Source organism: Lissotriton vulgaris, chromosome 1_2 (assembly GCF_964263255.1).
Source record: "Lissotriton vulgaris chromosome 1_2, aLisVul1.2, whole genome shotgun sequence".
NCBI classification, from domain to species: domain Eukaryota; kingdom Metazoa; phylum Chordata; class Amphibia; order Caudata; family Salamandridae; genus Lissotriton; species Lissotriton vulgaris.
Window position 1 is genome coordinate 188,614,459 of NC_141686.1, and position 144,179 is coordinate 188,758,637.

Below are 144,179 nucleotides of genomic sequence, written 5' to 3' on the forward strand. Positions count from 1 at the left end.
AGTCAGGACGGTGGTGATCTTGCTCCAGCATCTTCTTGGGGTTAGGCGCGGGAGGTGGTGGTCCGTTTTTTTCCAGAAGTTGAAGTGTACGCCGGCTGTGGTTGGTCCAGTGGATCTCGGTGGTGTGGCTGAAGGAGATGTGGTTGCTGGAGGAGAAGACGGGGTCGAGCGCGTGGCCGGCGTAGTGGGTGGGGGTGTTGACCAGTTGCTTGAAACCGAGATTGGCGAGGTTGTCTAGTAGGGTGGTGGTGTTGTTGTCCTTGTTGTTCTCCAGGTGGAAGTTGAGGTCTCCTAGGAGGATGTAGTCGGGGGAGGGGAGGGTGACCGGGCTGATGAAGTCTGCGATGGCTTCGCTGAATTGTGTGCGCGGTCCCGGGGGTCTGTAGATGAGGGTCCCTCTGAGGGTGGTCATGGGGTCGGTGTGGATCTGGAAGTGAAGGTGCTCTGTGGCGGCGAGGGTGTCGTCGGTGTTGGTTGTGACGCGGATGGTGTTTGAATGGGCAATGGCGATGCCTCCTCCGGTCTGGTTGACGCGGTCCCTCCGGATGATCTTGTAGCCGTCCGGGATGGCTATGGCGATGTCAGCGGCTGAGGTGGCGTTCATCCAGGTTTCTTTGAGGAAGGCAACGTCTAGTGCGGTTTTGTCCAGGAGGTCCCAGAGTTCGATGGCATGCCTGTGGACGGAGCGGGTGTTGAGAAGGATGCATTTGAGGTGGTTGTTGTTGATGGCTGTTTTGGCTGGCGCAGTGCAGGAGCGGGTGGAGGTGAAGTTGCAGGCGAAGGCTCCGTGGGTGCGTTTCGGGGTGGCTTGGTAGCAGGCTGGCTGTCGGCCGGTGTTGAGTCCGTGGAAGGCGGCGTCATCGTAGCTCAGATGGGATGGCTGGCTCCGGCGAGGACCAGGGGTTCCGGCGCTGGGCGTGGTCCAGGTGTGGCTGGGCGCAGACGGGCTTGCCTTTGGCGCACTTTCGGCACGCAATGGCGCGCCCGCTGTGCGTGGCCGCTGCGCGTACACGCGGTCCCCGCCATTTATGGCCAAGTGGGAGGGAGGAGCAACTGGGAGGAGGGAGCGGGGGGCGAATGGGGAGCGGGAGATAAGGAGGAGGGGGTGGGCCGCAGGGGAGCAACGGCGGGCAGCAGAAAGGGGGTATAAAAAGAGCGGGAAAGAGTGAGTAGAGCGAGGGCGAGCCTGGGGGGAATGACCCATGGGGAAGGCGGCATGGGGAGAGGCCAAGCAGGCCAAGGAGGAGGCAGCAGGACGAGGGGCCAAGCAGGCCCAGGAGGAGGCAGCAGGAAGAGAGGCAGATGCGGCAGCAGCGGCGGATCTGGGCACACGGGGGCCATGCGGTGAGTGAAGTGACTGGGAAGGCGGAATGTTCTAATAGCCTTATAGCTATCTGTAGCGGACTATACTAGCCATTAAAGTCCTGTTCCCTTGTTAAAGTCCTCGATTAGGGTCTTTAATGCTGGAGTAGGCCTTTAATGCACGGGTGTAGCCTGCTACAGTGAGCAATAAGGCTATAGCCAGACCAGTAAAGAGTCAATGACACAGACTGCGTGAGTAATGTAGTGAAGGGTACAAGGGAATGAGTAAGTAGAGTTGAGTATTAGGGTAGGTGGAACAAGCAGGGAATGTGGTAGAGAAATTATAACTAGTGGAAGTGAGGTGTCTAATGGTAGATAAAGAAGGCAGCAAGCATGATTTTAAATATTTTTTTAATCTATTAAAATTCTAGAGTGAATATATATATATCGACTATGATTACTCTGACTAAAGAAGCACACATCATTTAGAAGCCTTTGATTTATTCATGGTTAAAGACAGATTAATAGACTAGAGAAACAACATTTGCTTAACAAGGTTTTCTTTGTGCTAAAGGTGAATCGAAAAGGTAACATGAAATTTCTGAACACAGCAGACATTTCATTTACAGTTGCTTGCATATTACAATAACAGATGTATTTCGAAGAGAATCTTGAGTGACTGTTACTTCTTTTTTTGATGTGGCCCATGGACATATCAGTAGTACCCTCCATTTCCGCATAGGCTATAACAGAAAAGAACATAGAAAGATGGTTGAATAATGTAGAAAGACAAACATGGGACCATATTTTTCAAGGTGTGGTAAAAATAAGACCTGTTACCCTCAACTAACACGACCCATTTAAATAACTATTATTATTAAGATTATTATATCTTCTTACCTTTTTGCAAAATCTTGTAAATGCATCGTGTCCCAAAGGTCAATAGGAACAATGGACTACGTTAAGTAAGTTATCTGAACACTGTGAGATCCTTATGTAAAAATGTTCAGAAGCAACAAGTTAGAAGCTAGGGAACAGCAGCCAAAAGGAAATGTATTGTTCAACCTTCAATCTGTTGCTTCCAATAAAAAGCCAAAACCCTGTATTGTACAATATGGCTGATAGGGATGAAATAAGCAGATAACGTTTATGAGATGCTGCCTGTATGTTTTTGAAGTGAATAACATTTCTGGCAAACTGGCTTTAGTGAATAGAGAATCCTCATCTATTTGCATATTTAAACTGTGATTATGAACTAGTGAGAGTTATTATACTTTGGGAAATTGGCTTCATGATTGTGTAAAACTCTACCATGCTTATATATGAAAAGTGAGCAAATTAGTCATCTCTTCAACTGTTATCTATAGACAGAATGGGGTCTCGCCCCTTCCTACCTGCTTTGTCAGATATAAAAAAAATTACAAAGAAGGTGTGATGCTCCACTCAAGTGATAGAGGCATCTTCTGAATTAATTTTCTTCTACGTTTAAATCTTGCTATTTGAACCATCCCCAAAGCATATTATAAAGTGGAACAAACCTCTCATCCAAACGAGCACAGAATTAGAGAGAAAAGATGAAATATGCAGACATGTGTTGCATGCATTGTAATTAACCTTAGCGCAGGGTGGTCCATTTACTTGCAATGTTGAAATACTCACCATAGGCAGATGATTAGGGGCCAAACTAATAATAAGTCCATATGGACTGTTAAATATAGTGAGGATACTCTCAAAATTAGTTTAGCTTTTTATTTTAATATTTCTTCAATTCTGCAAGACATTTCATAGGTGGGTCTGGAGGTGGAACCTTAAGAAATGAAATTATAGAGGAACTTTAGTTGTTAGGATTGTAAATATATATAATTTTTTACTGCTGTTAACACACACCAAGGGCCTTATTTATCATAGTATTGCATCACTTTTGCACTATGCAACTGGGTGCAAAAGCAATGCAACCTGTAAGAAGCAATTTATCAAGCCAAGCGAGACCACCTTGCATGTCCCTGAGTGATTCGATAAATCCAGAGTAAGGCAATGCAGTACAAAACACTGCGTTGCATTACTCTGCCCAGGGAGGTGTTCCATGGGTGGTGTGTGGGAGTTCCCACACACAATCCATGGATTTTGACACAATTCCAGATTTACCATAAGTGGTAGACCTGGGATTTTGCCAAAACTGCTACGCCTCAACAGGTCAGGCGTAATGAGGAGAAAAATGGAGGTCTCTTGCTAAATCCTTTTGTAGCTGCTACCTGAGCTTACCTTGCCTCGCCGGACCAGTCCTGGGGGACTGCAACTTTGCCCTTGCTGCCACGCACCTACCGCAACCAAGCTAGTGCAGACGCGGGTGCCGGGGAATACAATTCCCAGCGTCCCACTGTCCGTGCCTGTCAGAGGCCGGAAGAGGCTGAGCTGGGCCACCCCTCCAACATCGACATCTGAACTCTACATAAGCTTGTGTTACTTGACTTGGGTAGAAGGGGGTGCTTATGTCTGTTCCAGGGATTGTGTTTGATTACTAAATTGATCACTTCCATTCCTAATTGTTTAGAATCTATTCCTCCTGGGCATTAGTAAGGTCACGCGTAAAGGGAGAGGGGGCGGGAGTGGTAGGAACCTTCGATGCCTTTCTTACTCGGGCTGAATCCGTGTTAATACACGAGATACAGCTAACCGAACGGAGGCTTTCATTGGACCCTTTATGTTTATCAACAGGGCAATTCCCTGTACTAGAGCCAACTGCTACCCCAATCCCATGTCCTCAACCATCATCAGTGACAGTAGGTAGCCCACAGCTAGGCTCTTCTAATTTACCCCTTGTGGATATCTTATCCTCTTCACCTTCAGCTACACCTACCAATATGCTTACTAGGCAGGAAAACTCAACACTTGCCCCAGGAGGAAATGCTCAAGTAAAGAAAAGGAATAGTGTGCAGTGCCTCCAAAACCAGCCTTCAGGTCTCAAAGCAGGCTAAGAACAAGAGCATGGAATTAAGGAGGGAAGGGATCCCAGCTCCAGCCGCCGAGGCTGACAACATCAAGGCGGATGCAGCTAGTGTAGATCCTACCCCACCGGGGCTCCAACAATTAAACTCCGTTGAGGCTCAATCTTTCTTAAAAGGATGGAAGCTAAGTTGCTAGCCCTGATTTATCCTCTTCTGTCCAGATTAGCTGCAATAGACCAGAGATTAACCAAAGTAGAGCAGCATATAACTAAAGTTCCACCCCCTCACTCTGGAAGCAGTCAGCCCGAAGTTATAGGTGCCAGACCCCTCCCTTCCATAGCGATCCCCCCAAAACCCCCTGCATTACTTATACGACCGCATAACGGTCCATTGACATGAAAGGAAAGGCCAAAGGGCCCGTTGGGGAGACTACAGGGTCAGGGTGGATATATGTTGACGAATGTTTTTCTCCATCTTCCACCCTATACTATAGTACTGGCCAACATCCCAAGACTTCAAGCCCGAGAAGAGGAACATTGGTCCTCACTTAAGAATAAGGCCCCTCACTTCTTGAATTCCAGGACTGGGCTTGGGAACCATCTTTTCTTAGAGTTCAAGATGGTTAGAAGGGTCGCTTGGGTTGGTCAATCTGAAAAAGGCCTGGTCCGGGACTGTGTAGTCTTGAGCTTCGGGTCTCTGAGCATGGTCCGGTGTATCTTAGAACAGGCAGCCTCTTTTAAGGTATGTAAAGAGGCTATTAATGTCCTTCCGCTGGGTCACTTCTACCAATTGAGCACAAACTTCAGAGGGGTAACGCAGAGGATACCTGCGCATTCGCTAGGCCCCTATAATTGTGCAGTCCCGACCTCCAACAGATATGAGGCACTTAGTTAGCTGGAGGAAAACGATTGATTGGGTCCCAAATTTGACTCCCCTACTCCTGTGGATCCCGCCACCAGGGACACGGAAGACCATATGTTTAAATTGAATATTTAGAGCCAAGGGGGTCCTCCTTCAGCAATAAACAATGTCTCAGAGGGTCTAAATACTCGGGAAGACAGATTTGGGGAAGATGATAGCTCTACTGAGACACACCCAAATGAAGTGAGCCTACTGACGGGTGTAACTGATCTCTATGTAGTGTTCTGTGACAATTGGTTACACCCATGCATTAAATCCAGCACTAGTTTTTAAAAATTTGCTGTGGTTTCCTCGAATATTGTCGGGCTAAAGAATAAATTACTATCACTAGACTGGCTATCCTTTATCGAAACCAATGAAGTTCTGGTATTTCAAGAAACATGGTCAGTGGAACCCAAGTTTAGACAATACTACTTACATTTTTTTTAAAGATGCTAGTGCTGGTCAAAGGGGGAGACCGATGGGGGGACTAACTATTTGGGTGAGAAAGAATGATAGGTACAAAGTCCAGCAGCTGGATACCATTAGTAACAATATTTTATTAATCAAAATTAAAATTCCTGATGTTGAGGACCTCTTACTTTTAATGTCTTTGCCAGAGGGATTCCTGAAGGGAAAGCCTCTGGCATTGTTTCCCTTCTTGATTCCTATCTCAATCAGTATAAAGGAGGGGGAACCATCCTAGTTGCTGGGGATTTCAAGTGTTCTTTTGAACCACTAACACCAACAATGTAGACCTTGACCTTGAGCAGGACCTTCAATGGGATATTCCACAACTAACATTAACCTCCATTAAAAAATGGACAGAAGCTGCTTTTCAGCTAAAAGTATTATGTCTGGAGCATGGGTTACGGGCTGTAAATGGATGGGAAAAATCTGATAAGCAGGGCTCTCCTACTTATAGCAACAGGTTGCGAAGTAGTCATATAGACGACATACTCAATAAGGAACATTGGTCCTTCCTCTCCTTCCCACTCTGCAACTCTGGGCAATAGCTTGCTTAATCTCCACAACGGCACCAACAGCGCTAGGATGCCTGGCTTCACCTTGGGTGTGCCCAGGAGTGGGCACTTCACAGGGAACGGCCAGGAAGGGTTCCACAGCGGTATGTATACAGCGCCTTGAGACCCCTTTAAGGGTGATTTGTGCGCTATGTAAGCACTACATTTACTTTTTTTTTTTACATGGTTGTTGTGGAAAGGGTGGAATCTTTTCTTCATAATGAGTGGCTTGAGCTTGTTTAATTGCACTCAAACACAAAAAGGAGCTAAGAGGGAATCTGGACAGGGTCGCCCTCCACTCACAGTCAACAATACAAAATTAGACCCAGCCCAATGGCGAACTCATAAATCAGTGACTCAAGGGGGGTCCAACAAGTCCTACTCCCCACTACTCTCCTATCCACATTATAGTGAGGTAATGCACTGTGTTCCACCGTATTTAAAAGACCTGTTCTCCTAGACAACACGCCAGAACAAAGCACTCAGAGTAACCCAAATTGTAGTGGTTCACAATTGTCCACACTCCACATTGGACCTTACTCTAAATAGAGGAAAAATTGTGCGAGAAGCAAGTGACCCCTCACGGAAACACCACCAACGGGGTAACTGGTATGAAACTGGGTCCAGCGGAGGTGGGTCGGGAGGGAGTTCCATGTCTTGGCGGCGAGGTAGGAGAAGGACCGTCCTCCTGTGGTGGCTCTTCGGATGCGGGGGACGGCGGCGAGGGCGTGGCCGGTCGATCGAAGGTGGCGTTTGGGAGCGTAGAAGTTGAGGCGGCTGTTGAGGTATCCCGGGCCTTGGTTGTGTAGGGCTTTGTGTGCGTGGGTGAGGAGTGGGAAGGTGATTCTCTTATTGACCGGGAGCCAGTGCAGGTCTCTCAGGTGTCCGGAGATGTGGCTGCGCCGGGGGATGTCCAGGATGAGACGTGCTGAGGCGTTCTGGATCCGCTGAAGTCTCTTCTGGAGCTTGGCGGTGGTTCCGGCGTAGAGGGAGTTGCCGTAGTCCAGATGGCTGGTGACGAGGGCCTGGGTGACTGTCTTCCTGGTCTCGATGGGGATCCACCGGAAGATCTTACGTAGCATGCGCAGGATGTTGAAGCACGACGAGGAGACGGCGTAGACTTGTCTGGTCATGGAGAGGGAGGAGTCCAGGATGAAGCCCAGGTTGCGTGCGTGGTCTGTAGGTTGGGGTGGGCTGCCCAGGGCGGGGGGCCACCAGGATTCGTCCCAGGCGGAGGGTGTGGATCCTAGGATGAGGACTTCCGTCTTGTCTGAGTTCAGTTTCAGGCGGCTGTTCTTCATCCATTCGGCTACCTCTTTCATTCCTTCGTGTAGGTTGTCTCTGGCGGTGGCGGGGTCGTTGGTGAGGGAGAGGATCAGCTGGGTGTCGTCGGCATAGGAGATGATGTTGAGGTTGTGCTGGCGTGCGATGTCTGCGAGGGGGCCCATGTAGACGTTGAAGAGGGTTGGACTGAGCGAGGAGCCTTGAGGGACGCCGCAGATGACTTCGGTGGCTTCCGATCTGAACGGTGGGAGGCGGACTCTCTGTGTTCTCCACGCGAGGAAGGAGATGATCTACTCCAGTGCCTTCTCCTGGACTCCGACGTTGCTGAGGCGCTGTACTAGGGTCCGGTGGCAGACAGTGTCGAAAGCCGCTGAGAGGTCTAGGAGGATGAGGGCCGCTGTTTCTCCGTTGTCGAGCAGGGCACGGATGTCATCGGTGGCTGCGATCAGGGAGGTCTCGGTACTGTGGTTTGCCCGGAAGCCAGACTGAGAGGGGTCGAGGGATCCGTTCGTCTCGAGGAAGGCAGCCAGCTGCTTGTTGACGGTCTTCTTGATGACTTTTGTAAGGAAACGGGAGCAGCGAGATGGGGCGGTAGTTCTTGAGGTCGGTGGGGTCGGCTGATGGCTTCTTGAGTAGGGCGCTGAGTTCGGCGTGCTTCCAGCTCTCCGGGAAGACAGCGGTGTCGAAGGAGGTGTTGATGATGTCCCACAGGTGGGGTGCGATGACAGCGTCGGCCTTGTTGAAGACGTGGTGGGGGCAGGGGTCGGTCGGAGATCCGGAGTGGATGGAGTTCATCGTGCGGACGGTGTCTTCGGTGCTGATCGGGGTCCAGGCGTGGAGGGTGGTGGTGGGGGGCGGGGGTTCGGTCGTGGCGTGCGTCGGTTGAGTGCTGAAGCTGTTGTGTATGTCCGCGATCTTGTTGTGGAAGTAGGAGGCGAGGGAGTTGCAGAGGTCTTGCGAAGGGGTGATGTCGTTGTTTCCGGCGTTGGGGTTGGAGAGCTCTTTGACGATGTTGAAGAGTTCCTTGCTGTGTGCGTTGTTGTCCAGTCGTTCCTTGAATGCGGTTTTCTTGGTGGCGCGGATGAGTTGGTGGTGCTTTCGGGTGGCGAGCTTGAGGGCAGCCATGTTGTCCGGAGTTGGGTCTCTGCGCCAGGTTCTCTCGAGGGCTCGGCAGTTCTTCTTGGAGTTCTTGAGTTCGTCGGTGAACCATGGGGCTTTCTTGCTGCCGGGTCTGCTAGGCGGGGTCCTCAGGGGGGCGAAGTCGTCAGCGCAGTCGCTGATCCACTTGGTGAGGTTAGTGGCCGCCTGGCTTGGGTTCGGTGTGCTGGTGGGAGGGTTCATGCTCAGTGAGGTCATGAGTTGGTCAGCTGTGATCTTGTTTCAGCTTCTGCGTGCAACCTGTTGCTGGTGGTGGTGGATCGTGGTCCTTCTGAAGCTGAAGTGGACGCAGCTGTGATCCGTCCAGTGGAGTCCGGTGGAGTGGCTGAAGGTGATGTCCTTGCTGGATGAGAAGACGGGGTCTTGTGTGTGTCCGGCGTAGTGGGTGGGGGTGGTGACCAGCTGCTTGAGTCCTAGGTTTGCGAGGTTGTCCAGCAGGGTGGTGGTGTTGCGGTCGTTGTTGTTCTCCAGGTGGAAGTTGAGGTCCCCGAGGAGGATGTAGTCAGCAGAGCAGAGGGCGTGCGGGCTGATGAAGTCGGCGATGTCTTCGCTGAATTGTGTGCGTGGTCCCGGGGGTCTGTAGATGAGGGTGCCTCTGAGGGTGGTCTTGGGGTTGATGTGGACCTGGAAGTGAAGGTGCTCGGCGGGTGCGAGGGTGTCGTCGGTGTTGGTCGAGATGCGGATGGTGTTCCTGTGGATGATGGCGATGCCTCCTCCTGTGTTGTTGATGCGGTCCCTTTGGATGATCTTGTAGCCGTCTGGGATGGCGATGGCGATGTCGGGCGCTGAAGAGGCGTTCATCCAGGTTTCCGTGAGGAAGGCGACGTCCGGTGCAGTGGTGTCAAGCAGGTTCCAGAACTCGACGGCGTGTCTGTGGACGGAGCGGGTGTTGATCAGGATGCATTTCAGGTGGCTGTGGCTGTTGCTCGTCTTGGACTTGGTCGGTTCTGGTGTAGTGGAGGTCTGGATGCAGGTGAACTTGCAGGAGTTGCAGCTGAAGGGTCCGTGGGTGCGTCTCGGGGTGGCTCGGTAGCATACCGGGATTCTTCCGGCGTTGAGTGCGTGGAGTTCGGTGGCGTTGTAGGTCCGGCGGATGGGCTGGTTTCTGCGGGGGCCAGGGGTCCTGGCACTGGGCGCGGTCCAGGCGCGGACGGGCGCAGACAGGCTTACCTTTGGCGCACCTTCGGCGCTCAATCGGAGCTCCCGCTGCGCGCGTCCGCTGCGCAATCGCTGTGGGGGCGGCATAAGAGGGGGACGGGAGGGCGGGTCAACTGGGCTGGGCTAGTGTCTGGGCCAATGGGCCGGTGGTGGGCGGGGCCACAGGGGGCTAGCGGCGGGAAAAGTGGCGAGCGGCCGGCTCAGCAGTGGATGGGCCGCTCGGGGGGCTGGGGGAGCGACGGCGTCAAGGAGGCTGGCAAGGATGCAAGGAGGCTGGCGATCAGCAGGCGTGGGAAGCAAGGGGGTGACCCGGCCTTGAGACAGGCACAGCGGTCACTCCCACGGTCAACCAGGCTCTCCCTTAAGAGGGGGACGGGAGGGCGGGTCAGATGGGCTGGGCTAGCGTCTGGGCCAATGGGCCGGTGGTGGGCGGGGCCACAGGGGGCTAGCGGCGTGAAAAGTGGCGAGCGGCCGGCTCAGCAGTGGCTGGGCCGCTCGGGGGGCTGGGGGGGCGACGACGTCAAGGAGGCTGGCAAGGAGGCAAGGAGGCTGGCGATCAGCAGACGTGGGGAGCATGGGGGTGACCCGGCCTTGACAAAGGCACAGCGGTCACACCCGCGGTCAACCAGGCTCTCCCCTTAAGAGGGGGACGGGATGGCGGGCCAGCTGGGCTGGGCTAGCGTCTGGGCCAATGGGCCAGTGGTGGGCGGGGCCACAGGGGGCTAGCGGCGGGAAAACTGGCGAGCGGCCGGCTCAGCAGTGGCTGGGCCGCTCGGGGGGCTGGGGGGGCGACGGCGTCAAGGAGGCTGGCAAGGAGGCAAGGAGGCTGGCGATCAGCAGGCGTGGGGAGCAAGGGGGTGACCCGGCCTTGAGAAAGGCACAGCGGTCACTCCCGCGGTCAACCAGGCTCTCCCCTTAGGAGGTGGACGGGAGGGCGGGTCAGCTGGGCTGGGCTAGCGTCTGGGCCAATGGGCCGGTGGTGGGCGGGGCCACAGGGGGCTAGTGGCGGGAAAAGTGGCGAGCGGCCGGCTCAGCAGTGGCTGGGCCGCTCGGGGGTCTGGGGGGGCGACGGCGTCAAGGAGGCTGGCAAGGAGGCAAGGAGGCTGGCGATCAGCAGGCGTGGGGAGCAAGGGGGTGACCCGGCCTTGAGAAAGGCACAGCGGACCTCCTCCTATCTTTTATGGCTGGCTGGAGCTTGGAAATCCACCAGGCACCTGTATTAGCAGGATTGTGTTTGAGGGGAGTTCGGAGGACAAGTAGGGCCTCACAGGGCTAGACTGGTCAGCTGACTCTGACAACTCGCTCCTAGTCAGTAGCTTAAGATTCTTTCTGCACAGTAGGGGACCATCCCCTGACAGAGAAAATGTGAGCTCATACATCTCTATCTTTTTTAGAGGCTACCACTACCGCCCAGGCCAGAAAATCATTGATAGTAGAGACTTGGGTAAGCACCGGGGAAGGTAACAGTTTGGCTGGGGCAGCCTTTCTTATCCCCTTGAATCAAGCAATAACTTGTGGAGTAGCAAAATGTTCCCAAATGTTAGTTTAGTTAATCTAGAACAGCAAATTACCTGCCCTTGCCCGGAGCCCGGAAACAAACCAAGGGGTTCGATAACTGGCAGAAGATGAGCCTGCCATTGGTCTGGGCGAGGCCCACGCTGCAGGAAGTAATCTGGGCTTTTGAAGCAGTACTGACTCCTTTTCCTGCCACACACTAGTGCCTTCTGGTGCGCCGGAATCTCTGGCAGATAGCCTCCTTAGTGCTGCATAGGCATTGCGGGCCTTGCAGTTAATCGTCAATGCTCATCAAGTGCTGCAGGTTACTCCCCCTCTCAAACACAAGCACCTTCTGGTGGGCTGGTATCTGGATCATAGAGTCCCTTTAGTGCTGCATAGGTGTCCTCTAATTCAAAGACCTATATCTGACTCTTGGGACCTCTTCACCAGCCTAAGGTACTACAATCGGCATTATTAAAACTCTAACTGCAGCCTTTCAAAAAAGAGAGGACATGTGAATGCCACATTTGGAGGAGGATCTTTGTGCACTTTCTGTTTATTTACATCGCATGTCTTTGGTGGGTGCAGAATATGAAAACAGTAATTAGTAGGACTAAGTTTGCAACATGAAAAAAATATTCCAAAGCCCATATGTCTAGCTTGTATTTTCAGTTACAAGCCAAACCTACTGACCTTGTCAAGTCTTGTCAGTGCTTGTTTTTAAGTAAGACATATTGCCATTGCCAATGGGTGTTTTTTAAAAAGTTATTTTTAAGCACTAATCCTTATTGCATCACTTTATGTCTTGGATGTACTACAAAGTGTATTTTTCCAAAAAGTTCATTGTTGTTGATATCTAATCAAAAAAATAAAATAGGACAAACAAAAAGGGTAAAACTGAGACCTATGGCAAGACGAAAACTTGGAGTTTGGTGGATGGAATACTCTGTCACAAATATGACAGATATCCTGTCTTCAGTAATAGAAGTGCATTATATCCTAAGGCACTGTAATACGGCTGATAGGACATCCACTGTGATTGTAATGGAGTATCTAAGCCACACAACTCTAAATCAGGCATTATCATTTGAAGATGAAGTATAAGAACATCTGCGGCAGGCTCACTCAAACTGTTGGTGGTTTAGAAATGGCTTCCTCCTACACCATCAGTTGATGGATCTGCACTATTTACATCACCACAAACTGATGTAACAAGCTTATCAGCGGTGCTCCTAATGATTACAGAATCTAAACCTCTCTGGCAAAGGGTATACTCTAACCTATTTAAACCTCACATGATATCAAATAATAATCCCTAAAGGAAACATTAATCACAATAGATGATTTGTGTAATTTGAACTGTGCCATAAAAACACGATAAATAAAGAGATTACTATTGAAATGTAAAATGTTTCAATGTAATGAAAATCCTAATCATTATAAGATTGTGCATTTTTTTCCAGAAAATTTTAGAAATTAGGAAAGCCTTACCGATTGCCCAGATAATATTTGCAGACAAAAGGATATACATAAGGAGTCAGAGGGTAATCATTCCAGGTCACATGTCCTATTGGAAAGGAAAAATATATGTTATTGAAATTGCAACCAAAATCATTAAAAGGTCTGCATGGATACTTGCATTCGTTTGCAGAATTATTCTGAACATGCTATATATTTTTGTGTAAACAAATGTACTATTTTTTTTAATGGCTTCACCTTTGTTTTGTGCTGGTATAGAAATTGTTGTTGTTCAATGTAGACACGAACAAAAGGTTGTGACTTTCATGTCTGCTTTTGTATAATGCTTGTGCGGATGGCTTATCATCATCGGGTTTGGGTAGGCATCTTTTAAAACATGGGTTGTGTATATATGACTGAGATGGGTAAGGGGAGTTTGGTGGCAGCCGAGCCCCGTGAGGTCTGCTCCCTGGCAGTTTGGAAGGGGGAGGAGTGGCCGGCAGCAGCCATTTTTGTAAGTTTTTTGGGCTACGTTGGGAATAGCCCAAACGTAGCCCAACTCATTTTGATAGCCCAAAGGCTATAAGGGGTTATCCCTCCATCTCCCAGTCACCATTTTATGTTTTGGTGACCTGGGGCCAGATGTAGGTCACCAAATACAGGTCGGTAACGGCCGATTTCGGTCGTTACTGACCGGTATTTGGTGATTGAGATGTAGGGGGCCAACATTTTACAGAATCACTCACTGAATACCTGAAACAAAACTACCTACTGGTCATCTCCCAGTCCAGGTTCCTGATCAACCACAGCACCGAGACAGCGCAGATCGCTACCACAGATGACATCAGAACCCGCAAGACTGTGGTCCTGATCCTCGTTGACCTCTCTGCTGCAATTGGCACCATCTCCCATCACACCCTCATCAACAGGCTCTAGAACATCGGCATACAGCAAAATGCCTAAAAGTGGAACGCCTATTTCGTTACAGGACACACTCAGAGCATCCGGCTGCCTCTCCTCACCTCCAAACATAAGTAAATGATATGCGGCATACCCCAAGGATCATCCCTCAGCCCCTCCTTGTTCAACACCTATATGACCCCCCTTGCAGATACCGTCAGATCCGATAAACTCAACATAATTTCCTTCACAGACAGCACTAAACTTATCCTCTCACTCACCAAAGACCCCTCCAACTTCTGCAACGCCGTGACCAATGTAGCCAGCTGGATAAGAGGCACTGCCTTAAACTCCACTTCGTCAAGACAGAAGTACTGATATTCAGAAACAACACCTCCATCTGGGATTACAGCTGATGGCCAGCAGAACTCGGACCAACACACACCAACCAACCAGGCTCACAATCTAGGCATCATCCTTGATGGCAAATTGACCATGAAATGACGAGTCAACGCAGTTGCCTACTCATGCTTCCACAAGTTTCCCATGCTCTACAGAATCTTCAGATGGATCTCAGTCAACACACGAGAGAACATCACTCAAGCCCTTATCACCTTGAGTACTGCAATGCTCTCTATGCCGACATCTCCATCCAGCTCCTCACGAGACCCCAGACAATACAAAATGCTACAGACAGACTTAAACTGGACCTCTCCAAATGGATGCACATCACCCCCCACCTCAGAAGCCACCACTGGCTCCCCTTTCAGAAGATGCCAGTTCAAGATCCTCACAGGCACTTGCCTACAAGGTTTTAAATGATCCAGGACAGTCTTATATCAACTATCAACTGAACTTCTATATACCTGGAAGGCACCTGAAATCCCCCTCACTTGCCCATGCATATACATCCCACATCGGCAGAGCTAAAGCAGAGACCTCTCCTTCTCCTACATTGCTGCCCAGACCTGGAACAACCTGCCCTCTGAACAGCAGAAAGAAACTCAAGACCTGGCTTTTTTACTGAGACATCAGACACGCAGTGCCCAAATACACCAACAGTTCTGCGCTATACAAATGCTAATTGATTGATTGATGATTTCATGTGGTTAGTAGAGTGGACTGAAAAGCCAGCCTTTATTAGTGCCTTAAGACAAATAAAATGTGCGTGAGTGAAGAGCTATGCAGAGATTAGGGGCACTTTTGCCAAATTGTACTATGAGAATTCGAGGAGAAGGTCATGCAGGGGGCGGCATCAAGACTGTTGCACCAGGCGCCACCAACACTAAAGCTCGCCCTAGGTGTGGCGATGAATTTAACCTAGTGTTAGTTGATGGAGCGAGGTGAAGAAACAACATTTTGTATACCCCTTGGGAAGTCATTTCCTCATAACTGTAACCTTTATTAATTGTGTGGTTTGGTATACTAATCAACGTAGTGTAGAATGCACACATAAATACACGTGGGAATATTAATCTGCTTGCATGGAAAACTATAACTGACTAATTTAGTAATGCTGTCATGGTGTTTACTATTGCAAATCTTTAATTTAATCAAAAGCGACATAAATGTGTTTCTGTTTATGTATGTCGTGGCAAAAATACGGAGATAGGTGAGTATATCCTGCATATGTGTTGCTTATTTGCTAGGTAACAACTAACAGGGAAAAACTTAGTATGGGGGAGGTAAACAGAAGTGTTATATTTCAATAATTAACATTTAATTGTGTTTGTTTTCAATTACTGTGACAGTGAAAGATACTGCGCATGTGTGGCTAGAGCCGAGTCTGAATGTGAGCTGCCTGTGCCTGAGCGAGAGCGGCTCAAGGACAGCTTGCCCTGAAAATCCAGATGACTGCCAACAAAATGGGAACATGTGAATTTCAAAACGTGGGAAAGGAATCTCATATAACAAGTTGAGGATGTGACTAGGCTGGACATTCTTTAAACAATTAACTCTTTAATTTCAGCTGATGCTACAGAAAATTAATATTAGAATGATAAGGTGATGCTCATCCACCCTCAAATTGTCCAATCAGGACTTGAGTTTGTACTGACAGTTACTTTTGTTGATAGATCAAGTTAGTGAAATAGGGTATAAAAAGCCGTGATTTTTCTTAAGAAAAAACTCTCTTTTCGATTTCCTCCTGAGATGCTGTCGGAATGCTGATTTTCCTGAGATGTAAGACTTTGAATACATTTTCTATTTTCTTTGAATGAGAAATGAGTTTTAGATGAGGTTGTTAGTTGGGGAGCTAGGAAAAAATGAACTTTGGGAACGATTTGTCTTTTGCTAATACTTATGTCCTGAAACCTAAATACTAATGACTATTTCTGAATCCTTGAAATAAATGAACATAACTGTTTGAGATAAAACCTTTACCCTTTTAAGGTTATTTTTTTAATAAAGAAATACATAAAGTGAATAAACTGTTAGACATGCTAAACTTTGCTTTCAATAAAAATTAGATAAATGGAGAATTAAGCATGGACCATATTGGTGGTGTGTCTGAATAAAATGTCTCATTAATAAAAACCATGGTAAAGTTCCTTTAAACTACAGGTGTATATTGTATAAATCTTTAGTTTTCATTTAGACACTCCGGTATGATCTCGCAGCTCTCCTTTGAATCACACTGATCCACGAAGTAGGATGAAAAGTGTTTGTGACCAACTGGCAGTGTTATGGGCCCCACTGATGAGTAATGTATGATTTGGTACTTCAGGAAAAGGTGATATGGTTTTAGAAAACATTTCGGGTGTAGCGCTGCATCAGATGAACAGGCCTTGCAGCAGTGAAAAACATGTCCTCCTTTATAAATTCAATGCACCTTGCCTTATGAGCCTTCAGCATCTACCTTAGAGGTGCCTTATAAGTATTAAAAAGAGAAGGTTTAGGCCTAGCAAATGTTTATTTTGCTAGGTCGATATGACAGTTTCATAACTTCACAACAGGCTGCAGTATTAAGGTGCTTTGTTAATGGCTGGCACAATACGTACTGCGGTCCACTAGTAGTATTTAGTTTACAGGCCCTGGTACATGTAGTACCATATACAAGTAAATTAAATGTACCAATTAGGTATCTGCCAATTGGACTAGGTTTTAAGTGGCACTGGTTAGGAGTGTTAAAGTGTACAGAGTTCTGAAAGCCCTAAAAAAGGGGCTCAGCAAAGGAAGGCAGTGAAGGCAAAAACTTTGGAGTGAGCCTTGAGAGAGGGCCAGGTCCAAGATAGCTAAATAAATACTTGATGTGATTATTTGTAGGCTGGTGTAAATGTTCTGATTTGAAGTTGACCACTATACTGATTAGGTATTTTGATGTCATGCAAGCAATATTGCAAATTAAATCAGATCAGCATGTTATCATGAATCATTTGTTGTCACTATTAATATTTCACTTAAAAAAACGTCTTGGATCATAAAACTTGATTTTTGAGAAGGCTATGGCAATAGATGAACTCAATTTACAGTTTTAAATTTCTTCATCAAAATCAGCCTGGTGTCCCTTTATCTAACCCAAATTGTATTTAAACTTATAACACTAAATGGTTAGTTGATTTAATTATCTTTTAGAGCATTCAAATCTTAAATCCAGGCCTTGTCTACTTCTGAATTTGAAAATATAATAGGAACCTTCTTACCATCCTCTGTGTACCAGGAGCCGATGAAGTCTTCGTTGCCAAGATTGTCAGGTTGGCCTTTGCCAAATGGCAGCATTGTAATTTTAGATCCATCGGAATTCATATACTGTCCCTCCTTCATGGAGCAAAAAAACTCACAGTGGTAAATCAAATTATTGTAGCTAAAGACGTATAATAGTGAACTGCACAAGTTAACACTAGCTTGTTTGTAAGGTATTCAAGTAAACTCAACAAGTTGAGTAAGTACCTTAGACAGTGAAGTTTCAAATATACATATAAGCCTGTTTATGCCATAAATAAGTTTAATATGTTTAATTGCATTGTGTTTCATGATAAGCCTAGTTCTTAAGTTCACTATCTGCGTTAACAAAGCCTCTGGGCAAAGACCAAGGGCCTCATTTATTAGAAGTGATGCATCGCTGCGTGAAAGCACATGACTTACCTGTTTCTTCACTGGGAGGTGGATTGTCAGGCTAAGTCCACCATGGCGTTAATGCGTAAATATCGCTGGATTTCCAGAGATATTCACACATTTAGCCGCTATCGCTGGATATTTTATGGCATTAGAGATAAACGTTGCTAATAGCATGTTATCTCCGCGATAATATCTGGCGATCACAAAAAAACCACACTAAGCGTGTTTTGCGATAATTATCGCAAGTTGTTGCTAATATCACCCTAAGTGCCAGAGAGATGGTGCTTGGTATGGAAAGGAGTCCTGCTGAGTTGAGCTCTGACAGAAATCTACCAGAATATTGAGATGTAGAAATGTGCGTGCCAAACTGTCCACTCCAGAATATCATAAAGGTCAGTAGAGGGTAACTATACTTAACAATATATATATGTACCTTGACAACATATACTTACTTTACCTTCACAATCACTTTGGCATGTCTGTCCTCAGTATGCTGACATGCCAGCTTAGAACCTAGGTCAGGTTCCTGAAAACTACTCCTCGATTTTGGAGAGGTTCATGATGCCTGAACCAGTTGCAGAGAAGAGCGGTTCTGCCCCACAGAATAAAGGCTGGGACAGTGGGAAAGTTTGTGGCTGACTTATACCAATTTAACTTATGCAATTCCAGAGTGTAAATGTAAATGTGTTTCGATTTATATAGCGCGCTTTAACCCAGGGGCCTCAAGGCACTTGCTTAGGGAACCCGTCCTGGTATTCCCCTGTGAGATCCCCGGCCAGGCATCCACAAGGTGAAAGCCAGGCATCCCGCGCGAGGGGCCGTAGTGGAGATTAAGCAAGCTATTGCCCAGAGTCACAGAGTGTGACGCCGAGAGTCGAGTGGGCACCAGAGCAAGAATTGTCGACTCCGTGGAATTTTTTGAGCCTGAGACCCGTCGAGGCGGGGAATCGAACCCTGGTCCACGGCCGATCTCAGCTTCTGGGTCTGCCGCCTCTAACCACTGAGCCACGCTTCTCCATGCTTCAAGAGGCTCTCTGTTAGGAATTATGAATACAACTATGAAAACTTTGTCGAGTATAATATTAAGGAATGATAGTGTATGTGTTGTAACCTCACCAGTGGTGTCTTTTCCTTTCCCCACCCCTCCCCTTTCCTCCCCTCTTGGTACTGTCCGCTCTTCCTCTGGGAGCGCGAGTTAGAATGTTGTGAGTGAGATTAGCCGCCAAGCTGGGAGCACCTGTTATCTATGACTAAATAAAATCGGACTTTGAAACCTTCATTATGTAGTGGTTCTTTACTACATTTTCTGGCGACGAGGACGAGGAGCTGAGCCAGGGTCAGTTGGTGTCTTCCCCCCTGGATAGATTTGATGCTTGTGCGGAGTTTTGAATTGAAAAGAAGGACTCAGAAGTAAAGATTTGATGATCACTGGACAGCAGACATACCGGTATCCAGGCTGTACTCATCGAGGTGTTCCCTGGGGGGGACGTGAGTTTCTCGATTCCTGAACGTAAAAGGGAGTCGGGTGTGAAGCCTCATTGAAGGTGAGCTGGTGCCGTGTGGAGAAGAGGAGCGTTCCTTCCTTGTTGAAGTCTGACCGGCGTCGGTGTATCTGGTAACTAGTGTCCTGGGACAAAGGAAAGAAGATATGAAAAAATGAATTGATGACCTACTGCGGGCGTTCTGGTGAGATTGTGATTGAAAAAAGGAATAAGACCCGAGTGGATGAGTTTTAAAAGAGGCGAAAGTCCATGAATTGAGCAACTGAAGCTTTTGAAGAGTGCTGAGTGGAGGGGGAACGAGAGTGTTTTAAAATCGTTCTCACCGCGAGCTGAAAAAAAAAAAAGGAGAAAAATTGAAGTGATAACAATTGAAGTGAGCTGAGCGGAATGGGGAACTAAAATGTCTGATTAATCGTATTCACCGCATCGGGAAGTTTATAATATAAGCTTTGGTGGCAGAGAACTATAATGAGCACTGGAAAACACGAAAGTCTTTACATAGGGTGAGACACTCCTACGTAATAGCATCGCCGCGTTTCTCCACGGCATAGCGTCACCCCATGCAGCACGAAGCAAGACAGAGTCCATGAGGTGGAAGTGACATCTGTAAACACCCCTGAGGGTGCCGCAGGCGGAGTCTAAGCTGGTTTGGTGGCGGTGTATCCTGTGTGTGAACCGAACCCGAGGCAAAGGAGGTTCATCTTCGCTGGAGAAGGCACTGAGATGAGGTGAGAGGTGATATGTGGAGAGGCGCGAAAGGCAAGCTGTGTCAGATCCCAGCCGTGTGAGCACGGAGGGCAAGCTAAGTTTCAGCGAGAGGAAACGGCTGGGGAATCAACAGAGAGAAAAAAAAAAAAAAAAAAAAAGGGTTGCCACACGGCTCCTGCCGTGAGCTGCGCTGAGGTGAGGGAGTGTTCGGTGCTTTACCGAGAGATATTTTCAGACAGAAACCGTCCCAAGTAGAGAACCTGTCAGCTGTATAACTCTCACCCGAAGAAGTTGAGGTACTACATCGGGTGGTGTTCGTCTTTCACAAGAGGAAAATAAAAGATAAGAAAAGAAATGTCATAGAAAGGTGAAATCTGAATGAGTTATTTACGATCTTCCTTGAAATAGAAGTTTACATAGTTATTCAAGCAATTTACTGCATAACGGGGGGAGTACTCGTGAGTGAAATATTGAATAAAACTATTACCCAATTGGTAGTACTGTGACTTTTCTTGGAATTCGAGAGGTGTGCACCAAAGAAATTGAGCGTGAGGAGAAGTCGAAGCTGATTTAGGTTTACTGTTCTCCAACTCAGTTGAGTAAAGTGAAGTTTGACAGGCGCAAGTGTCACCTCCTTCAGTTCGTAAGTGGAACAGGCGCCATTCTGCACTGCCACCCGGTGGGCCATTCCTTTCAATGCACGCTTGTTACAATCCCGGAACGGAGAAAAAATAGAAGGAATAAGGACTGTAACAAATAAAAGACGTTTGGTGGTACAAAAGAAAAAAAAATAAGGGGGTACCAATATGCACATTAGTTCGTGTGAGGAGAGAACTAGCCTCTGAGGGCAAATCGGCGTGACTGAAAGTGACAACATCGCTGGTCTGTGTAGACTACGTTCCTGCTTCTGGGTCATTTGAAACATTCAAGTAGGAGGAACTCTTTACATGCGCATGCTTGAAGGTGCAAATTTTACTGAGGGTAAAGCGGCGCAGGTAACATTGAAGGCCTCAAAGAAGTAGGGTGGGGCACTTTAGAGGGTGAACTCATTATAGTGCAGCTGTGAGTGTACCCAATCATCTTTTCTCTCCGTAGCTGTTAATCAGTTCCATCCTCACCTGACCAGAGCTTTAGATTCGGGAAGACTCCCTCCCTCTCTCTCCATTCATCTTACCCTAGCATTAGGAGTATCTGCGTATTACTTTTAACCAGTTGGGGCTAAACTTAGTCCAACGAGGCGCACCCATACTGCCATCTTTAGGGGGGAAGTTAACGTTACATCTTCACGGTTATTCCCAGAAATAACAGCGCGTTCAACATGGAGTGGGGCCAGAAGTATAATTTCCCGCCACCGGTGCCGTTTATGGAGGGGGATGAGCAAGAAGTTGCAGAATGGAGTGAATGGAAAGTATATTTTGAGAACTACATGTCAGTTTGTGAGGAAGAGGTAGAATCCATGGTACCAAAGGAAAAGGCGGAAATATTACTTTACAGTTTAGGAACTGGGGGACGGAAAAAATACCGCGAAATGGAAAAAGTATTCATGAAAGGAACAGTCAGAAATATTTATGAGGACATCTTGAGAGTGTTGGATGAACATTATGCACAAGCCTCGTTGGTAAAAGTATCAAGGGATGAAGTGTTCAAGGAAAGAATGGATAGCAAAGAGGAAGTTAATCCAAGTAAAATAAACCCGGTGTGTACTATCTGCATAGGCAGAGTGAAGACAGATATGGTCTTAGATTCAGGATCACGTTACAGTTTGGTAAGCAAGGAGGAATGGAATAGAGAATTAGTTAAACAACATGGAAACGAATTCAAAGAGGCAAACATATCCCTGAAAATGTATACAGGGGAGGACATCAACGTAATAGGATGCAAAGTCATGGATTTAATGCACAAGGGAAATAATACTAGGAGTACCATGTACATAACAGTAAGTGGTCCCACCATGCTAGGGTGGAAGGATCAAAAGAATTTGAGAATATCACTTAATGGTAGAAGAAAAGAACAAATGGTTGAGCAGGCACAGAAACAAAGCATGCATGTAACTAAGGGTGGTGCATTGAAGGTACTCACGCCGCCTTCCAAGGTTTCAGCAGTCTGTGAGGGTGCAGCAAGTATTAAAGAACGTGGAAAAAAAACTGCTAAAGACAAACTTAAAGAAAAACGAGAATCTAACCAATGTTTGGTGGATGAAAGAGAAATACGTAAGAAGCACGAGAGAAAAAACAGTGAAAGTATAGTGGGAGAAGAAGGAGAATGCGTAAGGAAGGGAGAACGCATAATTGCCACAGCAAATGAGCGGAAAAGGATGAAATGTAAGAGTGACCAATTCAATCGCAAAGAGACGTGGCAAAGAACCACATTGTCTGAGTTCAAGACTAAAACTAGGGAGGGGTATGTGGTCAATTGTGAACAGGAAAGAGAAGTGGACTCGAGTTTGTTTGAACCAAAGAGTGAGAATAAAGGTAAATACATTCAAAGGCCCCACAGTGGGAAGTTGGAGAGAGAGAATAAGGGTATGCAGAAAATATCAAAAGATTTCCCACTAATGGTCAAGTCAGAGCAGAAGCGTTCACTCTATGAGTATAGGAGAAAGCTTAATTTTCGTGACCCAGAAAACACTACTGAGTTCTCCTATGGCAGACGCGTGATGAAACAGGAGGATGGAGTTAAGGCAGAAGAGGCTCAGGTTGATGATCGGGAGCTGTTCGATAAAGAATTCGATAAGGGTTTGGATTCTGGTAATGGCCAAGGGAGGAAGGGTAAAAGAGGGCCTAGACCAGTCACAGAAGATGACATTGCAAGAGAGACATAGGGGGGCCAGAAGGAGTTGCCGGGCAGTGCCCTGGTCCAAGTTACTGTCTCAATAATAAAATTTGAGCGTTACCTCCAGTATCGTCCCTCTAGAGGGGGATGGAAAGACTAGTAGAAGAAGTGCGGAACTATATGGCGAACAGACTGTTGGGCTTGTTCGCTCCAAGGGGAGCCCAAGGTGAAAGAGGGATGAGGTTCTCATATCTGTGTTTAACCTAGGTCCTAAGGTTCATCCATGAGACTTTAAGAAGAGTATGGTGGGGTGGCAGAGGAAGTTCTAGGGATGGGAAGTTTCTGCCACACCCATTGTTATACCAACTTGCTCGTCTCGGTGCGAGTAAAGCCAGTGTGGGACCTAGTGGTACATATGAACCCTCTGTCCCTGCCCTTTCCCGGTTAGTTCCTTTTAGAGGTTTTCTCTTGGGTTTTTGTTTCCCTTATAGTTGCTCTTGATATAGTTCCATCCCGTAAGGACAGCCTTCACGGGCTCTGGGCTCTTCACCTTCCTTTCCCCTGTTGACCGTTCCCTATCACTCCAAGGGGGCGCCTTTCTCTCTCTCTTTTCCCATCCTTTTGGGGTGGTGCTCTTTCCTCCCTCTTTCGTCTGTCCCTCCTCCTTGTTTCCCTTCTCTTTTGCGCGTCCTCTCCTGTCTCCCCCATTTCTCGTTTCTTTTCTCTCTCCTTTGTGTTTCCTCGCCTCCTCTAGTCCCACCACTTTTCGTTCCCTTCTCTCTCCCTCCCACTGCTTTCTCTCATCCCTGCCTAAGGACCTGTATTCCCACGTCTTTCGCTCTCTGTAAGGGGGAAGGTGTGTTGTAACCTCACCAGTGGTGTCTTTTCCTTTCCCCACCCCTCCCCTTTCCTCCCCTCTTGGTACTGTCCGCTCTTCCTCTGGGAGCGCGAGTTAGAATGTTGTGAGATTAGCCGCCAAGCTGGGAGCACCTGTTATCTATGACTAAATAAAATCGGACTTTGAAACCTTCATTATGTAGTGGTTCTTTACTACAGTATGTTTGAATTATTATGTGAGAGACCAGCACTTCTACAAGCTTTTTTTATGTTAAAGCCGATTGGTCTGGCCAAAGGTTTTTCAAACTGAGAGAACAAGAAATAAAAAATCCTCACGAAGAGCACAGATTATGGAACACTCTTTTCCATGTAGGTTCGCTGAGGACAATAACCTGCTGATATTGGTGTGAACACAAAGTTTCTCCATGGTATTTCTGAACCAAGGCCTTTTTGAGGGCCTGATTGCACATTACTTGACCTGCTGGATTTGTCCACAACGTTACCCACAGTAATTTTTCGGCATAATGTAAAACCGAGTATCGCACTGTACAGCTTTTTGGGCAGAAACTCCTGTTACCTGCCAAATAGGTATTAAGAAGGCACTCATATTAGGAACAACAGGGAAATGGGCTACTGTCCTGATTTCTGGGCTACTCACTAAACGGAATGTCATTAGAGTCTGCTGCCTGGATAGCCAGAGCATTCAGCCACACAATGCCACCCTTCTCAGGTGGACTTGATTCCACATCACAGCCAGATAACTACAGGTGAATCATTTGGAATCGCTAATCTCTGCACCCCCTGACATTTTCGCACTACATAAGATTACATCAGAAAGACATGCATCTTTCTCACATAATGATTCTGCTGCATTCGGGAATGATGAAATAAGCAGACACAGAAGGCACAGAGGGCCCGATTCACAGAATGAACTTAAGACTCAATCTTAAACTTACTACTATTTTGGTATTCACAGAATGCACTTACTACTTTTGGCATTCACAGAATGAACTTACTACTTTTGGTATTCACAGAAGTTAGGATTTTGTCTTAAGTTTGTCTTAAGACAAACTTAAGACAGACTTAAGACAAAATCCTAACTTCTGTGAATACCAAAAGTAGTAAGTTCATTCTGTGAATGCCAAAAGTAGTAAGTGCATTCTGTGAATACCAAAATAGTAGTAAGTTTAGGATTGAGTCTTAAGTTCATTCTGTGAATCGGGCCCAGAAAGAGGCTGGCTGCACAGAAACGCTACTGAAATAGTATGTTTGCATACGTGTGTGAGTGTGTCTGTGTGGGTGGGGGTAGTAGGCTAGCAGAGCTTGTTTTCTAAATATTTGTTTTGTGTGTACTTTATTTAGATAATCAAGTCCATTAAAGTGCCAACAAAATTATTTTAAAAGATATACAGAATTGACACATTAAAATGGGCAAACAGATAAACAATGTCTCTGTGTACATTCCTGGGCTTTTTATTTCTAAAACGGGAGCTAGCAAAAGAAAACAGTCTAAGATTTAGTGTACGTACCAGTTTGTGCAGATGGCTTTCAGCATGATCATATATGTCGTTGACTGATAGTCGTCAAAAGATTTTTTACCAGTTCGTCTATTTTGGTCCTAGGTTTCTGGGGCTCAATAAAAACGTTTAACCCCTTGCTGGTGACGGCTCCGGTCCGTCATGGCACAGAGTGCACGTGTGCTGATGCCGGCCGGGAGCCTTCACGACCACACCCGCGATCGGAATGTACCGCACAGGAGCGGAATTCCGACCGCAGGCAAGGGGTGCATTCAGCAGCATCTCCAGAATAAAAGGATCGGTGCTAGTAGACCCGAGACTTTACTTTGGTGCAATATTATATTAGGGGCTAGATGTACGACCATTGAATTTTGCGACTCGCAAATTGCAACTCGCAATTTGCGAGTCTCAAATTTCAATGTACAACAGTGTCTCAGACACTGTTTGCAATTCCCAATGGGGTCACAAATTGCATGCCTCATGAATATTAATGAGACTGACGCAATCATTTGCCACCACATTAGGAATGGCTAGCACTTCTAGGGATGCTGTCGTGCTGGGCTCAGCAGACCACCATGACTGGGACTGCATTTTCAATAAAGCAGTTTCTTTTGGAATGCAGCTTGTTTTTCAGTAAAACAGGATGCATTTAACAAAGAAAAATTTAACTTTTCAGTTTCATTTTTTGAGGGCAGGCAGTGGTCCCAGGGAACCCTGCCTTATCTTAAAAAATATTTACACACCCATTCACAAAAGGGAAGCGGTCCCCTGGGGGCCCCTTTCTGTTTGTGAATGGTTTACCACCTACTTGTAGTAGGTGGTAAACTGCAAGTTTTTTGCGACCGCTAGTGCGGTCGCAAAACACTCATACATGGCATTTGCACTCGTAAATGGAAGGGACGCCTCGGCATGCCCCTTCCTAATAGCTATCCGCTAACCATATTTGGCGACTCGCTAATGGGTTAGCTACTTGCAAAATAGGGTTAGTACATTGGCCAGACCTTTTTTGTGGTTGCAAATGGGCAGAATACCCCTTTGCGACTGCAATAAACAGTTGTACATCCGACCCAAAGTGCTGTGCTCTAAAAATGTAAAATGCTTATTCTAATACAGGCCTAACAATAAAGAGTATAAGTTTCGCCATTTATTAAGTGATTTGCTGTTAAAAATATTCTGCCATCACAACAATCCTAAGGAAATATGAAATGTCAAAACTATCAACGAGACCGAAGACCTCTACTGGCCGCTGTGTTCAGGTTATTCAAATATATTTTGACCTTTAAAAATTCTACCAGCATGATTAAACTTTGAGAACTGATGATATAAACCAGCAAGAACAGGCCTCAGAACAATGTCACTCTAAACCTTGCCCACTCTGGGAACAGAAACTAAGCGTATTGATTGTAGTGAACAGTTGCTGGACATTGTGGGGCATATTATCAAGAAAGGGCGTTACATTATCGCCGCTTTTATCAGCAGGAAACTGCAGATAAAGCGGCGATAATGGGCTTGATAATATGCTCTATGAATTCCAATCGAAGCCCATGTTAGATGTCAAGACATTTAACATGGGCTTCGATTGGAATTCAATAGAGCATATTATCAAGCCCATTATCGCTGCTTTATCGGCAGTTTCCTGCCGATAAAAGCGGCGATAATGTAACGCTGTGTTTCTGCTGGCGGCGCAGCAGGACAAGTTGTCACTTTAAAATAATCATCCAGTGATGTTTTGGAACAAGTCATGATGAAGATGACAACCTTCCACTAGGGGCCTGACCGCTTTGTTCACACATGGTCCTTGTTCTGCAAGTAGCAACATCACTAAGGAGGGCCAGATAACTGGAGAAGTGATTCGTGCGGAAAAGTTCCTTCATGCTTTGTCCTCTCTACTCAACTTTTTAAATGGTTGGCTATTACTTCCAGATGGGCTTCATACAGGAGAAATTCATCTACTGTCACAATCAACAGTAGCCCTTCATTTATCAGGGGGTGTCAAATAAACCTTCTTCATTCATTGGTTAAATAAGGGCGGATGCAAAGAAGGTGTGACAGGTTCTCCTAGGTCGTGCCGCATAAACAACACTTGTCAAGAGATGGTTGGAGTGCCCAGGGTTGCAGGAAATCTAATGATTAAAACCATCCCATGTGTAGCTGGCAAAACCTGGTTTTGGAAGAGGCAGAGAATGGTTGAGTGATGTACATTTGCATCCCACTTTGGTCATAGAGGTTGATTACCAGGTGAGAATACTTTCTTCTCATGAAACTCTGATGATCCCTCATGAAGGAATCCATGTGAACCTCTTTATTTAGAACTGCCCCAAACTGCTGGTGTGACAGGTGTAGATTCCACAGAGTGGCAGCGCCTTTCAGTTCCAGGGCTTCGGTGAGGGCAATTGACCGAAGATTAAGGGTCTGCGGCCAATTTAACGACATTACTTCCAGCCAGAATAAATTATTTGGAGTTCCAGTTTTGGCTGCTCGTGTTCAGTGCATGTACTTCAGGAGGCTAGCTTTCTGGAAAAAGTGTTGGTCATTCGGTTTTAATTCCATCCTCATTTGAGCTGGTTAGGTGTTGTGTAGCTGTTTAACAAGGATCTAAAGATAGTGCTCTGTGCTTTGTTCAAGAAGGCACCTAATCCTCCTCGAAATGCTTCTGAGCCGCATGTCAATGTAGGAATACGTTTGACGTTAATTATCTTCATCTTGGGTTCCAGAGTGGGCTGTTTTGTGGTTTTAAACATTATTTGGAAAGCAAATTGCAAAGATGCAGTTCATGGCCTCAGTGATTTGAGATATTTAGGTGACCTCCTTTATCATTCAGCAAGCACCCAAGATATGTAAATCTGTTTGATTTGGCCAAGTGATGATTATTCAGAAACCAGGCACCTAGAATGAACTCAATCCTAAACTTACTACTATTTTGGTATTCACAGATTGCACTTACTACTTTTGGCATTCACAGAATGAACTTACTACTTTTGGTATTCACAGAAGTTAGGATTTTGTCTTAAGTCTGTCTTAAGACAAAATCCTAACTTCTGTGAATACCAAAAGTAGTAAGTTAATTCTGTGAATGCCAAAAGTAGTAAGTGCATTCTGTGAATAACAAAATAGTAGTAAGTTTAGGATTGAGTCTTAAGTTCATTCTGTGAATCGGGCCCCTAGCTTTTTCCTTTTTCTGCCAAATATTATGATGTTTGTTTTTTAGAAGTTTGTCATCACATTTAAAGTACTGTGCTTGTGTAGTGTGTTGATCGATCTTTGTAGCCCCATCGCCATTTCACGTAAAAGGACTACATGTTTTGCATAGAGGAGTGTAGTTATTGGCTTATTCCCTAGTTTTGGTGCATGACTGACAATGGAGTCCAGTGCTGGTACCAGGTCACACACAAGCAGATTCAAGAATGCGAAGGCTGGTATGCACCCTTGTTTGATGCTGGGTTCAGTTTTTATTGTAATTGAGATTGAAGTAGTATTCCCTAGTTTTACTCTGGCCCACATATCAGAGTTCAACAATTGAGTGTCACTTAAAAGTGGTGCTGGTATTGGCCAGGCTCTGAATTTGGGCCAAAGCAACTGGCAGTTTCTGTGATCCAAGGCTATGCTATAATCTATAAAATAGTATTAAAGAAGCTTGCCTTTCCTTATTTGTTTTACAACAAGCATCATGATGGCTACTAGGTTATCAAATGCCCCAAGTAAGCTCTAAAGCTGGTTTGGTTGAAGGGTATCCGATTCCTAGAATTTGCCCACGGGTCAAGATCTTTCAAGAGGAGCGAGGCATAAGTTTCGCCATTTATTAATTGATTTGCTGTTAAAAATATTCTGCCATCACAACAATCCTAAGGAAATATGAAATGTCAAAACTATCAACGAGACCGAAGACCTCTACTGGCCGCTGTGTTCAGGTTATTCAAATATATTTTGACCTTTAAAAATTCTACCAGCATGATTAAACTTTGAGAACTGATGATATAAACCAGCAAGAACAGGCCTCAGAACAATGTCACTCTAAACCTTGCCCACTCTGGGAACAGAAACTAAGCGTATTGATTGTAGTGAACAGTTGCTGGACATTGTGGGGCATATTATCAAGTAAGGGCGTTACATTATCGCCGCTTTTATCAGCAGGAAACTGCAGATAAAGCGGCGATAATGGGCTTGATAATATGCTCTATGAATTCCAATCGAAGCACATGTTAGATGTCAAGACATTTAACATGGGCTTCGATTGGAATTCAATAGAGCATATTATCAAGCCCATTATCGCTGCTTTATCGGCAGTTTCCTGCCGATAAAAGCGGCGATAATGTAACGCTGTGTTTCTGCTGGCGGCGCAGCAGGACAAGTTGTCACTTTAAAATAATCATCCAGTGATGTTTTGGAACAAGTCATGATGAAGATGACAACCTTCCACTAGGGGCCTGACCGCTTTGTTCACACATGGTCCTTGTTCTGCAAGTAGCAACATCACTAAGGAGGGCCAGATAACTGGAGAAGTGATTCGTGCGGAAAAGTTCCTTCATGCTTTGTCCTCTTTACTCAACTTTTTAAATGGTTGGCTATTACTTCCAGATGGGCTTCATACAGGAGAAATTCATCTACTGTCACAATCAACAGTAGCCCTTCATTTATCAGGGGGTGTCAAATAAACCTTCTTCATTCATTGGTTAAATAAGGGCGGATGCAAAGAAGGTGTGACAGGTTCTCCTAGGTCGTGCCGCATAAACAACACTTGTCAAGAGATGGTTGGAGTGCCCAGGGTTGCAGGAAATCTAATGATTAAAACCATCCCATGTGTAGCTGGCAAAACCTGGTTTTGGAAGAGGCAGAGAATGGTTGAGTGATGTACATTTGCATCCCACTTTGGTCATAGAGGTTGATTACCAGGTGAGAATACTTTCTTCTCATGAAACTCTGATGATCCCTCATGAAGGAATCCATGTGAACCTCTTTATTTAGAACTGCCCCAAACTGCTGGTGTGACAGGTGTAGATTCCACAGAGTGGCAGCGCCTTTCAGTTCCAGGGCTTCGGTGAGGGCAATTGACCGAAGATTAAGGGTCTGCGGCCAATTTAACGACATTACTTCCAGCCAGAATAAATTCTTTGGAGTTCCAGTTTTGGCTGCTCGTGTTCAGTGCATGTACTTCAGGAGGCTAGCTTTCTGGAAAAAGTGTTGGTCATTCGGTTTTAATTCCATCCTCATTTGAGCTGGTTAGGTGTTGTGTAGCTGTTTAACAAGGATCTAAAGATAGTGCTCTGTGCTTTGTTCAAGAAGGCACCTAATCCTCCTCGAAATGCTTCTGAGCCGCATGTCAATGTAGGAATACGTTTGACGTTAATTATCTTCATCTTGGGTTCCAGAGTGGGCTGTTTTGTGGTTTTAAACATTATTTGGAAAGCAAATTGCAAAGATGCAGTTCATGGCCTCAGTGATTTGAGATATTTAGGTGACCTCCTTTATCATTCAGCAAGCACCCAAGATATGTAAATCTGTTTGATTTGGCCAAGTGATGATTATTCAGAAACCAGGCACCTAGAATGAACTCAATCCTAAACTTACTACTATTTTGGTATTCACAGATTGCACTTACTACTTTTGGCATTCACAGAATGAACTTACTACTTTTGGTATTCACAGAAGTTAGGATTTTGTCTTAAGTCTGTCTTAAGACAAAATCCTAACTTCTGTGAATACCAAAAGTAGTAAGTTAATTCTGTGAATGCCAAAAGTAGTAAGTGCATTCTGTGAATAACAAAATAGTAGTAAGTTTAGGATTGAGTCTTAAGTTCATTCTGTGAATCGGGCCCCTAGCTTTTTCCTTTTTCTGCCAAATATTATGATGTTTGTTTTTTAGAAGTTTGTCATCACATTTAAAGTACTGTGCTTGTGTAGTGTGTTGATCGATCTTTGTAGCCCCATCGCCATTTCACGTAAAAGGACTACATGTTTTGCATAGAGGAGTGTAGTTATTGGCTTATTCCCTAGTTTTGGTGCATGGCTGACAATGGAGTCCAGTGCTGGTACCAGGTCACACACAAGCAGATTCAAGAATGCGAAGGCTGGTATGCACCCTTGTTTGATGCTGGGTTCAGTTTTTATTGTAATTGAGATTGAAGTAGTATTCCCTAGTTTTACTCTGGCCCACATATCAGAGTTCAACAATTGAGCGTCACTTAAAAGTGGTGCTGGTATTGGCCAGGCTCTGAATTTGGGCCAAAGCAACTGGCAGTTTCTGTGATCCAAGGCTATGCTATAATCTATAAAATAGTATTAAAGAAGCTTGCCTTTCCTTATTTGTTTTACAACAAGCATCATGATGGCTACTAGGTTATCAAATGCGCCAAGTAAGCTCTAAAGCTGGTTTGGTTGAAGGGTATCCGATTCCTAGAATTTGCCCACGGGTCAAGATCTTTCAAGAGGAGCGAGGCATAAGTTTCGCCATTTATTAATTGATTTGCTGTTAAAAATATTCTGCCATCACAACAATCCTAAGGAAATATGAAATGTCAAAACTATCAACGAGACCGAAGACCTCTACTGGCCGCTGTGTTCAGGTTATTCAAATATATTTTGACCTTTAAAAATTCTACCAGCATGATTAAACTTTGAGAACTGATGATATAAACCAGCAAGAACAGGCCTCAGAACAATGTCACTCTAAACCTTGCCCACTCTGGGAACAGAAACTAAGCGTATTGATTGTAGTGAACAGTTGCTGGACATTGTGGGGCATATTATCAAGTAAGGGCGTTACATTATCGCCGCTTTTATCAGCAGGAAACTGCAGATAAAGCGGCGATAATGGGCTTGATAATATGCTCTATGAATTCCAATCGAAGCCCATGTTAGATGTCAAGACATTTAACATGGGCTTCGATTGGAATTCAATAGAGCATATTATCAAGCCCATTATCGCTGCTTTATCGGCAGTTTCCTGCCGATAAAAGCGGCGATAATGTAACGCTGTGTTTCTGCTGGCGGCGCAGCAGGACAAGTTGTCACTTTAAAATAATCATCCAGTGATGTTTTGGAACAAGTCATGATGAAGATGACAACCTTCCACTAGGGGCCTGACCGCTTTGTTCACACATGGTCCTTGTTCTGCAAGTAGCAACATCACTAAGGAGGACCAGATAACTGGAGAAGTGATTCGTGCGGAAAAGTTCCTTCATGCTTTGTCCTCTTTACTCAACTTTTTAAATGGTTGGCTATTACTTCCAGATGGGCTTCATACAGGAGAAATTAATCTACTGTCACAATCAACAGTAGCCCTTCATTTATCAGGGGGTGTCAAATAAACCTTCTTCATTCATTGGTTAAATAAGGGCGGATGCAAAGAAGGTGTGACAGGTTCTCCTAGGTCGTGCCGCATAAACAACACTTGTCAAGAGATGGTTGGAGTGCCCAGGGTTGCAGGAAATCTAATGATTAAAACCATCCCATGTGTAGCTGGCAAAACCTGGTTTTGGAAGAGGCAGAGAATGGTTGAGTGATGTACATTTGCATCCCACTTTGGTCATAGAGGTTGATTACCAGGTGAGAATACTTTCTTCTCATGAAACTCTGATGATCCCTCATGAAGGAATCCATGTGAACCTCTTTATTTAGAACTGCCCCAAACTGCTGGTGTGACAGGTGTAGATTCCACAGAGTGGCAGCGCCTTTCAGTTCCAGGGCTTCGGTGAGGGCAATTGACCGAAGATTAAGGGTCTGCGGCCAATTTAACGACATTACTTCCAGCCAGAATAAATTCTTTGGAGTTCCAGTTTTGGCTGCTCGTGTTCAGTGCATGTACTTCAGGAGGCTAGCTTTCTGGAAAAAGTGTTGGTCATTCGGTTTTAATTCCATCCTCATTTGAGCTGGTTAGGTGTTGTGTAGCTGTTTAACAAGGATCTAAAGATAGTGCTCTGTGCTTTGTTCAAGAAGGCACCTAATCCTCCTCGAAATGCTTCTGAGCCGCATGTCAATGTAGGAATACGTTTGACGTTAATTATCTTCATCTTGGGTTCCAGAGGGGGCTGTTTTGTGGTTTTAAACATTATTTGGAAAGCAAATTGCAAAGATGCAGTTCATGGCCTCAGTGATTTGAGATATTTAGGTGACCTCCTTTATCATTCAGCAAGCACCCAAGATATGTAAATCTGTTTGATTTGGCCAAGTGATGATTATTCAGAAACCAGGCACCTAGAATGAACTCAATCCTAAACTTACTACTATTTTGGTATTCACAGATTGCACTTACTACTTTTGGCATTCACAGAATGAACTTACTACTTTTGGTATTCACAGAAGTTAGGATTTTGTCTTAAGTCTGTCTTAAGACAAAATCCTAACTTCTGTGAATACCAAAAGTAGTAAGTTAATTCTGTGAATGCCAAAAGTAGTAAGTGCATTCTGTGAATAACAAAATAGTAGTAAGTTTAGGATTGAGTCTTAAGTTCATTCTGTGAATCGGGCCCCTAGCTTTTTCCTTTTTCTGCCAAATATTATGATGTTTGTTTTTTAGAAGTTTGTCATCACATTTAAAGTACTGTGCTTGTGTAGTGTGTTGATCGATCTTTGTAGCCCCATCGCCATTTCACGTAAAAGGACTACATGTTTTGCATAGAGGAGTGTAGTTATTGGCTTATTCCCTAGTTTTGGTGCATGACTGACAATGGAGTCCAGTGCTGGTACCAGGTCACACACAAGCAGATTCAAGAATGCGAAGGCTGGTATGCACCCTTGTTTGATGCTGGGTTCAGTTTTTATTGTAATTGAGATTGAAGTAGTATTCCCTAGTTTTACTCTGGCCCACATATCAGAGTTCAACAATTGAGCGTCACTTAAAAGTGGTGCTGGTATTGGCCAGGCTCTGAATTTGGGCCAAAGCAACTGGCAGTTTCTGTGATCCAAGGCTATGCTATAATCTATAAAATAGTATTAAAGAAGCTTGCCTTTCCTTATTTGTTTTACAACAAGCATCATGATGGCTACTAGGTTATCAAATGCGCCAAGTAAGCTCTAAAGCTGGTTTGGTTGAAGGGTATCCGATTCCTAGAATTTGCCCACGGGTCAAGATCTTTCAAGAGGAGCGAGGCAAAATATTTGGCATCGACATCCAGAAGGATAGGCCTTTTTTTAGGTCGAACATAGCGGAGCGAGCATGCGCTGCTCTAAGAGATGACCTTTAGAAATTGGTCACCTCTTTACCACACACTCGTGCAGGTGGCGAGATCCACCTTGAGGGAGCGAGCAGCGGCGAGTGCAGGGTCCATCTGTATGTAATCTGGGGCACGTGTGTGTTTGTTTACATAAGCCTGCTCGCGGTCGCTTTGTCGGCTTGACATCCTGGCGATTTCACTTTCGTTTGCTGCTGCGCGGCCACGCTTGCTTTATTAGTTGGTATCCACTGCTCCTCTCAACACAATTCACATGGGCATTCTGTAGGACATGCAAACTGACCCTAATGCAAGCCAGATAGCCGCTTCAAAAAAGCTACTTTTCATCATGCAACATTCTGTATCATTAGCCTTTGTTTACCATCCACACAAGACGCAGCTTTTAGGGAGTGTAGAATTGCGCATAGAAGGTCATTGTGCCACTGGAATGCGGTGACATGCTTTCCTTTGTCATCTTCTACTACCGTCTCTAAACCTTTCCATGTGTCCGAGTGTATGCAGGTGGCATGTTGCTGGTGTACAAACTTTATGCTTTGGAATAAGCACACCGCACCCCAAATGAGGCCTCCTTTGACCACAGGCCATCAGGCATCCTTCAAAGGACTGTTGCTTCGTGTGTGTTCCTCTGCGTCATTCCTCTGAGATATCAATGTCCTTCCTTCTGGTTTCCTGGGTAACTCGGATAAAGCATACATTCCGAAGCAGAGCCTTTAGCATTGGGGCATAAAATAATGAGAAAATGATGGATTGTGAGGATAGCAAGCGGGCAGCATCTCATAATGGTATACTGCATTAGGTTTTTATTTGTCAGCGTTTTTGTTGATCTGAGTAGTTCATAGCAACATCGCAAACTGAACGTGTTATTTGTGTTCCTCCCATCTGTCATTTTGAAAGGACAGCATTCCTTCATCCCTCGTCATACATATTTAATTTTCCTCTATCATTCTTGTCAGACGTATCCCTGCTGTCTCGCGCGGGATCTCAGCTCCAGATGAGTTTTCATCATGCCCCAGCCGCTTCCTGCTGATTTATACACCCCTGTGGAACTTTTATTCCCGCCACGTCTCTCCGCCCTCGCGAGGCGTGGCGTCTGGCTCCTGAAGTGCACTCAGTACATACTGTTAACATGCCGTTGGATTGCTGTGCAGTCACAATGGCGGGCTTGTTTCATGGATGGGGACCTGCTCCGTAAAGATGGCTTTGTGGGACCAGAAGCACGTCCCAAAGATAGAAGCAGCCATAGGTGGAGTGGGCCTTCCCATTGCTGCTTTATATGGTCAGATCTGCTTGTACAGTCATAATAAAAGACATCGCACTGACGGGATCAATGCGCAGCATTGTTATTAATGTGGTTCTTCACTCAATTGAGAATGAATAAACTCATGTAAATCTGACTTCTAACCTGGTGTTTTTCTCTTGCTCACCTGTTCAATGATTGCTAACAGTTCCTTAACAGTAGATGTGTATCCCTCCATACCAAAAGAATATGCCGCTCACATTCTGCTTAATAACAGTAGTATATTTCACCTGCCTCTCATCAAATATAGTGACAATCGTTGCAGTGCCCAATGACATAGTTGTAATCAGTAACAATAACTCAAACTTTAGGCAATTTCTGCAACTCCTGGTTTTAGATCTACCATATATACCCTCCACACCGTGCTTAATTTGTCTTTGTTTTCACTTACTAGACTATGATATTCTTCATCTCCCGGTGACCCACAGGTTTATCCTTGTGGTTCTCTAAATTGCCTCTACATCTCATTTGACTATGAACTCTCCACTCTCCTACGCACTCGAGGTCCTTTTAAAGCAAGTCCCCCAACATAGCTTACACACATGGGCAAAGCTAATAGCTCTGGTTAAACACTTAGATGATCCCAAAGGCGAGATCTATTGGCTATGCCAATGCTTGTTTATAGATGGGATGCAAAACCGGGATGGATTTGGTAACCATACATGTTATAAAGAGATTTTCCTGTGATGTGGAACAAAACTCTGCATCCTGTTTCTAGACTGACGCTGGAATACCGTTGGGGGCCAAGGGCTTCGTTCGCTCTGCTTTTATGGATCAGATTACACAAGAAATGTCTGCTCCTGTGCGCAGGCGGTGGATGATGATCCAAAACTCTTTTGGGCTTTTGGTATGACATGCCAGGAAAAGTTCAATCAGAAGCGAATATTAATAGTTTTCTTTTGCTTGCCAAATTTTTTTGTTGATGTGTGCGTGCGTATGCATGTGTGTGTGTGTGTGCGTGTGCATGTGTGTGTATGTGGTGTGTGTGTGGTGAGTGTGTGTTGTGTATGTGTGTGGTGTGTGTGGGGTTGTGTGTGGTGTGTAAGGGGTTGTGTGTGTTTGTGGTGTGTGTGGGGTTGGGTGTGAGGTTGTGTGTGGTGTGAGTGTGGCGTGTGTGGGTGTGGGTGTGGTTGTGTGTGTGGGTGTGGTGTGTGTGTATGTGTGGGGTTGTGTGTGGGGGGTTGTGTGTGTGGCATTGTGTGTGTGTGGATGTGTGTGGGATTGTGTGGTTGTGTGTGTGGGGTTGTGTGGTTGTGTGTGTGGGGTTGTGTGTGTGTGGGGTTTTATGTGTGGAGTTGTGTGAGTGTGTGGTTGTGTGTGTGGTGTTGTGTGTGTGTGTGTGTGGCTGTGTGGGGTTGTGTGTGTGTGGGGGTGGTTGTGTGTGTTAGGGAAGTTGTGTGTGTGGGGTTGTGTGTGTGAAGTTGTGTGGCTGGTTGTGTGTATTGGGTTGTGTGTGGGTGTGTATGGGGGGTTGTGTGTTTGGGGGGGTTGTGTGTGGGGGGTTGTGTGTAGGGGGATTGTGTCTGTGTTGTTTTGTGTGTTTATGTGGTTGGGTGTGGGGTTTCGGTGTGTTTATGGGGTTGCGTGTGGGTTTGTGGTGTTGGGTGTGTGGGGTTGTGTGTGTGTATGGGTGGTTGTGTGTGGTGTGTGTTGGGTTGTATGTGTTTGTAGTGGGTTGTGTGTGTGTGTTTTGTGTGTTTTATGTGGTTGTTTGTGGGGTTGGGTGTGTGTATGGGTTGTGTGTGTGAGGGTTGTGTATGTGTGGGGTTGTGTGTGTGGGTGTGTGTGTTTGCGGTTGTGTGTGTGAGTGTGGGGGGATGTGTGTGTGGGGTGTGTGTGTGGGGTTGTGAGTGTGTGTGGCGTTGTGTGTGGAGTTGGTGGTTCTGTGTGTGGGGGGGGTTGTGTGTGTGGGTGGTTGTGTGTGGTGTGTGTTGGGTTGTGTGTGTTTGTAGTGTGGGTGTTGGGTTGTGTGTGGTGTGTGGGTGTGGGTGTGTGGGTGTGGGTGTGTGTGTGTGTGTGTGCATGTGTGGGTGCATGTATGTGTGTGTGTGCATGTGTGTGTGTGCATGTGTGTGTGCATGTGTGTGTGGGTGTGTGTGAAAATAAAACATAGATAGAGAGAGAGAGACTGAGAGACATGTAAATAATTTGTGTACATGTTTATGAGAGAGAAAGAAAGAGAATAAAAGTAAAACCATAAAAGGGGGATTGAGAAAACAATGCAGGGCCAGCAATTGAGAGAGTCATAGGGGCGGATTCATAGAACTAATCTGAGATAATATCCTAAACTTACTACTGAAAGTCTTAAAGTTGGGATTTTGTCTCAGTTTAGTAGTACTAAAGTTCGGAGTCCTAACTTTACTATGCCTTCCGTGAATACCAAAAGTAGTAAGTTTAGGTTTTTGTCTCAGATAACTGGATGTACTTTAGTATCATATATCGCCAATAAATTATTATACTGCTGAAAGTCGTTCATTTTTGATGGACCTGTGTTCAGTATACTATACATGAATTTCCTACAGTAAAATGTGTCCTTTCAGAGCATTATTTAACCTCTCTGGAAAAATTCACACTTTCAATCTAAAGTGATGACATACAATAAAGGTAAGGTACGGGAGAAGATGGTTGGCTCATGTTGCTTTATTTTGCTGCCACCCACCCTCGGTGTCTTCCCCCACCCCGTGTAGCCATTTTCACATCCCCTTTGCCACCACACATCCCCAGTGTTTCACATCACTCACTCGAGGTCTGGCGACTCCAAACGAATGGCTAAGCTTGGAGCTCCATCTAGGAGCCACAATTAGTTATGAAGGCTACTTTCTTTTGTTTCAAACCGGATTTTCTACAGGACCTTGGATCTACATGACCGGTTGCTTATTGTCAAGCTTGGAGCTCCATCTTGTGGACACAATTTGAATCTGAAAGGTATCTTGTAAATCTGACTTCTGATGCAGGAACGTTGATCTACATTACATGTGTGTCTATGATTTTCTTTTAGGTACGCTTCTCCAACATCCTATTTATGCCTTGAGTAACTATAGGCTATCTTGTAAGACTGACTTTTGCTGCAGGTACTTGAAACTACATTATATGAGTGTCTTTAGTTGTTATGCACTTTCTACAACATCGTACTTCCTTCTTGTGAAAGTGACTTACTGCCTGGGTTTAATTTACACTACCCACCTCACTAGGGCCCCTCACGCTTTGTTACGCTGCTCACCTCGCCAGTCTCTGACTGTGGTAGCACTCCTGTGTCTTGTACCCTCAACTGGAAACCAACCACGATCATGCTGATTACAATGCTCCACCATAAACCTCTCGACACAGCACAGGTCAGATATGGGCCCAACTTCTGGACTACCGATTATCCTATAAATGTCTCAAAAAATGTGAAGAAGAATCTCAAACACAAACTTCTAATACAATACCCTGAAACTCTAATTGCGGATACCTACAACAATTTGGCCAATGGCTCCATGAAATCAAATTTTGGATTCTATTCTAAACGGCCATCAAAATGGAGAAACAGCTCCGTCTCCTCCTGCACGTAACCAAGATCATCAAGATACCTTACGGAACTGAACTTACGACATCCCCCTCCTCTTCTTTTAAAGGAGAAATGGATATATCCATTTTCAATACAGGTAACATCCTTATAAAAGCGACCAACCCTCACCTCTCCTTATTTGACCATCACTTTCCGTCACTTTTCAAACTGCTAGCTCCGCAGGGAGATCTGATTCAGTTGCCTTCTCCCCACGGCCTCCTTCTTCCGCAACCAACGGGACCATGCTAAAAACAGGCCTAGGGAGCTCTTTAACATTGTTAAACAACAAACTACATCAGCACCCCCTCCTGCTATAATCGACACAAAAGAACGTTGTGAAGAAATCAGTAGCTTTTTTCGCTGACAAAGTCTCAAAAATTAAGCAAACCTTCTTGCAAGTCTCCTCTACTCACTCCATCTTTCCCACCTTCGCTATCCCACCTCCCCAAACAGCTGATCTAGCTCCAGAGCCTGTTTTGGACCAAACAACCACGATAATAGGCAACGACTACATGAATCTTGCCAAATTGATAAACAGCGCCAACTGGTCGGACTTCAAACCTTTGACTCAAAAGGAAGTCTTCAATATAATCATGAAGCTAAAGCCAATGACCCATGCCAATGATCCCCTCCCATCCATGATGGTGAAAAGTCTCAACCTCTTCATCGCCCCGTTCTGCACTCTCTTCATTAACACATCTCTCACCATGGGTTGTGTGATGATTTTGCTCCAACTAGTACAAATCACACCTATCCCCAAAAATACCAGGGCTGATCTCAACGATCTCAACAACCTCAGACCTATCTCCAACTTCCGGTTCCTTGCCCAGACTTTGGAAAAATGTGTCTTATAGCAACTTAATCATCATATACAAAAATTCTCCTTCCTTGACAAAGGCTGTAGTACTGAAACCGCCATGCTGAACCTATCGGATGACATCCACAGAGACTTAGATGAGAGTGACATCTGCCTACTTATTCTACTTGACCTATCAGCAGCATTCGATACGGTCAATCACTCAGCCCTACGTGACGTTTCAGTTTGAATGACACTGTACTAAAATGGTTCTCTTACTTCCTTCTACACCGCTCGCAACAAATCAAAATCAACTCTTGCCTGTCTAAACCCACTCGGATCAATGTTTGCATGCCTCCAGGCTCAATTCTATCCCCCTCCCTTTTAAATCTCTTTATGGAACCACCCAACTTTACTACAAAATAAAATCACACAGTGACATTCAACATCTTAATGACACATTGAACAAATTACAATCCTGATTTCACACAAATCACTTAAAGCTGAACCCCATCAAGAAAGAAGGTATTCTTTTCTTCCCTTAAAGTAACCACCTTTCAATACACGAATAGCTCATCAACCTAAATGCTTTAAAGTGCTATCTTACTTTATCAAACTCTGCAAAATCCCTTGGCTTCGTCCTGGACAACAAAATGTCAATGAAAGAGGACATCAAGAATACAGCAAAAGGAGCACTGTACACACTCAAAAACCTTAAGAAACTTAAACCATTTATTCCTGAAGATGATTTAAAAAATGTGTGCAATCTCTGGTCCTCTCCAAACTAGACTATGGTAATCCCACTCTCATTGGGATGCCTAAAACTCACCTCGCCCCCTGAGATCTGTTCTTAACATGGCAGCCCGACTCATCTTAGACGTTAAACGGTTTGAGCAAATCACTCCTGTATTCAAGAGCCTCAACCAGCTTCCTACACCTAACTACTTCAAAAACAAGCTGACGAAAGCAGGAACCACAAGATCATTGAGAAGCTCCAATACTCTTCTGCCCCTACCTCCCATTCTAAAAAAAGACAGCAACCAAGTTGCGCACTTTTTCTGGAAATGCTCCAAGAATATGGAACTCCCTACCATGTGACCTTCGATGCAAGCCTTCCCTTGCTTCAAGAGAAACCTGAAACTCCTACTCCTTTAGCTCCTAGTCTACGAATCTCAGTAAAATATCGCTTTATCAGACCTAGACCCTCTGTCTGATGCTCGGTTCCCTCTTTCTTTATTGTGCTTCTCTGACTTTTAGTTCCTCTCGAATTGTGTCTCTACTGTTGGTCACTCAACTTGCACCTTTGATGGGAACCATGTGTCTGTTGAACTACTGTCTCATATGTTCATTGCGTGCCTGCATTTACTGTTTCTTATCATGACCTTGTAAAGCATTCTGACACCTACGGGGCTAGCTAGCGCTATATAAAACTTATATAAATAAAATAAATAGGGAAACATCTGTCTTAAGTAAAATACACTTTAGGTCAGATGTACACCATTCTGGTTGCAAATAAAGACCCAATTTGCAACCATTGTTGCGACCAGAAACTTAATTTGCACACTGACATAACTACTATTAAGTAGGATCACAAAATAAGGAACTGGAGTAAGTTGCAGATGGATCTACCTCTTTAATATTTGTAAGGTGGGTTTCAAATGTCAGCCCCCTGCCTTTGGTGATCTGTAAGGGTCAGCAGACCACCAAGCAGCCCAATTGCCATAATGGAAATATGGATGCTTTAATATGAGAGTCAGTAACATTTCACTGGTTTGTGACCAGAAATGCAGTTGCACACCATTGATACATATGGTATGTGATGTGATGTGATGTGAAAGGCATTTATAAAGCACAGCATACACTATACAGTTTCTTGGCGCTGTGGCAGAGAAGGACGGTGGGCATGGATTCATAATTTGGAAGGGACGTGCACAGTTGCCTCTTTCAAATCCATGCACAACCCATTAAAGAAGTTGATAAGACTGAGTCCTAAAATCGATCAAGTATTTAAGAAATACCATTTTGTTGTCCAATTAAATGGATTCAACTGTTTGAGACGGCAACATAGCTTAGTACATCTAGCCTTTGTTTCATAACTGCCACTGCAAGAGTGGTCAGGCCTTTCTGCATGAGAAATAATCCCGGGCGGTTAGCTATGCTCCGCCAGCATAGTTTATGTAGTTTTGCCTACTCTGTGTCCTGTTGAGAACACGGAGTTTAGGCAAATCTACAACTCCATGGCGGTGTGTAGTTATTCGGCCCCTCCACCCTCCTACAGTAATTATAAAGTAATTTAAAAGGCACTTAACCTGCCGCGGCTGCTTCCTTCTTGCCATGGACGCTCCCCTTCCTCCTCCTCGCCGTCCTTTTTCACGGATAACCCCTACGTTGTACGTCCTGTGAGTGTGCATGTGAAGAAGGACTGTGGGGACGAGGAAGGAGAGCAGCCATGGCAGGTAAGTGCCTTTTTTATGACTTTATAAATACTTTGGGAGGGGTAAGGCACGTAGTGGAGCAGAGAGAAGTTCCACTGAGTTGTTTTCCAACTCCGTGGATCTTCGTGTAGAGGCGCTACGCCTGCTCCCCCCAAGGTTAATGAGAACCTTGATCAAAGAGGTCATTGAACATCGCTGGTAATATTTGCATTCTAATGGATGGATACCATACAGTCTGGCTAAGGCGAGAGTGAGCTTATAGACAAAGGTGTGTGTCTTTGCCGGTTACCTGCTGTTGCTGCTGTTTGGAGCTCCCTAATTGTCCGCTGCTGTTGTTTGCTGGGCTTTCCCTCACCACCGCTGAACCTGCTTGTAGCGCCCAGCACGCTGCCCTGACATCGCCGGTCTCCTCCCCCCGCTGCAGCCTCTGACCACCAGTGCTGCCGCCGAGCGGGGGAGTTGAGACCACAAGCCCCAGAAGCCTCCGCGACCTGGACGGAAGTCGCGTCGAGGCTGAGCGCGCCAGGAGGGGCACAAAAAGGGGCATCCCTTCCCGCGTCGCGGGACGCGCGCGGGCAGGCGCCGGGATAAGCCCGGGCAAAGGGCGGGCCGTCTGAGGCCGTCCGAGGTTGGCCACGGTTGGGTTGGGCCTGGTCCTTTGGTTTGCTGCCCCGAAATCGAGGTCTCTGTGTACTTTCACGTAAGTGTTTGCTTAACTTTGGTCGTGTGTCAACAGCATAATGCCTCCTAAAAAGCTACCTACACCCTGCAACTCTATAGAGAACTACCTGGTACAAGTCGTTGAAAAAATCAACTGCGACAGGAGAGCTTCGCTGGGCATAGACTCATCCACTCAATCCCCTTTTATAGACATTGAGGCAGAGGACCCCTTTGGTCTTTTGAGCACTTTTAGTACAAACAATGATACATCTAATCCATTTCCGGATACCATTATTATTCAGCCTAGTGGCACTGTCGCTGGACTTGAAGAGTGTAGCGCGCAGGAGGCAGCGCTAGAGTCAACTACTAGTCTTGAGCGTCACATTTCCCCACTAGTACCTGCTCCGGGAAAACGGGAATGTCTAAGATCAGCTAAAAATAAAGCAGCTAACCTCCCGAGGAAGCATTCTGAGGAAGACGAGCTAGACTTGTCCAATGAGGCTTATTTCACACTCACAAACGCCCAATTTAATAAATTACTGGCCCTGATGGATTCTAAAATCAAAGGTGTGGTTAAGCCTCTGGTCAGTAAAATAGACAAGCTAACATCGGAGGTCAACCGACTGGAAGGTCTATTACAACAAACCATGGGTGAGATAGGAAAACTCCCTGAAAACGTCTCTGCTAAGATAGAGGAATCTTTAAATAAATCAGTATCCACAGCTATCAGCGGACTCATCCCTACCCCCGTTTCAAACCCACCATCAACAAATAACATTACTAATAGCACTCTTCCTGGTGTCCCCCTGTTTGCACCGATCTCTGCTGCTGTTGTTGATGACCCATCCACCGAAAAAGGGACTTTTGAGCTTGTGGTTGAAGCTTCCCCACTGGTACTTGTCCTTGCCAATGTTCCTCCTTTGGCTCAAGGAGAGCGGGAAACAACATCTTCTCTAATTAATACATTTTTATCATGGTTAACCAACAACATGGTAATCACTCCATGGGGAAAACAGCAACTCTCCCAAGAGCTCGTCAAAGCTAGAAGGGTTCAGTGGATTGGGGATAGGGTGAAAAAGTTTCAGGGGGAGTGCGTCGTCCTACACTTCTCTGACCCTGGGGTTCTGCCTAACATCCTACCTAACATCCTACCACCACAAAGGATATCAACCTCTATAGTTCCATTGACTCTGGATTTCTTCTATCCCAGAAAGGGTAGTGGCCCAAACTCAAGTATCCTGAGAACCAAATGGAACATTGTGACTAAAAGAGGGAGGAAGGATGTCGCGTCTGTGGATTGGGGCTTGGGGCTGGAAAATCGTTTTTCTGCATTCTCTAATTTAGATGACTGCGACTGACAACCACCTATTGGTAACTCCATCCCCTTGCCCTGTGCTGACAAAAGAACTCCTGACGCAATCAGTAATTTAACAACAGGCTGTACCCAGGGGTATCCGCTCAATGATCCTCCAGGTCCATCAAATGCAATTACCACTAACCAGGTCAATGGGGGCAGGGCGCCACATAAGCCCACTACACACCCCAGTTCTCCTATGACACTTATCTCGAAGGAAGAAACAGGCTGTAAAATTATTAGCTGGAACATTGCCGGAATTAGTACAAAAAGGTGCGACAACGAGTGGGTCGCCTTCGTCGCAGATCACGACGTCATCGCCCTACAAGAAACTTGGGACTTGTCTTCCAACCAATGGTTGGACGGTTTTGTAGGCTTTTCAGTCGCGGCCCGCCCCAGTGCTGCAGGTAGAGCGAGGGGAGGTCTCTCGACCTTTTTTTCTTTAGACCTCTCTGGCTCGCTAAAAAAAATTGATTATGATTCCCCAAATTGTCTAATTGTGGAAAGGCAAATCTGTCCATTAAAAAGCATTCTGTTCATCAATTTCTACAACTCTGTCAACAAGGAATTTGGGGGCAATAACATCACCCAACTGGACGCATTTTTAACCGCTTTTACCCAAAATTCCCCCTCCAGCCATGAACTGGTGTTAATGGGAGATTTTAATATTCACCCCTGTAATCTGGGTTGCACCACCCTAGGAGTTACGGAGGCTTGGGAACAGGAGGGCCCACACTTCGAACATACCAGGCGCGGAGAGGATCTGGAGGATTTTCTGGCCAAATTTAACCTCCTTGAATTTACAGCAGGAGAGGGGGTACCTAGAGCATCAACGTTCAAGGGCTCCCCCATGGGTTCTGTTATTGACTATATTTTCGTGACCTCTGCCATTTTTAAATGTATTATTTCCTATTGTACTGTGTTTTCGCCTTTTAGTGATCATAATCCTGTTTTTCTGTCCATCCACTGGGGGGGTGCTTTGGGACCCATGCCAGGGCATTCTAAACAGGGTTTCACCCTTCGCACAACAGACCAAGGCAGGCGTTTGAAATGGGGGAATGTGGTGGCAGATGAGTTTTACACTAATATCGGTCAAAAGATTGAAGAGCACATCAAAATCTGCCAAGATCCGACTATGCCAGGTAATGACACCATGGCCGCCTTTCAATCAATATGTCATATAGTGGCTGAGAATCTTACGGTATCAAGGGGTAGGGGCGAACAAAAGCTGCATAAATGGTTTGATTCTGCTTGCACCAGGGCTCTTAGAGCCTTAAAAATGGCCCTTAAAGTACAACCTAGGGACAGGGCTTTGGTTTCAGTATTGAGAAAAGAGTATAGGGCCGCCACAAAGTCCAGAAGGGATAGCATCAAGCAGGAGGCATGGGACCAACTAATCGACATTAACATCTTGAGAGACAGCAGGCAATTCTGGGCTGTAGTAAATCACCCTTATTTTTCAGATTCTCCAAATCTAGATACCGATTGTGTAATACCCGACGAGAAGTGGCTGGCCCACTTAAGTTCTGTTTATGGTGAGTCTGGCGCCTGTTCGCTGTCACAAAACTGTGCAAGTTTGGTGGCCACACCTATACAATTCAACAGCGGGGAAGTGGAAAAAGCAATCTGTGCCACAACAAAGAATAAAGCCCCCGGCCCAGACGGGGTACCAGCTGACTTTTATTTACACTCCCCCAAATTCTGGGCTGGTATCCTGGCCAATGTGTTCACAGCCGCAAACACCTCGCCCCCCCCAAATACATGGGCTACGTCCACCATAGTGCCTATCTTTAAAAAGGGCAGAAGGGATGACCCAGGGTGCTACCGGCCCATTTCTCTCCTGGACTCTGCCATTAAGATCCTGGGCAGAGTCCTTTTAGTGAGATTAAGAGATAGCCTGGAGGATTGCGGTGGCCTGGCTGATATACAGTATGGCTTTAGGGAAAAAAGGGGCACGCTAGAACAGTGCTCAAACCTGCACCTTCTGATTTCTAAGTATACGGTGGCCAAGGAGGGGACCTTGTATTTAGCATTTATGGACCTCTCCTCGGCCTTCGACTTGGTCAACAGATCGAAACTTTGGGAAATCCTAACTAACATGGGAATCGACGCCGACTTGGTGGCTTTTATAGCTTCTATGCATCAGGATTTATTCGCTGCTGTAAGAGTAACCAAAGAGGGAAGATGCACGTCAAGTTTTAGATCTCTACGGGGCGTTAGGCAGGGATGCATATTGGCCCCCCTGTTGTTTACTATCTATATAAATGACCTAGGCAAGCATTTACTCGAGGCAGCATGTGACGTACCGCGTGTAGGAGAAGTTAAGATCCCTGCTCTCCTATACGCGGACGATGCTGTACTCATTGCACGCACAGGGGTATGTCTCCAAAAATTGTTAGATGCTTTTGGGACTTTTATGGACCGGTTGGACCTGAAGGTTAATGCCTCCAAATCGCACACCATGGTTGTAGGGACACAAGGGAAAAGTGTCAAGAGAGGAATTAAAACCTTCTTTTGTAAAGGGGAGATTGTGTCGGGAGTTCCCGTGTTTCCATACTTGGGAGTGCTTTTTGATAGCAGGGGTACCTGGGGCCCACAGATACGTGCAAAAAGCCTAGCGGTTACAAGAACATCTAGGGCCATCTTAAGCTTTGCTAAAAGGCTGGGACATAGACCCATGAAGGCCATCATCCAGGTTTATAACAGCAAATCCCTTCCCGTGGCTTTGTATGGTGCCTCCCTATGGGGTTATGCACGACTAGAAGAAATCCAGGTAGCCGAAAACAGTTTTTTACGTTCAGTCCTGTCCCTCCCCCAATCCTCCCCGGTTTTCTCCATTCATACAGAACTTGGTTTGGATTACATCCAGGACAAACTGAGACTGGCCCCATTAATATATTGGCTTAAGACCTGGTTAAACCCTGAACTACTGTTAAACCACACGATCATGAGGGATGTGATGAGTTTAGAGTATAGTCACAAGATACCATGGATGGCGTATTTGCACAAATCTTTTAATGAATTAGGACGTCCAGATTTATTCACCTCCCCCTCGTGTATCACAAAGCAGGATGTGAGTTTTATAAAAAAAAACAGTTTATGTCTAGGGCATACATGTTGCGAGAAGAAGTCGAATTATCAAAACCATCTGTTCGAATGCATTATTTGTCACTCCAGTCACTTGCAATTGAACCCTATTTATGTTTTGTCACTAATCCGTTCCATAGATTTTTGCTAACAAAATTCAGATTTAACACTATTCATTTTTATTTGGGCCATTTTAATACCTGGGTGAAACCTGAGTTAGCTCCCCCCTGCACTTGTGACAATTTTTCTGTTCAGGACAGTTTACATTTTGTTATGTTTTGCGATTTCTTCTCCGACCAAAGGAAAAAATACCTGCTACCAGTCCTAAGAGAAGCGGGCTTCTCCCAGGCGAGACCAGCCATGTTATATTTAAAATCACTGGGTAACATCTGTATCACTTTCGCCATGGCCAATTTCCTTGTGGCAGCAACCAGAGCCAGAAGGGGCATGAATTTGGAAATCTGATGTACATAATGTGTTTCTTAAATATTTTAACGTACCGATTTTCGTCTCATTAACTTGCTCATAAATGAAATTGTTTAATTCCTTTTTAATTGTAAATAATACTGTTTTTATGTACTTTGTATGATTTTAACAAATCGAATAAAGTTAATTTGACTGACTTTCTGACAAAGAGACTACATTACCAATAGGGATGAAGTATCAAGCATAACATAGAAAACTGTATTTGTTAGACATTTGAAATGTGCATAAAGATTGGCACACACCAAACTAATATTCATATCAAGGAGAATGAAAGACTCTCACCTTGAAGCTGTCATGAACTCCTATCCAGTAGGCGCCTTTGTTGAAAGGATCGGCTGGTTTTCCCATCAGAACAAATACAAAATCATTTTCTTCTTGGCTGTGAATGGAGGCCAAGTGAGAATTGTAGGAGAGACAGGTTGACTTGAAAAGACAAACAAAATGTACATCAGATTAAACACAGGGAATGGCACCTGATTCTATAATGTAGTGTTATGTTATAACACAATGATAATTCTTGACTTTATTATTCAGCCAGAAAGACAGATGTGCTGCGTTGCGTGGGAGAGTGAGAGGAGAAGCAGCATCATATTAATGAAGACTTGGTGCTCTCTTCCAAAAGCTCTGATGAACTTGTAGGCAGCCAAGCACCTCATATACACTTTTGTATCATAATGCAAAGCTCTGTGTGAGATGTCTAACATAGATTTTGTACTGCAAGGGTACTCTCACAGTACAAAATGCTAAACTTTGACATACTTTGGATAAGTGCTATATAGTACAGCACAAACAGACATTTTGAAAAGTGTGGAGGTAAAAATTGTTTCTTCTACTTTGTATCAAAAACCATGATTGGTTGTGTGGGAATGCTCATGCGGCAGCCATTGGATGCCTTCTTGATGCAAAGTAATGCAAAGTAGTGCAAAGCTTTGCTTCATGTTTCTTTTAGGCAAATTTCCAGGACAAAATAAGTTTTGCACTGAAAAGTAAATACCTCAACACTTTGCCCTCATATGCTTCACTGTTTGATACTTTGCACTGGTACACAATTACGTATTAAAAGCCATCACAACACCTTTCAGGACAAAGTCTTTGCAGTAAAGATATGGAAGCGGATAACTGCATGTAAACATATCATAATGATACAAGAGGCCTGGGGTTTCTTCTTAAACATAGAGAGATGGTATGTGAATACTCAACACTGATTGTATATGGCTTCTTTGATTTTCGATATCTTACAAATCACAAACAGTGGACTTTGCAGAGTACAAAATGCACTACCACTGTGTAGCAATACTGATAGCTCCTGGATTTTATTGGTAAGAGATTACAAAATGCAAGATACCTATTCCATCTTAAGTCATGTTACTAAACTTCTAGTTCAAGAGGACTGGAATATGCTTTGCAAACCTTACCATGAAGAAAGTGGCAGGGCTTTTTATTAACATTATGTCTGCCACCCGGCTGACACCAGCATGAGGCTGGGTTGCGCAGATAACTAATTTCTTGCCCACAATGAAGTTGGTGGTAGAAAGAATAATAATCAACAAATAAAGGACAACTGAAATGTAGGCTATGAATCCTTGTTTCTCCTCAAATGTTCCTCTTTGGAAGAGTGTGTTCTGCACCAGCTTCCAAGATCTAAGAAGTAGGTGTTGTTATCAAACGTGCAGCAGGTGTCTGGCACCGGGGCCCAGCGGTGGCTGTATTTGACTACCCAACTGAGGCAAAGTTTCCATTTTCCTTCCTTTAAGAGGGCTTTGTGATTCTCTTGCTATGCCTCAGCAAGTCCCATCGCCAGCCCCCGTACCCCCCAGTTCGAGGATTGAGAACTGTGCGCAGGGTACGTGGTGTGTCAGCTGGCCTCCTAAGACTGTTCCGCTTCCCCGATCCCTCGTTACGAGACTTTCGCGATCCCTCGATCGCTGTGTATTGCTCCTTACTTTAATCTTGATAAAGTCTTTCTTGATAAAGCATCACGGTGTAGTGTCCGTTCATAAGTGTGGTGTGTCGACAGTGTGTACGATCAGTCCTCCCCGGTGGGGACTCCCCCCTCGATAGGACTCGGCAGTACTTGTGGGAGAGGAGGTTCCAGGTGTTTCGGAGAGTCCTCTTGACCCCTGGGGTCACCGCCTTCCAACATTGGTGGCAGCGACGCGATACGAACCTACGTCTGAAGATGGTACCACTGACACACTACCTGAACCTACACGCAGCAAACACACAAGAAAAGAGCAACAATGACGACTACAGAATCTGGTGTAAAGACAACCTTCGACAAAGACCTCCTGGAAGACTACACACATAGAGAGCTGAAGCAGTTCTGCAAAGAACTGAGTATCCCGAGTACCGGACTAAGATTTCCAGAAAGCGCTGAACGCCTGGGTGGAGTCCGGAGCATCTCTTCCCCCGATCGAAGACGAGGGAGGGAGGCCACAGACCGAACCCGGTACACCGACCGGTGAGAGAATCCAGCAACTGACCCGGAGCCCAGCCACCGGGAGAGAGCGGTCCTCGGAGGAGATGGCCGATCGAGAACGTGGCCGAAGCCATGAGCTCGAACTAGCACGCCTCAAATTAGAGGGTGAACTCAAACTCGCAGAAAAAAAGTTGGCGGTGGAGCAACTGCGGCTTCAGGGAGAGCTAGAGGAGAAGAAGCTCCAGAGGGAGCATGAAGGACGGAAACTTCAGCTCGAGCACGAGCGCAGCCTCAAGGAAATCGAATTGAAAGCCAGAAAAGAAGCAGCCGGATCACCGGGCCTTGGGGAGCAGGTGGTCCCCAAAGAAACGAAGGTGCATATACCCAAGGACGTTGTAAGGAAATTCTACAAAGGAGACGACATCCAGCAATGGTTCAAAGCATACAAGGTGGCCATGTCCGCTCACCGGGTCCCGGAGAAGGACTGGGGGGCCGGCCTGTGGAGCCGCTTCCTCAGCGAGGGGAGAGACACCCTGGTGGACCTACCGACGGCACACATGAACGCCTACCCACACATGAAAGACGCTCTTTTCTTCCGCTACGGCCTATCGCCAGAAATGTATCGCCAGCGGTTTAGGGAGTGCAAGAAGATTCCTGGCACTACCTGGGTGGACTATGTGAACTACTACACCCGGGCCCTAGATGGGTGGATCAAGGGCAGCAATGTGACCACCTTCGAGGGCCTAGTCGACCTAGTGGCTTACGAACACCTGTCCGCAAATTGCTTTGTGGAACTAAGACAGCATCTCCTGGACAGCAAGCTCGCTAACCCAGGGAAACTGGCTGTGGAAGCCGATCGATGGGTGGCCACCCGAGTCCAGAAGGCGCCCGGGGGAGACCCCCGACGGAACGACCAAGGATCTTCCCGCTAGCGAGGTGGGGGAGGTCGTGGCAAGCAGCAAAATTCCCAGTCAGGGCCCCAGCGTAGTCCCCCCAGAAACCAGGCCCCCCGCTCTCCTCCCTCGACGAGAGCCGCTCCGAGTGCAGGACCCCCGGGGCTCCTCCCCAGCTCCACGTGCTTCAAGTGTCAGCAACCCGGGCACTATGCCGGTGACCCCCGATGTCCCCTGACCCCGAAATCCACTCCCACTGGGTCCTCCTCTAGACAGATATCCTCAGTAGCCTTAGAAGAGGAAGAGGTAGAAGAACAGGGGGAGTGGGAACCTGCAGCCATGGTCCTAGCCTCCCTGGGGGATAGTGAGATGATCCCCGGAGATTATCTGCCCGACAACACCGAAAAGTACCGCCAAACAGTGAAGGTTAATGGACGCAGCATAGGAGCCCTTCGGGATACAGGAGCCAGCATCACGTCTGTTAGGTACACGCTAGTTCCTGAGTCCATGATCATCCCCCACACCTCCTGTCGGGTGATAGCAGCCGATAACTCTGTCCGCACCTGCAGGATTGCCCAGGTCCCGTTTGAGTGGGAGGGGGTCTCGGGCGATCTGCGGGTCACAGTTCGCACGGACATGCCAGTAGACTGCCTCCTGGGGAATGACCTAGAGAGTTCCCAGTGGAAAGAGGTAGAGAGAAGGACCCATTTAGCCATGTTAGGACTGCCCCAATGGGCCTGTGTGAGCACCCGGACCATGACCGCCAGAATGCCCAACCCTCAGAACGAAGAGCCTGAGTTCCCCAGTTCAGCCCCTGATGTCCCCGAGGGCGGCGAGCACCCCACGGTCCTCGGCCAGCCCCCCCTCGAAGAGAACGCATCCGACGAGGGTCCCCTCGGACTAGCTGTCGAACCACTCCCGACCATAGCAGATCTCCCCGAGTTGGCCCAGTGGCGCCAAGAGGGAGGACCGTCCCGAGAGGAGTTCTGCCAAGAGCAGACCTCCTGCCCTGCCCTAGAGGGGCTCCGCTGACAGGCCGCCGCCCAGGCCGCTGGAGACCAGTCCGGCTCCCATTACCTTTACTGGGAACACGGCCTACTGTACAGTGAACAGAAGACCGCGGAACTAGGATCAGCCCGTGTGCTGGTGGTACCCCTACGTTTCCACGGACTCCTTCTCAACTTGTCCCACGATGTGTCCCTGGCAGGGCATCTGGGCCAAGATAAGACCTTCCAACGACTAGTGACCCATTTCTACTGGCCCCACATGTGGGCTGATGTGGAACACCACTGCAAGTCCTGCCCCACGTGTCAGGCTAGCGGCAAGAGCGGAGGCAAGCGCAAGGCTCCCCTCCAACCCTTTCCAGCTGTCAGTATGCCCTTTGAGAGGGTGGGGATCGACATCGTCGGACCTCTGGACCCCCGGACCTCCTTAGGCCACCGGTTCATTCTGGTCGATCACGCCACCCGATACCCCGAAGCCATCCCCCTCCGGACCGTGACGGCCCCGGTCGTGGGCCGGGCCCTCATGGGGATCTTCTCCCAGGTGGGATTCCCCCGAGAAGTGGTAAGCGATCGAGGGACGAACTTCATATCCCGGTACATGAAGTCCCTCTGGCAACAGTGTGGGGTGTCCTACCGGTTCATCACCTCCTACCATCCCCAGGGCAACGGCATGGTTGAGCGGTTCAACCGCACCCTGAAAGGGATGATCATGGGTCTTGAGGAGCCCTTGCGACGCAAGTGGGACGTCCTCCTACCCTGCCTCCTGTTCGCCTACCGCGAGGTACCCCAGAAATCCTTGGGGTTTAGCCCTTTTGAGCTGCTCTATGGGCACCCCGTCCGGGGTCCCCTCAGCCTGGTCAAGGAAGGCTGGGAGGCAGCCCCCCCGAGCACACCCCCCAATGTATTCTCCTACGACCTGGCCCTCTGGAACCAGACGCGGAAGTTTCGCGAGCTGGCCGAGGCCAACCTGGAAGCCAGCCAAGAGGAGATGAAACGCTGGTACGACCAGAATACCACTCTGGTCGAGTTTCAACCAGGCCAACAGGTTTGGGTCATGTCCCCAGTGGAACCTTGTGCCTTGCAGGACAAGTGGACTGGCCCCTTTAAGGTGATAGAGCGCAAGAGCCAGGTCACCTACCTCGTTGATACGAAATCAGCCAGAAACGCCCTGAAAGTGTTACACGTAAACCGGCTCAAACCCCATTTTGTGCGGTCTGAGTTGGGGTTCCTCCTTGCCACCGTCGACGGAGAGGAAGATGAAACGGACCCTCTACCCGATCTCCTGTGTGCCAGGGATCAAGATCGCTCCGTAGAGGGAGTGAGTCTCCCCTCCTCCCTCACCCCCTTGCAGCGTGAGGAATGTCGCCACTTGCTGGGACAATTCTCAGACCTCTTCTCCCTCACTCCCGGCGTCACCAGTTGGTGCGTCCACGACGTGGACACTGGGGACAGCCCTCCGGTACGGCACAGAGCCTACCGAGTCCCGGACCGAGTCCGAGCCTGCATCAAGGCTGAGGTCGACAAAATGTTGGACCTAGGAGTGGTGGAAGCCTCCGACAGCCCATGGGCTAGTCCCGTGGTCCTGGTTCCGAAGGCAGCCGCCCCCGGCACCGTTCCTGAGCTGAGGTTCTGCGTAGACTACCGCGGACTCCACGCAGTCACCCGAACCGATGCACACCCCATCCCCCGAGCCGACGAACTGATTGACTGCCTAGGGTCGGCTCAGTACCTTAGTGCCTTCGATCTCACCAGTGGCTACTGGCAGATCGGCCTCACGGAGAGGGCCCAAGAAAGGTCTGCTTTCTCCACTCCGGATGGCCATTTCCACTTCCGAGTCATGCCCTTCGGCATGAAAAACGCCCCGCCACCTTCCAGCGACTGGTCAATCAGGTCCTCGCGGGGTTGGAAAGTTTCAGTGCCGCCTACCTAGACGACATTGCGGTGTTCAGTGCTCACTGGCCTGAGCACCTGCACCACCTCTGGGAGGTGCTGGACGCCCTGCGTCGAGCCGGCTCACCATTAAAGCTAGTAAAGGCCAAATAGGACAAAGCTCAGTGGTATACCTAGGGCACCAGGTCGGCAGCGGCCTCGTGGCCCCCCTCCAACCCAAGATAGACGCAATCAATGCCTGGGAGACCCCCACGACCCAGACCGAAGTGCGGGCTTTTCTAGGGCTCACAGGTTAATACCGTAGATTCATCAAGGGGTACGGGAGTATTGTAGGCCCCCTCACCGAGTTGACAGCCAAGGCCAACCCCAAGAAGGTTATCTGGACCCCCGCCTGTCAGAAGGCCTTCGAAGAATTGAAACAAGCCATGTGCACCGCTCCAGTCCTACAGGCCCCTGACTACTCCCGAGAGTTCGTGGTTCAGACCGACGCCTCCGAACACGGCATCGGGCCGTGCTCTCCCAAGTGGACGACAAGGGGATTGATCATCCGGTAGCCTTTATCAGCCGGAGGCTACTATCCCGGGAGCAGAGATGGAGCACCATCGAGCGAGAGGCCTTCGCAGTAGTCTGGGCCTTGAAGAAACTGAGGCCCTACCTGTTCGGGACCCACTTCCGGGTCCAGACCGACCACCGTCCTCTTCGGTGGCTCATGCAAATGAGAGGAGAAAACCCTAAACTGCTACGCTGGTCAATCTCCCTCCAAGGGATGGATTTTACTGTGGAACACAGGCCTGGGGCCGACCACGCCAACGCCGACGGCCTGTCCCGCTTTTTCCGCCTCAGCGAAGAGAACCCCCATGAAGATGGGTAGTTCCCCTCGTCTTTCAGCTGGAGGGGGCGCATGTTGGACCCGGCCTCGTGGCGTGGTCCTCGCTGATCTCTGCAGCCCCAGATCTACGGGTGGAACTGATTCCCGTCCACGCAGAACTGTACATGACACTCCTCCACTGGACCTGAGACAATCCCCAGACCGCGTGCCTGCACCAGTGCACGTGACCATCAGACTCCATGTTTGGCCACTCCGGCCGGCCGGCCGCCTTCTTTCCTTTCGGCAGCCCTGGCCTCTCCTGGCTGCAGCTAAGCCTGCGCGTCCGGCGCGCCCAGATCCACCCGGGGGGTGAACGATTCACCAAGTACCCGAAACCCAGACTTCCATCACACCTCCGGCCCCCTTCCGAGGAACTGGTTTCCCTCACACCTCTGAACTATCCCTGGGGGCTGGTTTCGATGGCACCTTGGGCCTCCTAGTGAGCTGGCTCCAGACCTTGATGGGCGTCTGGGATTCCATGGGCGCATGGTCCAAAGCATCAAAGAACCAACCGCCGAGACGATCAGGCGCCTGGCCCTCGGACCTCCGGCCTCCTGCCTATGAGGGTCAGGACATCAAAGGACTCATTGACTATAAGACAGCCTGCCTTCCACCTAATCGGGAGTTGTATCTTGGACAAGAAAGCCATGCTGATCTGATCGCGGCTGACTTTGAGGAGAACAGACTCTGACCCACCGAGCCCTGCTGACGTTGTCGCGGCTCACCCTAGAACCCACGGGACCTGAACCATCGGAGCCCTGCTGACGTTGTCGCGGCTCCCTCTTGAAGCACCAGACCTGAACATCGGAAGCCCTGCTGACGCTGTCGCGGCTCCATCGGCTTACGAGTGCGACGGAGTACTCATGCCCAAGCCCTGCTGACCTCGTTGCGGCTTGATGAACTCTCTGGTCCGGCTGGACCATCAACGCTACCCTCACGATCATCTTGAACCAGAAGTGAGTAGAACAGCACGTCCCATCGCCAGCCCTCGTACCCCCCAGTTCGAGGATTGAGAACTGTGCGCAGGGTACGTGGCGTGCCAGCTGGCCTCCTAAGACTCTTCCGCTTCCCCGATCCCTCGTTACGAGACTTTCGCGATCCCTCGATCGCTGTGTATTGCTCCTTACTTTAATCTTGATAAAGTCTTTCTTGATAAAGCATCCCGGTGTAGTGTCCGTTCATAAGTGTGGTGTGTCGACAGTGTGTACGATCAGTCCTCCCCGGTGGGGACTCCCCCCTCGATAAGACTCGGCAGTACTTGTGGGAGAGGAGGTTCCAGGTGGTTAGGAGAGTCCTCTTGACCCCTGGGGTCACCGCCTTCCAACAGTTTTCCAGGTGCTGATTGGAAGCCGTTTGAAAATTATCCTTAGCATCTTCAGGGCATGGAAGCATTATGCGGTGATGGCATTGACTTAAGTGATAATGTTGAGATAGCTGTTGATGATGATCCTAAGGTTCTTGATGTGAGTGGTGGGCTTGGGGGTTGGGTGTCGGTTCTAATTCTTGTGGCCAACAGGCAAATTCCCACGGTGGAGTGCGTTTTTCAATGATCATGATTTAGGTCTTGTCAGTGTTCCGCTTCAGACTGTTGCTTTCCATCCAGTGGGTGATTTCAGTCTGTGTAATGGGCATGTTGTCCATGAGGGAGAGAATGAGTTGAGTGTCATTGGCATAGGAGAGGACTTTGATGTTGTGAGAGAAGATGATACCAACTAGTGGGATCATGCGTGTGATGAAGGGCTCAGTGAGGATCTTTCCGGAACAACGCAGATGAGGTCACAGGCATCCAAGGTTTATGGTCCCAGGCTGACTGACAATTTCCTTTCAGTTAGGAAGGAACAGATCCATCAGATTGCATTTCCTTTGATTCAGATGTCAGTTCCACATTGCATAAGAATGGGGTGGGAGACTAGGCCAAATGCTGTGGTGAGGTCCTGGAGGATGAGTGCTGCAATGTCACCTCCATCCAGAGTAATGTGTATGCCATCTATGGTAGGGATGAGGGTGGTTTCAATGCTGTCTGAAAGCAGACTGAGTGGTGTTGGGGAGTTGTTGGCTGTTGAGGTATTTAGTTAAGCGTCTATTAATGATTTTCTGTAATTCCTTAGCCATTGAGAGATGGTCGCTGACTACTTTGTTTTCTTTTTTTCTACTATATAATTTTAATTTGTCTTCTATGTGCTTTTAGGAGTTTGTGTGTGCTTTTGGGAGTTTGTGTGTATGTTTTACTGTGCATGAGTAATTTGATGAATGAAGCATGAGTCAGTCAATGGATGAATGAATGTATCTGTGCACGGATGAGTGACAGCGTGCATGTGATCTTATCCACTGGTTGCTAGTAATTTAAGCTGGAGGGGGCATGCATCCATTGATCTACATGCACACTTACACCCACATGCATTCACAAGTGTGCACACATACACACACCATTCACAAGCACAAATGCACACTCATATCACCGCACACACTCACAAATCCACATACTTTCATACATGCACATATGCAGGCACACATCAAACATTATAATGAAATGAACTTACCAGATGCAGCAGAGATCTTGGCCTCGAGCCTCCTGCAGGAGTGGTACTGCAGTTGTCACTTATTGGATGGAGAAATCGGCAATCCCTATCTGTCACAGAGTGGCATAGGGTCAGTGAAGCTTGCTAGCCCCACACCATTTTGTAACAATGTGACAAATAAAAGGTGCTCTGCATTGGGCACTTTATGGCTTAAAACCCCCTGGTGCGAGGCTATCAGTAATGCTACCCCTGACCATGAGAGGAGGTCCTCCCAGTGCTTTGCCAGGCTGAAAAGGTCACACACACAGAGCTGTGACATCTTCAGCACTGCAAAAATCAGCTCAGGCAACTAGGGGCCTGCGCATTTAAAGCAGCATTATAGGCTCTCCGCTCTTAAGAAAGGACCACTCCTGATCTTATCATTGACTCAGGATACACTTTCTGTGATAATTGAAAGCTATTGTCATTGCCAATGCTTGTTTACAGAATGTTCTACCGGAGCAGCATCATTTTGGCACCACCCTTTCATGTTCTAACAATGCCATATACATGTACACATAGTCTATGTAATTGTGTGTTTTTTATCATTAACGTAAAGTTATGTGCTTGACGGAGATACTTGCTGTATAACCTAAACACTTACATGAGTGTGTATAATAATGTTTTCTTCATATTAATACCTATTTGCAGTTCTTGTTTATATCTGCATTTGTGTAGATTAAGTGACTCTTTGGCTCAAATACATTCACATATTCAGTTAAATAGTACCCTGCATTTGTTTTATGACTATATATTGTGCATTCAATTGTGCATTGAAGTATTTTGCAATGTTAGCTTGACCAAAGGCCTGAAGCATTGAATCTAACATTTAACCTTCAAAGCGAAAGTTGTTTGCTTTGCATGTTCTCTCCCCTGCAGGTGCAGTCTCAAGGCATTCATTACTTAGTGAAAGGCAGATTGTGTATGCAAGATTGTGAGGCTCAGAGAATAACAGTGGCAAGGATGAGAGGCACTAACAAACAAAGGAAGTAGCAGCATTCACATGATATCTGGAGACTGGAATAATCCAACAGCATTTCTGATGCAGAGACCAGGAGATTGGAGTAGTAATGGAGGGCATCAAGTTTCACAGTGAGAAAGGTAAAAGTAGATGGACTCATGATTTAAGACTCTCAAATGTTCTGTGGAGTTTAACAGATGGTCATATTTTCAGTTTAGGCAGATTCCCCTTAGACTTGGAGAGGTACAGACCTCCCTGCGATATCTCAGTTGTGTGGCTTTATGCTATATAAAATTATTTATTTTGGAGAAATTCTCCAGGAGATCTACAATGCTCATACCTGCTTACCTTACTTGATCTGATTATGGTATTCCCAATTATTGTTGTCTAGGTTAGATTTAGTTTAGATTATCTAGATGTCTGCATGCATAATTGGCAAGATGACCTCATATCGTATCCAAATTATTTTCCTTATCTTCTGAAATTCTAATGCTATTACTGAATTTCTTGTATTCTTCATGCTATTGAGACTGAACTTTGCTATACAATTTGGTCTGCTGGTAGTGATTTTGTAGATTTACAATATATGTCTGAGGTTTTTGTGTATGTTAGTCTGGCTTTGGATTTGTAATAAACCCACATTTAATCTCATCTATCACTTAGGTTTTCAGTGTGTACCCAAATGGGTTACCCTGTAAATTGAACTTGCGGATGTTTTCAATTCCTCTTTTTCCTCGGGCGCCTAAAAAGTTTAATTGCAGGGAATTTAGAGATAAGCCCAAAGGTGCTGAAACACTATTGTATTCATGACAGTAGCTTGGGAACCTGTGTATACACCTACACACACTACATATTGAATTGGTCTCATAAATCCTACCATACTAATGGCAGTGGTGGGCATCACTAATATGCATACTTGGAATGTCATCATTGTTAATAAAACATAATTATAGCCGTGTAATAGGTTACATGGCATTATATAAAGGACATGAAGATGTGATCAGCATTGATCATCATCCTCAACACATTGTGGCCCATTTTTACTAAAGGTTGCACCTTTAGGTAATTTAGCACTGCATATGTGGGCCTTTAAATTGGTTAGTAAATTCATCTAGCAAGAATCCATGTAGAACCTTAGTAAATAAGAGCCTTTGTATTTATTAGAGAATGCATGGAACTCTTACCTCTGCCTCTGGCCAAGACACTATGTCATTGAATCGCTTGTAGCAAGCATTCTTATACTGCACCCATCCCTGATCACAGGAGCCTTGAACACAGAGACACCTTTCATTGGCATTTATTTTTGAAGCTGGTGTCTTCGCTGGCGTGATCTGACAGTTACCTAGTAATATTCAAAATACAAAGCAGAGAGGGAGGGTCTTACGTTATAGAACAACACTCTTCAACAGTAAACATTTTAAATCAGTAATGGGAAAATATAAAATACCAACCGAAGCCTCTTCCTTAAATCCAAATGATTGTTGCATCATATCCATTTAAAAACACATTAATCAGCAGTCATCCACACGTCATAATATAAATAAGTTACATTTAATTCAATCTGTTAAAATCCAATGGAACGTTCGCTATCTCCCAAGCATTTCTCCTGGCATTACAGAATTGGCCATTTGTTCAACAAAGATTTGATGTAATATTCTATTAACGACTTCTCTCTCAACAAACAGCAAACATTGACAAGAACCCTTCATAATTGAACAAGTTTATCATTGAAGGAATTGCTAGACAGGATGTAATCTCTATTCTTTCATTGCTTTAATGCTTGGGTTGAGTTGCATTGTGTTAGCAGCAACATTATTTCATGTGGTGGAAAAGCATCCAACCCAAGTAATAATCCACTTTCTTTCTGACAGGCAAATGGTACATTGATGGTGTGAGACTTAGCAATATGTATCTGCTGTCCCAGTTTGCTCATGCAGGAGACAAATCTGTTTAACAAGACTTGTAAGTTCACCCTTGTCCTGGACATCAGGGGCAGTATTATACAGAGTGCCTCGGGGGCCCAATGGGCATTTGTGCCCACTTTGTGTGCCCACAGGTCACTCTGGCATTACTGAAGGGGCCACAGTTGCTTGTGCATCCCCTTCTGTAACACAGATAGCGTTGGCGCACATAAAGTGGCAGCGCTATCTGCAGGGGAAATCCCTCATTTGCTTAGGGGCATGCCTTGCCTCGGCGTCCATGCCGTAATAGCGACTTTGGCGCCGGGGCAAAAAAGCCTTCAGGAGGCACACTGACAGTGCGCCACCTCAAAGGTGAAGCACTGTCACTCGGCACCCTGATGGCACCCCTCTGGTGGGTGAAGAGGGGTCTCATAGACCCCCAAACATCCCCTTGAAGGAGGGTGAAAAATCACTGACTGCACCACCCCCAAAAGGATCGCTAATCCCCTTGGAAGGCGCAGGCGGGTGCCACCTGCACAGTGAAAACACAGAGCGGCTGTAAAGCATCCCCGAGGGCACCTGCCCGGGGGTCAGCACTTTCACCATAATGCATTGCATTTCCCTTCATTGCGCTGGGCGCACCTTTTTAAAGTTGCATCTGGTGCAATGAATGAAAATGCACTGTTTGCATAATATGTCACAGGTTCCATGAACACTCAATTCCCAAAAACTTTTTATTTTTATTTTAAATCTTTAGCCTATTTTCAATAAATATGTACAGATACAAATAAATGATCAAAGAAACAAATACAAAAAATATAGAAACCATTCTTTCCCAATTTCATACTTATAAGAGACACCACAATCACTCAATACTCTCCTTCATCCATTCAACATTCATTCCCGACACATAACCAACTCCACACACTCACAAGTTCACCTAAGGGTTAAGCCAGAATCACTCACAGTGGAAAGGCAGAACACAATAGGGAACACAACGCACACAGCCAAACAACATCAAACTTGACCACCAATTTAACCCCTTGCATGCTGATGACAAACCACACCCGTCATGCACCACGGTGCTCGTGTGCTGATGACGGCTGGGGTTCGTCATGGCCCGCCCCTGTTCATTTGTTTACCGCACAGGGGCGGAAACGGGCCAGCAGTGAAGGGGTTAAATAAAGCAATGCACCAAAATATCAACAGAGTAAACAAAGAATCATGTTACAGTGCATCACAAACACCAACTTAGTTTTAAATATGTTTGTTTGACTAGAAAATGGGCAAGGTCGACGCATTTCGAACCCTTTGACTAGCAGGGTTCTCCTCAGGACCATAACAATCTATAACAGAAAGAGAAACACATACTCTTACTACACCGACCCCTTAGTGTCAATCAACATCATGAAAGCACCCAAGCGGTGCATATGCTTTTTACCTTACTCATAAGAGAAAAACTGTTCTAGTTCTGTCGGTCCTCAGTGTGTCTGCAAACGTAAAAATAATACAGAAAAACTCATAAAGGAAAAAAAAAAAGGGAAAAAAGGTGTAAACCTACACACCGTCAGATCTGCATATTAAAATGCACGCCGTGTATGAGTGAAATAATGGGCTTACATTGCGGTGTCATCCAAAGTCCCTGGAACTTCAAACAATATTATTGAGGCAATTAATGGAACAGTTCCAGTTGGTTGAATACCAGGACGGAGGATATTAAGTTCAGTCTCAACTCCTCCCGACATCGAATCACGTTCCTGGATGTGGAAGTATACCCCTCTGAAGGAAAATGTGCTACTACTTTCTTTAGAATGCCTACGGATAGGAATAAGGCTCTTCATTTCACTAGCAACCATCCCAGGAGCCTAAAACAAAATTTGCCCTTTGGGCAATTTCTAAGAATTTGGCGAAATTGTTCGTTCAAATACGAATATTGGCTTCATGCCAATAAGCTAGTGAATTGCCTAATTGAAAGAGGATAACCCAAAAAACTGTTGAAAAATGCCATGAAGCGGGCCTGGTGGATACCACGCGAGACACTTCTTGAAAAAAGAGTTAGAGCACACATGGGTAGATTTGTCTGTGTTTTCACTTTCTGTCCCAATTCTAATCAATTCAAGAAAATTATCAACCAATATTGGCATTTGCTGAAAAATCTGGATTAAGCACTGGCATAGGCTTCCCTTTTTGCTTTCAAAAAGGAGAAAAGCATAGCGAATCATATAGTACGGGCCGAGCTACCCAAACCACCTAAGTCCACTTTAAGAGGTTATGTTGGACTGGCACCAGTGAGTGGTCACCATAAATGTGGGTCCTGCACTTGTTGTGATCAAACGTTGGAAGGTTCAGTGTTCTCTCATGAGGGGGTACATTGGAAACATGAAACATTCACCAATTGTAAATCCAAAGGAGTGGTTTACGGAATCCTCTTCCCATGTCCCAAACTGTATGTGGGTAAAACAAGCCAGGAAATCCGCAAAAGAGTGACGCAGCACAAATCCAGAATTAAGAGAAATTTTGAAAACGCTCCTCTAGTTACCCACTGGAAAGCTAAGGAACATGTGGTGGGTGATCTTAAATCAGAGTTCTTCAATCTGTGGGGCGCGACCCCCTAGGGGGGGGCGCGACACCATCTCAGGGGGGGCGCGCACTCCACTGTAATCCCTTGGAGAATTCCGGTATGGCTGGAGGGATGAAGGAAGAGGAAGGGTAAATCGACAGGGCACGAAGTGCCAGTGCTTTTGTTATGTTAACCCTCCCCGGAGGGGGTTAATCCACGAGCTGACAGCTTCAGCTGCAGTGGGAGGCAGGATGACTCCTCTGCTAAAACCGAAAGCAAACCAACAGACATGCTTTCGGTTTCAGCAGAGGAGGCCCCTGCCTCCCACTGCAGCTGAAGCTGTCAGCTCGTGAATTAACCCCCTCCTGGGAGAGTTAGCTCTTCCCAGCGAGGAGAAAAATTTTCCAGGGATGTTTCAAGGCATGGGCGAAGTGGGCTCTGGGCGAGGTGGGCTCTGGCTCAGGGCCCCAGCCTTTCAAATGGGGAGGGGTGGGTTGGGGGGGCTGACTGAAAGAGCCAGCTTAGTTCTACAGAGTCTTGACCTCATGACCTTGACATTTTTTTAAACCCAATGTTGTAAATAGCGTTTTTCTATCATTAATTTTTAATGTCTAGGAGTCTATTACAGACACTTTGCAGACATAATGGGGCAGATTTACAATTACTGGCGCATCCCTGCAAATTAGCAGAGATGCGCCAGTAATTGTGCGCCGCAGCTCCGCCACCCATGATGCGCCGCATTTACAATGCGGCGCACCATGGGGCAAAAACGGCACAGATGCGTCACGCATCTGTGCCGTAAAGGCGGCGCATTGCTGGAGTTGTGTCACAAGCGCGACGCAGCTCCAGCAATGCTCTAGGGGGCCTATTCTTCCAGTGCTGCGTCAAGCCTTACGCCTGCTTCAAGCAGGCGCAGGGTTTTGACGCAGCATTGGCCTAAAAGTGGCTGAGTGAAATCTTGTAGATTTCACTCAGCCACTTTTAGGAGGCGTTATTGCGCCGGAACGCCCCCCACTGCGCCGGAACGCCTCCTTATGGCGCAGGGCTTTACAACGTGACGCATCTCAGTGCGGGGTATTTACAATGCGTCACATTGTAAATACCCCGCACCATGGCGCATCTTTTGCGCCACCGCTTTGTCACAAAAGTGACGCAAGGGTGGCGTAAAAGTGGCGCAAGGGGCTTGTAAATCTGCCCCAATGTGTTTATGCGCCATGCAACATCCATATTAAAAGTTTATTTCAGATCAATGCATGACCTCACATATGAGAAATGGGAGGGTGTGACAGATTATTTGCAGTAATATTAGTGAACTGCTGGTGTGCTACATACTGAAAACACACATCACTATCCCTGAATATCAGATGTACACACATTTAGTATTTGACCAAAGAAGGCATGAAAGAGCTGAGACTGGATCATAAAATCAAAGCTGGTCTGAACTGGGGCCCCCAAAATACATTTGGCCCGGGCCACCAAAATCTTTAAAACGTCCCTGAAAGTTTCTTTCAAATTACACAGGCAGGCGCGCAAAATGCCAACCAGCCATGTGTTGTTTAAAGAGCCTGCATATTGCTTGCCTTGACACTAAATAGCATATATTCAGGGCCGGCTTTAGCGCTGATGGCGCCTGGTGCGAGAATCGTTTTTGGTGCCCCCACACCCAATGACTGCCTCCTCGAATTCTCTCACTACCACCAGGCATATGTGCCATTCATAAGTTATTGCTAAACACAGCGCCTCCCCATGAGGTCTGGGCCCCCTCTATAGGTCAGCGCCCCGTGCGGCCGCACCTGTTGCACTGCCCTAAAGCCGGCCCTGTACGTAATAATTTGTAATGTGTCTTTTCTGTCTTTGTTCCCTTTTATTATCAGTCATGGATTATTCAGACAGCTCTAGAAAACAATTAAAAGTTCTTTCTATTTATATTTGCTTCTCAAAGTATGCTGGAAATACAGCTTTAGGTGACTGCTTATATTTATATCATCTGTGACATCAAAATAATAAGCTGGCAACCCTAATCATAAGATTGGAAGTTTGTTGAGGGATGAGCACATTATTTTCTTCCACCACCCTGATCCCTGGTTACTGCCATAATAGCAATAACACATTTGAAACCCTACACTGTCGTCAATAACATGCTGAGTTATTTCAAGTGTCTGGGATAGCACCTTGCATTCAAACAATTTGCTCCTCATTCTCGCCCTTCACTTTCACCCTCACCTGCACTCACACTGATCCTGATACACTCACACCATTCACCCACTTACCCGCCACTCACAATGATCACTCTGCACTCACAGCAATCACAGTGCGCCCACACTGATCACAATGCACTCACGCCATTCTCCCGCTCACCCTGCAATCACACTGATCACCATGCACTCACACATTCACCCACTTACTCTCCACTCACAGTGATCACTCTGCACTCACAATGCACTTGGGCTATTCACCATGTACCTCACCCTGCAGCCACACGAGCACTCTAATCAATCTGCACTTGTGACACTTCACTCACCTATCCCCCTCACTGCTTAATCTGCAATCTCATTCAAATAAGCCCACCACTAACCATACATTCATTCATCCCACTCGGCACTAACATGTGCACCCAAATTTATATGGTCACCTCACTCACCCCTGTACACAAGTATGGGAATGTCCTGCCCCATCAAGGTTTTTGTCCTAAATTACAAAAGGAGACATCTAAATGCAATTCAATCCAGCCTTCCGGGGGGCCCTTGATAGAATCAGTTCTGTTTGCGCCCTGATGGCCTGGAATCATTCCTAAACAGATTCTTGCAAATACTGTTTTGTTTTATTTTTTTTTTAATGTGATTGATGTGAGGGAGTCTAGTACTATTTGCAGAGAAATGTGTTTGTTTCATGCAACAACCATAAAAAAGTTAACTATAAAAAAGTTAGATCCAAGTGTGTCCTCACATATGAGAAATTGGAGGATATAACAGATATTATTCTTTGTAAAATTAGTGGGCTGCTGCTTTGTTACAACAATGAAAACACATCACTATCTCTGAATAATAGATGTAAACGCTTTTAGAATTTCGACTACAGCCTCTGTGCACCGTTAGTAGCCTGGCTAAATAGGGTATTGCAGAGCTGAAAGTAAATCATTTAAACTCAAAGCTGTACTGAACAGGGGCCCCCAACATAGTTTTTGCCAAGGGCACCCAAAATCTCTAACATATCCATGCCATCACAAAGTCTGTCTGATAACATTGCTCTGAAGTAAAATAGACAACATCATTAATTTATTATTAGTTTTATTTTTTTTAAACATAAGCCTGACGTGTCCTAAACCCCCATTGCTTCAGGCAAGCAACTTATCGTACCACTAAGGAATTCTCAATTAGGTGTTCGTTCAGCACCCTCTCTGCTGACTTTCAACTGTCTAGTAAAAACAATTTGCGCACAATTTATCTTGGAAAGTGGTGTTTTGAGCTGTGTAATAAGCCTCGGTCATTTCACCACACCCACTCACAAACCTGCAGTTTACTAAACACTCTCATTGTATTGAACATTATTTGCTGGATATGCCCGGAATATGCGCGTGGGGGTCGATTCCAGACATTTCCGTCAGGTGGTGGGGGGCCCAACATCTACAAAAATTCAGCTGGGGGGGGGCTCAGCCTACAAAAGTTTGAATAACTCTGTCTTAAATGGACCGTGATATCGAAAATCGAAGCTGATCCACGAGGAGGTGACAGTGATTTACGACTGTTCCAACGTGAGGCGACGCTCATTCTGAAATGTAATACTGCTGTCAATGGGCTAAATGAGATCTCAGAAATATTGAAACTTTAACCTGCAGTATCTCGGAGTTGACCCGTTTAACTGTGGCATGTCATCTCTCTCCATGCACAGGGTCTGGCACATTTAGGCTGACTGTGCTTCAGTTGTTCCATTTGTTGTTTGTTGAGCATTGTAAAGAGTGCGCACCCTTCGTATAGTAATTGTTATACATGGACCCACTGGGCCCCAGCTTCAGCTTCCTTTTAAGTGGCTTAAACGTGGACTTTTTGCTTAGCATAAATGTATAGTAGTCCACATAGCTGGCATGTTTAATTGTGTTGATGGGTTTAACCACCTCCCCGCAGTCTGATTACATCCTGTGGTTTAGGCTTCAGTGTCAGTAACCTACCATAGCGGCAGTTACCATGTATGTGCGCAGAGTTTCAATAAAGTTGTGCAGTTCCTATATTTCTTTGCTGGACTTGGTGCCGCATTGCAGCGTTACCGAGGCGTCACACGCTGAGCAGAGGATCTTTAGCGGACTCCCCTTTTAAACAGGGTTTGTGCGTCTCACGTTATCTCTGGTTTCTAAACACATGCCTTTGGCATAAGCAACTATGTATTCCTTGACTGCAGTATCGCTTAAAGTGGTTGTGATTCGGGCTTTGTTTATGTTGGTTCACAGAACAACTGAGCAGTGTATATAGTTATGTTTTGATTGACAACAGTACCGTCCATTGATTTGTCAAGTCAAGGCGGTGATAGTCTATATGGACAGATGAGGAGGCAACACACCGGGTGACCCCATGAGATCTAAGTTGCCTTTTTTGCCAGTTTCAGATTGATGTCAGAATTTCGGGAAGTGATGGGGGGTACCTAAAACAATTGGCCTTTACGCATTGGGAATCCCTTGTATTTTCGGTAAAGTGGTATGTGTGTTGATATAAAATTTGAGAATTGCCCACATCGGTTGTACAATTCGATCTGTCTAATGGGGATACCACCTGCTTCCCTTCTAGATCGACAAGAATCGTCGGAACTGATCCATTAAGTTCCTCAATAATGTTGTTTGAAGTTCCAGGGACTTTGGATGATACCGCAATGTAAGCCCATTATTTCACTCATACACGGCGTGCATTTTAATATGCAGATCTGGCGGTGTGTAGGTTTACACCTTTTTTTCCTTTTTTTAATTTTTTTTCCTTTATGAGTTTTTCATTATTATTGTTCCGTTTGCAGACACACTGAGGACTGATGGAACTAGAACAGTTTTTCTCTTATGAGTAAGGTAGGAAGCGTATGCACCGCTTGGGTGCTTTCATGCCGTTGATTGACACTAAGCGGTCGGAGTAGTAAGAGTATGTGTTTCTCTTTCTCTTATAGATTGTGATGGTCCTGAGGAGAACCCGGCTAGTCAAAGGGTTCAAAACGCATCGACCTTGCACATTTTCAAGTCAAACAAACATATTTAAAATTAAGTTGGTGTTTGTGATGCACTGTAACATGATTCTTTGTTTACTGTGTTGATATTTTGGTGCATTGCTTTATTTAAATGGGTGGTCAAGTTTGATGTTGTTTGGCTGTGTGTGTTGTGTTCCCTATTGTGTTCTGCCTTTCCAAAAACTGTGAGTGATTCTAGTTTAACCCTTATGTGAACGTGTGAGTGTATGGAGTTGGTTATGTGTTGGGAATGAATGTTGAATAGATGAAAGAGAGCATTGAGTGATTGTGGTGTCTCTTTATAAGTTGCGAAATTGGGAAGGAATGGTTTCTGTAGTTTTTGTATTTGTTTCATTGATCATTTATTTGTATCTGTACGTATTTATTGAAAATAGGCTAAAGATAAAAAAAAAAAGAAAACGTTTTTTTGAATTCAGTGTTCATGGAACCTGGGATAGACTAGCATTGGTACCAGTTATAAAGTGTATGGTAAACAGTGTTCAGTATTGGCACTTGTTTTGGTTTGTGCTATTTTGACTCAACCTTACTGAGTAGAGTCAAGGCCCTTGGTTGTTCCTTGTTTGCATAATATGGGCCCAGGACACAATCACCATATAGCAGAACAGAGAGTCTACTCGAGCCCACCCTGAGAGTGTCTGTCTCGCCCAGATTCAGCGAGGTCTCCAGATCATTTAGATATAAGCAAAAAGGAAAAGGGCCAGTACACACTGGCCTCATTTTAACGGGGTTGGTACATCCCCATAAGTGCCATACCTAATACTGCCCGCCACATCCTCGTGCATTTGTGCTACAAGTGAATCACACCCTAATTCATTACATTGCCAAGCATTTTGCGCAGGCCGATGTGTGTCAAAAGAAAAATCTATATGGCTCAGTGTTGCTCGGCTATGTTACTCTGCTATGGTCCATAGGTCTGGGGTGTGGGGTTATTGTGACACAGCCACTCTTCAGGCAAATGAAAACATGTGTGTCAAAGTATTTTGTGCTCTTCTAAATCCTTGCCCTTATTCCTTTCTCACGTGGAACTAGGCCTGTTAAACCTAGAATATTTAATTAAGCTGGCACCACTTAAGCTCGGGCCCTCAGTGTGGGCAAACAATGAAATGGCATTAAACCAGAACATTATAACAGATTGTCTAAGTTTGAAAAATGCCCAATGTATACCCTGGTTAGGATATGTGAAAGACCAATTTCCCTTGCTAGGGAGATCTGAGCTTTTAGATTGTCCACAAGCTATTATATTATTCTCTAAACAACAACTAAAGATACATTTCCTGGCCTTTTACTGGCGGCAAAAACAAGACAGTGAGTTGGGGAAGTAAAGAGAATCTTCCTTTATCCCATTTGTGACTATGGCCCAGATGGAACTGTATGTATATTTTCCTCCACGGCATGCATAGAGATGTTATTTGATATGGTTGAGATTTAATAGAATGCACTTCCTGTCTCTAGCAAAGCTTCTCATGAATACAACACATCCCATGTCCTTGTGACTCAAGCTCTCCACAGAATACACTTTGTGAGAAAGTGATCCTGTTTGCCCTGTTCACCCCCACTTGTTTACTTATTCTGGTGGTAACTGACTCTGACTATGCCCTGGGCTCTGCTGTCCAGGCCCAGTGCTCTGATAAAAAAAAATGGTAATTAGGTATAATTACAATTGGCAATGAAATACCCCTGTAAGTCCCTTATATATTAACCCCTTCGATGCTCATGACGGAACGGTTCCATCATGAGCATCGGTTGGCCTGTGCTCATGACGGAACCGTTCCGTCATGAGCCCGTTGGCTCATTAGAACCTTCAGCACAGCGCAAGAATTCGCGCCGCGCTGAAGGTGATATGTTAAGGCAAGGGGAATTCAAACTACCAATAAGTCCCTAGTATATAATAAGGCAGGGAGGTTTAGAGACTCAGCAGAGTTCCTATTCTGAAGGATGCACTGCTGTGGTGCTCACTATTATAGGCAGCACTGCTTTGCAGACTGTCTTTAAAAGTAAATTCTATGCAAATGTGTCTTTGGAATTAAAGGTACTTCCCAAGAGGAATTCTACTTTATATTTACATATAACTCACAACTAAGGTCTCCCCTAAGTGCCCCAGGAGTGGGGTGCCATTTACCCATAAGAAGGGATAATCCTTGAGGAGGAAAAACTTCCAATTTAATTTTTCCCATTGTAGATATTTAGCTCTGTAGGCTTATACTGGAATATTTTATTGAAGTATACATATTGCTAGGAAGGAGCTAAAAAGATGTCATTCAAGGACAATAAATATTGGTGATGGTAAATTCAAGAATGTGCCACTGTTGAATGTATCAAAACTAATATAGAAGAGAAGTTATAGGACTTTCTTTTCCATGCGCCTCAATCCAGCCTTCAAGCAGCCTCTGATGATTAGTCAGCCTTAACAGGCTTAGCCAGGCTGTTTGACGAGGTGATAAGTGACCTGCATAGAGCAGATGATATCTGATGGGGGGAGCTTTATAGCTACAGAAAGCAGGTCAGGATGAGGGATGGGTAAATCAAACTGGGCTTCAAAGAGATCAGGACAGTAAGGAATGACAGCCAGGCCTACCCCCTCTTCCAGTACCTCCCAGCCAGATGGCAGGCCCGAGAATGGAATTTCCTGACGGTCTGTAGGGCAAGTGTTAACAGAAATGAACCACGACAGTAGGTTTAGCCAGGACTAACTCTCCTGGAGAGGAATTCTCCATTTTGAATTTTAAATGTCTGTGCTTTGTGGGACAAGAATATGCCACACTATGGAGGAAGCTACAATGCTTTTGGGTGGCACCCTGCACCTCATTGGACAAGGGTGCCCCCTGCTTGAAGCTCCAGATCATTGAAAAAATATGTGAGAGCTGCATAGCCACTTGGCTTTGCTACCTGATTCTACAAGGAGAAGTAGGACTGCCCTGCTGGAACCCTGGCCTCTACCCCAAAGGTTTGCAACCAGAAGGACTGCTCCTGCTGATTAAGTAGTGGACTCCCTGAAAGCAACAGATTATCATAGCTTTCCTGCACCATCTCCATCAAGAAGTCCCCAGCCTGGGGTGCGTCCAGTAGATTTAAGGATTTGGCCAGATGCGTTGTGGGAATTATAGCACCACACTTCCAAGGACTATCTCAGAGTTTCTAGACCTTTGGAATTTTGTTTTGAACCCTTTGAACCCTCAAGAGGAACAACAGGCAGATGTTCCTGAAGTTTAGACCATCTTTTGTAAAAAAGCTCTATAGGTGGACCGACCTAACGTGGGGTCAAGCCATGGTGCGAATCTGGCTTGATGAAGTGCCTTGCTCACCGTCGAGAGAAAATCATCATGAAAAGTTTCTAAGTGTGATGGTAAAATTTTGACCAGGGCCTCCCGCTTAGTATATTCAACCAGGGTCCCATTGCATTGGATTCAAACTTTGACTTTGTCCCAGTCAAGTGCGACCAGATGTCCCAGGTTAACGCTGTATGTTTTTAAGAATGTATATATCAGGTACCCTATATTGATTTTTTGTCCTTTTGGTGTCATTTTGAAGATAAAAACATTTCCTATATTTATAAATTGGTGTGGGATTTTTAATGTGATGTGGCGTACTTATTTACCTTATTGGTATTTTTAAACTATCTACATACCTGTCTCCTGAATTAAGTCTGCCTGCTTGCAGCCAGCTACCTAGGGTTGAGCCAGAGGCTAATGTATTAATACCTTTACTGGACCTTATATTGTATTGGTGGCCTTACTGCTAGTGATACGTGCATACTCACCCTTACTAAAATCCATCTTCAACCATACTTCATTTATTTTTCTTTCGCAAGTTATATGTTATTCCTAGGAAAAGGTTTTCACTCCCACTCTTGAGGGTCCACAATGTTAGGTTATGACAGCCCGCTGTGCACCAACTATTGCTGATCATCCCAATACACTTGTTTGAGGGTGTATAAATTCAACTCTGCGGCTGGTAGAATGAGAAAAATGGTGGGGAAATAACTGGATATCATACTCTGGGGATAGACGTGTGTGGGGGCAACCTTGAAGGATTACCAGTGAAACGTAATTAAATTGTACCTTTTTGCATATTGTGGTATTTTCAACAGTTTTATCAGCATGTTTCAGTGGAAATTTCTTTTAAGTGGTATATTGAATCATCTTTGGTATTTTAAACATGATACATGGCTGTGTATGTCTTTGCTTTTATGCATATATGTTTTTCTATCAACTGAATAAAGCTTGTTATGACTGACTGATTCACCGATGGAATGGAACGTTGAAAGGGTCTATGGATGGTTAAAAGATGAATGAGTACAATGACTGACACTACAGAGGATTGAAGGGTGAAAAAAACTCTTCTAGGGTGTGTTGAGCTCCACTCACATAAGCTCATGGTAGATTTGAAACAAAGTGGAGTCAAGGGTTTTTCATTCTTTCAGAATGATTCTCATGGAACAGCTTATTTGTAAAATAGAGAAAACACTTCTACAGAGCACCTGAGGCTTCAGGAGCACAAGAGGGGACAGGGGGGAGGGGGGCAGGTGTTCAGGACAGGATCATGACTGGTAGGTCTCAGGACAGGTTTGGTTTAGGGGTGGGCGAAGTTGTGAAATGTTTTCCCTTTTTTTGAACTATTAGAGATTTTGAGGGTAGGAACGATCCGGTAGTTTTAAAATGTGAGGGCCAGCGTCAAACCCAGTCTGCTTCAACAGGAAACAGTTCCCCGTGCTTAAGACGGGCTCCCAGGTCTCTTCACTTCCAGCTGAGAGCCTGGAATGGAACAAGGCAACAGTAGGGACTATCAAAATCTGACATGATTGACAAAATATGATTATCTGGCCTTGGTGTCTGCCTCCTCCGGTCGTGTCTGAGGCTGGTAGGTCGATTCAGGCAGTGCTTAATTTGAGCCAGCGGTTGCCGGTGTGAGGAACCGGCATTCATTTTTGGGTAGTGGCACTTATTTTTCTCACATCACATAATTGTCTGAGGGAAATACAGAAGGAAGAGCAAAACAAAAAAGCTATTAAGGGAGAAATCAGGAACCTGCAATGGTGGAATGAAGGGGCAGGAAGTGTCTGGTAGTGCATTAAAAAGGGATGAGGTGTATTGAAGACCATAGAGCCTTGATATTCAGTGCACCAACGCTTAATTGCACTGGCTGTGGGCTTCTGGGCAGAGCTTGTGGCCCCGGCACTCAATCTTTTACTAATTAAGCACTGGTCTCAGGCATTAAGCAGTTGAGCGAGTACTTGACTGTGCAAGCATATTAGCAGAACTCCGCACTTTTCACAGGTGATGCCGCCATCTTTCTCTTTTACATTCACACTGCATGCGGAAGTACAGTGATTGCCCAGCCTCCCTCTAACAACTTGACATGTGCATGTCTTTGATTGGCCAAGATGAGAGCCTCATTTCCGGCCTGACTGCATGAGCAAACATTTGCGTGGCCAACCATCTTCTCCTTGAATAGAAATACAGCGTCTGCAGGTAGCTCCACCAATTAAAAATTATAAGGGATGAAGAGGTGAGTTAACAAGAATGGACAGATAAATCCTAGGGCCTGTAAAAAGAAATTAAAGATGTCACGCATAGATGACTTTCCAGAACCTTTGATGTAAGACAAATATGTTTGACCACCAACAATTCCACTGTGGAGTTATTTTCTGTGGTGAGCCAGAACTTGGAATCACTGGTTTGGCAGATGCAGAACTAGTACCTAAACCTAAGCTCAAAGTGCAGTGTACTCCTGCTACACATAAGACTGGTCAGTTGCATAATGCGAAATGATAGGGCCCCCTTCAGAACATGATGTGTGGCCCGCAGGTTTTCATACCTCACAGACATCCATAGGTTTTAGACTGAATGGGGCCCTTATGAAGGCAGATATACTCCATCATTGACATCCTCCACCTCCTTTCCCCCACACTCCCAATGACACCATAGCAACAATCCTTGCAGGGCACTAGCAACATCAGACTTCATGGAGCACTAGAAGAGACACTCAACCCAAGGGTGGAGAAATGAGACACCTTCCCTTTCATCAACGCCCCACAGTCTAGCAGATATTAACTGCTTAAATATTGCTGTACCAAAATTATGCAAATAGTTCATTTACCAAATCACGTGATAGAAAATAAGCTACATTTTAAAAATTGTAACAAACCTCCCACTGCCAACAAACTAAGTAGCAGGATAAATGTCATCATGGTTTCTGAAAAGGAAAAATATAGGAAAGAAATTAGTTATTTGTTAAGGTTTTGCTGTACAGCGCATTAGAAACCTAGGGGCTTATTTACAAGCCTCTTGCACCACTTTTGCATCTTTATTTAACATTGGAAAAGTGACGTACTGGTGGCGCAAGGGGCTTGTAAATGACCCCTAGCACTTAAAAGTCAATGTCATGTTCTGAGCTATTCAGAAAGGCGCCCAGTTCAAAATTGTTTTGCATTATAGTGTCGTTTTGGGAAGGACAAGGGCAGGAAACTAGAGGTAGGCCTTTTAGAGCCCTGTTCACTGTCTTTTTGTGCCTCTGATTTTTAATGACCGTAAGAACAGGGGTAGCTGATACAGTGTCATGGATAGCTAAGGGCAAGGCAGTGTAGTATGTGCTACCCTGGGCTCTAAATGACAACCATGGGCACTTAAAGAACAAAAAATATCTTTTAAATGTCTGCACTGCCTCAGCATACGTCTGTGCATGGTCATTGTTTACCTGATCAGCAGAATCAGCCTATAGGGAAGAAAAGGCCTATACATGTGAGCTGTGATATTTGGAGCAGGAAAGGTTCAATTGGCCTTTTTTGGGCTGAAGACAATTCTGTGGGTAAAGCTCATTTTAGCCAGCTTCTAGCAAATGGTTCATAAAAGAAACAGCCCCTTTAAGGCTGGGATCAGTCTGAAGAAAACTATAGGAAAGATGGCAGACAAAGAAATCAAGACATGAGAGGTGTGGAAAGAGACTGCAGTCTAAGCGCTGAACGAAAATATGGATCGAAAGAAACAATTGTCAGAGGTTGTGGAAGAGGAGATATGGTAGCTTGAATGGTAGTAGAATAGGTGTGGTAACTTGAAGTGGTGATAGAAGAGGAGGTAAGGTATGTAGGAGAGTAGGATCTGCTTCTTATAGCTACCCCCACTTTTTGCTGATGTTTTACTGTTTTTGACTTAGACTGACTGGGATCCTGCTTTCCAGGACCAAGTCAAGCTGCTTTCTCCTCTAAATTGATCGCACGTACTTTAGGTACACTCCAGATTGGATACTGGGGTACCCTTATCAGTCCCTAGAATATGGCACACTATGTACCTAGGGCATAGGTACCCTAGATGCCGCCCTTGGGCTGCAGCAGTTATTGTGTCACCCCTGAGAGACCATTCAAACTTACTCCACAGGTTTGCTACTGCAGCCTGTGTAAGGTGGTGCATGTTCCCCTTACTTAGATATAGGTTCACTATATCTTTCCTATATCACTGCCCTAAGGCAGACCTTATCAATCCCGAAGGCAGGGTGCTGGGTTTTATGTGCGAGGGTGCTCCTGCATGAGCAGAGCTACTCTGCAGCCTTCGGGATCTATTTTCCGTGGTTGTTTGTGATGCAGCCAACCATATATATTTAAGTGCAATATAACCTCGCGGTAAATGCTAAAGTTAAAACGGTTGCTTGAAAAAATGTTGTGTTTGGTGTCAAACACCTTGGAATCATACCTCCCCGCCAGTAACTGGTGAGGGATGTATGATTTCACCCTCCTAAAGGGACATATGCGACATACTGGTACATCTGGTGATAGCTTTCTCGACCTCGGCATCACAAAATGTATGCTGCCAGCCACACAAGCGAGTCTGCCCTCCTGCTGCTGAGCCAAGCTCGAGCAGGGGAAGGCTTGACAATGGGTTTCCTGTCACAGGGAGGTGTGACCACCTCCCAGACAGGATTTAGTGTATTGGGGCTGGGTGGGTGCACTCTAAGACTGTTTAAAGTCGGCACTGGGGCACATTTGGTGTCCCTGTGCATAGCCCAGTTCAAACCTGTTGCAGGAGCCAATTGCTCCTGCTCTGGTGTGAAACTTAACAAAGGACTTGGGTGTAACCATCCCTCTGCCCTGACCTCCCATAGGTGGGTCCCCAGAGTTTGTCCCACCCCTTCCTTGGGTATAAAGAAGGAACCCTGATTACAGGACTTTAGATGTTACCTGGACTAAACTCTTCAAGCAGAAACCAAGTACTTCGACGATCTGCACTACGCTGGATGACTGATGAATCTCCCTTGGAGTGAACGAGTTACTCCCCTGCGCTGCAGGCACCTTTAATGCATCTGGCCAGTTTCCATCTTCCAAGCTCCTGAGGACTCCAAAGATTTCTGCAACACAAGATGTAGGTTCCTGTGCATCTCTGAGGTTGATCTGCCCTCTCAGCAATTCTGAGACCAGTATCCCTCATGGGGACCGTGCAACCTGAACCCCTGTGCACAGTGTACTTTTGCAGCATCATATGCTTTTTTGCAGTCCCTGAGGCTGTGCTTTAGGCTATGTGTCGTCCTGACCCAGAGCAGTAATTGCACTGAGGATTTCTGGCCTACACTCCACAAGTGTTCCGTGGGCTGGTATTTTGTGATTCAGTTTGAGGTACCTTTGCAATCCCTGGTTCTTTGGCCTGTGGGTCTCTGTGAAGGTAACTTTGACTTTTCTTGGGCTTTTCTGGTTGCTCCAGATGAGCCCTGACTCCCCGTAGCTTGGAGAGTCCCCTGGACCTTGCTGGTCCACACAGGCCCTGCTTTCCTCTGCCTGCATGGGTTGCACTTGCCAATGCTTGTTGATATTAAATCTGGACACTAACCCCTCAGCACTCGACATCCTTCATGGGACAGCTCACCTCCAGACTTTGGTTGTCGTCAACTTCTCTTGGTCCCCGTGGCTGCAGAGTCAAGCTCCCCGTCATCTCACCTGAAGCACCCGACAGCGGTGGACATTTGTCTACTGAGCCCATAGTCCCCCTGAAGTGACCCAGACTCTGTCCCCTCTGCTTTCAGGTTCTTCTCACCTCAGATCCAGGCTTGGATTCCACCAGACATTTTTTCATTTTCCCGGCAGCACCACTTCTTCGAGTCAAGCCATTTAAAAACGACAAAGGTTTCCGACATCCATTGACACCTATGCACGCAGCTCCCCTGGGATAGGTAACATGGGTACTCTGGTACTCACATGGGTGCTGGCCTTAGAACCTTCTATGTTCCAAGGGTTTTGCTTGAAGTCTTCTCCGAAGTGTCCTTAATCATTAATTTTCCAACCGCTACTTTCCCATAGAGTTTTACAGAGCTCGCTCCTTTGTTCTCACACTGCACCCGTCCTCCGTTTGTCCCCTATGTCACTAGCTTAGGTGGTTCCTTGGGGTCCCAGAGATTCTATGTGCTCTAGGCACTCTGTCTAGTTAAGTCGTGGTTGGTATACCACTTTCTTAGTATATGGTTTGGTCTCCCCCTGGAGCCCACTGTTTATTGTGCTGTTGTTTTAGTGATTTAATATTGTGTGCTTTGTGCTCAAATCTCATAAAGAAGTTCGTAGAGAGTGTTTAGTAGTAAATACATATATTTTATATATCTCTTGTGTGGTTCTCCTTTCATTTTGTTATTCAGGCGGTTCTAATCTGGTAAAACAAGCTGCTTTACATTCCTTGGAGACTTAGCCTGAAGGCTTCTCTCCACAGCTACCACTAGGATAGCTTTCTTTAAAGGTTGTCTTTGACCTAATCATCAAGAAGGGTTGTTTGGACTGGTGCAAGGTGCCCACTTTGTTTAGTGGACAGCATATACCAGGCCAACTTCTCACAAGGTAGCTTTGTGAATCCAGAGACACCAGACTTGGGGGTCGTTTCTCTTCCCAATTGGAAATCATACTTGGTGAAAAACGACTTTGCAGGGTTTTCACTACCAAGACATGTACATGTCCTGCCTTTAAATACATTGCATCCTGCCATTTGTGGTATCCAGGGTCTACCACCGAGGTGACTTATATGTATAAAAAGGGATGTCTTGGATCTGGCAAAAGGGTAATTTTGCCAGGTCGACATGGCAGTGTAAACTGCATACACAGGCTCTGATAAGGCAGGCCTGAGGTGTGGTTAAAGGGATACTTACTTGTAGGCCCAGTAATAGCATTCAATTTACTGGCCCTGGGTACAACAGGTACCAAATTACTAGAGCCTTATAGGTAAATTTAAAATGCCAATTGGGGATGAACCAATATTACTACTTTTAGTGGAGCGAGCACAAGCCCTTTAATATTGGTTAGCTGTAGCAAAGTGGTAAGAGTCCTTATACCAGCAAAAACAAGATCAGAAAAATGGAGGGAGGCAGGGAAAATGTTGGGGGCGGGGAGACCACCCTAAGGGGGTCAGGTCTAACAGAATCTATGCATGATGGGGCACTCGGTGAGTGACAAATGCCAATGTTACATCTTCTTATAGGGGTCCTTGAAGCATTTACATTCTGTGTACATATACAACCTAGACAGCCCTTCAAAAGGCTGCTAATCCACCCACCACGACTGCATAACCAATAAGGCTATCCAGAAGCATCCCTATGTGAAACATAAACACAACTTTCTCTGGAAAATGCCTGTAATAGACTCACACATCACACACATTAAAGATAAATGAAAGGGAAACAGTATTTGAAACAATCTGTTTAAGAATTATTCAAGGTCACCAGGGTAAGACTCTCTGCAGAACAGAGCTGGCTCTATCAGGGGACCCCCTGAAAGGCTGGTACCCTGGGCCCTTCCTAAAACTCTTCTGGCTGGATTTAGATGATGTTAGAAAGCACATACATTAGCTAAATGGATCACATAGACTTTGGCGTGAGCTGGGCTGCCAGAGCTTGCGTTGTCTGCTATTGGACTTTACATGCTTCCCAAGTGATGTCCAAGAAGCGTGAGGATCATTAATTCTGGATCTAGGCTACTAGGAGAATGCTTCAGAAGGGAGTTTAAAACCCTAGAACTCAAGTGCAAAGTCTTGCAAAGTGACACAAAGAGTGCTTAATTTGAGCTAGTGGCAGACGGCCGGTGCCAAGTGCATTTATGTTTGGGGATGAGCACTTATTTCATTGAATCAGATTTTTACTGATAGCAAGAAGGAAAACACACATAGCAGAAAGGAGGAGGTAGAGAAAGACGGACAAAGCATCACAAATGGAGAAAACAGGTAATTGCAAGAGTTGGATAAACTGGCAGGGAGTGTCCGGTACTGGATCAAAGAGGGCGGAGGTGATTTAAAGGCTACACAGCTTGGATCTCGTGCCGACATCTAGTTACATCAGCTGCGGTCTTCTGAGCTCAGCTTTGGGCACTGGCACATGTCATTTACAAATTAAGCACTGGACAAAAAGCAAAGGCATGGAAGGGCATTTACTTTCCAGTGCAAAAGGTACTTTGCAATTGAAAGGTCCCTTTTCTCAGCCCAAACAGCACTTTGCACCTCTTTTCAGCCTAATGGATTTTTTGGGCAGTACTTGGATGGTTATGACAAGTCCCTGTACCTTTATACCTTGATCTGCAAAGTTAGGCAGACCAGGTTTTCGTGCCATAAACGAATGCCTTCTTGAAGCAAGAGCTAACCAGTAGAAATGTTGTCATTTTGTGAAATATTCCACACGTTGTAGTTGTGTTGCACTGCACAGTACACATAAAATGTGTGGAATGTTTCAGAAATTGTCTCTGTATAGGATGTTGTACTGGAAGGGTAAGCTGCCTCTACAGATCCTATGCTGGAGAGCAGATATACACCTCTGCACCGGATTGGTGTCACTACAACGCGGGCTATTACAACGCCTGCTGTTACAACGCGATTTTTACATCGCATACCACTACAACGCATAGTGCTTTTAGGCGCTGGATAGTGAATTATTTAATTTACTATTCCAACTCCAGTCCCCGTGGATAGTAGGGAAGGTGTTGGATAGTAAATTAAATATATTCCCTATCCTAGAGCGGCCCCCAGCGCAATGCGTTGTAATGGTTTGCGTTGTAATGGTTGCGATGTAATGGTAGTGCGTTGTAATAAATGCGTTGTAAGTGATGTTCCCCCTCTGCACCATGACTGAAAGGGCGTGCGTGGCACAAGGCTGCCCTTATAGTGCTCCACCACAGGATATGACAGCAGCAGCAGGTCCTCGTCTTAATAAATATGTCTCTGCGCTGCTTCACCCTCTTGCCCACGCATAGCACCAACGTTGGTTACTGTGCTGCATTGTACTAAACAATAACGACTCAGCCCCCAGGTGTCGGTTAGGGCTTAGCTGGTTGGACCTACGGAGATGGTGGGTAGGTTGGGATTGTAATGTTAGGAGCATGAAAACTGGTCCTTGAAGACCGAGGACATTACAGTGTATGTACACGCTGAGATATATGCATCTAGCACACCATATGATTGATGACTGCAAAGGAAAGGGTTTTTAGTGTCTCAGATATTTAAAGGGCGCTCTACGAAGGGTGGACGCTGTAGTAGTCGGGTGAACTTGGTAATTTAAGGTGCAACAGGCGAGCGGAGAAGACCCCCTAACCGCTCAACAGTATGCTAACAAGAGCTAACATACGAAACAACTACTACCGTTATGCCTATGAACACAAGCACAGAAATCTTTCACAGTCGTGTATAGTTATGGTACACATATCAGAACTGTACACGACTGTGAAAGATTTCTGTTCTTGTGTGCACAGGCATCACGGTAGCACCCTATGATTGATGCTCGGAGTGGAAGGAGGGCTCACATCTGGGAAACAGGGCTTCAGCGTAGAAATCAAGACTCTGCTTGTTCTCTGACAACAATCTGAAATGGACTCCTCTGGGCTTGAGCTTGTGTTCGAGTATATTATGACCTTTTAGAATTCAAATAGAAATTCAAGAATACTCCTATAAAGCTATGAGTGTTGCTGATTTCCATGAGCATTTCTAGAAATCATTCTAAATTCTAATCTACTACCTTGGAAAAGAGATTCAAATGTATAGCTGTTAGAAGTGTACAACGAGCAGGACGGTATATTTGAACTTTAAAACCTTTATCTTTCTAATTTGGTGGTATCCCTACCCATTCTCCAAATACCTGATGATGTCCTTCGAATAATGGATGATGGTAACTCGTGTCTTCTTACTGTGCTTAACCCCTCAGCGGCTTTTGATACCGTCAACTGAACATCCTCACCCTGAAAGATCTCCTGGGATTCAGAGGAAGTTTGTAACCCACCATCAAACCAGAAGCTGGTGAAGGTGGTCCACGCGCTGCAGCTGTCCCTCACAGGACTCACGTTTCAGCGGGCAGGTTCTTCATTGCATTTGCAACAGAGTGGTTTTCCATTATTACAGCTATTCAGGGCCGGCATCTATGTTAATGAGGCTTCCTAAACCAATCCTGAGTTGATTCACTGGTGATGAGCTTGAAGAGAGTGGTGTACAATGCGCTGTCGTAGAGTCTGACAAACACCCATTTTAAGTCATCAACAGTATCATCAGTCACTCATCTTTCCTCAGCCCTCATTCCTTATCCCTCATTTCTCAGTTGTCACTCCTCACCCCCCATTCCTAACTGGTCATCCATCATTTCTCATCCCTCACTATTTAAGCATCATTCCTCGTGCCACATTCCCCAGCCCTGAGGCCTCACTCATCACTCCTTATCCATCAGTGCTAAGTCCTGACGCCTCATCCCTCAGCCCTGAGCCCTCTCTCATCACTCCTTATCCATCAGTGCTAAGTCCTTATGCCTCGTCCCTCAGCCCTGAGCCCTCACTCATCTCTCCTCCTCCATCTCTCCTCATCCCTTCAGTTCACAGCTATTTATTTCCAAATAATCCTTTTTGTAATCAAACATGACAGTCTTTTTTGTCTTACAAAGGAGGCCATTCCTGAAACACTGGTGAGCATTTGCTAAGGTTTACATAGAAACAAGACCATTTCCACGTCACGTTCTTTTCAATGATGGAGCCTCCCTACTGAAGCAGAGTGGCAGGCCTGGACAAAAACACATCCCAAAATGCACCTCGACAAGACACAACAAGCAGTTTTTTGGGACCCTGAGTAGAAAAAGAAGGGGTTTTGTGAAATGGTTGTTAGCGCTGAGTCTGTTTACAAGTCATACATGCAGACACACAGCCTGATGCCCCCACTCCCACAAAGACGACAGACTTACCTCACAGAGCTGCTTGTACGGTGCTAGGCTCAACAACCCTTGGTCTCAGAGCTCGTGTGATCTGCAGCTCTCGCTGCCCTCTTATATTTGCAGTCCTGGGCACTACCTAGAATGACTTCCTCCTTCATGAATTGCCCACCCCCCTGCTCCTTAACCAGAACATAAATGCATTCGCTGTTCATTTTGTATAAATAGTGACAGGTGTGCCGCAGAAATGCAGTCAGGTGAGGTAAGGCGGATTCCAGAGCTTATAAACTGCGGATGGAGGTTTAAGTGACTGTTGTTTAGCACTTCCTGGATTATAAAATGCCTTCCATTCTTAAGAAGGTAAATTGTGACCGTAATAATTCCCCTTCTCGTCCTTACTTCCTCTTCTGAAGACTGTAAGCTTTCTCCATGTTGAAGAAAATTTTCTATTAAGATTTTCCAAAATTGACATTTCCTTGATGCATCTCACGATAAAACTGTTATGTAGGCATTTGCGTATGTAGAAAAAAGAAACATTGGCTTAGGCGTGTGAGAATGGATATTAGAGCTACTCTAAGACAGAGCAAGGTTTTTATAGACAACCATAATTAAAAGTCATTTCTTTTAGAAGTGAAATTTCCTGCATTTGACTACTGGTATCCTGTGCCACTACCCACTGTTTAAAAAGGTCACACTCTTGCCCAAGCCCTGGCACCTGCTTCAGCTAAACTCCTTTCATTTCCTTATGTCAAACCAAACACTTGGCCTGCTGCGACTAATGCGAAGAAAGCTCCCAGCTGTGTTTAACCTCAGAGCCTGGTTTTCCTAAAGTGGGTAAAAAACGATGTATTTATTTTATATGAAGAGTTTTATAAAGCTCGAACATGGCTCGTATGGGTATGAGAGTGCTGTTTGAAGGAAAGGAAGCAAGGGGATGTAAAAAACATGAGTACAACACCAGGGAACTTAAAAAACAAAAACAAGCAACAACCTACAAAGGTAACAACCCATCTTGTGGGACACGTAAAGAACCAGGAGAGCAGCAAGTCTAAAGGGCACATGGAGACACAAAAATGAAAACTTATTTGCAGAGGCATAACAAAATGTCAACAGGAAATAAAAGTTAGTGAAGCTGGCTTCAGGCTACTGCTGTAGATGGTCATTCATGAGTAACCCTTTGACTTGTTTCTTGAATGAGGAGGTAGAGGGGTTAGATCTGATCTCTGGAGGAAGAGCATCCAAATTCATGTAACAAAACCAGAGAATGTTCGATTGTAGGTTCTTTTCATTTTGCATTTTGGGGTTTAAGCAGTAGGGAGTTATAGCTTTTAGGGTCCGATTGGTAGACAGGGGTATTGTAGTGAATAGTTTTGTGCATCAAGCAAGCAATCTTGAAACTGATCCTTGCTTTGATAGATAACCAGTTTAGTTGAATTAGGTCAGGTGTCATGTGGTCATGTTTCCTGGAACCAGTGATGAGTCTGGCCACAAAGTTCAGAGTGGTCCTTAGAGGTTCCAAACTAGCTTTAGGTAACCCAGCCATGGTCCCCATTCCATTTTCCAAGCGTGAGATAACTAGCGATTGGACTGCAGACTGAATGTCATCAGAGGGCAAGAGTGGCTTGACTTTCCCTAATATGCTGAGCAGATGATTGGCTCCCCTTGTAGTTGCATTGAAGTGATCTTGCATATTCAGGTATTTGTCCAGAGTTATGCCTAAGGATGTCGCAGGGTCAACAACATGAGGGATGCAGTTGAAGGCTGTAGGTTCTTTGAACCAGTCTTGAGCGGGCACCGAGTGGTTGCGAGGGGCAAAGGAGGAATTCTGTCTTAAGACTGTTTAGCAAAAGATGATTATGATTAAACCGTTGTTGAATTATTTGTAGCGCACAGTTTAGAGTTTTTATTTCATATGGCGAGGACATTTTCCAATACAGTTGAGTGTCATCGGCAGACAAATGGTGTTCAATGTTAGAGTGGTTCAGAATTTCAGATAGTGGTTCCATGGAAAAGCTGAAAAGCTTCTGGGAGGGTGTGGAGCCTTGAGGCACTCCAATAGATACTGGGCTGCTGGTTGCAAGGGAGTGGTTACATTTGATTCTTTGCATTCTGTTTCGTAGGAAAGAGGCAAACTAATTTAAGACAGGGCCAGATAGCCCCATTCTTTTTAGAACCAGATCAACCAGGTTTTCATGGTTGATTGTGTCAAACGCTGAAGACAGATCAAGAAGGATCAGTAGACAGGGAACATTCTGGTCAAGAGATCTCAAGGCATCATCAACAATGTGTGTTAAGACAGTTTCAGTACTGTGACCTGCTCTGAAACCTGACTGGTAAAGATCAAGGAGCTGAAACCTTTCAATGTGGTTTCAGAGCTTTGTGTGAACGCATTTCTCAAGCAATTTGGCCAATGTCATGATACTGGTAATTGAACCGATATTGTTAGGGTCCGCTAAGTCTGCATGTGGCTTTTTAGGGATGGGAGTAACTTGACCCATCTTGAGGCAATCAGGAATCTTACCTTGCACAAGAGATTCATGGATGATCCTGGACCAGAGTGGAGAATCAGCCGATTTGAGTTTTTTGAAAAACGTGGCCGGTAGTGGGTCTTTGAAGTGATTGAAAGGTTTTAAAGAAGCCATGGATTGGAGGAGCTCTGCATCATCTGGTATTAGAAAGGAATTCCAGGATTCATTGTTTTATGGGAGGTAAACTTTGGGGTAGGAAGTAGGTGCTCTCACTACCATTGGCCAAGATGATGGTGAGATGGGGGTCAGAGGCAGCAGATTAGGTGAGGCACGTTCAAGTTCAATTTTTCTAGCCTTATCGGTGAAGTGTGCTGAGAAATCCCCCCCACTGGGGAAAGAGATCTTGGGTACAGAGAGTTGGTTGGAGGAGTGTTTAGCTTGTTTTTGGTGCTGTCAAGCTGTGCCCTGAGGTGATCAGTTTTGGCAATACGTATATTCTTGTTATATGTACTTCTAGACATCCTCAACTGTTTGAGGTTTGTGATGGAGGGCGAGTTTCTCCAATGTTTCTCCGTAAGCCTTAGTTTGTGACGCTCCTCATTAAGTGAACCATTAAACCAGGGTTTGGACTGTTTGATCAGTGTCCTTCTGAGTTGCTTCAGTGCTATTGAGACAAAGATATTTGTCTTGGTGTGAATGTAATGATCGTAAGATAGTCTAGGTTTGTCATGTCAGGGGTTGGTGGATGTAGAATATTTCTAATGGACGTTGGGTCTTTGGTGTTAATGTCTCTCAGATTTTGAGTCAGCTGTTTAGTTTTCAGCAGTTAACTATGTCTGACCATAACCTTTACTAGGATGTGAAAAGAGATTTGGTATTGATCCGACCAGTCGCAGGGTGAAATGTCATCCAGTTGTATGATGTTATCTTTAGCTATGATAAGCTCAAGGGTGGAGTCCTTCTTGTGGATGATGAAGAAAGTGGCCCGTTTAGTGTCACCCAGGTCACTAATGACCACCTCTCAGCCTTCTGTACCAAAGGAAGAGTTGGTCAGACAGTCGAAAATACAAAGCAAAACTAAAGGGGATGATGGACGGAGTGTTGAAAATTGCAAGCACTCACCCCCAGTCAACTGACCTCAGTTTAATCCATCATCATTCTTTAGCTCACTCTGCCACCCCAGTTCAGACATGGCCATATGCAAATCAGTCTAACCCTGTGCCTCATGGGGACTGTACAGCCTGAACTGCCAAGCCATGTCTTCCTTGGACCGGAAACAAGCATCTTGGGACCGGTTTCTGGCTAATCAGCCGTCATCAGCCAGTTGAAAATACAAACCAATAACTGTTTATTGATATACACTCAGAGCGTGGCCCGGTCTGCCCAGCTCTAGGAGTGCTGCAGAGAGGACCGAAATCGGCAAGCATGAAGATACATTATGTACGTTTCATAACTGGGCAAGAACACGCCCAGAATGGAATTTTCCAGGTAGGTGCAGCTAAACAGTGAATTACACAAAAAAGGTTTTGCACAGACTGTCTACAATCCAAGGTTGTTCCATCCGGGCCTGCCACTAGACAAGTGGGAGGGGGCCTCTATCTAGTGAGAAAGGTATGCGCTAATAGGAACAATGGGGTATATGTAGGTAGGCGTTTGCGATTCGCAAACGCCAGAATTCACAGAATTCCGGCGTTTACGAATCGCAAACGGCGATTTGGTATGTAGGTGCCACATATCAAAATAAGGAATCGCAAAAATTGCGATTCCTTATTTTGCTCAAGCATTTAAGGAATCGCAATTTCGCGATTCCTTAAATGCTATGTAGGAGTGCCTTTGACATTGCGAATATGTCTTAAGGAATCGCAAAATACCACCTACTCCAAGTAGATAGTATTTTGCCATTTTCTTTCGAAAATAATTTTTTTTTTAATTCAAAGTGCCATGTGGCGCACAGACATGCCCTTAGGGCATGTATGTGCACCACATGTACTTACAGGCACATTCCAGGGGTGCAACAGGTGTCCTTTGGACACCCTGGCACCCTTGGAATTGCGATTCTCAAATTGCGATTTTCTCATAGAAAATCGCAATTTGAGAATGTATCCCCATTCATTCCTATGGGCCTGTTGGCCCATAGGAATGAATGGGACACTCATTCCTTAATTGCGATTCACAATTTGCTAATCGAAATTAAGGAATTTTTGAAATTCGAAAAAAAACCTGCTAATTTTTACCTACATTCCATTTTGCAATTCTCAAATAGCGATTCTTTAAAAATCGCTATTTGAGAATCGCAAAATATGAATCACCTACATATGCCCCAATGTATTCATTACTGAAACACAACAGAAATGAAGAAAACAAAACTCTAAGGAGAGCATTTCTTGGAATTTAAACAAGATCAGTTTCAAGCAGCTTAAAATGGCGCCAAGAAAATGGCGCAGCAAATGCTAAGTTACATAGGGAATGTGCAAACGTGAACATTTCTATTCTAACAGTGGGTTCCTTGCAAGCCTGGGTGAAGTTGAGGTCAGAAAGGAAAGCTTTGAAGGAGCAAAATAAGGGATCATTTGTGTTGTTGCAATGTAGGTTAAAGTCCCCAAGGAAATTATGGTTGGGGTGTTCATCAAAGTATGAGGCAATTGTCGCCATAGTGGATGATAAATTATGTGGAGCAAACAGATTATTTTGCCATTGCATCCGATTTCAATGTCTAGGTGTTCACTGGAGGAAATAATAAGAATTTGAACCAGTCTCAAAGTGAAGATGGATCGATAGATGCAATCAATGCCATGCCCACCCCAACTTTAACAGGTCTATCGAGTCTGAAAATGTCATATTCGGGAGGAACTAAGATGTCCAGAATTGGAGAGTTGGTGTCATTAGGCCAGGTTTCAGTTAGGATGAAGAGATCCAATTCTTGTGTGAGGATGAGGTCAGAAATATCCGCTGCATGCTTTACTGCTGACCTGCAATTGTGCAACATAGATTTGATGTGAGAGTTAGTTGCTAACACTCTTAGGTGAGAGGTAGCGACCAGTAGTATGTTATTCTTGTTCATAGATCTCCTATTAAAACTTGGCTTTCTAAACGGGTGGAATGATATAGTTTGGTTGTTGGCTGGAGAGTGTGAGGAGACATTGCAAGAGCTGTTGTAAGATAAAAGTAGAGAGAAACTGTCCTCATCAGACAAATGGTGAGTAGGCTTATGGGGTCTGGAGTGGTGGTTCAGAAGAGGCTGTGTTTTCCAACCTAGGCTGAAAGGGTTATTGGAGGAGGAAATTCAACCCCTGCAGTGTTAATCAGTTACCGGAGGTCTGGGTTGATTAGTCTCAAGGGTAGGATATGGTTTCCAAAATGTTTTCATCTTCAAAGAGAAATGTATGAGGGTCTGCAGTCTGTCCTTAACAGTTTGAAGATTCTGCTTGAGGTCAGCCAACTTATCCTCATATAGGGCAGGCTATCACTGTCTCTGGTCATTCTGGGCTTAGATGGCAGATGGGACCCCTCATGGAGAGGGGTGTTGGAAGGCACGATAGACTCCTCTAAGGTGTGAGCGAAAGCATTGAAGGAGGGGATGGAATCCAGGTTGAGTCCGCTATAATATCCTCAATGGGGGAGGGATGGCACTGTGGAAGGCAGGTTTAGGGTTGACTAGTTGAAGAGACAGCCCTTGTAGAGGAGTGGTGGTGGGAAAAATAGCGTTATCTTGTGTGAGGAGGAAAGAATTTGGGGAGGAGACTGGATGATGAGGGTTTGAGGAAGAGGTACTATAGTGTGAGGCTGGAAGCGGTGTAGGCAGGCCTCTCATTTCAAAATTCAGGCTCACTTGATATCTCCAGGTTAGGTTTGCTGGTATTACATTCACCATCAGTTCAGATGATTTGTCAAACTGACTCATATGGCATGATGGGGAAGCAGAGTGGGTGGAGACGAAGGAGGACAAAACAGAAGATTGAAACAGAAGACAAAACAATGGCCACCAAAGTTCATGGTTGCAACTCATTACCCTTGCAACTCATTACCCTTGCAACTCATTACCCTTTGATCCACAATATGTATATATTTGGATAAGGATCACAGTATACAGATCATAGTATTAATAGGTGTACAGCTGAATCTGAGACCACTGCCTACATACAGTCACCAAGAGGTTTAGCACTGACACTAACCACCATTTTGGGAACCACCATCTCTCTTATTCCCCCAATCCTCTCACAACACCTCGTGCAAACATGTGCCCATCCATCACTCTGACGCTCAGCATTTCAGTCTTGTGTCACAAGGATGCAACTTAAACTACACTGGAATCTAGTAGAGCTGTGTGACCAGCTAACAGAGTAATGAAAAGGATTGAATGGAAAGAACATGTTTCTAGACTACTGACCCACAGTACTAAACATCACAGATAAGCATTGAACATGTTGGGGGTCCTAGAAAAATAGTTTGAAGAATTTAGCACTTCACCAAAGATCTACCTCAGTGCGTTATTAAAGGTCATGAGTTTGAATCGCAATAAGTTACTACAATTTTAATTTTTTTATAAATTTGGTAAAATGAGTATCACTGAAGAGATAAACATCTACTTTTTACTTTGTTGCAAAACAAGCCTGATACCTGCTTTAGACAAGTATCTAAGGCCCTTGAACCTAAACAGTTACAAATCATGTTCATGAAAATCCAAAAGAATTTCCCAGAATATTTCCTAGCACGCCCCAAAGCCAATCTGACTTTAAAAACGGTACTTCTTTTTTTCTACCTTGGTACCTCTGGACAGAAATAGCCATTTCACCACTGCAGGCTCCCTCTAAAGTCAAGCGGAACAAGGACACTATGCAGTCCTTAAACACACGCTCAACTCAGCTTTTGGACCCTATCACCTGTGAGGATCTATGACAGAATTTCGACAGACAGAATTTCGACCTTCACAAATATCGGCGTAATTATATCGATTGCAAGAATATCGATGCCCTATGTACAACATGGTAAGTACCAAAATATCGAAAAAATAATATCGATGTTAAAAATATCGTTGTCAAATATATCGTTTTTTCTTGGGTTTAAAATAACATGAAAAATACTGTAAATAATACTTATAAATTACTTAAACATATTTAAATATATTTCATAATGGTAAAAAAAAATAATAATACATATTTAATAAAAAAAATATTAACAAATCATATATAATATATACTTACCTAACAATAATTACTATTCCCACTTCAGTGGGTGCAACAGTAGGGAAAACTGACCCTGAACCCAAAAAATATCCCTTTACCCAAGAACTGAAAACTGACCCTGAACCCTAAAAATACCCCTTTACCCAAAAACCCAAAACTGACCCTGAACCCTAAAAATACCCCTTTACCCAAAAACTGAAAACTGACCCTGAACCCCAAAAATACCCCTTTACCCAAGAACTGAAAACTGACCCTGAACCCTAAAAATACCCCTTTACCCAAAAACTGAAAACTGACCCTGAACCCTAAAAATACCCCTTTACCCAAAAACTGAAAACTGACCCTGAACCCTAAAAATACCCCTTTACCCAAAAACTGAAAACTGACCCTGAACCCTAAAAATACCCCTTTACCCAAAAAACCAAAACTGACCCTGAACCCTAAAAATACCCCTTTACCCAAAAACCCAAAACTGACCCTGAACCCTAAAAATACTCCTTTACCCAAAATTAATTAATATTACAATTAAATTACTTCCCACCCTATTCCCCTATAAACCCACAACCCGCTCCAGTAGTAAAACATATAATTTAGTTAAAAATATACATAAATTATCAATTAATTATTCAATTATTCAATTAAAATAAATTATTGCCAATTAATATTTAATTGCAAAATATATTAATCATTAAAAAATAATTATTTAATTACAAATAAATTACTTCCCACCCTATTCCCCTATAAACCCACAACCCGCTCCAGTAGTAAAACATAATTTAGTTAAAAATATACATAAATTATCAATTAATTATTCAATTATTCAATTAAAATAAATCATTGCCAATTAATATTTAATTGCAAAATAAATTAATCATTAAAAAATAATTATTTAATTACAAATAAATTACTTCCCACCCTATTCCCCTAAAAACCCACTACCCGCTCTGGTAGTAAAACATATAATTTACTTTTATATATTTTTTATTTATAAAAACATATTAAACACATATTATAACAATTAATTTAAATACTTAACTGAAATTTCTAACACATATTAGTAAATCAAAATTACTTACATCGATATATATGCTATCGATATAAGTAATTTCGATATTACTTACCTTAGGGTCGATATTCTTGCCATCGATATTCTGGACATCGATATTCTGTCCCTTCGATATTAGCAACTCGATATAAGTGTAAGTCGAAATTAAAGATTCGATATTTTGACTGTGTACCCACCTGTGAACCATGATTTCCACCACTTCAATAGACCAACAGTACCCACATCCTCATCAAGGCCCCATTGATGAAATTAAAGATTTTGAGTGAACAGGTTTTATGGCCGCTTTATGCGTCCCTGTCACAGCATTAAAATGTAGTTTTCTTGTCTGACCTTCATGAGTAACCATCAGTCCATACACGTGAACATATACCTCTACAGCTAACTCATATTCTCTAACCTGTGCCTTTCATGCATGATGGAATTTATCAAAGAGCCTGTAGTTGCCCACATTTTTTACTTCCCAACGTGTTCCTGCTGGGAAAAGGCAATTGAACAGCATGGCTTAGCATGCCTTCTGGTAGTCTTTGGTCCTCATTACGAATAGACCGGTTTTATGTGCTATAATTCTGGCACACAATAAAGACCAACACTGTGATACACATAATTTATTGCGTGTGATAGTTATTCCTTATTCCGAGGGCTGTCCTTGAAATGGGGCACAATATGCCTATTGCACAGCTTACCATACACAAATCTGAATTGGCCGGCATTTAACACCCCAATAAAAGTTGGCAAGTTTGAACTTCCAAAATGTATCTTGGAATGTGTTTTTTCATACTCAGTATTTATTGGGTGCAATACATACCTCAGAATTCATGAGTCTATTATGTACAGTTATAGAATTTAATGTAATATCGGAATTTATCAGGCCATTTATAAAGAGGGCCATAGTTCCAGTTTGTGAGAAGTCAACATTCTCTCCTTAAGGGGACAATTTATAGGGTGAGGATTCAATATCCCTCAAAGAGCCCCCTGTCTTCATCTGGTCCAGAGCACAGTTTCATCATCAATTGCAGATAAATGCCCATTTGCACACTTGATAAACCTACCTCACTATTGCTTACACAACTCAACTACATCATATTTAGTAAAACACAAGACTCCATCGCATTGTAGCCATTTTGTTTGAATTTAGAGCCCATCCAACTCTAACACTACAAGGAAAAAAATAATTGCATCACCCAGCAAAACATTGTTAGTTTCAGAGAATAATGCTTTCTTCTATGCATCTATTACTACCTGAAATCCCATCATTTGTTAAAGACTAGATTCACAACATGGATTGCAGATTCCACATAAACTCATGCTCCATGCCTATCCTATCGTCAGGAAAAGGGATCCACAAATTGAAGACTGCTACAAGAAGACCTTCGAGGAGTTCCTTTAAGACTTGGGTGCACTGACTTTTGGTGGCTGGGTTGCTGTGTGTATAAGGCCAGTAGGACGTCCAACTCATGACAGGCAGAGGAACTATTTACACAACCTGTAAGCTTAAGGAAGCTGCCAGGCAACTATTAGTATTGCATTGGTATTCCGCTTGCTGTATTGTTCATTCACAGTTTCACCTCCACCCCATGGTAATGTTCCCTCTGCTGTGGTTACAGCTTATAACTACCATAGAGCCTCAGTTCATAACCATGCTGTACCCAGAAATGTAACACCTGAGAGACTGGTCCTACAGAATACCAGAGCATTCTGTATGCCACTCTCTTTCTATCTCTCAATCCCATTCCCCTTGCTCTCTGGTATTTGGTTGTGTCTGGTACGTCTTCCTCTGTATGCATAGAGTTCCATTCTGGAAGGTGGAGCTGATTGTAATCAGAACTTTAGGAAAACACTCATACATTTTGACACATAAGCATCAAGACTTCCATAAGTAAGATTACAAATGTAATTAGTTTTCACTGTTTACAGCATTTTACAGTAGAGTAGAGATCCAGCAGTAACATGACAACAGTTCTTTCAAGCAGGACAAACGCAGATACCTCCATTGGACCACAAGGCATGATGTTTGCCACAAAATGAGGCAACCAAGTAGCATAGCAAGACTGCATTTCCTTATGTAATCTGAATGAAAGTGTTATTGTGCTGCCCAGAAAATTTGGGTTGGTTATAGCGTGGGACCTCAGTTCTGTACAGCTGAGGCAGAAAGCCCTGTGAATGGGCTAAACACCACTGCAAGTAATTAACAATGATTGAGACATGACTCTCACTGACAGGCTTGTCCCCTGTACTGAAAGTAGTAAGAATGACCTGTCTGCATCAAGAGCATTACTTCATTTGGTTCATTAAGACCAGCTTTCTGGATAGTCAGCTTGTGATGGAAAATGCACCTCCAAAGCCTACTTCAATCTTCGTGATAATGTCGCATGTTAACCTAGTTTAAAGGAGATGATTTAAATTACATGAGGTCAACTGCATTAAGATACTGCTCAAAAAATGTGGTCATAAACGTCAGCCAGACTTTTTGTAACCAGTATCTAATTTTCTGATCTGACCTATGTAATAATCGGGTAGTTGCAAAGTAGAGAACTGTAAATGTTGGAAAGTGAGTTCTTAGTAGTGGCAAATATGCATCTGCCACTGACAATAAGGCAGCTGAACCCCGAGTCTAGGGCTCAGATAGGTCTCAGAAAGTTATTCCCATGCTCAACCCTTGGTAGCTTGGCTGCGAGCAGGCAGACTTAACTTCATGTATGGAAAGCATTTTAAAATGCCAATTCAGTAAATAAGATACAAAGCAATAAAAAATCAGCACCAATTTATAGAAATAGGAAATATTTATATCTTTAACATGACACCAAACCTAAAAACATCTAATGTAGGGAACTGTAGATATTAATTTTTAAAGACCTAGCATGGAAGTCAGACTTCCGGAGCTTTCCAGTGAGACAAACCAGAGATTTTGACCGGATTTTCTCTAGAAGGTTGGCAGTTTGACTCTCACCGTTGTTCCCAGTCGTCTTTTCTACATTCAGACTTAGCAACAAGCTTTTCCTCCTGGGGTCCTCTGATGCTCTGTGCCAGGCCGGATTCAGTGAGCGTTTGCCGGCTTGGGTTTCCACCACCTCCTGGTCAAACTCTGAAAGTCGGACCTCCGGAGCTTTTCAGTGGGACTCTGAGGGTCACTAGATTAGCTGGCCAGGTTTTGTTGGTCCACTTCTGGAGTTTTTTTCAAAGCTCTTCAAACGTCTGGAACTTTTTCCTGAAGCTCCTTTGAGAGTCCCAAAGTGTCCAAAACGTACTCCAAGAGTCTGGAAGCTCCAAGATGGTTCTTGAAAGTTTGGGACTTCAATTCCCACAACCCTTGGACAAAACCCTTACAAATCAACTGGATGTACTCCAGGCTGGGGATTCTTGGTGATGATGGTCCAGGTGAGATCTGTTAACCTGTAGCTTGCAAGAAGTCCACTCTTTAGTCCTTTTGAAGCAGGTGTGATCCATAGGGATGTTGTTCCAGATTGTACAGCAGGCACAGTCAGAGTGCAGGACCAGGGTGGTGTAATTCAAGCAGCAGATCTGAGAGGCACTGCTGCTCTCAGATACGTATTCAGTGTTCTCTGGAGTAAAACAGGAGGGCGGTCCTGTCCAATGAGGTGCAGGATGACACCTCAGACAATGATCATTACCTCCAAATTGTGGCACAATGGTCTCCCAGAAAGCACTATTTCTCCAAAATTCTATCTGACTGAAGTCCCAGCAGAGAGCTAAGAGCTAACTAAACCAACCTCCAGGATGACTAATCTCCATATCCTCCCTTCCCCTGACATCGGCACATTCCTTCCTTAACCTGCCTTATGGCTGGGTTCAAAGAGTAGGGGTGTAAATGAAATTGATTTCACCTGCCTCTCTTCTCCTTCTGTTGAAGATTATTGTTTACAACACCTCCCCTGGCTCTGGCAATTCTCTGTAGTAGAACTCTCTCCTCCTAGAATGGTTCCTTAACCCCAGGGGCTACTTATCACCTCTTCAAAGCAGCCAGGCTAATCCCACTTAACTCTGGCCAATCAGGACAGAGCCCTGGAAGGCTGATAGCATGTTGTTGGATTCATCAATACGATTCTAGTAGTTCCTTTAATGATACGTTAGTGATTCTCCTGTCGGGTATTATTAGTTAATAACTTATTGCCATGTTAACCTTAGTGGCTGGGGTTCTGCAATGGGGTAAATGAACTGGGCAATTTCTCCAACACCAGGGCTTATAAAACATATTTTATAAGGACCCTGCCTGTATCTACAGGACCCTTCACCACGGAACACCTAGGGGAGACCTAAGAGGTTCTGAATGTGCAAAAATATTGAAGAGCCTCACTCCACAGTGCTCCAAGGACACAATTCGATTTTGGGAAGCACTTTACTACAATGTAGGGAGTGAAAGGTGCAATTTCACTAAACAAAGGTATATAAAACATGTTTTCTAAGGGTCCTCCCTATACATATCGGACCACTCCACCATTGGGACACCTAGGGCAGATGCTGGGGGTAACTAAGATTCCAAAACATTGTAGTGTATTAATTCTTAGGTGTCCCAAACATCAAAGTAGAGTTTGGCACAATTTGTATTTTAAAAGCAGTCCAGCAAAACTGGACTGCTTTTAAACTGACCTCTGCCCTCAGCAGTGCACTCATGCAAGTGCAGAAAGGGCTGCTTGTTGTAAATCAACAGCGATTGGGTTAAGCATTAGCAGAAGACATGCTGTATTTGACCATTATCGTAGCAAATGAACCGACTCCATTTTGTATTCGTAGTGGCCATTTTGTATGCCGTACATCGCCATGTGCTCATCATGTGCTTTGTCCTACCTCCTTGTTAATTGCGCCTGAAGTCTGCCCGGCAGCAGGCTATATTTAGCATCCCCCACTTCCAGCATGCCCTGACATGCCCAGTAGGGTCTGCAGCTGTTACTATTTAGTTCCAGATAGGAATGTGTTTACTAGTTTCTGAAGACTGTTAACTCCGCCCACTTATCGATGGTGCTTTCCAAAATGTCCTTGTATGGTCATAAAACTGCTCTTGTATTCTGTACCGCCTTCTTTTGAGCGCCCTCATTGTGTATAAAAGGGGCCATGTGCTTTAGTTCGCTGTGCTACTCTATACAATACTGAAGGGTGTTGTGTGAACTGTAGTACCACCTTTAAAGGTTTAATAAACTTTGCTTTTGCATTTTCCAGTTTCATTGCCAACTTCTTCCTATGGTCTGAGGACTACGTGCAGAGAAGGGCGAACCCCTTGCACTAGTAGGCCTAGCTGAGGCTTGCTCATGACATGCTGGCTTCTAAACTGCCAGGCCCTATTTTTTACTAGGGACTTAAAGGTAATTTTGGTCCCCTTCCCAATTATGTACTAGGGCCATATAGGGGAGGTCACTGTATTCTAGGTGTCTTTTCAGCATAGCCCTGGCCCTGGTCACGCAGAGCCCAGGGACAATCAGAGTCATTTTCCACCAGTACCAGTCAGCAAAAAATGGGGGTGCCCAGGTTTGACTTTGAAACAGTAAGGTATAGCAGAGCGACCTGTGTAAGCTTATTAATTGGGACGACTCCTGGTGGCCGACCACACTGGGGACAGCACCAACACCCACCGACCATGCACGCAACCTAGGATTCATCCTTGACTCCTCCCTCTCCATGGCCAAGCAGGTCAGCGCCGTCTCCTCCTCCTGCTACAACACTCTCCGCATGCTCCGCAGGATCTACAAGTGGATCCCGACCGAAACAAGAAGAACAGTGACACAGGCCCTCGTCAGCAGCAGACTGGACTACGGCACAGCACTCTATGCAGGAATCCCAGTCAAACACCTACAACCACTACAACGCATCCAAAACGCCTCCGCCCGACTGATCATCAAAGTCCCCCGCCGCAGCCACATCACCCCCCACCTGAGAGACCTACACTGGCTCCCCATCGACAAGAGGATCACCTTCAGGCTCCTCACCCACGCACACAAAGTACTCCACAACACCGGACCAGCCTGCCTTAACAGCAGACTCTGCTTCTACACCCCCACGCGCCAGCTCCGCTCCGCCAGCCTCGCCCTTGCCGCTGTCCCCCGCATCCAACAAAGGACCTCCGGCGGCAGATCCTTCTCCTTCCTTGCCACCAAGACCTGGAACACCCTCCCTACCCACATACGGCAGACCCAAGACCTACTCGCCTTCAGAAGACTCCTCAAGACCTGACTCTTCGAGCAGTAGCAGCACACCCTCCCCTCAGCGCCTTGAGACCCTCACGGGTAAGTAGCGCGCTCTACAAGTACTCTGATTGATTGATTGATTGACACCCACAGATGCCTGAACTTAGTTCAGTCCATCAGCACTTGAAAGCAAAAAAAATAGGTAAATGCAGTCCCACATAAACTAACTCAGTACATAGTTGAGGTCATGCCCATGCTTTCTGGGTTACTATCAGTCCCTTACAAAGGTTTTATGGATGCAGGGGTATTTCAAACTCAATTTTGTGTTTTGCAATATCTCACACACGCACTTCAAGATGCTATACACTAAAAAAAGGTTTTATTTTCACACCCTCATCCTGTTGTTTTGCACATGTACAATAATCCCACAGAAAATTATTAAAATAGCACTAATGCATGCTGGTGAAAGTGAAAATAGGATGAACATTTCTACCATAGTGAAATATCATCAGGCAACATAACACCCTAAACCTACTTGTATAGGCTATACTGGGAGAGCATGCAGCAGTTTAACTTGCATCTAGAGTCTCTTAGGAGGATTCAGTGCTCTGCATGCCTGTGTACAGCAAGCAGCTATATTTATAAGTAGCCAGGAGTGAGTGTTTAGCTCATCTCATACCGGACTTGACTTGGTTTCAGCTCTCTGCTTAAGATGGGATGCTGCAACAGTACAGCAGTCTGGCAGTCTTTGTCAGGCTCTTCTGGCAGTATTCTGTGCAATAATCTGGGGTGAAGGACCTCTATCTCAGTGATCAATCGATGAGCCTTTTAAACCGTTGATCACTGACCTTATCTGATATGGGAAATTCTTGAGAAATATTGAAATGATCTTTGTGCATGAAGATACTAGTCCTACACGCATTTGTAAAATCATATGTGGCAAATACACGTCAATTCAGACTACATTGTTTATGTTATCACTGTTATTTCTGTTGGCTGAACCTGAAGCACAGATAATAAGACGTTTGTCCGAGACTGCTTTTGTATTAACTTTTGTTTTAGGTATCTTATCAAAGTCACTTAACACCTTACAATGTTCATGGAAATATGTGGACAGACAGCATTTACGTCAAAGGTAAACACGCTGATGACTAAGTAGAAAAGATGAAAATGGAGTCTCAGCCTGCTCGGAGTGGAGTCTTGCCTTATGATCTTTACATCATCCCTGAATTGTACTTTTGCATCTGACTACTTGTACATATATATATATATATACTAGCAGCCCGCCCCAGCGTTGCCTGGGGCAGAAAGGGGCTGGGGGCAGCATTTGAGGCGTGCGTGCACTTCTGCCCCCGGCGCCCTCCCGCCCCGGCCCGGCCCCCTTCCGCCCGTGTCCCGGAGAGCCTGATCCTTACCTTAGCCGCCAGTCCCGCTCCAGGCGCCCCGCCCGCACAGGCCGCCACTCTCCCGGCGCCCCGCCCGCACAGGCCGCCACTCTCCATGCGCCCCGCCCGCACAGGCCGCCACTTTTCCCAGCAGCAAGCAGGGCTGCGGCAGTCCTTCCAGCAGGTCGCAATCTTCGGCGCCATTTCCGGAAGTGTTGCCAGGGAGGGCAAACGCAAATGATGTGATCACGCAGACGCCGCGGCCGGCGCTACTTGCAAGGGACTACTTTATTTTTATTTCGACATTTTTTAAACAACGTATATTTTTTATTTTTAATAGCCTATGTCCTTCTGCTTGCCCTGAGGTTTTCAAAGATGTCTTGGGTGTTTTGATTGGGGGTGTACTTTTCGAGTTTACCTGTCTCAAAGGGCACAGTTCTCTCTTTATAATAGTAGTATATTTCTCAAAGCAGATGGCCCGTTACGCTCCGCTCCTTCCCTGAAAGTTTGAGGGGGTTCGTCAAGTGGGGGCTGAGATAAAAGGGGGGTCCCAAAACGTGTTTTCCCCATGCAAATTTCCATAGGACCTTTAGACACGGCTACAGCCCGAACGGCTGAACGGAATTATTTGAAATTTGGCAAAGTTGAAGAGACCGGTTCGCAGATTACGCTTTTCTTCAATTGGTGTAAATTCGTCCAGTATTTGCTGTGAAATTTGCATTCAAATTGCATTCAAATTCAATTATATATCTATCAGCGCGCACACGTGCGCGCACTGTCCCCGCCTGCCTGCCTGAAATCGGGCCGCCGCGCTGCGCGCGGCGACCCAGAAGTGCTGGGGCCGGCCAGCCAATCCCAGCGCGGCCGGCCGGAAATGCCCGCCCCCGCCGCGAGGGGGAAGAAGGAAGATGGCGGCTGACTCTGCAGGGCTCCCGTGACGGGAGGGAGCCCTGCCACCTGGAACAGAAGCGTCGTCTGCGGCTGGGGCTCCCGTGTGCTGAGGGAGCCCCGAGGAGAGAAGGAAGCCGCCGGCACCAGGACGAAGAGGAGGCGGGACGGACAGGTGCGGGGCTCCCCTGTGCCGAGGGAGCCCCGGAGACCAAGAGGGAGGCTGGAGCAGTGGCGGAGGGGGCGCGGGGCACATTGTCGGTGCCCGCCCCCGCCGCAGTCCAGCCGCCGCCCGGGGAAGCGAGGAGCCCGCCCGCAGAGCAGCCGGTGAGTAACGCAGGCTGGGGAGGGCTCCGATAAGCTCATAACTGCCAAGGTTTCCGATGGCTAGGTGTGACATTTGTATAATTTCAATGTAATTCACATGTACAATTATACTCCCCATGCCTGAAAAGATAATGCTACCATATCACACCCCGCAATTCTAGATATAAACTCTCATAATGACTGTCAACAGCACACTACCATGACTTCTCTCGGATAAGTAGTCAAAGAATTTACTGACATTATGGTCTCTGATTGTCATAAGACCATAGTTAGAGACAGGCACAGAGAGGTCTGAGTTGAGAAAGAGAAGATTGAAGGACACATTGGGGCATCGGAAAGCCTTGAATGACCGTGGCTGAGCCAGACAATGTGTTGGTCTGTTCAGTGAAGGAGACATTTCAGCACACAAAGGAGTCTATGAAAGGATGGGTGGCCTGAGGCAGAGTCGTGCAAGAATGAGTGCACAGGAAACTGGAAAGTAGTTTGCACGTAAAATTGGCCTCTCTTAAGGCAGATGGTAGACCGGTCAGAGACATAAATAATTCTAAGCAAAAAGCTACAGATTACAGGACCCACTCACGACAGTGAGCACATCTCCACTTGTGCCGGAAGTTAAGTAATGACTGAACCTTTTTCGCAACGAATCATTTTATAAATGTGATACATATTAGCAGCTTCACCATATTTTGAATAGTAGCATAATTCGCTACTGTTATTAGAGATACCAGTCGAATGAAAGCTTGCTTGCAGATTTCTTTCAGAATTTCCAATACTTCACCATCATTGGAGTGCTTGCTCATTTACAGTATGAATTCACACAATCCATAATTGACCATGCACAGTCTAAATGCTCACGTATCAAACATATCTGTCACTTGTTCAACACAGGTTTCGGTAAAAACTAAAACCAGTCAAGCAGGCCTACCTACTTCTTAACCTAAAGGCGTCTAGAGAGGAATTTTGCTTTACGTTTCCTGGCAGGGCATTGTCAGTAACTATTAGGGTTGGGCATCTCAACTGCACCTGCAAATTGGCAGGCTCAAACACCGCTTTTGGTAAATAAGGCTTTAACCTCCCAGGATATTTCTTACTAACTCTGTTCACAACCTGTTCAGTTGTTCGGAGTTCTCCAGACTTTAGACACATTCATTGATGATTTTTCCTGATGGAAAGCAGTCAAAGAAGGAACATGCAAAGCTGGAAAGTTTTTTTGCAAACTTTGCAAATTTCTATGTAAAGTTGAGCCAAAGAAAAGATTCAACCCCCAAACAGATTTTGGTTTATATGGCACTTTATAAAATTGCAATCACTCACTCACTTTCTGTTGCAGCGCATCGAGGGACTATTTTACCTTAATCTCCAAGAAAATGTCATGGAACAGAAAACAGAGTGCATCACTACATATTCACTATGGTCTTTATGTGATTGCGATAGGTATGCTACATTGAGGTGGCACATTATGTTTCCCCGCTGCCACCCTGCCCTGCCCCGCCCTACAGCGTTTACATATGCTGGCCACTGCTGACTATTTTGTTAAACTCTCACCATCGGGTAACTAGACATAACATAATGCACATATTTTAAAGAAATAAATGTTAAACTAATCAATAGAAAATGTTATATTGTATGTCATGAAACCTATATTGGTTAATGCATTCACTACAATTGTATAAGTGTGTAATCAGAGCTCCACAGAATTTAATCCTGTTTGGTGTAGTACGGAAATGTGATGTGTATTTTTTAGTGCTAGCAGTTCCCTGAAAGCACTGTAAAGAATGTGCTTCCGTTTTTATGTGTCACTGGGCATTTCAAACAAAATGTAGAGAACCTTTCAGTGCACAACTTTTCAAAACACCCTCTCATTGCCTATTGGAGAGTGAATGTGCTGACACTTCTGAGGACTGGCAGAAGACAAGCAGCGCGGATTTGGGTAAAATCTGTTTTAACTGTGAATATTGCACCAATGTGAATACAGGGCTCACTGAAATTCAAAGCCATCTTAAAGTTATGGGCTTGCCCACAGCCTGTCATCCGGAACTGTGAAGTGACTTGACATCAGTTTAAAACAATACCGGTTCCAGAGCAGCCTTAACATTTGCTAATTGCGCACATTTGCATTTCTTTGGGGAAGCAGTCACTCTGGCTAGAAGGCGCCTTTCTTTTTAGCCGTCTGCCCCTCGCTCCAGAACGCAGCACAGGAGACTCCTTCCCGTCAGCTGGGGAATCACAGTTGTGGTAATGAAGTTTGGCCTTTTAGGGAGACTCTACAATTACGGACAAATGGCGTCCGGTAATACTTCTATCACGGACAACGGACTTTAGGGCTAATTTACGGACTGTCCGTGAAAATTACGGACGGTTGGTCACCCTACCGAGGGAGGAAATAAACATCAGGAAGCACTACAACTGTGAACGCACACGAAGAAGTGTTTTAAGATGCAATTTATAATTACAGTTAATAGATTTCCTGCTCTCCCAGGCACTTACTGAAAAATCATGATCCTCACTGGGCAGCTGAGTCCGGCTAGGGGTGGCGAGGCCCGGTGCGCTAGGTGAAGGTCCTGGTTGTCTTCGATATTAGGGCTGCTGCTGAGCCATAATCATTGCCCTGCGGCGCTGCCTCGGTGATCTCGACCCGGGATCCGGGTTCAATTCCCGATGCGGCAGGGTCTTGAGCTTAAATGTCCAAGGACTCGATAATTCTCGCTTCGGTGCCTAATCAAATCAGGGGTTCACACTCTGCAACTCTGGGCAATAGCTTGCTCAATCTCCACTACGCCCCCGCAGCCGGATGCCTGGCTTTCACCTTGGGGGTGCCCAGTAGGGGCTATCTCACAGGGAAAAACCAGGACGGGTTCCCAAAGCAAGCGCCTTGAGACCTCTAGTGGTGATAAGTGCGCTATATAAGAAGCCATACACATGTAATGGTTACAGCTATAGATATTAGCTTTTAAAAAACCAATGAAATTCACTGAAAAAACCATAGGTTATAGACCATATATAGTTAGGAATTTGCATTTACAAAACCTTGAAAATTCACTGAAAAAAACATAGGTTAGAGACCATATATAGTTAGCTGCACATTTTATTGATATAAAACCAATGAAATTCCCTATATAGTTAGTTGCGCTAACTATATATTTCGCGCATCCGCAATCCAATGCTGATGATGTCACATATGACATCATTCATGACATGATCAGTGACATCACTGATGACATCACTGATGACATCACTGATGACATCTCATTTAACATCAATGATCACACCACTGATGATATACTTCATGTGATGGACATAATTGGTAATTAATTTTAATTGATTAATTGAAAAATATGTTAATTTTAGTAATTTATTTTCTGTAGCGGTTTGTAGGTTTATAGGGGACTAGGGTGGGAAGTAATTTAATTATAATTATTAAATATGTTATTTTATTTATTGTTATTTATTTAGAATTAATTGTTAATTAATCATTAATTGGTAATTCATTAAAATATAATTTGTAATTTATTGTAATTGATTATTTGATAAATATGTTACTTTTATTACATTGTAATTGATTATTTGATAAATATGTTACTTTTATTACATTATTTTCTGTAGTAGGAATAGCTTGGGAAGTAATTTAATTGTAAGTAATTATATTTTTTAAATATTTTTTTGTGTCTAATTTTTTTTTATTTTTATATTGTAAATTAATTTATTGGTAATTGGTAAATAATTAGTATTAGTAGGTAATTCTTATTATTAGTTATTTTTATTTGTAATTTTAATTGATTGATTAATATATTTTATAAAATTGTAAAATATTTTAATGATTTTGTAATTGGTATTAATATTTATGTTATTTATATTTATATTTGAAGTATTTACTTTCCCTACTATTGCACTCACTGGAGTGGGAATAGTAATTTTTACCCCTACGTTATCCAACGCTTTCCCTACTATTGCACTCACTGGAGTGGGAATAGTAATTTTTACCCCTACGCTATCCAACGCTTTCCCTACTGTTGCACTCTCTGGAGTTGGATTAGTAATTTTTACACCTACACTATCCAACACTTTCCCTACTGTTGCACTCACTGGAGTGGGAATAGTAATTTTCACTCCTACGCTATCCAACTCTTTCCCTACTGATGCGCTCTCTGGAGTGGGAATAGTACATTTTATCCCTACGCTATCCAACGCTTTCCCTACTGTTGCACTCTCTGGAGTGTGAATAGTAAATTTAACCCTCTCGCTATCCTACGGAAAAAATATTGTATACGTTTTGTTAATAATATGTATAACCATACTAATATAATAAAGAGAGATCCCAAACATTTGAGGCGGGTAATCTCAGGAACCACAGCACCAATCACAACACCCAATACAGCGTTGGAAAGGGCAGTTGCAGCAGAAGGACATAGGCTATGCAGACGCCCACCATATACATTTAAAAGGTAAAAGTACCATGCCAGAAAAGTAGTCCCTTTTGGGCGTGTCTGTGTTGTGCTGTGGGCGTGTGCTGGGGGCGTGACAAACGCTGGGGGCTTGTGATACGTTTCGCCCTTCATGCAATGTCTCATATCGTGTGCTAATCCCACCCTGCTCCCTTTAAATACCCCTGCACCCCATAATCATAATCATAACCCACCCTTACTCCTTAAAATACCCCAACACCCTTAAACACTAACCCATCTTAACCCTTTAAATATACCCTGTACCCCAAAACCCAAACCTATCCCTAAACCCTAAAAATACCCCTGTACCCCAAAACTCAAACCTACCCCGAACCCTAAAAATTCCCCTATACCCCAAAACCCTAACCTAGCCCTGAACCCTAAAAATACCCCTGTACCTCAAAACCCATACCTATCCCTAAACCCTAAAATACCCCTGTACCCCATAACCCTAGGTGGCGCACGTGCGGAATGGCCGCCACTAAGTGAGGCTCCCGCAGGCTGAAACCATTATCCGATATTTATCCTGCTTTACCTGTGGCAACATGCCCGAAAAACTAGGAGAAATTACCTGACATGTTCCACGGCATAGCGGTGTGAAGATGGGAGAGGACTGAAGTGTTGGACACCGAGAAACGGAGTTGAGCTTGCTGCCCAGGGACGGTGGCAGACGCGACCGGAGCTGCGGAGCGGCATTGCAAGGAACGAAAGAACCGCGGTCCCCCACGAGGCAGCTAGGCCAGCAGGCACTAGCGTAAGGGGAACGCTGTGCTAATTGAACACCGTGAGGAGCGGCCCGGCCACGGAGATAGCCGCGAGTGACCTCTATGCACCAGTGACAGAGGTGGGCGGTAAGCGCTTCATGAGCGGTGCAGCGGGGGAGGAAACGGCGGCGGCCGGCGACTGAGGCCATCGTGGGGGCAACACCCGGGAGTAGCAGACCCACGCTACTAAATTCGCCGGGGGGGCCTCTGATAACACCAAACTGCAGCGAAGCCTCAGGAGCATGTATACGAGTGTTTCAACGGTGCACTGTGAGATTGACAAGACGACCTACATCCCCATTAAAGATTAGAAGAAGGACATACCGGGCTCAGTGCATGCACGAAAAGGCTGACACTATAGAAAGTATATGTAGCTGTCCCAAAATCAGCAGAAAGGTGTAATTGACCTCCCAGAACCGAGGTGGGGGTGCAAAGGAGGTCCTATTAAACAGCGGAGAGGCGGTACTGGACAAAGTACACATAAGAACAGGGCCACGAAGCTATACCACCATACTGGGCACTTTGACACTTTGATGATAGACAAGCCTTAAGACATGCCCGTCTGGGCCCGTCCGGGGCATGGGGCTGGGAACCTGTCATCGACAACCTCTCAAACCTCAGGAATGAGCTCCACGCAACTAAAAGCTCTACGCCCTGCATCACATCGTGACTGCGTAGTGCTCTCGCCATTGGGCAACACACACTGTATAAATTGCAATGTTCATATCACTAATATCCAACCACACCCTGACCCAGAAACCTGGACTCAAGCTCCATCCAAACGCCCTAAACACAACAGTTGCAATTACTCTTTTTTCAGCGTAAATTGCAGATCCCTGCCACAACACAAACTCGACATCTTCACCTTTCTACTAGAAGACGCACCTAGTGCTCTCTTCCTCACGGAAACATGGCTACACGAAAGCTCCGGCCCAGATGTAGCAACTGCCCTCCCAGCCAACTATGCCATCGCAAGAAGAGACAGACAGGGCCAAGTGGGTGGAGGTATTGCCATTATATTCCACAAAGATCTTACTTGCAATATGCTCCCAGTAAATATTCCCGACTGTGAAGCCGCTTCTTTTCGAATCACTCTGAACCCCAATTTCACTTTTTCTGGCCTGCTAATATATAGACCTCCTGGGAATGCCAATACTTGGACCGCCAGCCTAGCAAACTATATAACTCCATTTCTGGTAGACTACAAAAATTTTACACTCCTAGGGGACTTAAATCTGCATCTTGAGGACTCAACAAATGTGGCATGCTGTAACTTAATTGACGACCTAACGGCTTTCAACTTATCACTCCTCAATTCAGGTCCCACGCACAAGGCGGGACACCTACTAGACCCCATATTTACAAATATCTCAGAATTAAAATGGACTCAAACCAGCCCTTTATGCTGGTCAGACCACCACCTTCTCAGTTTCAGCTTAATCCGAACTTTTCCCACTCTAAATACAGCATGGACAGCAAACTCCATGAGAAACTGGAAACTACTTGACATAGAAAAACTGAATCAAGCATTAACAATCAGCACACCCCCTCACGATCAGAATGTGGAAAGTCTAGCTGAAGCCACTAACCAGTGGCTAGAAAATGCAGCCAATCAATGCCTCCCCCTAACTCGGGCAAAAAGAAACTGCCATCGTCCCCCAGCCCCCTGGTTCAATGAACTTCTTAAAACTGAAAAATCTAAATGTAAAGCCCTAGAAAGGCAATGGCGCAAAGAATACAGGGCCGGATTTACAGAATAAACTTAAGACTCAATCCTAAACTTACTACTATTTTGGTATTCACAGAATGCACTTACTACTTTTGACATTCACAGAATGAACTTACTACTTTTGGTATTCACAGAAGTTAGTATTTTGTCTTAAGTCTGTCTTAAGTCTGTCTTAAGTCTCTCTTAAGTTTGACTTAAGACAAACTTAAGACAAAATCCTAACTTCTGTGAATACCAAAAGTAGTAAGTTAATTCTGTGAATCCCAAAAGTAGTAAGTGCATTCTGTGAATACCAAAATAGTAGTAAGTTTAGTTCTGAATCTTAAGTTCATTCTGTGAATCGGGCCCACAATCATGAAAAAAAGATAACATACAATAAGGCCAGAAACGCATACCACTCCTCCTGCATCAAAGCCCGGGCCCTTTATGTGGCCAACACTATTAACAATGCTACAAACAAAGCAAAAACCCTATTCAACACTGTGAAGGACCTAGCAGGTGCTCAAACAACTGTTACCACTCGCCCTTTAACTAAAAAACAATGTCAAGACCTTGCTACATTTTTTAATGAAAAAATAGAAAAAATCATCCTTAACATCAGCTCTAGACCTTATGACAATTGCCCACAGAATGATATTCCTGTGTCATCCGACAAATTGAACACCCTTGAGAAATGGCCCCTTGTAACCGCGGACTCCCTAAAATCTTCCCTGAAGTCCATTTCATCAGGTTCCCCTCGCGATCCTCTTCCCGTGAGTATTCTAAAACAACTTGACACCACCCCCCTGACCGTTATAGCAGACATGCTAAATGCATCCCTCCAATCCTCCACAGTCCCGTCGAGTTGGAAACACGCAATGGTAACACCACTTCTGAAAAAACCATCAGCGGACCGAACTGTCCTTTCAAACTATTGGCCAATATCTCTGCTCCCTGCCTTCTCCAAACTCATGGAAAGGCACATACACTCCGCCCTCACCCTCTTCGCAGAGGAAAATGACCTCCTCCATCCCTCACAATCAGGCTTCAGAGCAGGATACTCCACAGAGAACGCCCTGTTAGGCGTAACGGAAAAGATCCGGAAACTCTTGGATGAGGGACAAACGGTCGCACTCATTCTTTTAGATTTGAGTGCGGCGTTTGATACCATATCTCACAAAATTCTCCTGGCCACACTGGAGAGAAATGGCATTCGCAGTGACGCCCTACAGTGGATTAAGTCCTTTCTTACAGAGAGAACCTTCCAGATCAAATCCAGCCTTGCCTGCTCAGATACTTTTCTTGCCCCACATGGAGTACCACAGGGCTCCATCCTGAGCCCGCTGTTTTTTAACCTGTACCTTAGACCTCTGGCCGACCTAGCGGACTGCGCAGGACTAACATTAATGACCTACGCAGATGACTCCCAAATTATTTTCTCACTATCAGAGTCAAATCCCTCAGCCCCTTCTCTCCTCAAAATTGGACTCCAGAAAATCTTCAACTGGATGACCACCAACCAGTTAAAATTAAACGGTGATAAAACCGAAATCCTCCTAGTAGGCAAAAATAAGGAGCTCTGGAATTCCTCCCATTGGCCCCCTGAGTTGGGTACCCTTCCCTCTCCAGCAACACAGGTAAGAAATCTAGGAGTCATTATTGTCAATGAAACAGCAGGCAAACAAAGTCGCAGGCCTATGCTTCACCATAATAAAATGGCTGAAAAAAATCACATGGATGCAGCCCCTTGCCACACAAAAAACCGTAATCAACGCACTAATAACATCGCGTATTGACTACGGAAACATCCTCTACCTGAGCTCAAATCTAGCAGTGATCAAGCGACTCCAAATGATTCAAAACTCAGCCGCAAGACTCTTGTGCAGGATACCAAAGTCTGAAAGAATATCAAAATACCTGAGCTACATGTTTAAGATCAAAACCAAAACGGCACCTACCTATCTACAAGCGTTAGCCACCCCTTACCTACCAACAAGAAACCTACGCTCCCAAACGGCAGCAAATTTCGCTGTTCCCAGTTTTAGACTGCAAAGAACTGGCGACAGATCGTTTTCTGTCAGAGGGCCAATTCTGTGGAACACACTCCCCCTACATATCCGGAAAGAGGAAAACTACGCTAGCTTCCGGAAATATGTAAAAACCTGGCTTTTCCAGAAACAACTGAGCTAAAATCTAACTCCGCTTATACCTTAGTCCAACCTAATGTCATAGGCGCCGGGAAACCCTTGTTGGGTAGCTGAGCGCCATACAAATGTAAAAAATAAAATAAATAAATAAATAAATAACCCAAAACTATATCTGAACCCTTAAAATACCCAAACACCCCAAAACATATACCTCAGTACCCCAAAACATATACCCCTATACCCATACTTACCTTATCCAAACATTTAAAAGAAACATGCTTTTACCATTCATGCATTTACATTGAATTTCGTTGTAACTGTATGCGTGGTAAAAGCATATAAAATGTAATGCCATGCGTTATAATGGCATTGCGGAGTCATGGTACTTTCGTAATGAAAGTATGCGGAGTGATGGTATGCGGAAAGAAAGTTGCGGAATAATGGTGTTTACCCTCCCCCGGTAAGTACATTGGTGGCACGGCGGCCCACATCTCCAGCAACGTATTCATATTTTTTCACCACCCATTTGAAAAATGCACTGGTCTCTCTCATTGATGGCCAGCACCGACATACACTTTTAGACACACCTCCCGCCACAAGTTCTAGAATTGCGAACTTTAGAGCTGGGGAGCTACGTTCGAATCTCGGCATCCACTCAACATCCTGTGATTCCAGGCAAATCGCTTTGTCTCCCCGTGCCTACCACAAATTAATGTGTTCTTCTGTAACGTAAATTGTGCTCATGCCATGTTGTCGAGTTCGCGCTATATAATATTGCAAGGAAAATAAAGTAGGGAAACTCGAGTTCACACACTACTGAACGCGCACTCTTAAGTGCATCAGCAGTGCACTGTGAATCGGAGCGTTTCACAGGCCTGTCACAGATAAGAAATTCTATCAAAACTAAATCCTAAAAAACAATATACTACTGGCCGGCAGCAATTCATACTCGGACAACGTCGGGACGGGCTGCTAGTATATATATATATGTTTTAAAAATAATATATACATTCATTATTTATTAATTTTAAGTTTATTTAAGTATTTTAAGTATGTTTAAATTAATTATATTTATTATTATATTACTTTTAAATTTCTTTTAAGATATTTAAAAAATTAGATATTTTGACTGTCTATATTTTTCCCTATCGATATTTTGGAGTCGATATTTTTGTACTTACCTGTTTGTAGATAGGAAGTCGATATTCTGGCATTCTATATTTTTACCTCGATATTTTGGCAAGTCGATATTTTGACTGTCGATATTCAGTCCGGCATTGTCTCTGGTGGAATTGAAATTGTTGCAGGAGCACTTCAGCGTCTAGGAAAGGACTGGTGGTTGATTAAACTATAGATCCAAGACGATTTCAGCTGGAAAGTTTAAAAAAAAAATCTTTTTATTAGAATCCAGTAACAAAAACAAAGTGCAGTAACAGTACAGGTTTACATACAACACTTCACAAATGTCAAAGGAAGATGCATCGAGTGTTACAGTCTATAGCACTGCCAGTGCTAACCGACACAACATAGTACAGATTTTACAATATTTACATCTATACAAATCATTGCGCACAGTAGTTGATGTTTCTAAATTGGAATGTGTTTGTAAATAGTCTGTTAGATTTACCCAATAGTCTCTTGGCCTAGATCTGGTTGGGAGTTCCTCCTCATACATCTTAAGAGTGTCTCTGCAATATGCCATATCATGAAGCCATTATCTGCCACTTGGATAGTGCTTACCTCCCCAACATATTGAAACCCTTCTCTTCGCCATTAACAATGCTATTGCACAACATTTACGTTTGAGAGATCGCAACCCTGTTACTTGTCCTAGCAAGCATACTCAAGGTGTGCATTCAATTCTTGTCCCCGGCATATCACTTAATATCTTTGTTATATCTTCCCAGTATGCTCTAATGTTAGGGCACGTCCACGCCAAATGTATGAAGTCGGCATTATCTGTATTACATCTTTGGCTACTTGCGACGGATTAGAGCCCTCATTTATGCAATTTTAATGGTGTGTGATAAGTTTGGTGTACATATTTATAGTATATAATGCGTAGGTTATCGTTTGGGGTGAGCATAGCGGTTAGTAAGCAGCTGGTATTCCATTCTTCATCCGAAAGCTGTAGGTCTAGTATTTTGTTCCACCTCTCTAATGCTTTAGTCTTGGTGCTATTTATATCTTCTTGCAGGAGAGCATATAGTTTTGTGACAAGATGTACATTATGGGGAGTCGTAATAATCATTTGCAAAGCTTGTAACACAGGTGGTTCAGCAAGAAATGTGGAGAATAGGTCTTTTATCGCACTTTGTAATCGGTGATACGTAAATTTGAATAGGAGGGTTTGATTACAGATATATTGAAGCTCCTCAGTATCTATAAAGGTACCATCTTTATAAAGATCTCCCATTCAGACTATTCCCACCCATTGTAATAACTCCATTCCAACTTTTTCCTGGGTCACTGACAGAGCTGAGTGGTGTTGTAGTGGCAATGCTAGCGCATATAATGGGAGTTTATGTGCTCATTTCCCCATTCGCTGCCACGCTGATTTCGTAGTGCGAATTTTATTAATTTCCCGTTTGGCCACATGGTAGCGCTGGTGTGGCAGTATGTTGTGTAATAAGATTGGATGTGCGTCACCATCTTCAACTGCCAGATTTGGCATATACCGAGTAGGGTGATACCAGTGATGCGCATATTGCGCTTGTGCACATAAATAGTATAGGAGAAAGTCTGGTACTTTAATTCCACCTCTTGAGTAAGGTAGTGTATGGGCTCGGATTTCAAACCGGGCTTGCTTACTGGCCCAGATAAGTCTAGTTACTGCTGATGATAATGTACTAAAAACCGCTGCTGGTGGTATTATGGGGATAGTATTAAAGAGGTAGAGGAATTTGGGCAATGTGACCATTTTAACTATTGCTGCTCTGTCTGCCAATGATAGTGGCAGTTGGATCCATCTGGCCACTTTTTCGTCCAATTTGCACATAGCTGTGCCATAGTTTGCCCGTATGACTACTTCAGGGTCCCTATGACACCAGATCCCTATGTATTTAATCGGGTCCTCCTGCCATTCTAATGGAAATTCTATCGAGCATGGTTTAGTTATTTCAGTTAAGGAAATGATGGTTGACTTGTTCCAATTTATTTGAAGGCCTGAATGCCCACCAAATTAATATATTCTCGTGTTAGGGGGGGTAAGTTAGCTATTTCAACAGCATATAATGATATACTCAAGGGACGTTGGGGAAATTAAAGGGCTGTATGTTTATGACATTGTCTAATTGTGCATTTCAGTGGTTCTAATGCAATGGCGAATAGAAGGGGCAATAGGGGACATCTCTGCCTTGTTCCATGTGTTATTGGTTTCGTGTTTGAGACATATTGGTTCACCTTTATTCTTGCAACTGGTGCCATATATAAGATTTTGATCCACGTAAGAAAGATTGGAGACAAGCCCATTTTTTGTAGCACTGTGAACATATATATCCATTTGACAGAGTCGAATGCTTTGGCTGCATCTAATAAAACTGCAGCTGCCTGCAATTCTGGGTTTAATTAATGCGATAGTGCAAATTGGGTTGGCTTGGCCTGAAATTGGATGCCAAGAAAAGCTTTGTGATGTCGTGTGGGACAGCGAAAAACAAGACTAGAAGATTTCAGGCGGGGGGGGGAGCAATGTGAAACTATCCACTCATTTAGCTACTTTGGCGAGCTTTTTGATAGGTCAGGTTCCTGGGCACCGGTTGTAAAGGCTAGCTCTTTACTTTTTATGAAGTCTATAGCAGCTCTTTTTAACTTTTCCCAAAAACTAGGGAAAAGGCCCCTAGAAATTTTGCTAAAGATATATCGCGCAAATTGCGTGAGTAAAGCTGTTTACAGGGCGGGAATCTGGGGATTCCAAGACTGCACTCTAATTCAGCGTACGGAAAACGCTTTTTTGAAGTCCCTCCTAAGTGTCCCAACCAGTGCACCAGTTTTTAACTGTCATTCTGAGCTGGGGTTCACATACATTTTCGACCAGATTAAGGCCCAGCCTGTTTTGTTATGGCACAGAATTTGGACCACAGAGAGTGCTGGCCTTAACAGGGATATAATGAGGGATGCAATGAACTTAGACTGCAAAATTTTATGGCTGAAATATGTTGAGAATTTTATGCAGGACATTAGCCATCCTGAATATTTTAGCCTGCCCGATAGCATGAATGCTATTAAACGTAAAGAGTTTAAAAGAGTTGTTATGAAACATTTAGAAGAAAACAGGTTAACTCTCGAACTGAATAAACCCATGGTGATCCATCATCAACTGATTACAATCACGTGTAATATTCAACCATACTTGCAACAGGTCCTGAGTAGATACAACAGATATCTTCTGACCAGATTTAGGTTTGGGACCTTCCACCATCTAATCATGTACCCAACTATCAACAACTGGTCTAGGGAATTATGTTGAGGCCCTTGTGATATTGTTTCACAAAAAAGTACAATACACGCGGTTTTATTCTGCAAGTTTTACACTATCGAGAAGTTAAGATGGTTAAAGCCATTATTAAAACAGGGAGGCTGGAGGCAATGTCGCCCTGCCTTAATACATTTGCAGATGTTAAATAGCTTTTATTGTATTGATTCTATGGTGGGCTACCTAAAAAATTTATTTAGGGTAAGGAAAACGATCAATTAGTGAATTCTGGGAGGAGTGTATTGGAAAATGTACCCATGGAACCTATAATATGTTTATAAGTACATAATGAATTTATCAGTATTACCCGCTCACCTGCTGCATATAAATGTATTTTAATGTGATATTTGATGATTAATTTTTTTCTTCTGTATGTATGCTTTTATGATTTTAACACTTAAAATCGAATAAAGATTGTTTTGATTTGATTTGGGTATGAATATTAGGGGCTGTAGAGCGATGAGGTATAAACCCTGATTGGTTCGGAAATATAATATTAGATATCAATGGTTGCAGATGTGTGGCTATTAATTTAGCAAGTATTTTTGTGTTTGTGTTTATTAATGAAAGCGGTCTGTATGATCACAGAGTTCCGGGTCTTTCTCTGGTTTCAATAGCGCTATTATCATCGCTTCTCTCAATGTAGGTGGCAGTATTTGTTTCTTGTGCACATCACCATACATTTCCACCAAATGGGGGGAAAACAGGTCAACATATTCCTTATATAATTCTTCCGTAAAGCCGTCCGGGCCAGGAGCTTTCCCATTGGGCAGTGTTTTAATCACTTCTGTTATTTCTTCTACTGCTATCGCCTGTGATAGATATTCCCTTTGGATAGCTGATAACCACGCTATTGCGATATCTTCCAGATATTTTAGAATTTCTTGTGTGTCTGTTGTGTTTTGTGTAGTATATAAGTCACCATATGTATCAATGAAGGCCTTCAATATTCCATCTGTGTTATAGTATAAAGTAATGAATCGATCTCTGATTTCAATTACTGCATGTGTTTCACGGTCTTTACATATTTTGTCTGCTAATGTACGTCCCGGTCTACCCACTTCTCCATACTTTCTAGCAATACTTCTTTTTGAAATATATTTAAGTTCATCATCAACAAAATTTTGGAATACAGTTATTATATTTCTAATGTCCCCCAATATGGCTGTATTGTGAGTCTGTTCATATTCCTGTTCAAGGGCTCTCAGTGTGGCTTTATGTTGGGTGAGTTGTTGCCTAATATCTTTCAGTATACCTGCGTTAGTGCTTATGCACACTCACGTATGGTTGATTTAAAGGCCTCCCATAATAGGCTAGGATCTTCTACTGAGGGTTTGTTTAGTAAGAAGTATTCCTCACTTGCTTGTCTTATGCAGGTATTGTACAAGGGATCTAGCAATGCCTTTGCATTAAATCTCCATACATATAGGGGTGGTACATAATCGGGTGGTTGAATGACCAAAAGAACCGGTTTGAGGTCTGATAATGTTTTCGGCAAGTGTTGTACATCCTTTTTCCACATGGTCACCTTCTCAGTTGCAGGCCAGTAGTCGATTCGTGACCAGCCCACCAAGATGCAGACGATTCTAATAACTATCGTCCCATAGCCAGTCTGCCTTTCCCTGCTAAAATTGTCGAAAAATTGATGAACCATCAAATTTCCCAATTCATTGAAGAACACTCCCTTCTTGACCACACGCAGTTTGGTTTCCGGAAGCACCACAGCACCGAAACCACCCTTATCAAGGCCACAGACGAGATAAGAGCAGCCCTTGATCAGGGAGGAGCGGCGGTGCTCATCCTTCTTGACCTCACTGTGGCCTTTGACACGGTCGATCACAAAATTTTGATCAATCGTGTCAACGCCATGGGCATCCAGGCCAAAGCTAAAGATCTCCTGTCATCCTTCCTGGCTCACCGTACCCAGACGGTTCAGCTAGGAACATTTCAATCTACACAGATGGTGTTACCCTGTGGTGTCCCTCAAGGCTCATCCCTCAGTCCAACTCTTTTTAATATCTATGTTACAGACTTGGCAAAAGTCATTATGGACTGTGGGATGAGCCTAACATCCTATGCAGACGACACCCAATTAGTACTCACCATCAAAGACAATGGAGATAAAATTGCTGCCAATTTTCAACAGGGCATGTCTGCCATCAGTAACTGGATGTCTATAAATTGTCCCCAACTTAACTCCAACAAAACGGAGGTCATTACTTTTGGTAGGCTTGTCCCTACCTGGCCTAATGCTTGGTGGCCCATGGACCTAGTCCCTCCCCCCTCCCAGTCACCAAGGTTAAAATCTTAGGTGTCCTCATAGATGACAAACTCACCTTCTCCGCACATGTAAACTCCATCGTGTCATCCTCTTTTTTCAAATTAAAAGCCATAAAAAAGATTCTTCCGTTTCTTCCCCCCAACTCAGGCAGGACCCTGGTCACCGCTTTTGTAATGTCCTCATTGGACTACTGTAACGGACTTCTGCTTAATGCCCAACTTAAAGTCATCAAAAAGCTACAGTCCGTACAAAATGCCGCGGCCAGGATGTTATCTGGTACTCCCAAGTTTCAACCCATTGCCCATATCATCAAAGGCTTTCACTGGTTAGCTGTCAAGAACAGAATAAAGTTCAAAGCCCTCTGCATCGCCTTCAAAGCCACACAAAAACAAGGTCCACATTTTCTCCTAAAACCCCTTGCATTTCACCTTCCCAAACAATCACTTTGATCAATGAATACCCTGACCATGACGGTTCCTAGAACCAGAACTGTCACCTGGGGTGATCGCAGTATCACGGTATCAACTGCCAAACTCTGGAACTCCCTCGACCCTGACATCAGATCATCCCCTACACTGACCATCTTCAGAAAAAAAGTTAAAACTTGGCTTTTTAACCAATAAATCTCCCTCCTCTGCGCATTTCTTGCTCTATCCACAGCGCCGAGACGCCCTTGGGCATTTGTTTGCGCTATACAAATTGCATAAATAAATAAATAAATATGGTGGAGTGGTGTGTTTCTGCCATATGTTGTAGGTTTCTCAGGTGCCAAACATCTAGCATTTTAAATTCCAACATCCCATTGACAACACTTTGCACAGCCCTTTTATGAGGCTCTTTGGTACTGCCAGATCTATCTAACTCCTCATTGAGTGCCAAGTTTAGATCCCCACCCCACAGCAATTCCATGTCCCGTAGCTCTCTAAGTTGCCACCATATAGTTTCAAAGAACACAAAGTCGTCTATGTTTGGGCAATATGTGTTGATCAGACCTACACGATGTCCCTGAGTTTGTCCTGTGACGATAATGTATCAACCCATATCATCCATTATGGTTTGGGCTACTTGAAATTGTACGCCTTTCCTCACCCTCATTAGGACCCCTCTCGCATAGCTGGAATACGAGGACATTATCACCATCTCGTCCCATTTCTTACCAAGTTAGTTTTTACTAGTTTTTGCAAGGTGTGTCTCTTGTATCATCACTATGTTAATATTTTGTCTATCCAGATATGCAAACATTTGTCTAATTTTTTGAGGGGCTGTTTAGGCCTCTAATATTCCGGGATAATCAACGTATTTGTGTGGATTTCAATTTAGAGTCGATACTCTAGCTCCAAGTATTCTGAGTAAGGTGTCATGTAAACATGATTTGCAACGTAGTACAACAACATCATTGCAATCAAGTTTCTGCAACTTACAATCTTCAACCTGTTGTATACGCTTTGCGTAAGCCTGTGAAAAACAAGATCTTTAACCCTAAACCCCCCCACCCACTTCAACATCCCAATCGTGTGGAAGACATACCCTTTTTAATAACAGTACCATTGCACTAACAGTTGCGGAAGCATCCTCAGGGGGGTCGCTGAGTGCGCACATTTACACTCATGCATAATAGAGTGGTCGGGGAGTACCTGATTAACTTGGTGAATCACTCCCATTTGCTCATTGCCACTTTATAGCAACATAGTGCGGGAATGTAGTCCCGTGTATACATTTACATTTCAAACCTGATCAAGCGTAGCATATTGAGTATCCTGCTCAGCCATAGGGATACATGCCCAAGTTATGCAAGCTTATAACTAATGACAAGCACAATATGCTGTTACATTTCAAAGGGGGCAATTTCATTGCTAATCAGGCAGGGCCTGTGTGTGTTACAACACAATAGGTCTGATTTAACGTGTGTGTTTACTACGCTGTGACATAGAGTTTACTACATAATGAATCAAAGTTCCAAATATACACTACCGTTCCTGAAGTAATAAGGCACATTATATACATTACCACCTGTTGTAAGCTATCCGTCTGATTCGGTATCTGTGGTCCTATTGCTTTGTATTTTACCTCTCGACAGAGTCTTTTTTATGAAGGCCTGTGTTGCACGTGGTGTAGTTACAATTTGTTCATAGGTTATGCGTAACCATGCTAGATATAGCATCGCATATTCAACTCCCATCTCTCTCAGTTTCTTTTTGGCGGGATTAAATTCTTTCTGTTCCGCCTGCACAGAAATTATACAATCAGGATAAAAACAGACAGTATTGCCTTGGTACGATATTTGTTGCTTTTTTCTCGCCATGCATATTATCGCATCTCTATCTCTGTAATTGGGAACGCATGATATGATGGGCCGTGGTGCCCGGTGCTGGTGCAGTCGCCAAAGATCTATTGGCTCTTTCAACAATAAGCACTGAGAACAAGTTTTCTCCTCCGAAGATATCACATAGCATATTCTCTACATATGTTTCTAGTCATCCCATGTTGGTGCTCCCTGGAATCCCCAAAATGCTTACATTATTGTGGCGAAATCTAGCTTCCAAATCTTCATTTTTCTGTTTGATCACCTCCAGTATCTTTTCTATGTCTGCACTTTTGCATGTCGTTGTGTGAGATTCATCGTCGACTGCTGATATGCGTACTTCTGCTTCATTTAGTCGCTCTCCCTGCTTATCGAATTTGGCTGATATATTATCCACTCTCTGTGTAAGAGCGTCCAAATTACCATTGATTGCTTGTAGACTTACTTGTATTGCGTGCAAAGCGTCATCCATATTCGATTGACGTGTTTTGTCCACGTCTAATTCAATGTCCAAGTGTGCCGTTGCTTGTTTTGTTGTGCGACGGGTGTCATAGGAGAGTTTTTATTGCTGACAGTCAGGTTTGCCTATGTCCCTGGTGTCTCATTGGTATTGGGTGCTCTTGAGACACTCTTGGGGTGTGCAGTTCTTGTGAGATATTTGGTTTTATATTACACTAATATTTTGCCAGTAGTAGGGGGCGGTGTAAATATTGCCCATTTATCTGTAGAACAGTTGAAGTGACTTCTTTATTCAGGTTATCATCTCTCTGCAAGGTCTGCTTGGGGTGATGTTTTCTGGTCTCCTGGTATGTGTTTGCCTACTAGAGCATGGAATGTTTTGACCAAGTGTGTGGCATTTCCTCTCAGCTTCCGGCAGTGTGAAGGATTCTGACGTGCGGCAAACGTTTGCGCATTCTTCTGCTGACGTTTTCGTTTCTTGGTGCACCAAAAAGCTGCGTTTGGGAACACAAACTGCTGGGAGTGACGTATACCTTCTGAGATGGTTTACGAGAACAGAGGTTTACAGGAGCAGCAGTTTACTACTCTTCGTCTATCAAGATTAACTTGGTGAATCACTCCCAGTTGCTCATTACCACTTTATAGCAACATAGTGCGGGAATGTAGACCCATGTATACATTTACATTTCAAACCTGATCAAGCTTACCATATTGAGTATACTGCTCAGCCATAGAGATACATGCCCAAGTTATGCAAGCTTATACCTAAAAACAAGCACAATATGCTGTTACATTTCAAAGGGGGCGATTGCGCTGCTAGTCAGGTAGGGCCTGTGTTTGTTACAACACAATAGGTCTGGTTTAACGTGTGCTTACTGCGCTGTGACATAGAGTTTACTACATAATGAATCAAAGATCTAAATATACACTACCGTTCCTGAAGTAATAAGGCTCATTATATACATTACCAGCTGTAGTAAGCTTATCCGTCTGATTCGGAATCTGTGGTCCTATTGCTTTGTATTTTACGTCTCGACAGAGTCTTTTTTATGAAGGCCTGCACTGCACGTGATGTAGTTACAACTTTTCATAGGTTATGTGTAACCGTGCTGGATATAGCATCGCATATTCAACACCCATCTCTCTCAGTTTCTTTTTGGCGGGATTAAACTCTTTCCGTGCCGCCTGCACAGAACTTATAAAATTGGGGTAAAAAGAAACAGTATTGCCTTGGTACGATATTTGCTGCTTTTTTCTCGCCATGCGTAGTATTGCATCTCTATCTCTGTAATTGTGAACGGGCGATATGATGGGCCGTGGTGGGATGCCCGGTGCTGGTGCAGTCGCCAAAGATCTATGGGCTCTTTCAACAATAAGCACTGAGGACAAGTTTTCTCCTCCGAAGATATCATGTAGCATATTCTCTACATATGTTTCTAGTCATCCCGTGTTGGTGCTCCCTGGAATTCCCATAATGGGTACATTATTGTGGCGAGATCTCGCTTCCAAATCTTCATTTTTCTGTTTGATCACCTCCAGTATCTTTTATATCTCCGCACTTTTGCATGTTGTTGTGTGAAATTCATCTTCGACTGCTGATATGCGCACTTCTGCTTCATTTAGTCTCTCTCCCTGCTTATCGAGTTTGGCTGATATATTATCAACTCTCTGTGTAAGAGCGTCAAATTTACCATTGATTGCTTGTAGACTTGCTTGTATTGCTTGCAAAGCGGCATCCATATTCGATTGACGTGTTTTGTCCACTTCTAATTCAGTGTCCGAGTGTGCCGTTGCTGGTTTTGTTGTGCGACGGGTGTCATAGGAGAGTTTTTATTGCTGCCTGTCAGGTTTGCCTATGTCCCTGGTGTCTCATTGGTATTGGGTGCACTTGAGGCACTCTTGGGGTATGCAGTTCTTGTGAGATATTTGGTTTTATATTTCACTCTTATTTTGCCAGTAGTAGGGCGCGGTGTAAATATTGCCCATTTATCTGTAGAACAGTTGAAGTAACTTCTTTATTCAGGATATCAGATCTCTGCAAGGTCTGCTTGGGACGATGTTTGCTGGTCTCTTGGTATGTGTTTGCCTACTAGAGCGTAGAATGTTTTGACGACGTGTGTGGCATTTCCTCCCAGCTTCCCGCAGTGTGAAGGATTCTGACGTGCGGCGAACGTTTGTGCATTCTTCTGCTGACGTTTTCATTTTTTGGTGCACCAAAAAGCTGCGTTTGGGAACACAAACTGCTGGGAGTGACGGATACCTTCTGAGATGGTTTACGAGAACGGAGGTTTACAGGAGCAGCAGTTTACTACTCTTCGTCTATCAAGGTTAACTTGGTGAATCACTCCCATTTGCTCATTACCACTTAATAATAATAATAATAATAATACAGATTCTTATATAGCACGAACAGCTACCTCACAAAGAGGTGTCCCGGCGCTGAAAAGAAACTACAACAGCAAGGTGGGTAGCAAGGTAAAATTCTTAGGCTTTCTGCAGAAAGAGCCAGGTCTTTAGGAGCTTCCTAAAGCTAGCTTCTGACATAGCAGATTGAATGGCAGAAGGAAGGATGTTCCAGAGTTTCGCCGTGCCAACAGTGAAAGACCTGCCACCAAGTCTGGCTTTCCTAACTCGTGGAACAGCTAATTGGAGCCGGGAGTTAGATCGCAGATGTCTCTCTTGATGGTAGCGGGGAAGTCTGAGTTTTAAATAGCTGGGACATGTTCCTTTTTGTGCTCTAAACGCCAGGGTCAGAGCTTTGAATTTTATTCTGCTCGACACTGGGAGCCAGTGCATCTCGTGCAGATGCGGAGAGATATGATGTTTGAACGGAATGTGCTTTATCAATCTCGCAGCCGCATTCTGCACGATCTGCAGGCGTTGCACCAGATATTTCGGCAGACCAAGGTAAAGGCCATTTGAGTAATCCAGTCTGGATGTGACTTGCGCATGGACGACCATTTTTCGACAATCAATTGGTAGATAAGAGAGAAATTTTCGGAGGTTGCGAAGTTTATGGAGGCATCCTGTAGTGACTTGTTGTATGTGAGAGGAGAAGGAGAGAGTCTCGTCCCATCTTATGCCCAGATTTTTTGCACTGGTTCCAGGGGTTGGGGCTGGGCCCATTTCGGGAGGCCACCACAGGTCGGGGGAAGGGTGAGCACTTTTTCCAAAGAATAGTACCTCAGTTTTACTAGCGTTCAATTTTAGTTTGTTGGTGTGAGGAAATATAAATTTTATGGTCAAGAAATGTTCCCTAACGTGTACCCCACCGTCTCCATGTACAAGCTTAAAGTGCATGTAACTTCCCTCCTGTGCCAGCTATGAAGACGCAAATACATTTGCGTCCAACGTTAACATGTCCTCTTTCAGATCCACCCTGAATGGGTTGAATATTCCGTTCCTAAGTATGCCATGCCAACGTCTTTTTGTGGTGTACTTTACACGTCTTCCAGCTCTGGCGAAGTAGGCCCCTGAATTCTGCCATCGAGCCTTTTTCTGCCTTCTGACTCTGAAAGCCTCAGCCTGGGCTGCCTCTGTACCCGTGACCTCTGCCTTACTCCCTGCGCGGCTAACGGCGCTTAGCTCAGCCTGCTGCCTGCCAAGACTGTATTCAACCTTCGAATTATCTGCTCCACTCCTCAAAAATACATTCCTGCCTACTAGTTCAAGTAAACATCCTTCCAGCTGCAGAGCAAAGGGCCCGGCCTCACTGTCTCCGCGCAAGTAATTCATAGCTCCCGTTACCATGGTAGGCCCATGCCCCCTCGCATCTCATGCAGACACGTAGACGCTTATACACGCACTCCTCATCAGTATAGAATAGCCTCTGCCCAAGAGACCTTTCCCTCTAGATAATATGGTTCCCAAACATCAGATATCAGATATGATATAGGTACGAGTTGATCTGACATGCCAGACTTCTGTCTCTTTCCGCTAGTGTAAATGTCAAGTCCCCTGCACCCTCCAGCTCCACGTCAATCACACGTCATGCAGCTGCGCGCGCATCCAGACCTCAGATTTCTGCTGACATTGCAAGATTCTGCTATGTACCCACCTACTTGTGACACTTTCATGTGACGTTTCTAGCACACACCTCTATGTTCACGCCTAGTTCACGCCTTTTGATTACGTATTGCTAACAAGTGTGTGTTTTTATCTTGTTTCTCTCAGCTGTTACGCCTACTGTATTGGTATTCATTATATGCTTTAAGTATAAAAGTTATGTCTTGTCAATAAAGTATGCTCTATCCCTTCCTGAACCCCAGTGGTGTCAGGAACACGATATCCGGTTCAAGAACCATTCCTTTTTAAGGAATAAAACCCCTAAGAACTCTAACACCACTGACTCTGCGTCTTTCTTTCCGATTGAGTTATTCTATTTTTTTGTACTTACCTGCATAGAAATTAAGACGGTAATTAAATATTTACCACATTATTTTGGCGCCCGAATAGGGACCCCTCCCCCACCTTACGCGCCGGTTGGTGCGTTGCAACCTTTGCCCCCTGCCATAAGTCAAGACGGACAATTACGTTTACCCGCAGGATTTCCTGTATCTCCCTCAGGCCTACGGAGGTGACGGAGACTGCGATCAGCACCCAGACGAGGCGGTGAGGAGTGCAGAGGATCCCGACCAGAGCCTAGCCGAAAGAAGCAAGGTCCGAGGTGTCAAGAGGCCCACCAGTTCCGAAGTATTCACGTATCAAGCCGAGTCGAGTCCAGTCCGGTCCAGTCCAGTCGAGTTTTCCGAGGCCTTCTGTTCCGTGCTTCCCGGTGAGTACCATTGCTGGGGACGCATCTAGACGGGTGCATTATTATGTATCCGGTAAAGACGGGTTTGGGTACACAAACACGGTCTGCACTGTTTTAGACAGTGTATCTGTACTGTTTAGCAGTACATCAGTTATTCAAGTTCTTGCACTGTTCTCGACAGTGTATCTGTGCTGTTTAGCAGTACATCTAGTATCAAGGGTAGTCATATGTGTTCAAAATGTTTTCATGTGATTAATGTCGTGGTATGAGTGATTGTTTGATGTACATTAGTGTGGTTTTGTGTAACTAGCTGTGTTCAGAGTAAGTAACAAGTATCGAGTATCCAGTACTAAGTAACAAGATGCCGTTTTTCAATAAATTAAGACAGATAGGAACTAGGAAAGGGATACTAGAGGAAGAAATTCCTATCCCCCCTAGGGACACTCCTGGAAATGTTATGTACCATAAGCATGGCTTAGATGCCATACTGTACCTAGATTTATGGGCCGATTATACCAAGCACCTAGACGAGAGACACAGATGGCCCGCTACAGGAACATGGGATGCCGAGTGCATCAGAAGGCATGAAGGTAGAAGAAGCGCTATGGAAAAAGAAATCCAGACAATCTCAGAAAGACGTCATAGAATTTTGGCGTAAAGAATCACATAAACGAGCCGAAAAAGCACTCCGAAAAGAAGACAGACGTAGAGAAGAGTCCGATAGAGTCCGAGAAAACGAATTAGTTAACGAAGGGATCCGAGTAAAAGCAGAACAAGTAGACCGCATGCGAAACAATATTGTAAATGGCATGTACTTAGTGGCCGAGGGTTTGCCTGAAGCCACTTCAGAAATACCGAAAGATCTGCCGCCACCAATGGTTCCTACTAAAGTAAGTCACAGGACCACCAAAGACATATTCCTTGCTTCCTATCTAGACGATGTAGCTCCCGCTTACACCAACCCACGTGCCAACGTACCGCCTACTGACGGTGACGAGGTGGCAACCCGCCTCAAGACAATGTCCCGCCACAAGGTTCACCCGTTCGACAGCCTGCTCCGCCTCCTCCTCCACCTCCACCACTTCCCACATCTAAGATTGATATACTAAATCCGTTTGCGCCTGATCTTAATAAGAGACAAGTTCAGGTACACATACAGACTCCACAGAGAAATAATGCTCAAACCTCTGCCTCAGGAGGTGCGACAGGAGGTCTCCAGACCCCGCCATCAACACGCAGATTAAACATTAGGGACTTAATGAAGCAACGTACACCCCAATCACCAAGTTTTGACATGCTTAAAGAACCCCTTCCAATTTGCAGATACGATCCAGTACCCAGTAAAGACGATAGAATGTTGTTAGCATCACTACGCTTACGACAAGCTACAGATTACCTAGTGTTATTCCCAGGGATGGCTGATCACCTAGATAGAATATATCATTTTGTCCAGACTGGGGAAGATCCTGAAAGTATTAAAGAGGCCCTGGCTCACCAAAAAGTTGATACTCAAGGTTGTATATTACGTTTTTTCATAAATTGCTTAATAAGAGACCGAGACAGGCTTGGAGCAGACAAGGAAGAGATGGAAGCACTAAACAGATGGGGTCAAAATATAGCCGAAGGAAACCATGATAAGCTGAATTGTATAGCAAGCATGTACAAGAAAATCAGAAAAGCAGTAATAGAAATACACGAAAAAGAAAAAGAAAATGGCAGGAATAACTCTTCCGAGGAGGACGAACCTGAAGAACCAGAGACGACTAAAGAAATGATAGCGTATGTGGGTAAGGGAAATTACCTTAGGAAAGGCATTCGCCCAGAAAGCAAAAGAGTTTTTCTCTCTGGCATATCAAAACCGAGTTCTCCTGAGTATCTGTTTCAGGTTACCGATAAAATTCTTCAAGAACAAATGGGGTACCATGTACTCAATTCTATGGACGAACAAGAACTAGCCCGGTCAGCAGTGCTATGGGCTGACAATGCTAGAACATACAATGATGATACAGTAGCACAGACATTTCTGAAACTTTCTCCAGACGAGCAGAAATTAGCTGGTGTATACATGATTCAGCATCTCATCACGTTATACAGACAACAACATTCCGATCCAGGTCCCTTACCTGATACATTAGAAGAACTACTTATGAATAGATGGAGAGGCCTAAGTACCAGATTAATTCAAATAATTCTAGAACAACGCTGCAGATATAACGCCTTCTTAGGCCCACAATATGTTTCAGCTCCGCCCCCAGAAAGAAAAATGTTTCATTTTGACAGGCAGAATCCTTTACGAGAAGTACACCCAGTTATGAATGCCGATCACGCCTTGGAACGTGTGTTTGTGTACACACCTTTAACAAAGTTGGAATTGTTAGAAATGAAGAAACTAGTACCCTGTCATGATAAAGACCCTGCAGGTTTTCACCGAGAACTTAAAGACATGTTACTCATGGGAGATTACACGTATACGGATATAATGAAATTATTAAAAGTACTGCTGCCCACCGGCATTTACGAGAAACTGAAGGAAAAAGAATGGGAGGTGGGACATAAAAAGATTATTTGGACGGAAATAGAAGACGAGGAAAAAGGTCGTACTCCAGGGCTAGGCCTTGGGGACAATGCTAAAGCATTACCAGGTTTAATAGTACAGGTTTTGCCAAGATTATTGACAACTAAAAAGGAAGACTGGGACGCAATCTCAGCCTGTAAACAGAAACACGATGAAGATACTAGTGACTTCTATTCAAGATTCGAGAAATGTTTTATTATTAATAGTGGCCTAAAACCAGGTAGCGAGTCGTACCCACATCTTTTTGTAACAAAATTAGTCGAGAATTCCCTGACACAAGTTAAGAACCGTGTATATAAAGTTGAAAGTACATGGCAAGCAAATACGCCATCCCAGATGTTACAAATGTTACAGTATCACCAGAACAGAATTAGAGAAGAACAGGATCACGAACAGAGACGTATGAAAGACACGAAAATGAAAATGTTAGTGGCCCAGTCGGTTCCAGCCGACGGTCAGAGAAAGGGTGCGACCCAGACAGGTAATTCCGCAGCTCCCGTTAAAGGGACATGCAACTATTGCAAACAGCCAGGTCACTACGTACATGAATGTCCAGTTCTGAAACACAATATAGCAACAGGTAAAACTAAAGAAAGACCGCATCCGCCTAGACAAGACCAGGTCCAGCAACAGACTTCCCAGAATACACAGCCTATGCATGCTCCACTACATACAGCACAGACCGCAGCGGTATCACAGCCACAGCCACAGCCCATTGCCGCGACGCAGCAAGTTTCACGGCAGATGAACCAGTATGCCCAATCTGATTATCCCGATTATCAGCGATACACATGAAACAGCCTAGAGAGGGAGGTTGGCTTGCCTCTTATTGAGATTCCTGTAGATCAAGAGGGTCCTTATGTACACAGTCAAGTATTGGGAAAAGACAGAAAATTTTTCATTGACACAGGGGCAAGCCGCACAACAATAAGCCATGATGAAGTCCCAGGGGCACCCCTCTCAGGCTCACAGAATGTTTCCCTTGGTTTTTCAGGACAGCCTATTGTAAATGAAGTATCGAAACCAGTCCCCCTAGTTGTAGGTCCATTATCACGCGTTACAGACTTGTTACTGACTAGATCATGTCCAGAAAACTTGTTAGGTATCAAAACATTGAAGGGTCTAGGAGCTGTGATATGTTGTTCTCCGGAAGGAGTTAGACTTTTTCTACGTGGCTTTAAGGGTCACTATGTATTACGAGAGTTTGATGTCAGATTGAAAAATGTACCGAAACACCTGTGGGCACAAGGCCCAACCGATGTAGGTTGCATGCACATTACACCATACCGTGTTACACTCAAACCAGGAGTTGTTTTACCGCGAATCAGACAATACAAGTTACCACCCGATGCTGTAGTGGCTTTACTGGAAATAATTGAAGAGCTCATTGCCCAAGGAGTGGTCGTAGAGACCGACTCCAATATCTGTAATTCCCCTATCATTCCGATTCTTAAACGTACTGATCCCAATGCACCGCCAGTATATCGGCTGGTGATTGATTTACGAGAACTGAATAAATGCATTGTTCCACAGTACCCTGTGGTTCCCGACATCTCATCCTTATTGACTGCTATTGATTCAGAAGCAACGTTCTTTACTGTAATTGACCTCAAGAACGCCTTCTTCAGTGTGCCCATTGATCCAGAGAGCCAATATCTCTTCGGATTCAGTTTAAATGGCCGAAGTTTCAAATTTTCACGCGCACCTCAAGGATTCACAGAAAGCCCCAGCATCTATAGCCAAGCACTGAAAAGACAAGTTGACTGTATCCAAATGCCAGTTAACACTGCCTTACTACAGTACGTCGATGATCTGCTGATCACCGCACGAAGTGAACCCGAATGTGAACAAGCATCACTGACAGTTTTATATTTTCTGGCCGACAAGGGACACAAGGTGTCTCCTTCGAAGCTACAATTCTGTGTTCAGCAAGTTGTGTACCTGGGTCACTTGCTGTCCAAAGTGGGGAGACAGCTCACTCCTGATCGCATCCAGTTAATTGTAAACATGCCACAACCCCAGACACAAAAGGAAGTGCAGGCCTTTATAGGCCTCACCTCGTACTGCAGACAATGGATTCCTCAATATGCATTTCTAGCTAAACCACTCATTCAGTTGACAACACAGGAGGCAGCGACTTCGACTGCCCTCCCTTGGACTCAGGAACATACACAGGCCTTTGAGGAATTAAAGAAAGCTTTATGTCAAGCACCAGTTTTAGCGACACCATGTTACAGCAAACCTTTTACACTTTTTGTTACAGAACGTGATAATACAGCGTTGTCTGTCCTCACTCAAGATCAAGCAGGTTCACATAAGCCTTGTGCTTATTTTTCAAGTACATTGGATTCAGTAGCCCAGGCACTCCCTGCGTGCTTAAAGTCAGTTGCAGCGACAGCCCTAGCAATCAGACAGAGCGACTCAATTGTATTAGGACATCCATTGACAGTACAAGTTCCACATTCTGTAGAGGTTCTTCTAAACCGAACCCAGACTCAACACCTGACTATAGCATGACTGACAGGTTATGAATTGACGCTATTCCAGCCACACATAGAAATCAGACGCTGTAACATTCTGAATCCAGCAACATTGTTACCTTCGATTACAACAGATTCAGCCCCGCATGATTGTATAGAAATCATTAATGCAGTAACAAAGCCCCGACGAGACTTAACAGATGTTCCACTGACAAATCCAGACCTGACACTTTACGTGGACGGTTCATGTATGAGAACAAACACAGGAGAATTAGTGGCCGCGTATGCAGTGACCACTGAAACTGAAGTTAAAGAAACACATCGTATTGATACACTGTCCGCTCAAGCAGCAGAGCTTATCGCTCTGACCCAAGCCTGTATACTAGCCAAGAACAGAAATGTTAACATATACACAGATTCACGTTATGCTTTCGGAGTCGTACACGACTTCGGAGTGTTATGGCAAGAACGAGGTTTCTTGACCTCTCACGGTGCCAAGATCCAACACGGTCCCCTTATTCAAGCACTGTTAGAAGCAATACATCTGCCTTCAGGCATTTCCATCATGAAGTGTAAAGCACATACTAAAATTACAGACTCTATTTCCCAGGGTAACGACCTGGCAGACCAAACAGCAAAACATACAGCATTGACTCACACCCAGACAACTGATGTGACAAAGACAATAGTGCCGACACATTGTATGACAGTTAGGGATCCCACACTAGATGTAATCGATATTCAGACACATGCTACTCCAGATGAAATCAAGAAATGGACTGAACTAGGAGGGATCCAGACAGATCAGGGATGGATGACGAAGGGAAAATCTACATGGTTTCTCCCCGATTCTATGGTTCAAGTCATAATAAATACAGCACATAGTCCAGCACATCTAGGAGAAAAAGCGATGTTAGACAGTTTACAGAATCTCTGGTACAACAAACATTTACGAGCAGCCGCAAAACAGAAAGTGCGTACTTGCATGATCTGTTGTCAGTTCAATCCAGGTAAAAGCGTCCCTGTAGAGCAAGGTGGATTTCATCCTCCCGATCACCCTTTTGAAGTCCTCCAGATGGATTATATCCAGATGGACCGTTGTCGAGGATTCAAGTACGTCCTCGTAGTTGTTTGTGCACTTTCCCGTTGGACCGAAGCATATCCAGTCCCAGATTATACTGCCCCGACCACTGCTAAGCAGCTGGTTCGTGAATTCTTCCCACGGTACGGCTTGCCTCGTATCGTGTACTCAGATAACGGACAACCATTCTCATCCGAGCTCATGAAGCAGGTTTCACTCTTGTTAGGATACCAGTGCAAATTCCATTGCGTCCGACATCCCGAGGCAGCTGGCCTTGTAGAAAGACATAACCAGACACTGAAAACACGTCTCGCCAAAATATGTAAAGAGAAAGGGGTCGACTGGATAGTCGCCCTGCCAGTTGCACTGTTCTATATGAGAATGGTCCCCCATTCGAGATCAGGACTATCCCCGTATGAGGTGGTCTTTGGCCGACCACCAAATATGTGGGGGACGCCCATGCCTAAGAAAATAACCGATGTTGACTGTAATATGCTGACAGATTACCTTGCCTCCTTGATGTCTGCACTCCAATCATGTCGTTCACAGGTTGCCGCAGCCTTTACCAACAACACTGATGTGAAGCCACACGATGTCCGTCCTGGTGATACAGTCTTGATACGAAATTTCGACAGGAGGAGTCCGCTGGAGCCCCGCTGGCAGGATCCGAAGCTCGTCCTTCTGACCACGAGGACTGCAATCAAGGTGGAGGGCCGAAAGGGGTGGATCCATACGAGTCATATTAAAAAATGTATTGTATTGTATTGTATTGTGGTATACTTATAGAGCGCAGCCTGTCACCACCAAGGGCATCCTGGCGCTTTGAACCCTGATCTAACAGCAACTTCAGCAACTAGCCTATCCTCGGGAAGAGGTGGGTTTTCAACGCCTTTCTAAATGTAATCTAATGTAATGAACTGTTGCCAGAAACTGACTCTTCCACCCCCTCAAAGGACTGCCCCGATTCTAGTGACTTTAAAGTTCCCAAGAGAGAGAAAACTCCACAAGAGGAGTATAAAACAAAATTGCGGTCTAGCAAGTCAGACAGTTTAATTGTTTAAGTCCTCCCCTAGGTGAATCGGTTAAATTAGTTTCTGACATGTATCCCCTAGACCGAGATAGAGAGAGAGAGAGACAACTCAAGAAACGTGCATATTGTAAATCACTTCGTAGTCACTGTATAGTGACATTATTGGTTATGTTTTTTCTAAGCCTTCTGACGATTGTTGCCAGTATATTGCTGCATATATATTACCCTATCTTCAAGCATACCCAATCTGCTTACAATGTCACTGCCGAACATTCTTTTAGTGAGTTACCCCCTCACGAGTTATCTTACAGACTTGCGCTGCGCAACAACACATTCATTAGTATGTTACATCACTCCCATCAGACTAATAATGCTACAAACTGATGGATATGTGGCCGACTCCCTCCCTATCAGAAATACAAGGGAGTTCTGCCCCTCTTTCCATACCCGTTCACTCACAATGGCTCATGTGGAGCATGGTTTAGATTAATTAATTCTTTAGACTCCGATATTGCTGTTTTCGAAGGAAGTTGGGTTTGGGGAAACCTGAACTTAGTCCTGCTTAACGCCTGTTATCCCGACAAGAAGGGACTTCCCACTAGGACAGGAACTGATCTAGAAAATGAAGTATATGGATTAGGTAATTACACAATTAACCTCATGATTCTTACTGTTGAATCCAAAGCTGCACCAGTTCTCCCTGCTATGTCAGTATTATCAGTCATGGGTGACTTATGTGTCAGAAAGAAGGGTTCAGTACACTTAGGTCATAGTAAATGTACTACTGTGGTCGAATTCAGTGATCAAGGCAGGTCTACATTTAGAGCTACTCGCCATTCCTACTTTGTTTGTGGCCATACCGCATACATACGCTTACCTCCAGATTGGGATGGTACCTGTTATATTGCATTTGTTCTGCCACCTGTTTTCCTAGCCCCTCCTGATTATCACAGAAATACAAATCTAGTAACCACTAGACTCCGAAGAGATCTCCCGATTGTCGACTATACTGAAACGGCATGGGAGCAATACACAGACTTCAATAAAGGTTTCTTCCCCTACTTAGGTACTGTCTTTAATAGTAAACTGATACGAAAATTAACTAGAACCCTCGGTAGTAGTGAATGAAACTACTTCCGCTCTAGGCAACTTGACAGAGGAGCAATCTGCCATGCGGGTTGTTGTTCTTCAAAATCGTCTTGTTATTGACGTCATCCTAGCAGATAGGGGCGGAGCCTGTAAGGTCATCGGGTCGAGTTGCTGTGTTTTCATTCCAGAAAACGCGCCAACAGTATATAAAGCTATCACACGTCTTCATAAAATTGCAAGTTTGATACATCAGAATCCAGGCACCTGGACTTGGTCCGGTTGGTTCCGGACAACGTTGACCGCTTGGGGATGGAAGATCCTATCCTTCCTAGGCATTGCCCTTCTCATAGTATTCAGTTGCTGCCTGTGCCTACAGTGTGGGCCAGCGATTTGTGGTCTGTGCGCCACATCATGTATTCCGCATTCAAGTTTTCATTCAAAACGCGAAAAGAAGAAAGAAGAGCAAATGATGTTACATGAACAGACTGATCGATTCATGAGGATCGATATATCATGAAGGGTCCGTAGGGAACAAGGAGGGAATGAGGAAATATAAATTTTATGGTCAAGAAATGTTCCCTAACGTGTACCCCACCGTCTCCATGTACAAGCTTAAAGTGCATGTAACTTCCCTCCTTTGCCAGCTATGAAGACGCAAATACATTTGCGTCCAACGTTAACATGTCCTCTTTCAGATCCACCCTGAATGGGTTGAATATTCCATTCCTAAGTATGCCATGCCAACGTCTTTTTGTGGTGTACTTTACACGTTTTCCAGCTCTGGCGAAGTAGGCCCCTGAATTCTGCCATCGAGCCTTTTTCTGCCTTCTGACTCTGAAAGCCTCAGCCTGGGCTGCCTCTGTACCCGTGACCTCTGCCTTACTCCCTGCGCGGCTAACGGCGCTTAGCTCAGCCTGCTGCCTGTCAAGACTGTATTCAACCTTCGAATTATCTGCTCCACTCCTCAAAAATACATTCCTGCCTACTAGTTCAAGTAAACATCCTTCCAGCTGCAGAGCAAAGGGCCCGGCCTCACTGTCTCCGCGCAAGTAATTCATAGCTCCCGTTACCATGGTAGGCCCATGCCCCCTCGCATCTCATGCAGACACGTAGACGCTTATACACGCACTCCTCGTCAGTATAGAATAGCCTCTGCCCAAGAGACCTTTCCCTCTAGATAATATGGTTCCCAAACATCAGATATCAGATATGATATAGGTACGAGTTGATCTGACATGCCAGACTTCTTTCTCTTTCCGCTAGTGTAAATGTCAAGTCCCCTGCACCCTCCAGCTCCACGTCAATCACACGTCATGCAGCTGCGCGCGCATCCAGACCTCAGATTTCTGCTGACATTGCAAGATTCTGCTATGTACCCACCTACTTGTGACACTTTCATGTGACGTTTCTAGCACACACCTCTATGTTCACGCCTAGTTCACGCCTTTTGATTACGTATTGCTAACACGTGTGTGTTTTTATCTTGTTTCTCTCAGCTGTAACGCCTACTGTATTGGTATTCATTATATGCTTTAAGTATAAAAGTTATGTCTTGTCAATAAAGTATGCTCTATCCCTTCCTGAACCCCAGTGGTGTCAGGAACACGATATCTGGTTCAAGAACCATTCCTTTTTAAGGAAAAAAAACCCCTAAGAACTCTAACACCACGGACTCTGCGTCTTTCTTTCCGATTGAGTTATTCTATTTTTTTGTACTTACCTGCATAGAAATTAAGACGGTAATTAAATATTTACCACAGGTGTTCATCCAGCTGGTTACATTTCTAAGACAGCCTTTTATTTTGCTAAAAGCTGCTTCTGACACCTCCGCGTAGGGGAAGACTAATTGCGTATCATCTGCATACGAAATCGCCTTAACCCCCTATTTGGCAATTAAGGTGAAGAGTGGGGCTAGATAAACATTAAAAAGTAGCGGGCTGAGTGCAGACCCTTGCGGGACACCACACCATAGCCGTTTTGGCTTGGAGGAGAAGGCACCCAGTGTCACTTTCTGAGAGCGGTTTATAAGATAAGAATGCATCCAGCTCAGTGCCTTGTCTTCCAAACCAATGTCCTTCAACCTAAGCAGCATTCTGCCGTGGTCCACAGTATCAAAGGCGGCAGATAGATCCAGGAGCACCAGCATGGCTGATGCTCCTGAATCTAGAGACCACCTGATCGACTCAGCAACCTCGATGAGGGCAGTCTCAGTGCTGAAGCCAGCCCTGAAACCTGATTGTGTTTTGTGTAGTATTCCTCTATCTTCGATAAAACTGTTAAGTTGGCGTTGGATTAGTTTTTCGAGCATTTTACCTGGGGCTGCTAATAAGGAGATGGGGAGGAGATTACTCAGGTCATCGGGGGCACCATTGGATTTTTTTTTCAGAGGGAGAAGAGTGGCATGTTTCCAGCAATCAGGAAACGTGCCAGTCTCAATGGACATGTTCCAGATGTGTAGGAGTGGTGCCACAATTGCATCCGACATCATTTTCCAGAGTTTGGGAGGGCAAGGATCGTCAGGAGCACCTGATTTGCATTTTTGTAATTCTTTCAGTGCCTCCTCGTGGGTGATAGGATGGAAGTGAGTTAGGGGAGGGTTGGGCAGCTCAGTATTGTCATGGTCCACCATAACTGTCGGCTTGGGGCAGGTGAAGGAATCATAGACCTTCATGATTTTTTTATCGAAAAAATCAGAGATATCTTCACAGAGTGTAGCGGAGGGGATGATTTCCGTTTCGATAGCCTTAGGTTTAAAAAAGGATTGAACTATTTTAAAAATTTCTTTACTTGGTTGTTCCGCTTGCTGAATAGAGGATACAATGAATAGTTTTTTGGCTTTTTTTATGGATTGATGTAGGCTGTGTAGGGCTTTTTTGTAACAGATTTTTGCTGAATCAGAGTAATTTGCCCGCCATTGGCGTTCTAGTCTTTTGCATTTCCTTTTTTCAGCAATCAGTTCTGTAGAGAACCAAGGGGCCGACTGGGATTCTCTACGTGATGTGGCTACTTTAGGAGGTACAATAGAGTCTACTGTGTTACCTATCCAGTGATTCAGTAGCATTGCATCAGAGTCCACGTCTGACGATAGCAGTGGGGGAGCAGCTGTGAGAGCGGGGCATAGAGTCTCAGCTGATAAGTTATCCCATTTTCTCCGCACATAAGAACGTTTTCCTGTTGTCTGAGAATGGGATGAGAATGAGATTGAAAAAGGGACTAGGAAATGGTCCGTCCATAACAATGGCAACGGGAGTTTGGCTGAAGTATCCAATATGTTAGAAAAAATGAGATCTAGCATATGGCCTGCTTGGTGCGTAGGACCAGGAGTGAATTGGATTAAATTGGCCGATTGCAGCGTGGTAATAAGTTGGGTGGCCTGAAGGCAATCCGGACTGTCTGCATGAACATTAAAGTCGCCAACTACTATGTAGTGTGGGTGAGAAAAAGTGCTTTGGACTATAAAGTCCATAAGTTCATTGGTGTAGGCCGGGGAACAGTCCGGGGTCTGTATATGATCAGGCCAGCTAAGGACGTTTGGGGGTTGATTTGAAGGCAAAAGTGTAGCCCTTCTATGCCAGGGAGACTAGTTGGTGTAGAAGAGGACAAGGTGTATTTATCTTTAAAGATGATAGCCACTCCGCCACCTCGTCTGTTCTTCTCTCTATTAGAGAAGCTTAGTATGATTCCAGGCGGGACAGCCAGAGCAATAGATGCCATATTGTCCTCATTGAGCCAGGTTTCAGTAAGAAATAAGGCGTCCCACTCGGAATCCGCTAACAGCAGATAGATGTCGTGCGCATGTTTATGGAGGGATTTGCAGTTCAATAGCCCAGCTCTAAAAAGAGTAGTAGAGGTGTTGGCTAAGCGATAATTTAATCTTTTTGGGTGAGTGTTTAATGGATGAGAAGCATCACAAAGTGGCTTGTTACACAGTGAGCAGGAGGATGGAAGATCAGGGTTTGTAAGGTCGAGCCTGGCCGCCAGACATGGTTTAGCTATGTTTAGTGCCAATAGTTCAATGCTGGACCATACTATCCTGCTTGTATGTAGCTGTTCACTGGCAGCGTGGCCGGCGCCGGGCGCGATCCGGAAGCGGACGGGCGCAGACGGGCTTGCCTTAGGCGCGCCTTCGGCGCGCTAAACGGCATGCCCGCTGCGCTCGTCTGCTGCGCTTCCGGTGGAGACACATTTTTATAATGAGAGGGGGCGTGGCCAGATGGCATACATATGGCATTATAGCAACATAGTGCGGGAATGTAGTCCCATGTATACATTTACATTTCATACCTGATCAAGCGTAGCATATTGAGTATCCTGCTCAGCCATATAGATACATGCCCAAGTTATGCAAGCTTATACCTAAAAACAAGCACAATATGCTGTTACATTTCAAAGGGGGCGATTGCGCTGCTAATCAGGCAGGGCCTGTGTGTGTTACAACACAATATGTCTGATTTAACGTGTGCTTACTAAGCTGTGACATAGAGTTTACTACATAAAGAATCAAAGTTCTAAATATACACTACCGTTCCTAAAATTCTAAGGCTTTTTATATACATTACGACCTGTAGTGAGCTTATCCGTCTGATTCGGGATCTGTGGTCCTATTGCTTTGTATTTTACGTCTCAACAGAGTCTTTTTTATGAAGGCCTGCGCTGCACGTGGTGTAGTTACAATTTTTTCATAGGTTATGCGTAACCGTGCTGGATATAGCATCGCATATTCAACTCCCATCTCTCTCAGTTTATTTTTGGCGGGATTAAATTCTTTCCGTGCCGCCTGCACAGAAATTATAAAATCGGGATAAAGAGAGACAGTATTGCCTTGGTACGATATTTGTTGCTTTTTTATGGCCATGCGTAGTATCGCATCTCTATCTCTGTAATTGAGAACGGGTGATATGATGGGCCGTGGTGGGGTGCCCGGTGCTGGTGCAGTCGCAGTCGCCAAAGATCAATGGGTTCTTTCAACAATAAGCACTGAGGACAAGTTTTCTCCTCCGAAGATATCACGTAGCATATTCTCTACATATGCTTCTAGTCATCCCGTGTTAGTGCTCCCTGGAATTCCCATACTGGGTACATTATTGTGACGAGATCTCGCTTCCAAATCTTCATTTTTCTGTTTGATCACCTCCAGTATCTTTTATATCTCTGCACTTTTGCGTGTTGTTGTGTGAGATTCATCTTCGACTGCTGATAGGTGCACTTCTGCTTCATTTAGTCTCTTTCCCTGCTTATGGAGTTTAGCTGATATATTATCCACTCTCTGTGTAAGAGCATCAAAATTACCATTGATTGCTTGTAGACTTGCTTGTATTGCTTGCAAAGCGGCATACATATTCGATTGACGTGTTTTATCCACATCTAATTCAGTGTCCGGGTGTGCCATTGCTGGTTTTGGCGTGCGACAGGTGTCATAGGAGAGTTTTTATTGCTGTCTGTCAGGTTTGCCCATGTCCCTGGTGTCTCTTTGGTATTGGGTAAATATTGCCCATTTATCTGTGGAACAGTTGAAGTGACTTCTTTATTCAGGATATCAGCTCTCTGGAAGGTCTGCTTGGGGCGGTGTTTGCTGGTCTCCTGGTATGTGTTTGCCTACTGGAGTGTGGAATGCTTTGAATACGTGTGTGGCATTTCCTCTCAGCTTCATGCAGTGTGAAGGATTCTGACGTGTAGCGAACGTTTGCGCGTTCTTCTGGTGACGTTTTTGTTTCTTGGTGCACCGAGAAGCTGCGTTTGGGAACACAAACTGCTGGGAGTGACCGACACCTTCTGAAATGGTTTACGAGAACGGAGGTTTACAGGAGCAGCAGTTTACTACTCTTCGTCCATCAAGTGATGTACAATGTTTTTTTTTAGATTTCGGTGGTTGAATTGTTTACTTTTCACATCTGTTGTTTGGAACTATCTGTGTAGGCTTTTTGAATTTTCTTTCATTATTGTGTATTTTCTTACAGTGTAATTCTGGTGCTCGCTTCATTTTTTATCTTGGTGGTTATTGCTTAGTACTGTTACGCTTTGTGTTATTGATCATTTATTGATCTGTATTATTTAAGATGCAGAGTGTCCAAGCTCCTCCTCCTTTTTTACAGCTTCAAGGAGACCCCTCCGTGTGCTGGAAGGTTTGGTTTAGAGCATTCACTAAGTATTTAAGAGCTATTGGGGGCATTAGTTTTGGGGCGGGACAAAGGAGATTTATTCTAGAGCACAACCTTAGTCTAGAGGGACAAGCTGTTTTAAAACACTTACCCCCTTTGAAAGTTCCAGAAGGTGAGGAACCCCTTAATGAGTTTGATCAAGCGGTAGCCATGTTGGAAAAATATTTTGATGTAGAAGGTAGTCTTTTTGTAGCGAGACATACATTTTTTACTAGGCACCAGGATAATGTATTGTAGCAGGGTTTCCGTTCTCCCACAGAACTGTGCATAGAGATCTAGAACCTTAGTGAGTTAGGATGATCCAAAAACTCATCTCAGTGTCAGAAATCTCGTTACCTAGCTAGCTACAGTGTCTCATGGATCATTATGGAATGATACATGTATTAGACAAACCAGAACAAAAGGTGCTAGCATGTTATAATGCAATTTCTATAGAAATCTATATCACCTATATTTCGCGCACCCTATCTAGCATATTATATTATATCTAAGAAGGTCTCATTCGGGTTTTAGCAGGGCGACCCCATACCTCTCAATGTCAGTAGGAGCAGTTCACATCAGCATCTACCAGTTCTCTTCATGCGCAGCACCAAGTGTCTGCGTTCATTCCGTGTAACTCTATCTTAAACCCGCGTAGAGCCCAAAATGTTGGCATCAACATTATTTGTGTTATGTCTAATGTCTATTGTGGTACGAGGATCAGACTTCCCAGCAACCTTGTGTTAGGTTAATCTTAGAGTGTGCAGCTCTCAGTGTGCAGACAGTTGTACCAAGTGTACAAGGCAAAGCTGATAGCTTAGGAATAACATATTATTCTCAAATAAAACACCTCACCACTTCTAGGCTGAAAGCTACAACAACAAGTACGTGTCGTGTGCAAAACTGAAGCCTGAAGGCAAAACGGCTGTTTAAACATTAAATACACTCATGCTAACTTAACGCAATATATGTAATGAAGTATCCATATGACAGTATTCTATGTCGCTGAGTTACGTATTCGCGCAGCTGAATGTGAGTTTGACCAGTTTACTTAGCAACTGATAAGGGATCAGATAGTCGTTCATTGCAGTGACAAAAAAGTGAGAGAAAAGTTGCTCACGTTAAAAAATCCAACTCTGCAGAGACTACTTCTATTGTTAAAAGTATAGAATTGTCTCAGTTGGCTTCTAAAGAATTAAAACCCGATAAAACAAGTGTTGGTGGGGTAAAAGAAAACAAAGAGCTATCAGCAGAAAAACAAGTTAATGTAATGCGTGGTGAGGTTCTTTGATTTTTGACTTAGTCCCGTATTTAGCCGCCATTTTGTGCTTCGTCGCCATTTTGTGTTGCCCTCACTCAGGCGGCACAGCGAACAAAGTGTTTTTGCTTTTCTCAGCTGCTACATGTCCCTCCTGTTAAAGAGTAACACCTATCCCCTTGTTTACGAAACCGATGTCAGGGTCTGGCCGAGTTCGTTAATCCATGTCTGGGTAGATTGATCCCTGTCTCGACTGACTATTTGCCTCCCCCCATTCTTTCTTCACATTATCTTATCCGACCTGCCTTCGCTATTCTCTCTTTGTGTTCTCTTGTTACACAACTGTCCTTTGAGGTACACAGACACGTCCTGCCACCTGCAAATTGGATTGTTGGTACCATACCGATTAAATTGTTGGGAGGGGTAACACATGGGGTCTGAAAAAGGGGCGTATTTGAGATACCTGATAGCTTGTTTTCCAACTTTTCTCATTGGTCCGTTTTTGTATGCGAAAGGAGTAAATGTTGTAAAAATGGTCCTATAAAAGATTGTGCGCCACGAATTGAAGTGGCAGTCTCCTCGGAACCCTCCTCGTGTGTAACTTCTAGGATAACTGTGCTTTGCTGCAGCTAATACAACCTGGCTTCCACGCCCAACTGAGTGTCTCGTGTCTCTGTTTGACAAGGCAGGTGAATCCGGGGATTTAAGGCGTGCCCTGCGCCGTCAGGCCCATAAGGCCCGGTTCTCCAACTGGCGCCCAACGTGGGGCGGTTTCAGTGGTAGCGTTTCAGCCCGAGGGTCGTGAGAAGCCCTGCAAGAAAATTCCGGAGGACTCGCGAGCCACCTCAAGCGACCCCTGTATGTCGAAATGGACCGAAGGTCTTTTGCAGCGCGGCTACTCCTTTCCAACGGCTGCTGACAACTGCTGCCCTGACTACCGCCCTGCCTTGGACTCTCTGGTGATGACTGGTATCGTGAGACGTTAGACGTACCTCTGTTGGCGTGAGAAGACCACTTAGTTAAGTATTTGTGGGTAGCGCTCACTTCTTTGTTTTGTTTTGGAACTTTTGTTATTCGACTATTGCAATAGCCAAAGCCGAGGGGTAAGTACATTTGTACTGTGTTCTTTGCTTTTACTCCTTGAAGTTGGTAAACGGACCAGTGAACCTAAGATGCCTGGTTTTAGTGGACTTAGTAAGATTTGTTGTTTTGGTTGTCGTAGGGATTCCCGGCTTGAGGACTCATGTCCGATTCCTCCGGTTGGAACTCCCACTCATGAGCGGCACTAGAAGGTGTGGTGGCAGCAATTCTGAAGGTCCGCTGAGCGCTGGGGCAGATTGCGAGCTAGAGAAACAGCGCGGAGCTCTTCATGGTTCACCGACGAACTCAAGAGCTCCAAGAAGAACTGCCGAGCCCTCGAGAGAGCCTGGCGAAGAGACCCAACCCCGGACAACATGACCACCCTCAAGCTCACCACCCGAAAGCGCCATCAACTGATCCACGCCACTAAGAAAACCGCATTCAAGGAACGACTGGACAACAACGCACACAACAGCAAGGAACTCTTCAACATCGTGAAAGAGCTCTCCAACCCCAACGCCGGAAACAACGACATCACCCCATCTCAAGACCTCTGCAACTCCCTCGCCTCCTACTTCCACTACAAGATCGCTCACATACACAACAGCTTCATTACTCAACCAACGCTCCCCACGACCGCACCAACGCCCCCCACCACCACCCTCCGCGCCTGGACCCCGATCAGCACCGAAGACACCATCCGCACGATGAACTCCATCCACTCAGGATCTCCTACCGACCCCTGCCCTCACCACGTCTTCAACAAGGCCGACGCTGTCATCGCACCCCACCTGAGGGACATCATCAACACCTCCTTCGACACCGCCACCTTCCCGGAGAGCTGGAAGCACGCCGAACTCAGCGCTCTACTGAAGAAACCAACAGCGGACCCCACCGAGCTCAAAAACTACCGCCCCATCTCGCTCCTCCCGTTTCCAGCCAAAATCATCGAGAAGACCGTCAACAAGCAACTGGCCGCCTTCCTCAAGACGAATGGATCCCTCGACCTCTCACAGTCTGGCTTCCGGGCCAACCACAGCACCGAGACCGCCCTCATCGCAGCCACCGATGACATCCGAGCCCCGCTCGACACCGGAGAAACAGCGGCCCTCATCCTCCTAGACCTCTCCGCGGCATTCAACACTGTCTGCCACCGCACCCTAGTGCAGCGCCTCAGCAACGTCGGAATCCAGGAGAAGGCACTGGAGGGGATCATCTCCTTCCTCGCTGGAAGAACACAGAGAGTCCGCCTACCCCCGTTCAGATCAGAGGCCACCGAAGTCATTCGCGGCGTTCCTCAGGGCTCCTCGCTCAGCCCCACCCTCTTCAATTTCTACATGAGCCCCCTTGCGGCCATCGCACGCCAGCACAATCTCAATATCATCTCCTACGCCGACGACACCCAGCTGATCCTCTCCCTCACCAACGACCCTGCCACCGCCAGAGCCAACCTACACGAAGGAATGAAAGATGTTGCCGAGTGGATGATGACCAGCCGCCTGAAACTGAACTCAGACAAGACGGAAGTCCTCATCCTTGGCTCCTCGCCCTCTGCCTGGGATGACTCCTGGTGGCCCCCCGCCCTGGGCACCGCACTCAAACCGACAGACCACGCACGCAACCTGGGCTTCATCCTGGACACCTCCATCTCCATGACCAGACAAGTCAACGCCGTCTCCTCGTCCTGCTTCAATATCCTGCGCATGCTACGTAAGATCTTCTGGTGGATCCCCACCGAGACCAGGAAGACGGTCACCCAGGCCCTCGTCACAAGCCGACTGGACTACGGCAACGCCCTCTATGCCTGAACCACCGCCAGCTCCAGAAGAGACTCCAGCGTATCCAGAACGCCTCAGCGAGACTCATCCTCGACATCCCCCGACACAGCCACATCTCCGGACACCTGAGAGACCTGCACTGGCTCCCGGTCAACAAGAGAATCACCTTCCGGCTCCTCACCCACGCACACAAAGCCCTACACAACCAAGGCCCGAGATACCTCAACAGCCGCCTCAACTTCTGCGCTCCCACACGCCAGCTTCGATCGACCAGCCACGCCCTCGCCGCCATCCCCCGCATCCGAAGAGCCACTACAGGAGGAAGGTCCTTCTCCTACCTGGCCGCCAAGACCTGGAACTCCCTCCCGACCCACCTCCGCCTGACCCAAAACCACCTCGCCTTCAGGAAGCAGCTCAAGACCTGGCTGTTCGAGCAGTAGCGGACCCCCCCTCCCAAGCGCCTTGAGACCCTCCAGGTGAGTAGTGCGCTTTACAAATGCTATGATTGATTGATGATTGATCTGTCACCCGTTCCCTATTCCGCCGTGTAAATTTTAAATCAGCGCTTCCCGCTCGATATTTTTTACAATTCATTCCCCTCACTGTTCTTACCTGATTTTATCCGGGCCAGACAGCGGATGATCTAATACCCGTTCCCTCAGTAGGGTGTGCCTCCCTGACCGGGTCCATCACGGCTGACGTGCCGCTTGTTGTGGAGGGCAGGCGCCATCTTAGGTGAGGACCTGGATCCCGGCGGTGCCGCGCGCTGCGGTCTAGTTGGGGGTGGGGTTTAGCCTCAAATTGGCCATAGGCGAGGGGCGTCTCGCGGCGCTAGAAGGTGTGGTGGCAGCACTTCTGAAGGTCCGCTGAGCGCTGGGGGCAGATTGCGAGCTAGAGAAACAGCGTGGAGCTCTTCTGTCACCCGTTCCCTATTCCGCCGTGTAAATTTTAAATCAGCGCTTCCCGCTCGATATTTTTAAAATTCATTCCCCTCACTGTTCTTACCTGATTTTATCCGGGCCAGACAGCGGGTGATCTAATACCCCTTCCCTCAGTAGGGTGTGCCTCCCTGTCCCGGTCCATCACGGCTGACGTGCCGCTTGTTGTGGAGAGCAGGCACCATCTTAGGTGAGGACCTGGATCCCGGCGGTACCGCGCGCTGCGGTCTAGTTGGGGGTGGGGTTTAGACTCAAATTGCAATGGCCCCCTGGAAGCTCAGCGGGCGCGACGATGGCGCGCCACAGGTGCGCCTAAGGTAAGCCCCTCTGCGCCTGTCCGCGGCCGGCCGGGGCATGGGACAAGTCCCCCTGCCCGTTTGTTTAGATACTCGTCCTCTGACTTAACCCATTTGCAGGCCCATTTATTTATTTATGTATTTATTTATTTAACGACTTGTAGAGCGCCTGGTGACCCGAGGGCATCCCCGCGCTATAATGATTTGTTATCCAGATGAGAGGGAGGAAAAGAGGGGGAGGACGTTATTTAGGGAATAGAAGTGTTTTCAATTTTTTTCTGAAAATCAGATAACTGGGTTCCAGTCTGAGGGTGCGGGGGAGGGAGTTCCATCCGGTGGAAGCTTTCACGGAGAAGCGTCGGCCTCCAGTGCGTTTCTTTTTAAATTTGGGGATGTTGGCTAGGTGTTCATTCTCGGACCGCAGGGATCTGGGTGCTTTATAAGGAGTTACCAGGTCACTGAGGATTGAAGGGCCATCTCCATTGATCAGTTTGTATGCCGTGCACATGGCTTTGAATTCCGCCCTTTGTCGCACAGGGAGCCAGTGCAGGGCCTTGATGGCAGGTTTAGCTGACACTCTGAAGGAAGGTTCATAAGTAGTCGGGCTGCTGCATTCTGTGTTCGTTGCAGTTTAGCCAGGGTGGCCTCTGGGGCTCCCAGGTAAACCATGTTACTGTAGTCCAACCGTGACAGTATTAGCCCTTGGACTAGGAGTTTCCTGGGTGGGAGTAAGGGAAGAATCCTGCGGGTGGTCCGCATGAGCCCAAAACAGGTTCCTGCAGTTTTGGCCGCTTGCGTTTTCATTGAAAGCTCAGGTTCTAGCCAGATTCCTAGGGTCTTAATTTCTTGTTTCGGGGTGGGAATTTCCCCGAACACGTCTGGCCAGACCGATGGGGGGATGGTCACCCATTGCTTTCCCATGAGCATCACTTCGGTCTTCGACCCGTTTAATTTGAGTGATGATTCACACATCCAGCCGTGGATTTCCGTAAGGCAATTTGCCAGATTGTCTGGGTGGTCGTCTAGTTGGGATAGGGAGACGACCAGCTGTGTGTCATCGGCGTAACTAACTATTTTTATACCGAATGGTGTCACCACGTCTTCAAGGGGGGCCATATAAGCATTAAAAAGCGTAGGGCTTAGAGATGATCCCTGAGGGACCCCGCTCGTGAGGGGGAGGGTGGACGAGTGGTGATTGCCGTCCCATACCTGGAACGTGCGCCCGGCAAGGAAGGACTCTATCCACTTGAGCGCCATCCCGGTGAGCCCTGCTGCTGCCAGCCGATGGAGAAGGACACGATGGTTGACTGTGTCGAAGGCTGCACTAAGATCCAGGAGGATCACTGCCACTGACCCTCCTGAATCCAAAATGCGCCTTGCCTCCTCGATGACGGCAAGAAGGGCGGTATCTGTGCCATGGCC

At 45.2% G+C, this 144,179-nt stretch overlaps 1 protein-coding gene across 1 annotated transcript; it reads right to left on the minus strand.

The window, feature by feature from the left end:
* Nucleotides 1-1,786: 1,786 nt before the first annotated feature.
* LOC147734875 (C-type lectin galactose-binding isoform-like) lies at nucleotides 1,787-82,379 on the minus strand. Its single transcript, XM_086953086.1, has 7 exons — nucleotides 82,271-82,379; nucleotides 74,261-74,308; nucleotides 59,623-59,780; nucleotides 48,128-48,268; nucleotides 17,266-17,380; nucleotides 12,758-12,833; nucleotides 1,787-2,045 (listed from the first exon to the last, which is right to left on the minus strand). The coding sequence occupies exons 2-7, from the start codon at nucleotides 74,301-74,303 to the stop codon at nucleotides 2,018-2,020; spliced, it is 561 nt and encodes a 186-aa protein (XP_086809212.1). The 5' UTR covers nucleotides 74,304-74,308; nucleotides 82,271-82,379; the 3' UTR covers nucleotides 1,787-2,017.
* Nucleotides 82,380-144,179: the final 61,800 nt, after the last annotated feature.

What these genes read in the sequence shown, in the direction of transcription:
- LOC147734875 (XM_086953086.1), bottom strand. Translation starts at nt 74,303, where the DNA reads ATGATGACATTTATCCTGCTACTTAGTTTGTTGGCAGTGGGAG. An exon ending in GAGTTCATGACAGCTTCAAG is followed by an intron (nt 17,381 to 48,127) that starts GTGAGAGTCTTT and finishes TGCTCCATGAAG; the next exon opens with GAGGGACAGTATATGAATTC. An exon ending in CTCCTGGTACACAGAGGATG is followed by an intron (nt 12,834 to 17,265) that starts GTAAGAAGGTTC and finishes CCTTTCCAATAG; the next exon opens with GACATGTGACCTGGAATGAT.